This window comes from Gopherus flavomarginatus, chromosome 5, assembly GCF_025201925.1.
Source record: "Gopherus flavomarginatus isolate rGopFla2 chromosome 5, rGopFla2.mat.asm, whole genome shotgun sequence".
Taxonomy (NCBI): domain Eukaryota; kingdom Metazoa; phylum Chordata; order Testudines; family Testudinidae; genus Gopherus; species Gopherus flavomarginatus.
In genome coordinates this window covers 108,531,312-108,675,490 of record NC_066621.1, presented here as the reverse complement: position 1 = coordinate 108,675,490, position 144,179 = coordinate 108,531,312, and positions in this window count along the sequence as shown.

The following is a 144,179-nucleotide window of genomic DNA, read 5'->3' as shown; positions in this document are numbered from 1 at the left end:
TGGCGTCATCTGCAAATTTTATAATACTCTTCACTCCATTATCCAACTATTAATGAAAATATTGAATAGTACCACAGCTGGGATTCCCTCTGAGATCTTTTCCACTCACCTTATCCAGAACACCATGGCCAGTTCTGAAAGAACACTTTATCGAGTTTTTTTGGAAATCAGTTCAACTCTGGTGTCATCACTGAGGTTTCTTTATTGGCATACAATCAAACTACATTTGAGTTGATCAGCCTCAAGTCTAAAGGGTGGGTACAGGATATAAAATATATCCAACATACAAAATCATGAATCAGTTTATGGACACACTTACCTTTAGTACTATTGGTTAATACACCATATCACACACTTTATGATTGGTCTACTAGTTTTTGCAACCAACCCCTGTACATACGAAGTACTGTCCACAAACTGCAAAGTATGCTCATAAGCAAAGCAAAGCTGCAAGCTTACTATACATTACTCTTCTTACTTATTTACTTACTTACTTAGTAAGTATTTATCTACTAACTACATGTTATTTACAAGGCCTTTTGTGAGTTATGCTTTGTCCATTTTTAACTTCTGTTTCCTTACTTCTTGCATTATTCATGCAAGGCCTATATGCCCACACCTTTTTCTTCTTTTTTTTTTTTTCTTTTTAGTACAGCAGACTTTTCATCAAGACTTTTTTTTTTTTTCTCTTTTTGCCTCTTTTTTAAGACATTACCAGCAACACATTCCCAGGACTACAGTGGTGATTAATGAAAGATTCAGATGGATTTTTAGTGGAATCTTTTAAAAGCCAATTTATTTTACAAATATCTTTTACATTTTCTTTTTAAATAGGTGTTTTCTTAAGTTTCACAGTCCCTTGTTGTGCTGTAAACAGTTTATTATGACAGACCAAATAAATATTTTAAACTTGCTCTCCTTAGCCTTGTCAGCTGACCCTTTGAACCTTCTTCTTTCCTAAAATGGTTTTGCACTGCTGAAGTTTTCTCTATGTAAATTGCAAGTTACGAGCAGATAGCACATTTAAGTTACTCACATTTCTAAACGGCAATTTTATTTTTATATTTAAACTTTAAATAAGTTGTTCACAGGCCAAACCTCGTTTAGCCTGAGTTCTGATAATTGCTGTATTCTAGCAACAATTTGTTTTACTGCCATTTTCACCCCCCTATTTTCCTTCTGCATTCAGCTGTCTGTGAATTTAGTAAGTTGGTTGTTACGCTTACATGTTTCTTTTTCTGACTTTCTTTTTCAAATTAATAGGTGTTTCTCCCTTTTTTTGGTTATAATCTGTTGTTTGAGCTGATCAAGTGTCTTGCATTGCTCTTAGTTATTTTTCTACAGAAATGTATCCTGGTTACATCCTCCAAAATACATTCGGAAGCCGTCAAGCTATAATAGAAATCTCTATTTTCTTTTTGTAGTGATTTTGATTAAATCATCCAAAGTCCAATAATTCAAGTCAAATAGTCACACTGTGCATGCAGCATCATTTACAACTGATTATTTACAGACACGTCCAACGAGAAGGGCCCATTTCCTTCAGAATGTCTGCCTCACCTCAGTCCCTGGAAAAATCATGGAGCCAGTCCTCAAGGAATCAATTCTGATACACTTAGAGGAGAGAAAAGTGATCAGGAACAGTCAGCATGGGTTCACCAAGGGCAAGTCATGCCTGACTAACCTAATTGCCTTCTGTGATGAGACAACTGGCTCTGCGGATGAGGAGAAAGCAGTGGACATGTTATTCCTTGACTTTAGTAAAGGTTTTGATACAGTCTCCTACAGTATTCTTGCCAGCAAGTTAAAGAAGTACAGGCTGGATGAATGGACTATAAGGTGAATAGAAAGCTGGCTAGATCATCAGGCTCAATTGGTAGTGATCAATGGCTCTGTGTCTAGTTGGCAGCCGGTATCAAGAGGAGTTCCCCAAGGGTCGGCCCTGGGTCCTGTTTTGTTGAACATCTTCATTAATGATCTGGAAGATGGCGTGGACTGCATCCTGAACAAGTTTGCTGATGGCACTAAACTGGAGTGGTAGATATGCTGGAGGGTAGGGATAGGATACAGAGAGACCTAGGCAAATTGGAGGATTGGGCCAAAAGAAATCTGATGAGGTTCAACAAGGACAAGAGCAGAGTCCTGCACTTAGGAAGAAAGAATCTCATTCACTGCTACAGACTAGGGATTGAGTGGCTAGGCAGCAGTTCTGCAGAAAAGCACCTAGGCTTACAGTGGATGAGAAGCTGGATATGAGTCAAGAAGGCTAATGGCATTTTAGGCTGTATAAGTAGAGGCATTGCCAGTAGATTGAGGGACATGATCATTCCCCTCTATTCAGCATTGGTGAGGCCTCATCTGGAGTACTGCATCCAGTTTTGGGCTCCACATTACAAGAAGGATGTGGAAAAATTGGGAAGAGTCCAGCGGAAGGCAACAAAAATGATTGGGGGGCTGGAGCACATGACTTATGAGGAGAGGCTTAGGGAACTGGGATTATTTAGTCTGCAGAAGAGAAGAATGAGGGGGGATTTGATAGCTGCTTTCAACTACCTGAAAGAGGGTTCCAAAGAGGATGGATCTAGACTGTGGTAGCAGATGACAGAACTAAGGCCTGGTCCGCACTATGCTGTTAAACCAATTTTAACAGTGTTAAATCGATTTAACGCTGTACCCGTCCACACTACAATGCACTTTAAATCGATTTAAAGGGCTCTTAAAATCGATTTCTGTACTCCTCCCCAACGAGAGGAGTAACGCTAAAATTGATATTAACATATCGATTTAGGGTTAGTGTGGCCGCAAATCAAAGTTATTTGCTGGATAGTTATAGTGATAGCTACCCACAGTGCAACGCTCCGGAAATCGATGCTAGCCTTGGACCATGGACTCACACCGCCGAATTAATGTGCCTAGTGTGGACGCGTGCAATAAACTTTATAATATCTGTTTAATAAAACCGGTTTAAGTTAATTCGAAATTATCATGTAGTGTAGACGTACCCAAGGAGTAACGGTCTCAAGCTGCAGTGGGGGAGGTTTAGGTTGGATATTAGGAAAAACTTTTTCACTAGGAGGGTGGTGGAGCACTTTTTCACTAGGAGGGAATGGGTTATGTAGGGAGGTGGTGGGATCTCCTTCCTTAGAGGTTTTTAAGATCAGGCTTGATGAAGCCCTGGCTAGGATGATTTAGTTGGGGATTGGTCCTGCTTTGAGCAGGGGGTTGGACTAGATGACCTCCTGAGATCCCTTCCAACCCTGATATTCTATGATTCTATGATTCTAAAGGCTTTGGAGTAGGGGGTGGGAGGAAGCATGGTGGTGGTAGTTGTTACTACCTGTCCTCTCCTTTGCATCATTTGTTTGATTACTGAGGATTTGAGCAGGCATGACTTCACCAAGTTATACTGCCATAACTAGATTTTATTATCAAAGCATTATTTTTTTAAGCACTTCAACTTCCTCTTTAACATTTTATCACTTCCACTTCTCCCAGATCTATCCAGTCCCATCTGAGCTCTGTACTGTTAATTTGTGCAAAAGCGCCTTTTAATTGTACATACCTTTTTCTTAAATCACCCACTTCAGTTTTTCACTGTTTAATAAGACACTTCCCAAGACCTCTTTAGCTACTAAATTCTGGAACTGTAACTCTTCTATCTCATCTCCCAGAGTAACACATTTCTCAGCTGACTTTTTCCCAGCAACTGTAAGCTAACCTTCTATGATTTTGCACTTATTTCTTAATTTAGTACACTTTGCCTGCAAAGCTGTACTCACTAAATATAGTCCTTGAAGGACGGCTCTCTTTTATTTTGGATTTATGCAAATGAGTAATGTCGCAGCCCTAAGCCTATGCTCAAACATGGCGTCTGTATGGCCAATTGTTGGTCAAAAGGTCACATTGGTACTGTGTGCAACACCGTAGTGAGGTGTGCAACTTTATAGTGCCGTGTGCATTTTCCCGCTCTTTTTCCCTGGTCACCTAGGGGTCAGGCTAGTGTGGTGTGCAACGTTATAGTGCGGTGTGCATTTTCCCGCTCTTTTTGCCTGGTTACCTAGGGGTCAGGCTAGTGCCTTGTGCAAAAATACCAGTGTGTCATGTGCATAAGGGTAGTGTGCCGTGTGCAGAACCTGTTTACGTGGAGGGCTCCAGCTCGGAACCTGGAAGGCGAAGGAGCTAGGGACCAATCAGATGCCGACACGAGTAAGAGAGCTTTCGAATAAAATCATGTCTCACGCCAGGATCTGCAGGAGTATCCGCATGTTAGCTGGAAGGCCTGATCACCCTTTCAGCCAGAAGGGTCTCCTGTGTATCTTGCCGGCTCGTGTTGTGTCCCGCCAATTCGTCATGCCCTTAGTGTCTGTACTGCTGGTCAGCTGCACCTGGAGTGTGGTATTTGTATTCTTCTAATTTCTGTGAATATTCTGTTTGCTTAGCCTCTTCCTTTTTTCCTCCCTTATTTGGTACAGAACTGTATAAATTGTTGTTACTTGGTACCAAGTTATGTATGTAGTATATAAAAGTTAAATTGTTGTATTGATTGCTATTGTGGTTAATTGTTGTACTTTACAATATTTGGTTAATGTATATAGTTTACTCAGTTTGGTGTATCTGCTCTAATTTCTGATGAGCAGTTAATCACAGATCATTTGGTTTCCTGTTGTTGGTTGTAAATAGATTGTTTCAAGTTGTGTAAATATTCTCGTTCTAATAGTATTGTTAGTTGGTTAAAGCGCTCCTCCCCAGCCCAAGTTGCAACTTATCCCCCATCAATAAACTGCCATGTGGTTTTGAACTTTCAGTCTGTCATGTTTTGATTTTCCTCACTCGATCAAAAAACTTACTTGAACCTGTATTGGTCTCGGACAGGTAACAGACATTGCTTCCCCCTGACCTTTAAGGAATCGTTTCCATTTAGTTTGTTTCCTCCTTTACAGCTTTGATTTGCTCTTTATGCTTTTTGCATTCATCCCTCAAGGTGGCACATTTCATTTGTAACATGTTAGCCATCAGAAATAATCCTTGTGCAACCGCTGCCTTGATTTGGGCTTTCTTTGCTTTAGGATTAAAGAACCACCACCAGCAACAAAACCTAGATACTATATTTTCCATGACTGTCAATGGAGCCTATTTTTTTGAAAATTTCAGTGGCATTCATCTGACCATTTTGTGCTCTGCCAATAATTTATTTATTTATAGCATTCAGTGGACTTCTGCCATGCTCTGCCAATCATTTTCCCCCCATCTAATACCACTATTTGGAGTTCCTTTTTCACTTGGTCTTAGTCTTCCCGTAATTACTTCTCTGGGAAGTCCTTAGGGTCTACTCTTAAATTTAACCTACTTCTCCAGCATAGTACCAACTTCCTTATATTTAAACCTTTAAATCTGACCAATGCCATTTCTCTTACTGTTAGGTAGCGACCCTCATACACTAAGGGGTGTATTCTTAAACTACTCCAGATGAGCAGCTCGTGGCTTTCAGAACCTTGTCCAGTTCTGGGTGTACACTTTATTCAGTTCTCTGGAATCGAAGAAACCAGTTCAACTCCATACTTGTCACTGAGGTATCTTTACTGGCATACAATAAAACTACATTTGAATTGATCAGGCTTAAATGTAGGGGCTAGATACAAGATATACCACACATCCAATGTATATAGTCATGAATCAGTTTATATATACACTTACACTTAATACTATTGGTTAAAATATCATATCATGCACTTTATGATTTGTCTACTAATTTCTTACTATTTCTTTATCTACTAACTACATGTTATTTACAAGGCCTTTTGTGAGCTTAGGCTTTGTTCATTGTTAACCTCTGTTTCCTTATTTCTTCCTTCTTTTTTGCATTGTTCATGCAAGGCCTACACTGGACCCAGGACTCACCACGGCAAGACCCTACTAGATATTTCTTCCCTTTGGCAGAAAACTGTTGATAATGACTTTCTGAGTACAAGCTTTCAACCAGTTGTGCATGGACCTTATCCTAATTTCATCTCCATCACATTTCCCTAGTTTTCTTATGAGAATGTGATGTGGGATAACGCCAAAAGCCTTACTAAAAATCCAAATATATCACATCTACTGCTTCCCCCACCATTTACTAGGCCATTAACCCATCAAAGCAGGAAATCAGGAGCTTACAAATGCAGTGTTTAATAGTGTGTTACAGTAGCTTTCCAGGTATTGAAGTTAAGCTGATTGGTCTATAATTCCCTGAGCCCTCTTTGTTCCCCTTTTTAAAGATAGGCATTATGCTTGCCCTTTTCCACTCTTCTGGGACCTCCATCCTCCAGAAGTTCTCAAAAATAATTGCTAACAGTGCTGAGATTGATTCAGCTAGTTCCTTAAGTACCCTAGGATGAATTTCATAAGGACCTGCTGACCTGAATATATCTAACTTATCTAAATATTCTTTAACCAGTTATTTCCCTATTTTGGTTTCCATTCCTTCCCCCTTGCTGATAATTTTAATTATGTTGGAAATCTGGTCACCATTAACCTTTTTAGTGAAGAATGAAGCAAAGGAGCATTAAGCACCTCAGCTTTTTTGATGTCATCAGTTATTAGCTATCCTTCCCCGCTAAGTAGAGGATCTGCATTTTTTTTGGTCTTTCTCTTGATCCTAATATATTTATAGAACCTCTTGTGGCCTTTGATGTTCTTGCTAGTTGTAATTCCTTTTGTGCCTTAGCCTTTCTGGTTTTCTTCCTAAATGTTTGTGCTATTCTTTTGTACTCCTCCTTAGCAATTTGTCTCTGTTTCCACTTTTTGTAGGATTCCTTTTTGAGTTTCAGGTCATTAAAGGGGTCCCCCTGAAGCCATATTGTCCTCTTACTATCCTTCCTTTCTTTCCTTAACATCAGTATAGTTTGCGGTTGTACCTTTAATATTGTCTCCTTGAAAAACTGCTAACTCTCATGAAGTCCTTTTTCTCTTAGATTTTCTTCTTTAGGTAGGGACCTAACCTACCAGTTCTCTGAGATTTTTAAAGTCTGCTTTTTTGAAGTCCATTGTCCTTATTGTGCTGCTTTCACTCCTTCTGTTCCTTAGAATCATGAAATCTGTCATTTCATGATCACTTTCACCCAAATTGCCTTCCACCTTCAGATTCACATCCAATTCCTCTCTCTTGGTCAAAATGGCTGTCCCCCTGGTTATCTTTCTCCACTTTCTGGAACAAAGGTAGACTAGGGGAAAGTGAGCTATGTGGCATAAAGCTCTTAGAGCCCTCACCTGACACCTATTTAAAAAGAAACAGGTGATTACCCACTGGTTGAAAAAATAATGTCTCATAATTATCCTTGTCAAATAAATAGAATGTCCTGTTCCTAAAACCAAAGGTAATGTATTGTTACCGAGGGGGAAAAAAGTCCTTTAAAAATCTAAGGCTCTGCAGCTCAGATGACATAATGCTAAGTATCTGTAAAAAAAGGTCTGTATCTCTGAAGTAGCATACAAACCATGTGATTTGGTAGTTGCCATGGTAACTCTATATTCTTTATTGAACAGCAGAGTAAATAACTGTACACAAGACTTTAAATTTATTAGCTCACAGTTCATTGCTGCTTTGCTAACATAGTATCTTCTCTGAAATCTCTGTATTTTATTTAGAATATGGACATTTTTATAACTTGTTCCAAGCACTGTCCAGTTTTTTGGGATGTTCAGTACCGCCAGGGGTACTATGGTGAAAGAGACATTGGCATGTTCAAAAGAAAAAGCAGAAGGGCTAAGAAAATCCAGAAGTCTGTGACAGAATATACCTCTGTATTCATACTCAAGACTCATATTGTGTAAAATGTATGTAAAGGCAAAGGAGCACTGCTTCTGCAATAGCATGGTAGATAGGGGCTATATGTATAGTCATAGTATTGACTTACATCTCCTGTCTCTGTTACATAAGTAACGTGATTGAAATACCCACGTGGATTCATCATACAGAAATAATTATTTTGTGACCCAGGCATCAAGGATGAGCCCAATGATGATCTTTCTGGGGTATTTTTAAATAGAGCTGTGCAAATAACTTATTTTTTAGTTCAGTGGCTAAACTGAAAATTAAAAAAAACAAAACAAACTCCAAAACTGTTAGTTTAAAATTGACTTGATACAAAATGTTTCTGAACTTTTTGGCAAACGGAAAGAAAAAGAAAAAGAAAAAATCAGATCAAAGAAAACATTGTGTTTTTTTCATTTTTTTGTCTGTTGATGGGTTTGTCATAAACAGATAAGTAAGAGTTAATAGAACAGAAGTACTTCATATCTCTTTTGCCTGTAAAGGGTTAACAAAATCAGTGAGCCTGGCTGTCACCTGACCAGAGAACCAATCAGGGGACAGGATACTTTCAAATCTTGAGGGAGGGAAGTTTTTGTGTGTGCTGTTAGTGTTTGGTTGTTGTTCACTCTGGGGGCTCAGAGGGACCAGATTTGCAATCAGGTTTCTCTCCAATCTCTCTGATACAGTCTCCTATATGTCCAGAATAGTAAATACTAGGTGATAAGGCGAGTTAGGCTTATGTTTGTTTTCTTTATTTGCAAATGTGTATTTGGCTGGGAGGAGTTCAAATTTGTATTTTGCTGAAAGGATTTTGATTTGTACTTGTATACTTAGGCTGGGAGGGTATTCCCAGTGTCTATAGCTGAAAGACCCTGTAACATATTCCATCTTAAATTTACAAAGATAATTTTTACTGTTTTTTCTTTCTTTAATTAAAAGCTTTTCTTGTTTAAGAACCTGATTGTTTTTTTATTCTGGTGAGCCCCCAGGGGACTGGGTCTGGATCCACCAGGGAATTGGTGGGGAGAAAGGAGGGAAGGGGGAGAGAAAGGTTATTTTCTCTCTGTTTTAGGATTACTTTCTCTCTCAGGGAGAGTCTGGGAGGGGGAGAGAGAAGGAGGGGGGAAGGTGGATTTTCCTCTCTGTTTCAAGATTCAAGGAGTTTGAATCACAGTGATCTTCCAGGGTAACCCAGGGAGGGGAAGCCTGGGAGAGGCAATGGTAAATGAAAGTGTTTACTTTCCCTGTATTAAGATCCAGAGGGACTGGGTCTTGGGGGTCCCCGGGCAAGGTTTTGGGGGGACCAGAGTGTACCAGGCACTGGAATTCCTGGTTGGTGGCAGTGCTACAAGTACTAAGCTGGTAATTAAGCTTAGAGGAATTCATGCTGGTACCCCATCTTTTGGACGCTAAGGTTCAGAGTGGGGAATTATACCATGACAGGGTTTATAAACCTGTTTTTAACAAAATTCCAGCAAATTTTTAAACCATTTCAAATTGAGAGATTTTAAACCTTTCATTCAAAAAATGTTCTGATTTTTCAGATTCTGCCCCCGCTCATTGAAACAACTTGTCCTAAGTTTGCAAATTGATTTTGTCAACCTGAATCAGCATTTTTTGGCACAAAAAGGTCTTGCACAAAAAAATTTATTCAGCTTTATTTGTAAAGCACCCAGTCCCATGATACCTACATATTTTCAAGATAATTTGTGTTTGAATTTGGTGCTTGTGAAATATACTGCACTGTTGGAGACTGGTGTCCTATATTTATCCAGGGAATAGATAAAGTGGGGTAGTGTTGTTAGATGTTCGGCTGTATATGTGTGTTCTCTCTGTGTGGTGTCCCAGCTCTGCACAGACAGTTGGCACAGCAGACCTCGAGCGACCCATCCAATGACCACAAGACCTGTTAAAGTACGAAGGCACATAGCCAGGTTTATTGTCGATGAGGCACAGTAATAGCACCTGGCAGACCCTTCAAGGATACTAAGAGGTGTATGCCCATGACGATGGACACAGCTCAGTCCAAGACTTTCTATTGTCCCCTAGGCTGGCCAAAGACACTCCCTCTGAGACTCCATTTTATACATCAGTATAAACAAGTGACATATTCCCCCTCTGACATGATTAGTTGACACTCTCTGATGTAGCTGGTTTCCACCCATCACCTTATACATTTCTATTCATTACATTGTCATCCTGACCTTATCTTTAGGAGGAGTCAGTGTGTTCCTGTTATCTTTAGGGAACATTTTTGTACCATCCTTGATATTGGGATATTCTGGGACTACTCTTCTGGAATGTGTTTGCATTAGTACTCTGTGCCTAGTACTTCTTAGGAATATGTGTTTCTGCAATATCAGCCCTGTTCTTGCCAGATTCTGTGAACTTGCAAGCAGGTAGAGCCTGATGTTTGCTCACAGCCTGACATTTGCTAACTTTGCTTTATGTCAGCTTGCCCACTACTTTATCTCAGGCCTCAAACCAGGTCTCTGATACAAGGGGTTATATTTTAGAATCTCTTTCTACTATATTCCCCCACTTTTTGGCTTTTTATGGGAAGGATGTTTATTCATCATCTCGGAAAAGCCTAATGCATGGACTGAAGATGACTCAGCGAGCTAAATACTGTTATTTGGCCACCAGTAAACTTGGTCTGGTGCCTTTGTACTTTAGCTGATCTTGTGGTCATTGGGAGGTTCGCTCAAGGTCTGCTGTACTGTCTGTCTGTACAGAGCTGGGGTAGCACTCAGGGAGAACAAACACATGCAGCCAAACATCTAACCAAAAATCTAACTGATTCAGTTCAGTGGCAGTTTTTTTAAAAAAAAAATTGGTTTAGGTTAAATTTCAGATTGTTCAAAATTTTCAGTGAATCAAAAAAGTCCATTTTGGGTCTGTTCTAGAATGGGGATTTGAACATCTCAGCTGAGTGCCCTAGCCACTAGGCTAAAGGTTATGGATGACCAGAATGGAGGGAAGGGAGGTGTGGCAACACCACTAACTTTTCCTCCTCCTCCAGCCATTTTCTGAATAGCCATAGTTATTTGTGTTAAGTTCACAAATAATTTTGGGTCGACAGAAACTGCAATTTTTGTCAACTAAACTAGAATGAGCATTCCATATGAATGCCTCAAATAGATGTTTAAGTTGTAAGATTCTGTATGTCTATAGGAAACAACAATAAATGAATGTTAAAAATAAAAATAAGTCCACGGTTTCAGGCTCTTTATAAAGTGACTTGGGGCCTGAGCCAAAGACCACTGAACTCAATGGGATTCTTTTCATTGGCTTCAAAAAGCTTTGGATCAGGCCCATACCTCCCAAGGATGTGGATTTCAATGTCTGACATACAGTGAACAACAGTAAATATTTCAGATAGCCTGCTACCTCACTTACAGTCAACACCACAATAACAGAGTCTGTTATTAATTATATTTCCTTGTTAATTATTATTAATTATTATTAGTAGTAGTAATAGTAGTCACTCTCATTTCAGAGTCAGATCCACCCCAAGACCTGAAAAAAGGAATAATGTATCTTTTTATATTTTAAAAAAAGAACAGCCCATAATTTAAAAAAAATCTTTAACATTTATATGAATATAAAACAAACTGAAGGTTGATATAAGATGCCTCTTTCACTTAACTCCAAAATGACTTCATGTTAAAAAGAAAAAAACAGATTTTACCTAATTTTCTCTTATTAACTCTGTGTGTGTGTGTGTGTGTGTGTGTGTGTGTGTGTGTGTGTGTGTGTGTGTGTGTGTGTGTGTGTGTGTGTGTGTGTGTGTGTGTGTGTGTGTGTGTGTTTGTAAAGAAGGGAAACCAAAACAACCCAAAACTGAGTAATCTCAATATGTATCAATAACCTCAGCAATTGCATGATCTTATTACTTTAACTTTTCTTAACCACCCATCTTTTTAGTGACACTGTTCCTCATACAGCACCATCCCTCATACCTGGCAAAATATATAGACTGATCCCTTTGCTCCTTACTCATACAAAACTCCAATCGAGTTTTGCCTCTAACAGCAGTTCATAGATTATAAGCTCTTCAGGGGTAGGGAAACCACTTTATATCTGAAAAGTACCATGCGCATTTATAGTGCTATAAAAAATAATGAATAAAAGTAACTATGAAAAACTGTTGTGTTTCAGAGAATGTGCTGCAGAACTCATGACCTGATCCTAATAAATTATGAGCATCTGCAGACATCTGCTGAAAAAAATGGGAGTTGTATGTGCTCAGCACCTCTCAGGATTAGCGTAAGCACAGCTGTTTGATGTGGTGTGCTAGACTGTAATGGAAACTTTAATTCTGAATATTCCTGCCTTTCCTGGCCAGATTTGTTTTTAATTTATATATCTTTCTGGGAAATTGTTCCTTTGTTTTCAAAAAAAGACAGAATGAGAATCAACAAGTTGCATTTGTGCTCATTGATTTTGTCTTTTGAAGGTCCAACTGACCAAGCACTCAAAGTTTTGTTGAGATTGAGGCACCTTGAAATTTTGCCCCTGTGCAGACATATAAAATGTTATTTTAATGTAGATTTTTTTGGTTTAATTTTTTTACAGTGCATTTGGCTTGAAATATGCTAACAAAATTGGAAACAGCTGTGCAAGAACTACTTTCTCTTCCATTTATAGTGTTGTAGCCCAATATAAACTTCATCATTTTCGTATAAAGCAACTTCCCCCTCCCTCCATCCAGATGTTTATGGATTTCTCAAATAATCTTCAGTGAAATTGCCAAAACCAACAAAAAGTCTTAACATGTAAATTCAACATATTGTTTCATACTCATCACGGCCTTTTCTGCATCAACGCCAATCCTCATCAGATTTCAAATGTACTTCAGTTGACACAGCTACAGTAGAGGACTCTGAGTCATCATCTCATTGTGGGCTAGGTTCTTTTTTATTTTATTTTGTTTGTCTGATTCATGAACTGCTTTTTGAAATTCTAAAAATGGTTTATGAATTGCCTGGGAGATGGCAAAAAATAATAATGATCCAATTTACAGTACATTGAAGTGAACTGATTATCAGGTAACAAGATGATAATTTGAGTCCTTAATGGCAAACAGGGCTCTAGAGAGACAAGTTCTTTCTGCCCTCATGCTGGGTACATGTCATTATATTATAAAATAATCATTAAACACTCAGGCCCAGATCCAGCAAAGCACTTAAGCACTTGCTTAATTATAAGTTTGTATAAACTATAACTATAAAGTTAAACAATAAAGGAGTCAAAATGACTGTAACTTAAGTCTTATAGTTAAGCATGTACTTAAGTGCTTTGCTGGATCTGGGCATTACATACTATGGTGGATGACACTATACATAACCCTAAAATAGATTTTAGCAACAATTATTTGTATCTTATTGCTATTGTGATATTTTTCATTACCAAACTATCTGCAACATAGGCCTTTCCATATTGGAACAGCCATTGGTTCATATATTATCTCATCTTACTTCAGCTGAAGTCAATGGAAAGATTCCCAGTTACTTTAGTGGGAGTTCAAAAGGGCCATTACTTCAGCATATTGCCTCTGGAAGTAGCCTATGCTGAATGTTTCACAGAAAGTATACTCTACCTAGCCATTTATTGGAAATGGGAACTTTCTGTCTTCAACTGGTGATCAACTTATCCACTCACACTGATTTTCAGAAGGAACCAGGCACATAGATGTTCTTTGTGACCTTGAAAATCTCCCTTTATTTTTATATATTTATGTATTTAGATAGATAGATAGATAGTATAACAGGAAGGGCAGATGTTGTTCTTATTCTAGTATAATCATCTCACCTAGATATTTCCCTTAATCACACCATTTAGCAGTAAGTTCCAGGGGTTTTCTATATAAAGTTTTTCAAATGCGCAATTTTAAATGTGTAGTCTTCTTGGGTCATTAAGTATATCTGGTTCTTGTGAAGGAAGGTAAATAAGATCTCTGATTGACCTTTATAGTACTAATCAGACACTAGCTGGTTATAACATATTAGCCAGAGACTTTTTATCTTTTTTCTTACGTATTTCACAATACAGTTCAGTAAAAATGATTTGCTCATGTTTTAATGACCTCACTGGGAACTGAGTTTACTCAGAACAAGCCACATTTATCTAGAAATTAAGTTACTTTTATTTAGGTGCCTAAATACAAATTTAGATTACTTAAAATTAGGAACCAAGTTTGAGAATTTTGTCCTTGACTTTTAAATCTTTGAGAAATGAAGTGAGACAAAATTATTTGGAAATCAGCAAATTTGATCTTACTGTATGGCTTAATTGTAAACTGAGTTAGAGTTCCCATACTACTGCTAAATATTGAAACCATGGGACAAATCCTCAGCTGGTGTTAATTGACTTCTCTGGAGCTACAACTATTTACACCAGCTGAGGATTTGCCCTTACATGTAGGAGACTTATACGTGTTTTTAAATATGCCACAGGCAATAAGAAATTTAAAAAATGTTCCATCCAAGCTATACTTTATAAGGATAACTTTGTAAAACAGTGGAATCACTGTAAAACAGTACTGTTGTAAAAGAGGATTGGAAGTCTTCCATTGAATGATGCATTCAGAACACTGTTTCCTTCCAGAGTAATACAAATATTCTCTGTGATGTATTGTTCTCTCTTCAGTTCTGTTTAAATAATTTCTTTTCATGGCAACAAAATTAAGCACATTATTGCTCCAAAAGCTTTCAAAGTTGTAAATGAACACCTGACCTGATATATGATAGCTTTGTAAAATCATTTAATCAGTGCTTCATTTTATATTTTTATAACTAGGATGTGGAATGTAAAATCTCAGTTTCCTTAGTAATAAAAACAAGGACAAAATAGATAAACAATGAAATTGAGAAGCATGGAATGAAGTAGCACTACAATGAATTATTTTGAATAAGGCTGACATTATTTGAGAAAAGACAGAAGAAATATAGCACAGAGATAGAAGAACTTTATTGGTGGCAAAAGCATCTGTCTGCTTAACTTTATTTGCTTAACATATGGGTACTTAAATTCATAACTCTGCTAGACACTAAAAATCATGTTCTCAACAGATTCAATGTTTTTTATAGCTCATTACAACAATTTGTAACCTACTTATCCTCCTTTGTCCTATGAGTGCAGAAGTGTTAATTGTCCACTTCGTTTTAAGTGATTTCTTGCAACATATGTTAACTCCTTATACTTATTACCTTGTATTTAGCTGTGACACTCTTCTTACCTATTCCGGACCTGAAAAAGAGCTCTGCAAAATTAAAAGTTTTTGTTTCTTCTATCAGCAGAGGTTGGTCAAAGAAAATATATTACTTCACTTACCTTGTCTGTAACATTATTTAAACATTCCACTGTGTCTCTCTTAAGTTGTGAGTTAAATAAAAACTCAAAGACATTCATGTTTAAGGCAAAATAGTCTCAACTCTGTTTCTGTAAGGTGGCAGGTCTCGGTATATCTCACTCCTGCTGTCCTTTTCACCTGCTGAACTTTGGTTAAAGTCAATGAGATTTTGAGCGTGAAACAGAAATAAGATAAATAAATGGTCTGATCCTTCAAATACAGCATGCTCACTGAAGTCAATTGGAGTTCCAGGTATGCACACTTACTATTTTATTATTCCTTAGTATTAATATTACAGGAGCACCTGGAAGCACCAGTTTTGAACCAGGATCCTATTGTGCTATGCACTGTATAAATAGAACAACAAAAAGATGGACCCTACTCCAAAGAGCCTACAATTTACATGATCAAGCTTGCACCTAGTTTATAAGATCAAGTGCTTTTTCAGAGTGCCTGAGCAAGGATGCAAGGGTAAAGCCTTCCTGAGCCTTCTCCATTCTTTTGTGTGTCCACACAGAAATATATATAGCACGTTTCTGAAATATTATACATCATCATAAAGAAATAAAAGCCTGCTTAAAGCAGAGAAAGCATTTAACCAGTCAACTGGGATATTTTTTGCTGTATTGGTTAAACCTGGTCAACAAGACAAGGTTGATATCTTTCTCCCTTATATGTTTTGGTGATGGCATTCAGTTTTTAAGAGAAAAATACACGAGATGGATAGGATTCTGAAATCTTTACCCAGGGAAAACCTACATAAAGAAAACAACCTTTGAAGTGGTTTTTTGGTTGTTGTTGTTGTTGTTTTTTGGTTTGGTTTGGTTTGGGTTTTTTTGCCTGTATGAGAGTCCAAGATCAGCAAACAGTGGACCAGTCATGTCAACTTTTCTGATGTTATGGAACTGAGAAAAATCTTGGACCTTCGTATGATAACAATTTTTATATAGTCTTCAGTTGAATCTGACCTGAAAAAATATATATACTCAAGGCAAGAGCACCATCAGAGTAAAACTAAGAGAACACCACAAATCAGAATTGTTTGAAATAGTCTCAGTATTCAAGGTTTTTCTGTCTTTTATTTTTACAGACTTGAAAATGGACCCATTTTTGTGGAAAAATCTGCCAAGTTGCATGCATTTTCTGGCCAAAGGGACCATTTCCCAGGGGAAGTGGGTCAAGTTTAGCAAAAGATGGCATTTGTATCAAAAGCATGGGGGAAAATGGCACGTTATCATCTTTTTAATGAATTTCAGCAAAATGACAAAGTCCTACCTAAAATTAGGGAAAGTTTCGGGGACAAGAAATGAAACTGTTAAGGTAAGACATGATAAATCTTTATGCATTTAATTCTGCAGAACAAATTTGTGAATTTCACACATTTATTCTGTTAATATGTTATTCTACCAAAGTACAATCTTGCTTTTACAGCCCTTCATGATGCTCACAATCTGACAGTAAAAATGTACTTTACCATATACATTTTATACATAGGATAAGAGATGTTTGGGCTAATTTTTTACAAAATTGAAAGCTACATGCATATGAAGGTTAGTGGTAATTGGCCGTCTAACATAGTGAATACCAGTGAAAACAAGGCAGAATCAGAGTCTAAAATGCGGGGGGGCTAGTTAAAATTACTTGGACAAGTTAGATGTCTTCAAGTCACCAGGGCCCAATGAAATACATCCTAAACATACTCAAATTGCTAACTGAAGAGATATCTGAACTATTAATTATTATCTTCAAAAAATCATGAAAGACTGGAGAGATTCCAGAGAACTAGAAAGGGACAAATATAGTACCCATCTATAAAACAAGAAATAAGGACAACCTGGGGAATTATAGACAGTCAGCTTAACTTCAGTACCTGGAAAGATAATGAAGCAAATAATTAAGCAATCAATTTGCAAACACTTAGAATATAATAAGGCAATAAGTAACAGTCAGCATGGATTTGTCAAGAACAAATCATATCAAACCAACCTAATAGCTTTCTTTGACAGGATACAAGCCTTATGGATAGGGGGAAGTTGTAGATGTGGTATATCTTGACTTCAGTAAGGCTTTTTTGATACTTTTTCATATGATCTTCTCATAAACAAACTAGGGAAATACAACCTAGGTGAAGTTACTATAAGGTGGGTGCATAACTGGTTGGAAAACTGTTCCTAGAGACTCGTTATCAATGGTTCACAGTCAAGCTGGAAGGGCATATTGAGTGGGATCCCTTGGGGATAAGTTATCGGTCCGGTTCTGGTCAATATTTTTACCAGAATTTTTATTTAGAGAATACACTTATAAAGTTTGTGGATGATACCAAATTGGGAGAAATTGCAAGTTCTTTGGAGGATAGGATTAAAATTCAAAATCAGCTGGACAAACTGGAGAAATGGTCTGAAATAAATAGGATGAAATTCAATAAGGACAAATTCAAAGTACTCCACTTAGGAAGGAACAATCAGTTGCACAAACACAAAGTGGCCAGCGCCTAGGAAGAAGTTCTGCAGAAAGAGATCTGGTGGTCATAGCGGATCACAAGCTAAATATGAGTCAACAGTTGTAACATTGTTGCAAAAAAAGCAAACCATTCTGGGATGTATTATCAACAGTGTTGTAAGCAAGACACGAGATGTAATTCTTCCGTTTATCTCTGAGCTGATTAGACCTCAGTTGGAGTATTGTGTCCAGTTCTGGGCAACACATTTCAGGAAAGATGTGGAGAAATTGGAGAATATCTAGAAAAGAGCTACAAAAATGATTAAAGGTCTAGAAAACATGCCTTATGAGGGAAAATTGGGTTTGTTTAGTCTGGAGAAGAGAAGACTGAGAGGGGATGTGATAACAGTTTTCAAGTACATAAAAGATTGTTGCAAGGAAGAGGGAGAAAAAATGTTCTCCTTAACCTCTGAGGATAGGATAAGAAGCAATGGGCTTAAGTTGCAGCAAGGGTGGTTTAGGTTGGACATTAGGAAAAAATTCCTATCTCTCAGGGTTGTTAAGCACTAGAATGAATTACTTACAGAGACTGTGGAATCTCCGTCATTGGAGATTTTTAAGAACAGGATAGACAAATACTTTTCAGGGATAGTCTAGATCAGGAGTTGGCAACCTTTCATAAGTGGTGTGCCAAGTCTTCATTTATTCACTTTAATTTAAGGTTTCGCGTGCCAGTAATACATTTCAAGGTCTTTTAGAAGGTCTTTCTCTATAAGTCTATATATTATATAACTAAGCTACTGTTGTACGTAAAGTAAACAAGGTTTTCAACATGTTTAAGAAACTTCATTTAAAATTAAATTAAAATGCTGATTTTACGCCACCGGCCTACTCAGCCCGCTGCCGGCCTGGAGTTCCATTCACCTAGGCTGGCAGTGGGCTGAGCGGGGCCTGTGGCCTGGACCCCAGCGGGCAAGGGGCCGGAAGCCAGAACCCCAGACCAGCAGTGGGCTGAACAGCGCTGGGGGCTGGAACTCCAGACTGGCAGTGGGCTGAGTAGGGCCAGCAGCCGAGACCTCAGACCAGCAGAGGGCTGAGCAGCTAAGCCCACTGCCAGTCTGTTCCATCCGCTGGCTCCTGCCAGCCAGGGTCCCGGCTGCTGGCCCCACTCAGCCTGCTGCCAGCCTGGGGTCCCGGCCCTGCCCGCACAGAGCGGGTAGCTACCTTCTCCCTGGTTCTGGCCCATTCTCTTTCTCTCTCTCTGCACTGAACTGAGGGTGGGGTGCACTGAGCACAGGGCTAGGGGTGAATGAGCAGGCTGGGGGTTGGGGTGCAGGGTCTGGCCAGGAGCTAGAATGAGGGAGGGGGCTCAGGGTTGAGGCAGGAGGTTTGGGTGTGGAGTGCTTACCTGGGCAGCTCCCATTTGGTGTGAGGGGTGCAGGTGGGAATGTGTGTGGGGAGGGGTGCAGGATCTCCTGTTTGGTGCTCAGGGTGGATGGTGAGGATGTGGGGAATGCAAGAGTCAGGGCAGGAGGTGTGGGAGGTCTGGACATGTGTGGGGAGTACAGGAGTCAGAGTAGGGTGTGGAGGGGCTGCGTATGTGTGAGGGGTGCCAGAGTCAGGGCTGCGGTCATGGGGGGGTGCAGGGGGCTGGGGTGTGAGGGAGGGTTCAGGGGTCTGGGCAGAGGGCTTGGGGGTGGGGTGGGATTGGAGGGGGAGCCCTGAGCAGCTCATGGCAGGGGGCTGGAGGGATACGCCCTGATTCCACCCCCCTTCTCCAAGGCCCTGCTTTTGCCTCTTCTCCGCCTCCTTCCCGGCCTGAGCAGCGAGGGCGCTGGGGTTCCTCTTCCCTCCTCCCTCGCAAGGGCTATCGGCGTCAGGGCGGGAGAGGAGGCAGGGCACAATGCAGCAAGCTGGGGGAAGAGGTGGTGAAGGGGGAAGCTTGGCTACTGGCAGAGCCTGCCTTACAGCAGCAGCCAGCAGGACTAAGCTTGCTTCTGCCCCCTGCCCCCGCCAGAGAGAGCGATAGGCAGGGGGCGGAGAAGAGTGGCCTGGGCTGGGCAGAATTTTTAATGGCACGCTGCTGCCTGCCGGGGTCCAGCTCTCTGAGCAGGGCCCGGGGTGGCCACAGTGTGCCATTAACAATCAACTTGCATGCCATCTTTGGAACGCATGCCATAGGTTGCCTACTCCTGGTCTAGATAATACAGTACTTTTCCTAAATCTTTGGAATGCATGCCATAGGTTGCCTACTCCTGGTCTAGATAATACAGTACTTTTCCTAAGTGTTCAGGGACTGGACTAGATGACTTCTTGAGATCCCTTCCAGTCCTATGATTCTATGAAATGTATGTTTACATTCCATTCCCAATTATTTCAACTTCCCCCATCCCCAACTATTGTAGAAATGTAAGCTAACTGCCTTTGAAATGGAGCAATCTCCTTATTTTAACTGAAATAATGCACTATTTAACCTCTAAAGCAGCAGATCTCAAACTATGGAGTGGGCCTTCCAAGGGAGTCATGGGATGTGTAAAGGGAGGCCATGAGCTGTGTGATTTTTGTTTTGTTTTGTTTTGTTTAAGAGCTCTGGCTGTTAGCTCAGGGTAGCTGGGGCTAGTGCAGCAGGGCCATGCACACCTGGGAGGCAGAGATAAAGAAGACACCCACCCAGACTTAGGATCTCTTCCTCACCCTCAACCCCTCACCAGGAGGCAGCCTGGGCTCAGGATCTCCTCCACTCCCCCTATTCCTCATCTGGAGGTGTTGGGACTCCATCTGTTAGCCCTGGGATGTCAGCAGCAGTGCAGAAGTAAAGATGGCAATGAGGTGCTAAGTTTTCTGTGAAAAGTGATATTGATATTGCTTTTTACATTACCTCCCTTATTTCTGTGCTGCTGCTGGCATGGCTCTGCCTTCAGATCTGGGCACCCAGCCAGCAGCTGCTGCTCTCCACTCTTCCTTCAGAGCTGGGTGGCTGAATATGTACTTGAGTGGGTGTGGGATGTAACAACTACAGACACAAAGAAGGGGCGCCCAATCAAATAAGATTGAGAGCCACTGCTCTAAAGTTAAATGAAACTGATGAATCTCCTCATCGATTCTGTCTAATTTTACTACATCTATATCACGTCAGCCCTCACAAGCTAACCAGGGCTGTAGGTGGATAGTAGACAAACCTATACACTCGCCCTTGGGCACATCCATTGTTCTGCAATAAGTGGCAACAATGATTAAATAAAAACAATGACGAATTCTTGTGGCACCTTAGAGACTAACAAATTTATTTGGGCATAAGCTTTCTTGGGCTATAACTCACTTCATCAGATGCATGGAGTGAAAAATACAGTAGGCAGGTATAAATATACAGTAAATGAAAAGATGGGAGTTGCCTTACCAAATGTGTCAAGTATCAGAGGGGAAGCCGTGTTAGTCTGGATCTGTGAAAGCAGCAAAGAATCCTGTGGCACCTTATAGACTAACAGACGTTTTGGAGCATGAGCTTTCGTGGGTGAATACCCACTTCGTCAGATGCATGACCAAATGTGGGGGTCAATGTTAATGAGGCCAATTCACTCAGGGTGGATGTGGTCCCTTTCCCAACAATTGACAAGAAGGTGTGAGTATCAACAGAAGGAAAATTACTTTTTGTAGTGACCCAGCCACTCTCAGTCTTTATTCAGACCTAATTTGATGGTGTCAAGTTTGCAAATTAATTCCAGTTCTGCAGTTTCTCATTGAAATCTGGTTTTGAAGTTTTTTTGTTAAAGAATGGCCACTTTTAAGTCTGTTGAGTGTCCAGAGAGACTGAAGTGCTCTCCTACTGGTTTTTGAATGTTACAATTCTTGATGTTTGATTTGTGTCCATTTATTCTTTTGCATAGAGACTGCATGGTTTGGCCAATGTACATGGCAGAGGGGCATTGCTGGCAAATGATGGCATATATCACATTGGTCTATGTTCAGGTGAATAAGCCCCTGATGGTATGGCTGATGTGGTTAGGTTTTATGATGGTGTCCCTTGAATAGGTATGCGGAATAGTTAATACTCTTTTCTGTAAATTTGCACTGAATCAAAGCCACATTGTTCAGGTTGAAATAGAACTGTAATCCCTAATAGCAGGACCAAGTCTGAGTTCTGGTCTACACTACAGAATTATTTTAGTATAACTGTGTCGCTCAGGGGTGTGAAAAATGCATCTCCTTGAGCAACGTAGTTATACCAACCTAATCCCTAATGTAGACGGTGCTATGTCAAAGCTCTCCTGTCGGCATAGTAGCATCTTTACTGAATCACTACATTGTTTTAAGTGTAGACCTGCCCGTAGCATCTTCTCTGCTTGTATTTTAACCAGTTCCACTTACTGTAGCTTTCAATGAAGACCTTACCTATGTCAATGGGAGGGCTTCTCCCATCAACATAGTTCATCCACCTCCCTGAAAGGAAGTAGCTAGGTCGACGGGACAGTTCTCCCAACAACCTAGCTCTGTCGACAGCAGGGGTTAGGTTGATTTAATTGTGTCATTCAGGGGAGTGGATTTTTCACACCCCTGAGCAATGTAGTTATACTGACCTAATTTCCTAGTGTAGACTAGATCTGAGATTCAAGATTATTGGTGCAATTTGAATTTTTGACCTGTGAGTTGGATTTAAGTCTTTGTGACTGGTAGACCAAGAATACATTGGGACAATTATTGGAAGGGAAAGGCAATGCCTCCCTTTAAGAGAGTAAGGGTCTCGATTCACAAAAAAATTTAGAGGTCACTACTAAAAATTGCAGTGCAGATGTTTAGGCTCAGGTGGGGCCTGGACACAGATTCTGTGATGGGGGTTGGGTCTCAGAGGCCAGGGTCCAGCTCAATCCTCAATATCTACATTACAATTCTTAACCCTGTAGCCCAAATCCTGCAAGTCCAAGTCAGCTGACCTGGGCTCTGAGACTCAGTGCCACAGGTGTTTTACTGCAAAAATTTAGGCACTGAATGAGTTTGGGTGGCTACAGACTTTGCGGCAGCTCAGCCAGGGTTTTGTAAATACCAGTGGTGCCTGGTGTCAGGGTTTAGGTGCTTAAAGAAGCAGTTAGGTGCCTCAGTCCTTTTGTGAATCCAGCACAAGGGCTCTTAAAAATAATACTATCAGAGGGGTAGCCGTGTTAGTATGGATCTGTAAAAGCAGCAAAGAATCCTGTGGCACCTTATAGACTAACAGATGTATTGGAGGTGAATGAACCAGCAACCAGCAACCACACACCGCACCATAGCAACTGTAACTCAGGAACCAATCCATGCAACAAACCTCCATGCCAACTCTGCCCACATATCTACACCAGCAACACCATCACAGGACCTAACCAGATCAGCTACAACATCAGCGGTTCATTCACCTGCATGTCCATCAATGTAATATACACCATCATGTGCCAGCAATGCCCCTCTGCTATGTTCATTGGTCAAACTGGACAGTCCCTACGTAAAAGGATAAATAGACATAAATCAGATATTAGGAATGGCAATATACAAAAACCTGTAGGAGAATACTTTAATCTCCCTGGACACACAATAGCAGATTTTAAGGTAGCCATCCTGCAGCAAAAACACTTCAGGACCAGACTTCAAAGAGAAACTGCTGAGCTTCAGTTCATTTGCAAATTTGACCCCATCAGCTCAGGATTAAACAAAGACTGTGAATGGCTAGCCAACTACAAAAGCAGTTTCTCCTCCCTTGGTGTTCATACCTCAACGGCTAGAAGAGGGTCTCATCCTCCCTGATTGAACTAACCTCTTTATCTCTAGACTGATTCTGGCCTGCATATTTATACCTGCCTCTGGAAATTTCTATTACATGTGTCTGATGAAGTGGGTATTCACCCACGAAAGCTTATGCTTCAATACCTCTGTTAGCCTATAAGGTGCCACAGGACTCTTTGTTGCTTTTAAAAGAATAATAGTTATGCTCTTATTCAAGCAGCTATCCCTTGACAATTAAAATCTCACCTTTTTAGGGAAGATTATTGACAGGGTCTGGAAAGATAACTGTCACTACTGAAAGTCTTTATATGACAGTCAATGGGATTTTCACTCCTAAGTGCCTGAATCCTTTTTAAAATGAGATTTAGGCTCCTAAATCAGTTAGGTGTTGTGATGCTGTGTGATGCACCACCTAAATACCTTTACAAATCTGGTCCTTACCCCCTAAAAACTGCAATAGATGTAATTTTGCATGTGACAGGGAAACAATTCTTAATTGCTGCAGTGTCAGCAGGCACCACGAGCTTAGCTGTGAAGGAAACAGGTTAACACTTTCATCATTATCTTTAAGAAAGTATAGTATACACTTGGAGCCAGAACCAAGCATAAACATTGGATGATGGCTCAGTTAGGCTAATTTTAAACATCAGTACCTGTGATGTATATCCCAGCAACAATGGTAACACATGGGTGAGACAAAATGATTGTATATACTGAATTTCTAGATTTAAATCATGCTGGAGAGAATAAGGGTCTCAAATGTTGTTACACAAGTTAGCTGTGTATAGTAATTACTTATTGAGTCTTGACATTTCAAGACCTAATGGAAGCAAATGCCACAGCTATTATACAACAATAATCACATTTTACAAGTATATCTGGCTATGGTATATTGGAATTACAATGTAATTAGTTCATAATTTCAGTATACTCAGTGTCAATGCAACATAAAGTATACCCAGAAGTTCTTGAGTAACCTGATGAAAGTTTGTGACCTGCATTAAGTGCATCTTCTATGACACCCTGAAAGACTGAGATGCTCATTAAATGCAATTCACTCCACCCACATTATAGCAGCACCCTTGGAATTCAAGAAAAAGGTGTTAACAAGGATAATTAGAGTGGGCTTGATGTAGTTGGAAGCTAGTATAGTGTAGTAAGTAGCTTTGTACTAGAGCTAGTGGTAGAACAGACAGCCTTATAATCAAGCTGAGTGTACATCTGAAATTTTTAGAAGTGTGAAAACTGAAAGGGCATTTTTGCAATGGTATAAGTGACAAAATAGGCATCAGCAGAATTATATTACAATTAAACCATTTTCTTTTCCCTTATAGAGACACACAAAAATGCCCCAAAGGGCCAAACTTTTAAGAAGAAACCTTCTAAAAGGCAAAAGAGAGTAGAGTACTTTCAAGATGATTACTTTGGTAGATAACAGCAACCTTGTGATTGGGCTTCCACAGTGTCTTTTAAACTACTGAAAGTTAATGATCTCTGTATTCTGTATATAATGTTTAAAATGTTACACCAAATGAACAACATAAAGCCTTCCAGATATAAAGTATATATAGATAATTAATCACTTTACAAATGTGTAGACTTAAACAGCAATACACTTCACATTTATTTCTTGAAATGCAGATTATTAATCTAAGGTTTATTTTAAATTAGATTTAAAGTGGTTCTATTTTAAGGATTTGACATTAGCTTGGAAAGATTATGGATAATTACAATTTTATCCAATGTACAGATAATTTAATCTGAAGATGAAACATGAAAATAGGTATAAACCTGAAAAATTTCAGTTGAAATCTGAGGCCAGATTTGCAAAGGCTTATGCTCTCATGAGAATTGTTACTGAACATAATGATGGGCTAATCATCACTAGAGTGCAAGTTGGTTAGGGACGATTTGCATACTTGTTTTGTAAATGTTACATGACTGAAATTATTAATTAGCATCTAATTAATATTTGTATTGCTGGGAAAAGTATGCTTTAAAGCTTGGAATCAAGTAGGAAATATGGACTAGTTAATTATCCATCTGTAATCATTGCAATCCCTTTATGGTAAAATAGATTAATATAAGGGCTTATCATACACCCATAGGAGTGACTCCATAGTTAAAGCTGTAAGACAATTTCTATAATGAGCCTGATTTTGACAACACCTCTGATAATGCTCAGAATTAAACTCCTTGCTGCCTGATGTTTCTCATATGCACTCTCTAGCTAGATGACTTTATTTTTTAAATAATAGGTTAGAGGGACAAAATATTTCTGAGGCCTTGTCTACACACAGAATTTGCAGTGATTTAAGTTAAACTGGTGATAGGCTAGGTCTACGCTTAAAATGTTACAGTGGCACAGCTTCAGCACAGCAACTGTGCCACTGTAGCACTTCAGAGTAGACACTCACTAGAATGATGGGAAGGGTCCACTTCACCAAAAGGTGTTAGCTAGGTCAACTGAATAATTCTTCCATCAACCTACCATTGTCTACACCAGGAGTTAGATTGGTTTTAACTACATCTGGCGGGGGGTGGATTTTTCACACCCCAAGAGATGTAGGCCATGTGTATACTGCAGAATGACGTCGATTTAACTTACACCGACAATCATAAACCGCTGTAATTATATCACACAATGCTCTTTGTATCTGAGAAATGAGTCCACAGCTGGTGGTCTAGCATTGACAGAGGGGTCAGTGAACTGTGGGTTGCTATCCCCTCTGCAAATTGCCACCTTCTCTTTCTAGGAGTTCTGGGAATGGATTGCAGTGCATCCTAGGAATGACATCAGTTCCCCATGATGCAGTGTTTTCTGTCCCATAATTCCAAGGACTTGTGACTATGTTTCATGCCATTTTTCAACTGTCCCTGTAAACTTTCAGCCTGCCATCTCTGACTAAAAGCATGGAACCTGCACTGCTCACCAGTCGTGTGATGAGCGTCATGAACACAACGCAGCTGATCCTGCAGTATTGCATAAGCTGCAAATCACAACAGGAATCCGTGGTGCTTTCCCTGCTGTGTGCCATGGAAAGAAACAATTCCAGATTGATGTTGGTATTCACAGAGCAGCTGCACACGTTGGACCATCGCTATTGGGCTCAGAAAACAAGTGATAAGTGGTGGCATCAGATAGCAATGCAGGTATGTGATGACGAGTAGTGGCTGCAGAACTTTCGTATGTGCAAAGCCACCTTCCTGGAACTGTGTGCAGAGCTCGCCCGTGCCCTCCAGTGCAAGGACACCAAAATGAGAGCTGCTCTAACAGTGGAATAGCAAGTGCCAATCTCTGTGTGTAAGGTGGCAACTCTTGACAGCTACTGATCAGTCGCAAATCAGTTTGAAGTGGGGAAGTCCCCCATGGGGGTTGCAGTGATGCAAGTGTGCAGGGCCATTAACTGTGTCCTGCTGCAAAAGACTGTGACTCTGGGCAATGTACGGGAAATGGAGGATGACTTTGCAGCAATGGGATTCTCTAACTGTGGCGGGCCAGTAGTAACCATTTTGGCCCTAGACCACCTTGCAACAGAGTACATCAACAGAAAGGGCTACTTCTCCATGGCATTGCAGGCTCTGATGGATCATCAGGGTCATTTCACTGACATTAATGTGAGGTGGTCAGGGAAGGTGTATGCATCTTCAGGAATACTGGCCTCTATAGGAAGCTGCAAACAGGGACTTTTTTTCCAGACCAGAAGATTCCAGTAGGGGATGTGGAAATGCCCATAGTGATCCTGGGAAACCCAGCTTACCTTACTTCCATGGCTCATGAAGCCGTATACCAGAAAGCTTGACAGCAGCAAGGACCACTTCAACAACAGGCGCAACAGGTGCAGAATGACTATAGAATTTTTGTGTGGCAGGTTAAAGGGTCAATGGTGCTGCCTTTTTGACAGGTTAAAGCTCAGTGAGGAAAATATTCCCATGGTCATAGCAGCCTGTTGTGCTCTGCATAACATTTGTGAAGCCAAAGGGGAAGGGTTTCCCCTGGGGTGGAGTACTGAAGTGGATTATCTGATTTCAAGCAGCCAGAGCCAGGGCTATTAGAGAGTCTTAACAGTGTCTGTTCAAATCAGGGAGGCTTTGAAGCAGAATTTTGACAATGAGCCCCAGCAATGTGATTTTGATAAGGCATTCAGCCAGGCATTGTTTACTTGCCACCTTGAATACCCCCCAGTAATGATTCCTGCCTGAGGGTCAATTGTAGTCTTCAGTTGTGCCAATTGCCATTGTGTATGAATTTCTGCTGCAACCACCTTGTGTAAGTCACAGACGAAGAATCTTTGTAAGACTAAATTTTTATTAAACAGTAGTACAGTGATCAGCACTCTCTCAAGTGAGGATCTCACAGCTGTGTGTAAGTCCAGCTGTCGTTATGGAAAATGTCCCTATGAGTGGAGTGCAAGGGGTAATGTGACAGGCTGGGAAGTTGAGAGGAATGTGTGTGGGGAGTTTGGGGAGGGCAAGGAAGGCAGTTCTGTATTGGCTGCAGGGGTAGTCAAGCATGCATGTGTTCTGCCTGCAGCACAAGCAAGGACGTGAGCATCTCTGATTGGTCCTCCATGAGCTTTGTATCTGCTCCTGACCCTCTACTATACACTTATGACCCTATCTCCTCTTCTGGCTATCCATTTCTAGTTTTTCCTTTGTTGTCTTTGTCCACGCTCTGTGCTCGCTATCAGCCTGGTCTGACAATTGCAGCGCTTTGTGAAACGTGTGTGACGGGTTGGATCACAGAAACCCTCTTGGGAGCTGCCACCCAATGTGCCAAGACTACTTCTATCCTTGTTTTCCCTGCCAGCTCAGGACTCCAGCACCTGTCTTGCTGAGCCAGACACTCCCATCTGCTCCAACAAAGCCCCAGGGTCTGAATTACTTGCCTCAAAGCTGCAGGTTTACCTGAAAACAGCTCACAGAAGTATGCTTGTCTTTAGCACTCAGATGCCCAGCTCCCAATGGGGTCTAAGTCCAAATAAATCCGTTTTACTCTGCATAAAGCTTATGCAGGGTAAACTCATAAATTGTTCACCCTCTATAACACTGATAGAGAGATATGCACAGCTGTTTGCTCCTCCAGGTATTAATGCATACTCTGAGTTAATTAATAAGTAAAAAGTGATTTTATTAAATACAGAAAGTAGGATTCAAGTGGTTCCAAGTAGGAACAGACAGGACAAAGTAAGTTACCAAGCAAAATAAAATAAAATGCACAAATCTATGTCTAATCAAACTAAATACAGACAAGATCCTCACCAGTTCCAGAATGCTTCCTTTTACAGGCTAATCTCCTTTTAGTCTGGGTCCAGAAATCACTCACGCCCCCTGTAGTTACTGTCCTTTGTTCCAGTTTCCTTCAAGTATTCTGGGGGTAAGATGGGGGTTGGAGAGGCTCCTTCTTTAGCCAGCTGAAGACAAAATGGAGGGGTCTATCTTGGGTTTAAATAGACTTTCTCTTGTGGGTGGACACCCCCCTCCTCACTCCTATGCAAAGTCCAACTCTAAGATGGAGTTCTGGCGTCACCTGGGCAAGTCACATGTCCATGCATGACTCAGTCTTTACAGGCAGAAGCCATTGTCCGCGTGGTATCTTGTATGTCTCCAGGAAGACTTCTTATGTGGATTGGAGCATTCCAAGATGCATTGTTCCCCAAATGCTTCCTGATCGGGTACTTAACCTTGCAAATTCCTTCCTAAAGAAGCTGACCAAATGCCTTACAAAGCTTACCTAGAAATTAAGCAAGTATACATAACTTTGAACACATGAATGGTGCCTGCATGCAACTAGGATGCACATAACCAGTAGATCATAACCTTTACGTAGATATGTTACATGGCATATGTAGCAAAACCCTTTTCCAGTTATAGCATACATACATTTATAAGCACCCCCCCATAAAGCCTTATGGGGTACACTTAATGTGCTCCTTACTCCTCCTTGTTTGCCTCTTTATCTGATGGAGGCACTCTGCTGGTGTATAGGAGCTGGCCTTCAAGGACACCTCTACCGAAGCAAAAGAAACAATACACAGAGTCACCATTGTGTGTGCACTTACAGTTTTGAATCATAAAAGTTACATATGCCTTTTTCTCACTTTCCCTTGGCAAGCACACAGCACAGCCAGAGCACTGAACATGGTGAGTTTGGCCCCGGGGCAGAGGGGGTGCAAAATGGAACTATGGGTCTGGGTGATTTCAGAAGGGGAGCAGTAGAAGTGCCTAGGGACACTATTTTGAATACTGGCACTGTTTTCTACAGGAAGGGGTGATCGAAGCTGAAATCACACTACTGAGGGTAACTGAAGATGTGAGGATACATCTGCATGTGTGCAGCTTCAAACTGGATCTGTATGCTGGTTTGGGTCCTGTAGAATTAATTACCGATTGGTGTAGCAAAGTTTCCTACAGCAGGGGAAGAAACAAAGCAGCTCTGCCAAGGAACCTTCAGGAGAGGATTGCAGAGTCTCTGCAGGAAAGTTTCCTAGAGATCTCTATGGAGAATTCCTGGAAGATCTCAGTATGCATTAACAAACTTTTCCACAGGGCCCTCATTGTATAGCTGCACAGGGGAATGAGAAGCAGATGCAGTCACTACCTAATGTTGTTAAAATCAATCCCTTCTCCCACGTGCACCATATAACAAAATAAAGGACACCTCTACCTCAGGTAACCATGCAGTATCAAACCAAAATAAGCATGTCAGTACCCCAAAGTGGGTTGCAACCCCATTTTAATGGGGTCATCAGGGCTGGTGTTAGACTTGCTGGGGCCCAGAGCTAAAGCCGAAGCCTGAGGGCTTCAGCACTGGATGGCGGAGCTCAGGTTACAGGCCCTCTGCCTGATGCTGAAGCCTTTGAGCTTTGGCATTGCCGCCCCCCTGCCCTCCTTGGAGTGACAGGGCTTTGGTTTTGGCCCTATGCAGGGCACTGAGTCTTGGGCAGGCTCAGGCTTCAGTCTCCCATCCTGGGGTCATGTAGTAATTTTTGTTGTCAGGATGGAGTCACGGTGCAATGAAGTTTGAGAACCCAGAGCTATGCCAACCTAAACACTGGTGTAAACAGTACTAGGTCAATGGATGAATTCTTCTGTCAACCTAGCTACTGCCTTTCATAGAGTTGGATTAACTACGCCAACAGGAGAACCCCTCCCATCGCCGTAGTGAGTGTCTACACTGAAGCACTACTGAAACTTGGCTGCTGTGCTGCAGCAGTGTTGCTATAGTGTTTTCAGTGTAAACTACCCCAAGACAAACTATTGATGCTTCGTAGCTGCACTGATGAAGATGGCAGGAATTGTAAGTTATAGGATAAAAAGCTTTCGTTCAGGAGTTTTAGAAGCTTTGCAGATATATTTGATGGAGCTTGATGAACACTTAAAAAGTCAAATCACTGACAGGACTTGGAATCTCCACAGACATTCCAGGGGAGCTTGAAAATACCATAAATCAAATAGTTCCTGTTCAAAACATACCAATTTTTTTTCATCAAATAAATTCTTGGTTTTCAGGTTGTTCCTGTAAATCACATAATATATATATTTAAACCTCAACTTTAAGTTTCCCATCTATATGGATAAAGGATATTCAGCCAGCTCTGCAACAATATTTCTCCTTCCCTTAGGGTGACCAGAAGTCCCAATTTTATAGGGACAGTCCTGCTATTTTGGGCTTTTTCTTATATAGATGTCTATTGCCACCCCCTGTCCCAAGTTTTCGCCATTGTTATCTGGTCAACCTACCTTCCCTTGAACCCTGCAAGGACAGAGATCTGTACAAATGGTGTGACAGACAGTGGGTATACTGGGGAAGGAGTAGGTAAGCCAGAGTGACATATATAGACCCATGCCAGCCCTGTGGAGCTCAGAATGGGGAAAAAAAAGAGTACAGTTAGTGGTTTTATTATTTTTCTATTTCCCCCTCCCTCCTGCCTCCCTTGCACACTGGGGATGCCCCTTTAAGAGGAATCACCAGCATAGTTATAGCTAAGATGTTGTGATTGTTCAGCGCCAATAAAACCATGCTTTCAAGGCATGGGGCCAGATCTGCAGGGGAGGCACAGAACCTCTGCAAGGAAGGCCAAGGCTTGCTGCAGATCTCTGAGACTGACACATCCCAGCAGGTCCACAGGACATATGGGCAGGCCCTGGAACCAGTTGTGTGCATACCATGTCCCTCAGTTAGAATAATTGGGAAGAAATCTCCATACAGAGAATCTTGCACTAATTTCCACCACTTAGACTCCACCTGTGAGTTTCTTCCTGGGAGGGTGCAACTGGGCCCTATATTAATATTTACATAGCAAAATAAATGTGCACAGTACTTTACTACTAATGAAGCATTCTAAGTATAAAACAAATAACATGTCCCAAAGAGTAAATTCCAGGTTCAATGTAGCTGCATTCCTTCCTATATTATAACAGAATAGTTTATAGAATAAGTTTGGACTGACATGTGAAAACCATTATCAAACAAACATCAAGTCAATGATGAACAGAAGGACCTGAATGATGGTTTGGAACAGTATCTTATCTCCTTATCAGTATCTCATATTATCTCCTGGCTTAATACAAAGAAAATAAACAGAAATCTACAAGCTTTTTCAAAGATCAAATACATTTCAAGTAGTGACAGGGTTGCACTATATTACATATCAGGAAAGAGTTGTCACCTATTGAACCTGCCTTGTGTAATTCAATGCAAACACACACAGGCAGACTCTATTGTTACTTCTGTTTCAAGCAAGTCTATTCTTTCTTAACCCTAAGGCAGTTTTTTTTCATGTGAAATGTGACCTCATGGAGAAAACACTTTTTCCTTTCAATGTTTACAGTGTAAAGTAATTATAACACCTACCAAATCTCCTGTTATGAGTGTCTTAACAATTGGTCAGTTCCTTAGCTTTATCATGGAGATGATGTTTTGAAAGTATTGTGTTTGAAACCAAAACCCTGAATCCAAACACTCCATAAAGAAAAATTCTGATCCAAACGCCTGAAGACAAGCACATCTTTATTTAAAAGGTACCCTAGATTTTATGCAGATTTTGCTTAACTTTGTGTCTTCACAGTGCTAGTTACTGTAAAACATGAATAGCCTCCTTGTGACAAGAGAAAAGAAAATTATGTACAAAACTCACCCAAACTACATTGTCAATTTCCTAAACATGTTTTTAACCCAAATCCACAATACCAGAGAAGTTACTTGCAACATACACAGAATAAAAGCATTCTTAATTTTTAAAATGAAAATTTTTACGTAAACCATGTCACATTTATGACAAAACACAAACTACTGTGCTCATTTTGGTAGCTTACTACTTAATAAAGCATTTGAGTATCAATAAAAGGCTTATTAAATAGAAATTTGTAGCAAACCATATTAGACTCATAGACTCATAGGTCAGAAGGGACCAATATGATCATCTAGTCTGACCTCCTGCACAAGGCAGGCCACAGAACCCCACCCATCCAATTTTATAACAACCCTTAACCCAGGACTGAGTTATTGAACTCCTCAAAATTGGTTTGAAGACCTCAAGCTGCAGAGAATCCACCAGCAAGCGACCCGTGCCCCATGCTGCAGGGGAAGGCGAAAAACTTCCAGGGCCCCTGCCAATCGGCCCTGGAGGAAAATTCCTTCCCGACCCCAAATATGGCGATCAGCTAAACCCTGAGCATGTGGGCAAGACTCACCAGCCAGCACCCAAAAAGGAATTCTCTGCAGTAACTCAGTCCCCATCCCGTCCAACATCTCCCCGCAGACCACTGAGCAGACCTATCTGGTGGTAATCCAAGATCAATTGCCCAAATTAACGATCCTATCATAACATCCCCTCCATATACTTATCAAGCTTTGTCTTAAAGCCAGATTATTATTTTGTTATTCAAATATTTAAGAAACTTTATTATCCAAACAATGTAATACCTACTTAATTTATATGTTTGCCACTAAACCTCTGAAAATATTTTAATACATCAGCATGCTCTCATGTATAATTTGCAATCATAGATACAAGTGATTTTTTTTGCATTTGAAAAATGTTCATTTTGGTGATGAACCTTTTTTAAAAAAATGCATGAATCCTTCTCTGTCTTCGCCTGTCTTGTAAAGTTTTACCATATTATGTTTTGAGATATGTTGGTTAGTGCCTGGCCTGCCTTAGAAAAGCTAAGTGTGTACATGTAAGCACATTAACAGTTTAAGGCCCAGATGGTCTTGTAGCATCTACATTCCAAGGGGAAACACTGTGTGTCTCTTCTTGGACAAGGTGGTTCAGTTGCTTCCATACATTGTCTGGAGAGCCCTCCTTGGAGTTTGGACCAGGAGGAAGTGGTGGGTGGGGAGAGAGAGCAAGGTGCACTGTATGCATTATCCTACCCTGCAACCTTTTCCCAGGCTATAACAACTTTCCAGTGAGCCCTTCTGACTATGGAAAATCCCCTCTTCCAACCACAGATGGAAGAATCCTAACATTTGCTCTCTAACTTGTTGCAGAGACACATGGCGTTTTAGTAAATGGCTGTGGTTGCTACTGTGATCCACAGGGTCTACACCTAACTCCTCCTTCTGTGAGGGGTTGCAAACTCAGCCCACTTCAATGGACTGATCTGGGACAATCTGGTTACAAGGGGAAATCTTTAAAGCCTTAGTGCCCTCTAATGGGAGGGGGCAATCAGTCCCATAACAACAACAATAGTAATTCTGATTATCATCATTTATTTATTTATTATAAATATTTGCTGGGGGAGATTATTTATTTTACTGCTTTTGAACAATGAGTCACACAGATAACTACAGAAATACAGAAAAGGTACATTTTCCAAAATCCCTTCATAGGCCTGGTCTACATTACGCTTTTAAACCGATTTTAGCAGCTTTAAACCAATTTAACGCTGCACCCATCCACACAACGAGGCCCTTTATATTGATATAAAGGGCTCTTTAAACCGGTTTCCTCCCCGAGAGGAGTAGCGCTGAAATCAGTATTACCATATCGGATTAGGGTTAGTGTGGCCACAAATCGACAGTATTGGCCTCCGGGAGGTATCCTACAGTGCACCATTGTGACTGCTCTGGACAGCAATCCAAACTCGGATGCACTGGCCAGGTAAACAGGAAAAGCCCTGCAAACTTTTGAATTTCACTTCCTGTTTGCCCAGCATGGAGCTCTGATCAGCACAGGTGGTGATGCAGTCCCAAATCCAAAAAGAGCTCCAGCATGGGCCGTACGGGAGATACTGGATCTGATCGCTGTATGAGGAGACAAATCTGTTCTATCACAGCTCCATTACAGAAGACGAAATGAGAAATCATTTGAAAAAAATCTCCAGGCTATGATAGACAGATGCCACAGCACAGTGCTGTGTGACAAGCATAACGGAATGCCAAAAAATCAAATGGATGCTCATGGAGGGAGGTGGGAGGGGGTACTGAGGACTCCAGCTATCCCACAGTCCCTGCTGTCTCTGAAAAGCATTTGCATTCTTGGCTGAGCTCCCAATGCCTGTAGGGTCAAACACATTGTCCGGGGTGTTTCAGGGTATATGTCGTCAATTTAACCCCCCCCCCCACCCCTATGTAACCCTTCTGCCCCTCTAGTTGGCAGCAACAAGGGCTGGGTTCAGTATCCAGGGGTTCTGTTTCAGTAACACAATGCATAACCGGCTCGAGCCCCCACCCAGTGACCTGGGACACTCACATACCACACCCCCCTGGGCACCTCTAGGAGGCAATACTTCCCCTCTCGCAAGCACAGAGTCTGAGTGTAGCAAAATCTTTTTTAATAAAAGAAGGAATCAATGCGGCATCCCATTGGAGAAACACCACAAACAGGGTTATAACACAAACCATAAACAAAAACCCACCTCCAAGTACGTTTGGCACTGTCCTTTTTCCGCTTAGGGTTTTAAGTCCAATCACCCCAAAGTCCAACAACCCAAAAGTCTCTGGTCAATGCCACCCCAGAGTTCGAGAGTCTATCTGTAGAGGTCCCTCCCCCCAGCCTGGGTAGAAAGGGGCACCTTACGTGGTCCAGGGCCAACTGCCCTGCCTCTCCGTGGGTTCTGCTTCCGCCTTCTCCACGAACTGCTCCGCTTTACCAGCTGCTCCACTCTGCTCCTCCAGCCGTCCTCAGGAACTGCTCCGCTCCACCAGCTGCTCTGCTCCATGAGCTGCTCTGCAAAACTGCTCGGCTCCGCTCACTCTGTGGGCCGCTCCACCCGTCCCACAGATACTCCGCTCTGCCAGCCGCTCTGCTGCCACCAGCTGTCCCGTGATCCGCTCCAGCCGTCCCCGCAACTGCTCCACTCCGCCAGCTGCTCTGTTCCACAGCATATCTTCAGGCTCCCCCACTAGTTAGCACAGTACTCAGTGCTCTCAGCTCAGTCATTTCAGCTTTTTTTGTGATTTCAACTCTTAGTGATCTCAGCTCTTAGTGGGGGAGCCCCAGTGCTAGTGCACCATTAGCCCAAAGTGAGTTCAGCTCAGTCACCTGTATTTAGATTCTTGAGGGAATAAAAAAATCAACTCTGACATTCCACAGTGGAGAGAGGAGGGGGTGCAACTGATGCTTCTGGCTCCACAAGGAGACTGCACCACCAGGCACAGATACCTGTCCCCAGCCTCTCTACTTCACTGGGTTTTGGAACCCATGTCCCTTGTCTAGCAAGTACCACCCAACTGAGGGTGAGTCATTTGTCACCAAGCAGTCCCACCGCTCAGCAGTCTGGGATAGGGTAGGCGTGCCTATGCAAATACACTCTCTGAAATTCTTTCCACCAGATGTCAGGGTAGAGCTTATCCTGACTCTGCTTACACCTACATGAAAGAAAAGGGAAAAAAATCATTTCTTGACTTTTTTTATATGTCACCCTATGTTTACTGCATGCTGCTGGTAGATGCGGTGGGCTGCAGCAATGAATAGCAGCATCCTCTCCCTTCCCCTTCCCGGTGGCAGATGGTACAATATGACTGCTATCCATCAGCAGCCGCAGCCCGTGAGTGCTCCTGGCTGGCCTCAGGTGAGGTCAGCCAGGGGCGTTTGGGTAAAAATAGGAATGACTCCCGGTCATTCCCGGTAGATGGCACAGAATGGCTGGTAACCGTCCTCATCATAGCAACTGGGGGCTGCCCCCCTTTCATGTCTAAAGAAAAGATTCTGTACTTCCTGGACTATCATAGAAGCAGGATGCTGGGCTCCTCTCCCCCGCACCGTTTAATGTCCTGCCTGGACTATCATAGCAGCTGGAGGCTGCCTCCCCCTCATTTTATCTCACTAAAAAGTCAGTGTTTCTTATTCCTGCTTTCTTTATTACTTCATCACACAAATGGGGGACACTCCCACGGTAGCCCAGAAAGGTTGGGGGAGAAGGGAATCAATGGGTGGGGTTGTTGCAGGGCACCACCCATGAATGGCATGCAGCTCATCATTTCTGTAGGATCTGACACAGAGCGGCTGTGCTCTCTGGTTCTCTGATACACTGGTTCTCTAGTACATTTGCCCCATATTCTAGGCAGGACTGATTCTATTTTTAGATAAACCATAAAGGAGAGATTGAGTTGGGGAGTCATTCCCATTTTTGTCTTTGCGCCCCCGGCCGACCTCAGCTAAGACCAGCCAGGAGCACCCATGACAGCAGCGGACGGTACAGAATGACTGATAACCGTCATCTCATCGCCAGTTTACAATGGCACAGCAGATGGTACAGAACAACTGGTAACCATCTCTGCTACCTTGCAATGGGAAATGAATGCTGCTGTGTAGCACTGCAGTACCGCCTCTGTCAGCGGCATCTAGTACACATACAGTGACAGTGACAAAAGGCAAAATGGGCTGTCTGCCAGGGCAATCCAGGGAAAAAGGTCGCAAAATGATTGTCTGCCGTTGCTTTCATGGAGGAAGGAATGAGTGATGACATTTACCCAGAATCACCCGTGAAACTGTTTTTGCACCCTCATGCGTTGGGATCGCAACCCAGAATTCCAATGGGCGGGGGAGACTGCGGGAACTATGGGATAGCTACGGGATAGCTACTCACAGTGCAACGCTCCGGAAATCGATGTTAGCCTCTGTACATGGACGCAGACTGCTGAATTAATGTGCTTAGTGTGGCTGCGTGCACTCGACTTTATACAATCTGTTTTACAAAACCGGTTTATGTAAAATCGGAATAATCCCGTAGTGTAGACATACCCTTAAAGAAAGTCTTCCAGTCTTATTCAGACCAACTGTAACTCCAATGTTATGGTCTCTGGGGTGAGGACTGTGCCTTCCTTTGGGTTGGGAAAGCACCCTACTACATTTTGGGCACTGCCACAATCTGAATAATAAATAGAGACGAGAACCTATCCACCAATTTCTCGTGAAGAAGCTGAGAACTAAATATTATTTAAAGATACTGTTGATATTCTAGTTATGAGGCTATCACTAAAAATGGGCCTGAATAAACCTTGGTGAGTTCTGATCTGATGCCAAATATAATTCTTTAAGAATTTCCAGCTATCATTCTATTTTTAATTTGGCTCCACTTTACTTTCTAGGTCATACTGTTGTGATGATCTTGGCCAACACACTGGAGACTGAAACAGGCACTTCCAGAGCTAAAAGCATGAGCTACAAAGGAGGCTATGTTCTGTAACTGGGGGCTAGAACAATGCAGAACCTCTGCAGCTCTGCCTATAAGAGGGCCTGTAACACACATGCACTTACAGTGGAATATATTTATCAGACAAACAGCTTAAGGTGAAGTTCAATGCACTTTTTTCATATATATTATGATTGTTTTTATTCAAGGGTTCAGCTATTTGGATTAATGATATTTGAAAATACTCCAGCTAGTATCTTTATATAAATATCTTAGGTACTTAGATCTTAGACACTTACTAGTATCTTTATGTAAGTATCTTAGATACTTAAATATCTTAAATACTTACATACAAGTACTAGCTGGAGTATTTTCAAATATCATTAATCCAATAGCTGGAATGAAAACAGACTCATTGGGGCTCAATTAATGTATTGTTCTTCTTCGAGTGATTGCTCACATCCATTCCAGTTAGGTGTGCGCGCCGCGCGTGCACGTTCGTCAGAAACTTTTTACCCTAGCAACTCCAGTGGGCCGGCAGGTCGCCCCCTAGAGTGGCGCCGCCATGGCGCTCGATATATATCCCTGCCGGCCCACCCGCTCCTCAGTTCCTTCTTACCGCCGTGTCGGTCGCTGGAACTGTGGAGCGCGGCATAGCTGTCCTCCACGTCTCTAGCTCTCCTTGTTAACTACTGTTATTGTTACAGTTGTTAGTTAGATCATTAAGTGTAGTTAGTTAAGTAATTAGGTGTAAATAGCATTGTAGATAGTTGTTCGCCGGTCTGGGCTGTAGCCCTTCCCGGCACCCGGCACCGGGCTCATGCCTGGTTCGCCGGGCTTTAAGCAGTGTGCGGCCTGTAAGAAACCTATGCCTACCAGCGACCCCCACGACGCGTGTCTGAAGTGCCTGGGGGAATCGCACAGGTCGGACAAGTGCCGCATCTGCAAGGCTTTTAAGCCCAGGACAAAGAAGGAGAGAGACCAAAGACTCAGGACTCTCCTCATGGAGGCGGCACTTGACCCGGCAGCTTCACAGGCCGTGATCTCGGCGCCAGCACTGGATCGCACCGGCACCAGGAAGACTCCCCGGCACCGACCTTCCCCGGCACTGGGTGCAGAGGCGAGACCGTCAGCGTCTGCTACTCCAGCCAGGCAGACCCGATTGGGGCGCCCGGCATCGACATCAGCCGCGGCACCACCGGCACCGTCGACTCCGGGCCCGGTGGGTCCGTCGAGTCCGGTGCCGCCAAGCTCCCCCATAAGATCTGGGGTTGAGCTATTGGTCCCATCCACGCTGGAGACCTTCGCCTCGGCACGGGGCCTTATCGCCCTAACTGAGTCTACTCAGCTGCCGCCCCCGGTACCTCCGGTGCGGGTCGCATCTAGAGGCAAGCCCATGATGACGGCACCGTCTCGGGACTCGCGCTCGCGATCCAGGTCCCGACGCCACGGTCGCTCGAGATCCCGCCGCCACTCGCAGTCCCTGTAGCTCCCCTCGGCGGTACCGGTCGCACTCGCGGCACCGATCGACCTCCAGACGGTCGCGGTCTGACTCCAGCCATCGATACCGGCACCGTGACTCCAGGAGCCAGTCCCGCCGTCACTCGCCGCGCCGGTCGACCTCCCAGCACCGAGCTGGTGGCAGGTCCCGGTCCCGGTCGACCTCCCGGCACCGCGTCGGTGGCAGGTCCCGGTCCCGATCCCGGCACCGAAGCAGCGGCCAGTACCGTTCCAGATCCTGGCACCGAGACAGAACCCGGTCCCGATCCCGGCACCGCTATGACTCCCGGTACCGATCCCCGGCACCGAGAAGATCTTCAGTGCCGATCCGTGCAGACCCTTACCAGCCGGGGTCGGCCCCGCCATGGCCTTCTAGGCAGCCGTCTGTGTCTTCTCAAGCAGACAGCGTGTATGCGCTGGGCACCGACAGGCAGGCGGCATTGTTTCAAGACCCTCCGCAACAGGACCAAGGTCCGCAGCAGTGGGGGTTTTGGACCCCCTGGGCATACCATCAAGCCCAGGGCCCCCAACAGCTTCCTGCTAGGCCTGCAACGACAGAGCACAGGGTGCCGGAGGCTTCGTTGTCTCGCCCCCCTCCCTCCCCGGATGGAGAGGAAGGATCCAAGCAGCAAGACCCTGCTCTTGCTCCTGAGACAGAGGCGAGGGCTGAGGGAGACCCCCCACTGGACACTTTCTTGCCGGGGGTCTCCTCATCCTCCTCCCCTGATGAAGCGGTGGCTGGCACCTCCTCCAGTAGCCCTCCTCCCCTGGATCTCAGGGCGCACCAAGACCTCCTTAGGCGAGTAGCTCAGAATCTGAGCCTGCAAGCCGAGGAGGTCTCTGAGATCGAGGACCCTATCGTCACCATCCTCTCGTCTGATGCTCCCACCAGGGTTGCCCTACCCTTCATTAGGACGATCCAGGCCAACGCCAATACAATCTGGCAATCACCGGCCTCCATCCCCCCTACGGCGAGGGGCGTCGAGAGGAAGTACATGGCCCCCTCCAAGGGCTATGAGTACCTCCACGTCCACCTGACACCGTGTTCCCTGGTGGTGCAGTCGGTGAACGAGAGGGAGCGTCATGGGCAGGAAGCTCCAGCCCCCAAATCCAAGGAGGCCAGACGTATGGACCTCCTTGGCCGCAAGGTCTACTCAGCTGGGGCCCTTCAGCTCAGGGTTTCAAACCAACAAGCTCTGCTCAGCAGATACGCTTTTAACTCATGGGTGGCAGCGGACAAATTCAAAGAGTTGCTGCCACAGGAGGCCCGCCAAGAATTTGCAGCCATTCTGGACGAGGGCAAGAAGGTTGCACTAACCTCGTTGCAAGCTTCTTTGGACGCTGCAGACTCGGCTGCCCGCACCCTCGCCTCGGGGGTAACGATGCGCCGTATCTCCTGGCTTCAGGTCTCTGGCCTTCCACCGGAGCTCCAATATACCATCCAGGACCTCCCGTTCGAAGGCCAGGGCCTGTTTTCAGAAAAGACAGACCCCAGACTTAAGAGTCTCAAAGACAATCGGGTCATTATGCGCTCCCTCGGGATGCACACGCCGGGAACGCAGCGCAGACCCTTCCGGCCACAGCAGCAACAGCAGCGCAGGCCATACCCCCAGTTCCGTCAACGGCAGGACCTCAATAGGCGCCGTGGCAGGACTGGAAGGCGTAGGCATTCGGGGAACCAGGGGGGGCAGAATCAAAGCTCCTCTAAGCCCTCGCCCGGACCCAAGCCTTCGTTTTGAAGGTGCGCCCGAGGGCGCAGTAACAGTTTCCCCCACGGATCCTTCCCCCCCGTTTTCCAACCGCCTTTCGTTTTTCCTCCCGGCATGGACCCAAATAACATCGGACCGCTGGGTCTTGCGCACGGTGCAGACGGGATACCGCCTGCAGTTTATATCGTTTCCTCCTTCCCGCCCCCCTTCCTCGTCCCTCTTCAGGGACCCCTCTCACGAGCAATTCCTTCGACAGGAGGTACAGACGCTCCTCAACAAAGGAGCTATAGAGGCGGTTCTGGAAAACGAGAAAGGCAAGGGGTTTTATTCCCGCTACTTTCTGATCCCCAAGGCCAAGGGAGGCCTCAGGCCTATCCTCGACCTGCGAGAGCTCAACAAATACCTAGTGAAGTTGAAGTTCCGCATGGTATCCCTGGGGACCATTATCCCATCCCTGGATCTGGGAGACTGGTACTCCGCCCTCGACATGCAGGACGCTTATTTTCACATCGCCATTTGGCCGCACCACAGACGTTTCCTTCGATTAATGGTGGGCCGCCTTCACTATCAATTTGCAGTCCTCCCATTTGGCCTTTCTACGGCCCCGAGGGTATTTACAAAATGCATGGCAGTCGTTGTGGCACATCTCCGGCGCAGTCGTATCCACGTGTTCCCTTACCTGGACGATTGGTTAATTCGGGGCACGTCGGAGCTACAGGTTTGCAGCCACGTCCGCAAGATCACCCGCCTGTTTGCTACCTTAGGCCTCATGATCAATATAGACAAGTCCACCCTGCTCCCCACGCAGAGGGTGGAGTTCATCGGGGCCGTCCTGGACTCCACCGTGGCCAGGGCTCTTCTGCCGTTACCGAGGTTCCAGGCATTGTCGGCGATCGTTCAGCGATTGCGGGCAGCCCCCTTGACCTCAATACGGACATGTCTAACCCTGTTGGGCCACATGGCAGCATGCACATTTGTGACCGGTTACGCTCGGCTCCGCATGAGGCCCCTCCAGTTGTGGCTCATCGCACATTACCGGCCGGCAAGGCAACCACTAGACATGCTGATCACAATCCCCCAGGGGGTGTTAGATTCTCTCAGCTGGTGGCTAGACCAGTCCGTAGTGTGTGCAGGGCTCCCTTTCCACCCACCTCAGCCTTCGGTGTCCCTAACAACGGATGCCTCAGATCTCGGCTGGGGGGCCCACCTGGGAATCCTGAGAACACAGGGCCTGTGGTCCCCGCAGGAGGTGAAGCTGCACATCAACATGCGGGAGTTGAGAGCGGTCCGCCTTGCTTGTCAAACGTTCTGTCACCAGCTTCGAGGTCGTTGTGTCGCGGTGTTTACCGACAACACGACGACCATGTACTATATCAACAAGCAGGGCGGCACCAGATCCTCTCCCCTATGTCACGAGGCAATGTGACTATGGGACTTTTGTGTAGCCCACTCCATTCACCTCACGGCTTCCTTCCTCCCCGGAGTACGGAACACCATGGCGGATCGCCTGAGCAGATCCTTCCTGTCACACGAGTGGTCCCTTCGCCCGGACGTCGCCCTCTCAATTTTCCAGAGGTGGGGTTATCCCCGTGTGGACCTCTTCGCGTCCGGGGGGAACAAGAAGTGCCAGGCGTTCTGCTCCTTTCAGGGCAGGGAGCCCGGGTCTATAGCGGATGCCTTCCTTATTCCGTGGACGACCCACTTGTACTACGCCTTTCCCCCGTTCCCACTGGTCCACAGGGTCCTTCTGAAGGTGCGCAGGGACAGGGCTCGCGTGATCATGGTAGCCCCGGCGTGGCCCAGGCAACACTGGTACCCCATGCTGCTGGACCTGGCCATAGCCGACCCAGTTCCCCTGCCCCTTCACTAGGACCTGATTACCCAGGAACACGAGACTCTCTGTCACCCGGACCTGCAGTCGCTGCACCTAGCGGCGTGGCTCCTGCGTGGCTGACCGGTTCTGAACTGCCCTGCTCCACCCCGGTACGGGAGGTACTTCTGGGCAGCAGGAAGCCTTCCACTAGAGCGACATACTCGGCCAAGTGGAAGCGTTTCTCCTGTTGGTGCGTGGAGAAAGGTCTCCGCCCTATGGAAGTTTCGGTGGCCAATATCTTAGACTATGTTTGGTCCCTCAAACAACAGGGCTTGGCGATATCGTCCTTGCGGGTCCACCTGGCAGCTATCTCCACCTTTCACCCGGGTGGGGATAGCCGCTCCGTTTTCTCCCACCCGACGGTGACTAGATTCCTGAAGGGGCTGGAACGTTTATACCCTAACGTCCGTCTCCCTGCTCCAACCTGGGATCTTAACCTGGTGTAATCTCGGCTCATGGGGCCCCCCTTTGAGCCGTTAGCTACTTGCTCCCTACTCTATCTCTCTTGGAAGACTGCTTTTCTAGTAGCTATCACCTCAGCTAGGCGGGTGTCAGAGCTCCGGGCTCTCGTGGTAGACCCCCCGTATACAGTCTTCCACAAAGATAAGGTGCAGCTGAGGCCACACCCTGCCTTTCTCCCCAAGGTGGTCTCGACCTTCCACATCAACCAAGAGATATTCCTCCTGGTTTTTTTCCCGAAACCTCACTCTTCAGGCAGGGAGCAACAGCTCCACTCACTTGACGTCCGTAGGGCTCTCGCGTTCTATGTGGAGAGGACCAAACCGTTCCGCAAATCCCCTCAACTTTTCATGGCAGTAGCGGACAGGAGCTTGAAGGGGCTTCCTATCTCCTCGCAGAGGTTATCCTCATGGGTAATGTCCTGTATCAGGACCTGCTATGAGCTGGCCCATGTTCCTACTGGCCGTGTGACTGCGCATTCTACCAGGGCGCAGGCGTCGTCGCTGGCTTTCCTCGCCAGTGTGCCCATCCAGGAAATCTGTCGGGCAGCAACCTGGTCATCGGTCCACACCTTCGCTTCCCACTACGCCCTGGTCCAGCAGTCAAGAGAGGATGCGGCCTTCGGATCTGCAGTGCTCCATGCCGCGACTTCTCACTCCGACCCCACCGCCTAGGTATGGCTTGGGATTCACCTAACTGGAATGGATGTGAGCAATCACTCGAAGAAGAAAAGACGGTTACTCACCTTTGTAACTGTTGTTCTTCGAGATGTGTTGCTCACATCCATTCCACACCCGCCCTCCTTCCCCACTGTCGGAGTAGCCGGCAAGAAGGAACTGAGGAGCGGGTGGGCCGGCAGGGGTATATATCGAGCGCCATGGCGGCACCACTCTAGGGGGCGACCTGCCGGCCCACTGGAGTTGCTAGGGTAAAAAGTTTCCTACGAACGTGCACGCGCGGCGCGCACACCTAACTGGAATGGATGTGAGCAACACATCTCGAAGAACAACAGTTACAAAGGTGAGTAACCGTCTTTTTCTTGTGCACAGAATAGATACACATATAACCCACTAATACAATCAAATAATAGTTAATTAGATTTTAACCTAAACACAAAGGTTATTAGCATATCTATCAATCAGAGCTGATATATAATTTATATAAGTAATAACAAACCCATTAACATAAAGTTAAATTAATCTGAGAGTTTGATTTCATAGAATACAGGATGTACTACTAGTTAAGATACCATATCCTTAAAATAGACAAAGTCATGCATTCAAACAAAATGCATTTTAATCCAGCCAAATGCAAGGTCATAGATCCAGGAACAAAGAATGCAGGCCATGTTTACAGAACAGAGTACTGTATCTTGGAAAGCACTGACTTTGAAAATGATTTAGAGCTCATAGTGGACAAACAACTGAACCTGAGCTCTCAGTGTGACCATAAAAAGAGGGGAGTAGAGAGGAGTAACAGGGGTGATTTTACCTCTGTATACAGCATGAGTGAGACCGAAGCTGAAAAACTGTCTCCTGTTTCAGTGACCGCATTTAAAAAGGATATTGAATAACTGGAGAGGCTGTGGAGGATCCACAAAAATAATTACAGGGCTAGAAAAAATGCCTTCCAGTGAGAGACTTACAGAACTCAATCTGTTTAGTTTATCAAAAAGAAGACTGAGAGGTGTATGACGTATAAGTACTTCCATGGAGAGATACTACCAAGTACTAAAGGACTGTTTAACTTAGAAGAGAAAGACATACCAAGAACCAATGGCTAGAAGTTAAAGCCAGATAAATTAAAGTGATAAACAAGGCACAAACTTTTAACAGTGATAGTGAATAACCACTGGGACATAAACACCAATGGAAGTAATGGATTCTCCATTTCTTGATGTCTTCAAATTAAGACTGGATGCCTTTCTGGAAGAGATGTTTGATTAATCACAATGTATTGGTCTGAATGCAGGACTAACTGGGGTGAAATTCTCTACACTGTGTTATACAGGAGGTCAGACTAGATGATCTAAGGCCCCTTCTGGCCTTAAAATCTACAAACCTAATCATGAGTAACGTCATGATTCAAGTCATTTTTAATATGAACTAAAAAATTACCCAAACTATATTTTACTCTATTTCATTGTTAAAAAGGTGAAATGTCATATAAGTCATAATATTGCTAAGTTGCTGGTGTATAACTGGAAAATCATTTAAATCAAAACAATAACTTCTGAACAAGATAGGATTGTAGTCAGCCGCTTTTAAATTGTCATTGTAATGGATGATATTATAGAATAGTCATGCACAAGTACTAGCTATATATTTGGGGGAAATCAACATTTTGACCTGGTAAATATGATTTTGAGCTCTGATTGCAATGTTGAGCTTTGATTGTGATTTGATCCCTTAGTGTGATCATTCTTCCAACACTTATTTTCATTTCAGTCCCATCAGACTTCAATAGTTTTCAATTTGATTATTGACAAGATTCAGATATTCCGCTTTAACTCAGGTTTCCATATTTATGATAAGAACCAAACTACATTTGGCCTATTACATTGACAAATATTCTTGTCACAATACCCAGGTAGCCCTTGATGTGGGGGGGCGGAGGTGGAATTATAGCTAGAGACTGTAACTACGTATCTTTGAAACCTGCACATATTTTAAGTTAGGCTGACCAGATAGCAAGTGTGAGAAATTGGGACGGGGGTGGGGGGTAATAGGAGCCTACATAAGAAAAAGCCCCAAGTATCAGGAATGTTCCCATAAAATTGGGACATCTGGTCACCCTATTTTAAGTGGATGGAGAGAAAGTAGCTTCCATGAGATACAGCTTGATCACTTGCATAGGTGGAGGACGCATTTGTGTGATGGTCCATTTTTTGCATGAGACTGGGTGTGCCAAGGATCAAATCATTCTTTTGTAGGATGATAGTTCTACCTGATGAGGACTTCTCAGAAGGAATAGGGTCCAGTGCACCTGGACAGTTTACCTGCTGCCCAATTGGGCTTAAGGGAAGACACCTGGGTCTTACAAAAGAAGGAGCCAACAGGGAGTGAGAAGGCTCCTTCAGGGCCTTGAGTCAGTAGGGGGAAGGCACCAGCAGGAAAGGCCTGTGGAGAAGGCCAAACTCCAGGCAAGAGTTGCCCACAGAGCAGAGAGACAGACCCTCGAGGTCTGGGATGAAATTGGGATGAAGACTTCATAAATTTGAGTTCTATTTTGAAAGACTTTGTGAAGGACTTAATAAACTGGAAACCAGAAGGAGAATGTTTTGAATAACTAGCTTGTGTGAACTTTGTAAGAGGCCTTGAGTGAACGGGAAACAGAGGCAGGCCTTAGTAGAGCCATACTTGACTAGCATGGGGTACTACAGAGCAGTCAGAACCTTTGACTAGGGCCTTAATTGATGTTTCCTCCTCTAGGATCAGTAGTAGCACCTTTGCGTAGATGGTTGGTCTTGTAGCAAGGTCTTGTGTGTTCAGGTGCCTCAGAGGGCTTGCAATAGCTAGCCAATGGTTCAGCAGGACTACCTGCCTGTAATTGTTCATGGTTTGTAAACCAAATTGCATACTTATTTTTCAAAAAACATATATGTCATTAGTAACCTGCCTTCAGCAAAACATAATGACTGGTTCTGCATCTATTAAAGTTTGAAGGATGATTAATAGACACATCCGCAAACAGGTTTGCTGTTCAAAATCTTCTTTGAAATGATACAAAAATGATTGTACTGAAACCTGAATTCATTACCTGTCACTGCTAGCAAGGCACATCCACACCTTTCCCCATCACCAAATTGCCATAATGCTATATTTATGCCATAAGTAATATAACACAGGAGAATACTTTAAAACATTTCTCTAATCTTAGAAATGGTTAGGGAACCCACTTTACAGTCTTCTGGGGAATTTGTCTTTACACCTGTAAAATTTCACACTTTACATCTCTTCTGAAGTCAGCCAAAATCTTCTAGTTTTTGTTTTATTTGTTGAAAGGATGCTGATGTTGGTTGTGGTTTGGCTGATTCATGAACAGAAATACTGCAAACCTTCCTCTTAAAAAAGGCCTTTCCTCCATAAGAATTACACTCACAACAGTGACACCCCTTTCTGCCCCCAAAACCCTACCAACCAAAAAACAAAAATGCTACCACAAGTAGAGATTTTTTTACCCCAAAAAGGGAGAAGTGTCAGAGATTCCAGAAGTCCACTAGGGACTTTATTGCTATCTAATTTACGAAGAAGTCACTCAAATCCTACAGTGATAGGGGCAGTATAAAAACCTATGATGGATTAGATATATAGCACAGTGTTCTTCAGAAATGTCTTTCTGCAACTGTAATAATATCCTCCATTTTTTAAGGAAGGTCTTCCTTGTCAAAACAAAAGAATGGAAATCATGGCTGTACAATACTCACATTAGAATACATGCTGCAGCTTGATAAAAGGCATTGTAAGGATATAAGCAACTGTATTGTACCAAGCCCTGGTTTTCATAACCTGCAAGGATCTGTGATTTGAGATCCTATGAAAGTCATGCCTGAGCATTTTGCTCATTATTTGTATATATGGAAAATGACAAACTTAACCTATGTGTTAGGAAACCTAAAAGTCAGTTGTATATGCAAAGCCCAGGAAAACATTGATAGTTATTTGCAGAGCAAGCCTAGGGATCTTACATAAGTAGTATGAAGAAATTGTGGAAGTAAGAAATGTTGGTTAGGTAAGATTCTGCCATCCTTTAAACAGAGTGTAAAAGGACATATTTTGTGACCTCATAAATGCAGACTTCCCAAAGGGGTATTCATTTCCAAAAAGGGTGTTTCCATATCCTATCATTGGGAAAATGAATTTATGGAGGCACCTATGTAAATGTAAGTTCATGCCAACCTAGAAGTGGAGTAAATATTGTATGAAATTTCATAGAACTTGTTAATGTAGACAATGGAGGCCTATCTAGCAACATGGCCCCAGCAGTCTGCCTCAAGTCGTCCTCTACATTTCATGGCATGGATGGTTGCCATTTATATAAGTTTATAGTAAACATCTATGATGCATGGATTGGTCTATTGCTTCAGTTCACCTCTTAGTTAAAAGTTACAGCTCAACCTCAGCTACTGTTATTCAAATTTGTAGAATTAAGCACTCAAAAGTCAGCAAATGCCAAGTAAAGATTGCTTGAGCAAACTTCACTTTGCTCTTTGTATGAATGCCTGCCTCATAATACATTAAATTACATAACCATATACCATTCACAGATAATACTATCATATTATTCTATACTCTTTGAGCATTATTATTTGTTTTTACTGTAACATGTAGGAGCTCTATATATACCAGGATCCCATTGCACAAACACAGAACAAAAAGTTAGTGTACCAGGCAAACAGGGAGCATGAATGTCATTTATATGAAGGGTTCGGAGTAAAGTAAACAGCATGAGTAGACTTTACTTCTATTACATAATGTAGATTAAATGTACAATGAAGAGTAATACTGAAAACTTACTGATATATAGACAACATAAGTTTGCAGTTAAGTTAGCTAACTGTCTCATCACTCAAACTGTATTTAAGGAATTACAGTATGTGCAGCTGATGGAAAATAAAATGATGAATCTTGGGGTAAAATATATATCTTAGAGAAAAGGAACGTTATATAAAAAGTTAAGTCAATAAAGTTATGCAGAAGCATCATCACAATGCAATTAGAGTAAATGGAAAAGAATGAATGAATATTACATGATATTTCACTTGTGATATGACTGTAGAAAAAAAGGGGGTGATGTATTTTTTTATTGAAAAAAATAGTATGCAACCATGTTAATAAAGACTACATTTATTATTTATTTTTATTATATTTTATTATATATTATTTTATTTATTATTAATAAATATCCACAGAGGGGCAGAAATAAAGTCCAACCTTAACTTTGGTATTTCCAAAATTGATTTTATTTTATTTAATGGAATTAACTCTTTATTCCAACAAACTGTCTTGGTAACTTCTTGAATATGCTATTTTAGGAAAATATTTCTGCTGAGTGCCTTATTCCCTATCACTGCATTCAGATCACTAAGCCTATATGCAACACTTCTAAAAATCAGTGTTTGTGGTAGATAAACAAATGAACAATATGCCGGATGAGAAGGGAAGAACAAAAGGCAAGTGAGATTTGAAGTGATTCATTCAATTAAAATAGGAAAAATAAAATCCAGAGTTATCTTTCAGAAATTAGGGAAGCTGCTTTGCTAGAGTTCTTATTATGTTCTGAATTCCCAGAGGTATCAGTTGTATGAAACAAAGTGACAGGTTGAGTTCTATCATTTGCATTTTTAAAAAAATTCTAATGCGCTAGAAAGAGCAGGGTTGTTATGGTAGTATTAGTGTTCCATAGCAGGAGTGGAACTGAGAACCACAGAGCCTGACACGTCACTTCCATTCTTTGTCTCACTCAACATTCAATTGCCCAAATTCTCCATTGTAAATTATATTAGATCCAGATAAGGGTTCAGGAACAAATGAATTCTTTTGCAGACATATATTTGTTAAAACAATGTTATAAAAATTCACTAACAGTTCCATTTTGGAGAAATAGGCAGTTGATAATCAACTGTGATATTGATTAGGAAAACTTTGTTTCATGAGAAAAGTGGGGATGTTTATAATTAGGCCACATATTCTCCCTCCTCTGTTTTTTGTCTACAACTGTGAACAATACCAATATAAGGGGGACAAAAAGCTCGGTGCAAATCATTGTAGGTCCAAAATTTTAAAACTTGCAAGATCTTAGCAGAAATGATCCTCTTTAACCCTTAAATAAATGTCTAGACTCCTTTTTGAATCTTTAAGATCTGGACTTTAATATACTCCTGTTTCATCAGAGGGCCTTTGTTGCTGTTTGAACAAATTGGGCTTCATTTTTACTCCCTTATCCTTGAAGGAGAAGAAGGGTTTTGTCTATTTGTTTTTTAAAGAGAAAACTTAGAGGAAAAGTCTCTTGTGTTTTTGTTTACACTCGTGTAAAGTAGAAGTAATTTTGCTGAACTCAGTGACGTTTCAGAAGTGTAAAATCTTTGCAAGTATATCAGGATGAAGCGGTTTGGTCTCTGGGGACAGTTTTAGAAGCAGCCAATTTGGAGGGAGCAGATATACATCAACCAGGTCCACAGTGAGCTAGGCCAGATAAACCCAGAAGAAAGCTAGACCACAAATAAAGGGAAATGGATGATTAGCCAGGTATGGGAGTAATTGAGAGATTGACTTGTAATATTTCAGAACCTTGAACAATGTCCATTTGAGACCACCTAATTTGACTAGCTGTGAGCTGTATGTCTTGTACTGGGAGTTCAAAAGGCCCAATTCCCCAGGACAAGCAATTAAGGTTACAATAAACTAAGGCGTGGCTGTACTTAAAATAGAGAGCATCCTCATGTGAATGTCTTACTAGGGTAGAAACAACGAGAAGTCCTTGTGGCACCTTAGAGACTAACACATTTATTTGGGCAGAAGTTTTTGTGGGCTAGAACCCACTTCCCACAAATGCTTATGCCCAAATTAATTCATTAGTCTCTAAGGTGCCACAAGGACTCCTTGTTGTTTTTGCTGATACAGACTAACACAGCTACCACTTTGAAACCTGTTACTAGGGTAGAGTAAATTCTGACTCTATGTAGAATCCAGCAGTCACACTGGAGCTGACGTGGAAATGAAAGCATTACAAAGCATAAGTTATCTTTTGCCTAATACAAAGCTTGAGAACACAGCCAGTCTCTCTCCCTGTTAAATGCTCTAATTGTTGTTTTCTTAATTTGTTGCTTAGCTTGTTTGTTTTTATAGATTCTGTTGTTGGGTATTTTATGTTGCATTTTGTGCCTATTGTAGTTCGGTTTCATTGCTCATTTTAATGTGAATGTGTTTATAAGAAATGATTTTGTACCATCCTAAGATATTTTCCCCAAACAACTTAGTCACAAATCCACACTGCCCACACTTCTGGGAGCCCAGCTCAGAAGTCAGCACCACCACCAGTAGCAGCACAGAAGGTAGAATGGCATGATATGATATTGCTACCCTTAGTTCTGTGCTGCTGCTTTCAGAGCTTGGTCCTTGGGCAGCAGTGCTAGATCTGAAGGCAGTTCAGAAGGCAGGGTAGCAATAACATGATCCCCCTACAATAACCTTGCAGCCCCCCTTCAACCTTTTTTTCGGTCAGGACCCCTAGTTTTAGAAATGCTGGTTTCCCCTGAAATCTGTATAGTATGGGGTAAAAGTACACACAAAACCCGATTTCATGATAGAGACCAGATTTCACAGCCTGTTATGTGTTTTTCACAGCTGTGAATTTGGTAGGGCCTTAATTATATCAAAGGGAATTGAACTGATAAAATCAATAAAATGTGTCTCCTAATACTGCAATTTATTCCATGCAGGTGAAAACTTGCACCTACGCAGAGTTCCACAGACTTCATTGCTTTGCAGGGTTGGGGGCTTTAGAATTTAGCCTGAATTTTACCTATAGCCCTCTTGATATCACCCAAGGCGACACCCGCAGAAAGAACAGTTGAGTGGGCTTCCATTAAGAGTGAAATCTACTTTTAGTATAAGTAGAAGTTAATAACTTTTCTTTTTTAAAGAGACAATACCCATAGTTGCTTCCTGATCTCAAGAAGTCTCAATAGACATGTTTGTAGAGAGGAAAGAACACTTTCCTACCATCTCTACTCCAAAAGTCCAGAAAGCTAAGTTACTCAATACTCAAGTTTCCTAAGTTTTCAAGAAAAGGTAAATTTTGTGTTTTCTGCCATTTTGGTCCCACAATATCTCCCACAACCTCAATGGCTTCATGAAATGCCACCTGCTATCCTGTGGAATCTAGAAACTATTTTGATCAAAAAAATCCTAACATAAATATTCATGCACAGATGGTAGCCAGAAATGAACAGTTCTCTCATTAGGGTTCAAGTACATGGGACTGAGGGAATCTTTTCATGAAAGACCCTGAACTGTTCTGTGAATCTCTGATTTTTAAAAAAAAGTTAATAGTTTTAAGAATTTAGTTCCATTTGGAGAATGTTTCAGAAAAAATATGCTACTTGAACAACTGTATTCCTTGTATCAGAGGGGTATCCATGTTAGTCTGGATCTGTAAAGGCAGCAAAGAATCCTGTGGCACTTGATAGACTAACAGACGTTTTGGAGCATGAGCTTTCGTGGGTGAATAACCACTTCATCAGATGCATGTCGTGGAAATTTTCAGGGGCTGGTATATATATGCAAGCAAGCTAGAGATAACGAGGTTAGTTCAATCAGGGAGGATGAGGCCCTGTTCTAGCAGTTGAGGTGTGAAAACCAAGGGAGGAGAAACTGGTTTTGTAGTTGGCAAGCCATTCACAGTCTTTGTTTAATCCTGAGCTGATGGTGTTAAATTTGCAGATGAACTGAAGCTCAGCAGTTCTCTTTAAAGTCTGATCCTGAAGTTTTTTTGCTGCAGGATGGACACCTTAAGGTCTGCTATAGTGTGGCCAGGGAGGCTGAAGTGCTCTCCTACAGGTTTTTGTATATTACCATTCCTAATATCTGATTTGTGTCCATTTATCCTTTTCTGTAGAAACTGTCCAGTTTCCACGAAATGCATTTGATGAAGTGGTTATTCACCCACGAAAGCTCATGCTCCAAAACGTCTGTTAGTCTATCAAGTGCCACAGGATTCTTAGCTATATTCCTTTTGTAAATTATTATCTGCAGGATGGCCTCTATAAAAGAAAAGGTCACATGTTAATGAGAGAAAAATCAGGGGTTATGTTATTCTTTCTTCCAGGTTCTCTAGAACTATTTAGCCAGAACCTTAGCTGGGGTAAAATGGTTCAGCTCCACACCAGCTGAGGATCTGGCCATTGTGTTTATTTCTTTTTTAAAATATCCCAAAAATATAGGGGCTGGCCATAAACTGATTCCCTCTGGGGAATCATATTTTAGGGTGAAAGAGTTTAATTTGGTCACCAAACTCATCCAAAGCTTTGCCTTACTGCTTACACTGGTTTTACCACCAGCTGTAGCTTGAGGATGCAAACACTTGTCTATTAGGAATTCAATAGAGATCACTAACTAATCTCATACAGGCCACTGCAGTGTCACTGGATGGTCATAAATGGTCTAAATTTGAACAGGCAGTCTCCAGGAGGAATACTGTATGCCAGATTCACTGCTGACATACTTGGGTGCAATACTATTAGAAACAATGGAACTGCATCCACTTATACCAGTGATAAATTTGGCCCAGGAACTCATAACCATTCTGCTTTGTGCATTTTCTTAAGTAATCTTGTTTGACAAGGCAAACCTCAGAATATTGATTCATTTAATAATTTTAGCACCAATATTTGCTATCCTTTTGGAAGCACTTGGGAGCGTTGCATGTACCTAATATACAGACACAACTGCTTACAGTATTTAATTCTGGTTCTGTACCGCTTTTGTGTTAATAAGTTTCCTACTGCAGCCGGTCTGTCTCTTCCCCATGTCTCTGACTCAGTATCTGGGAAAGAAGTGTCTGCTATCAATCAATGACGGAAAGTGCTGACTCTGATGGTGCTGACTCAGTGCCATGGAGTGCAGTCAGAGACTATTGGTAGCAGCCAAAGGAGGTTAAAAACTGTTGCTAATTTGTTAAAACTCTTCAGAAACAGGGAAACTAACAGGCAGGAGATGATTATGGAGGGAAAAGACAAAAGAAAGGAGAGGGGTAAGGTTCTGTTCAGCTTTTAAATGGTGTGGTACATATAATTTGAGTTTGAAACTATGAAATCTGGTGGAGAATAGTGAAAGGAATGAAGGAAGGCCAGCCACAAGCACTGAGTGGCTTAGTCCTTGGTGGCAATGACCCTGGAGGAAAGAGGAAAAGGACACATATTTATGATTGCTCTGGGTTTATAACATAAATATTATTCTCTAAACCAGGGGTTCTCAAACTGTGGTATGCATACCCAGACATCTCTGGGGGGTACACAGAAGAAATTGTGTACTGTGGATTTTATGCATGAATTGCTTTATTTATTGTATTTTCATAATAAATTACTCTGATGAAGCTTTAAAACTCTGTAGGAATTTGTTATATAAAATACAGTAATTAATTTACTTCAAGACATACCAGTAAGAACACATATACACCGAGACACTGACATACAGAGCGCTCGCCTCCAATCATCATGCAGCACGGGTTCAGCTGCCCAGCAACTGTCCAGTCTAACAGAGCTCACGACTTAGGGTTTTTTTCGGTTGTGTACATTGCACTATAACTATATCTGTATATAACAGTGAAATATGGAGAGATGGTTAAAAACAGATAGTGTTAAGAAGTATACACAAAGTATCAGTGATGAGAAAGGTAGGGGGATGCAGGTAACTGGTAGATCTGAAAGGGGGTAAGCAATAAGAAATGTTTAGGAACCTATGCTCTAAACTACATAAGAAATTCTTTTAATGACCCATAGTGAACTAGATGGAGACAGATCAGGAACATTATTACAGCAGCATATTAACTCTTATTAAACAAGAACTACAATTTTGCACAATATTAAATTAGTAAATGTGTGTCTATGTGAGTTTGCAACAAAAGCTCTCCCTGAAAAACAGTACCAATATTCCACTATGACTATGACGGTATGACTGCCATTTACCTTAAGGGTTCCCTTGTCCATTGCCTCTCTAAATATTTTACATATAAAATAGTTGCAGAGTATCATTTAAAATAAATATTTCTCTGGACACAGATAGTAACACATTTAAATTAGCTATAGCAATGTACATTCTCTGTCATGAAATTTCTGCATTGCCATTCTGAAAATCACATCTGATAATTGGCCTGCTGAGCAGGATGAAATCAATGTCTGTTCAATCTCCTTTTCAAGCTCATTAATTAGGTTTTAACTGTGTGGATACAAAATAAACAATACAAAATAATAATTGATGTTGTGGATAGTCTATCTGAATATTTATCTGAGAGTCTCAGATTTGATAATACCGTTTCCCTATTTTGAAATTCCTATCCTATCCAGTCTATCTTATAGATTCCAGCTTTGAAGCTCCATTTCTGAAATGTTTGCTTGTTAATAAAATCTAGGGCATTTCCCAGTCACAATAGACTTGGGCAAGCCCAAAGTTGTACTGATAGTGCCAAGCCAGAGTAACAATGTGAAAGAATATGATTTGATTTGCTATAAAGCCGATTGATTTCCTAATTATAGCTTGTACTGGAAACCAAATTCAAGATGCCATTTTGCAGTGCAGTCAAGGTTAATGAATATGCTTCTTTTGGCTAGCAAGAATACCACCATGGCAGATTAAAATTAGCTTCTTACAATCATGTGTTATTTACATTACACAGCAACGCACAGTTTCATACATATAAACTACCTATTTTGTGTTCTGTTCAGTTAAAGAAAATGAGCAATTGTACAATTGTAAAACACAATCATTTAGAGAATGGGGAGATGAGAGTTCTGTAATGACAATAGTCACTTTCCTTTGCCCCATTAGTGGGAGGATCTTTGGCCCATCGGCATCTCCCATTATAAGTGCTCTGAAACTAAGCTGTCAGCGGGTACACTGAGTCATTCTCTGGTTGTTAGTCAGACAGGGAGAATCCCACTCAGCACATTCACGAACCCCATTGGGACCATGCAGTTCTGTCTGGGCTCTGCACCATGGCCAAGATTTAGTCCCCTGTGAATTTCTACTCTCAACTAAGAGGTAGATCATTAACTTGAGAATTTGATATATGTTGTTGATTTATTAATTATGTCCCACGCACAAGTTGTCCCAGTGGTGTAACCAAGTTGGTCTATAAGACCACATTCTGTAATTTTGTCCATCTGGGAGCATATCTATTTCTTAAAATCTTGAAGAGAAAACTTCTTTCATGTGTGCATAAATGAATCCCTAGACCCACATCCTCTTCAATAACAGTTATCCTATTGATTCTTTAACTTGTCTGGAGTGAGGAACCATTGGCATAAGAATTTAGAATGGGTTTCTTTAATTCTTTAATTTCCATGGGTAAACAAGAACCATTGTAACAACAATCACTGCCTCATACAATCTATTTATGTGCCATTCTTTCCCATGTGGATATGATTTTGCATGTTTTATACAGAAGCCTCTTATTAAAGAATGATTAGAGATTTGAAGAATTATGTTCAGTTGTTTTTTTAACTTCTCAGAGGATGACTGATTCTCACAAATCACTAAGGGCCAAATTCTGATCTCATAATCTTGGATTCCCTCCGAGACCTCTTGTCAAACACTCTGTTTGACTCCAAATTTTGTCACTCACGTATCTTTATTTGACCCACAGCAAAGCTAAGCTGAGTTGAACAGATACAAATGCAGGGGATGGATGCAGGGAATATCAAAGATTCAAAGTTACACAGAAAACCTCTTCCTTTGTAGATTGCATTTACTACACATTGCATTATATGTTTTGGGATTAGCTTGATCACTTTGTAGGTATCAGTCCCTGTATAACTTGTTCTGACTATGCACGGCTTATTCTTTACTTCATCTTACATTCGAGGTTTATCTTGTCCATTATAAATGGTTCCCTGGGTGTTCCCCCTTATATTTGCTAGTACAGACATTTTGTTTCCAGCCTGCTGTTCCATTTATCTCTCTAATCTTGTCTCTCAAGAAATGAGGTCTCATCCATTTCCAGTTACTGATGTCAAGCCAGGCCTACATTCCACTGCCTTTGTTTTTCTTTTCTATGTTAACATTTATTTTATTTGTATCATATTTTTGTTTGTTTGTGCTTTTTAGAGTTTATTCCCTAGTAACACATTCCCAAGACCACCAATGGTGGTTATTCTGCTTTTGGGGCTCCCTCTTAAATCAGTGAAGGCCATGTGTGGGAATCAGAAAGAAATATTTGCACCCTTTATTCTCTTGCTGAGTGATTCCTACATTCTTGCCCCAGGGTCACAAAGGTTTGAAATAATTAACAAAATAATTTTTGTGACTTACAAACCAGATCCAGCCTTCAGGATAAAGATACAATACTATCACTTATTTCTCACCTAATTCATGACCACATAGTCTCAGTGCTGCACCATACAATCCAGCCTGAGGCTCTAAGGGGTACCTGAAATTGGCATCCCATAGTTATAAGTGTCCCCAGTTTTATAACCACAGGAGATAGAAGGAGAAGGGGAATTCAGAGTCACAGATAACACCAAAGTTATGTGCAGTAAGAGAGAAGACAAAGTTATGTTTGAGGCTGTTTATGCGGGGCAAAAGGACTTCCAGTATTGAAACAGTTCACTGAACAAAACTGAGATGAAGACACAGGTTTATGGTATTATATCAAATAAAGCATAAAAGATGGACAGACTTAGCGCACGTCATGATAGGAAGTCAGACGAAGTGAGAATCTCTCATCCCAGAACTACTTCTGACAGCTGAATTCCAACTTAAACTATTCTTTCATCATTAAAATGTCAGTCTGTTTTAAAAAAAAATTCTATGCCAGAAGCTCAGACCTCTGTGTAATAGTCCCAATATTATCATCAACAGCAGCTTTATTATAAATTTTCAAAAATAAAAGCAAACAAACATATATAAAAAAGAAACATATGCACCAGAACCTAGTAATTCACATTGACTGGAAGTCATATTGCAAATTACTGTATTTTGTGATTTAATGTAGCAAGTAAGTGAACAAACACAATTAAAACCAAAGAATAATGCATCAGAAAATGCACTTTACTCATTTGTTTGACAAGTATAATTTTGTTATGATAGTATTTCAAAGTATACTAATAAATGTTCTGTAGTGTATTTAGTAAAAGTAATGAAGTTTAAGTAATGTGAGACCTCACTATAGCTCTTTGCTATTGCACCTTCATTGGAGAAGTGGGGAGAGTTTTGTATGAAAATTATAGGGTTTGCATACTCGCAATGGGTGAATTACTAAGGGTCCATTGTAATTAAAAATATGAAACATTAAGGATGAAATTCCTCCCTTGGATGAGTGTGAATGGACTCCATTGCAGTCAATGGGACCATTCATTCACCTCCAAGAGCAGAATTTGTTTAATTAGGAATACTCTCCTTCTTCCAGGATAATGAATGAATGAATGAATGAAGAATGAGATGTCATTACATTTTCCTTACTTCCTACCCAAGAAAATCTCCTTTTAAACAAATACCAACACATCGCAACAGCCATGGTCTTCATTTAATCAAATAACAAATTACCAGACTTTGGCCAATCTTCTCACTGCAGCAGTCCAAAGAATCTTCTTTGTAGACCTAGCCAGAAAATTGTTTTCTGTTAGTTGGTTTTTTGTTGTTGTTTCTGTTTTGAGGGGGGAAGTAGGGAATCCCCTTTTGAAATTTTCTCATTTGGATATTCTGGTTTTCCCATGGGAAGTTTTGTAAATGTGTTAAAGTGTCTTCCTTCACCTGCCCCCACATTTACCCACAATTTGTTACTCTTTTCTAACAGGAAAAAAAATTGGGAAAAAATAAGAAATTTTTGGAAAGTGGGAACCCCGCTCCTAACATTTTTCACTTTTAAAAGTAACTTAAGAGTATTAAGTTTTTCTTTCTATCTGAAAGTAACACTTTCATTACTTTGTTACTGATTTCAGGTAGTAAATGTTGAAAAACACTCAGAAAGTGAAGGGGGAAATAACTTAATTTTAAAACAAGAAAAATAACATTTAAACCAATTTTAATTTTTCCCGTTGACTTTTTAAAATTGAAAATAAAATTTTTCCCTTGTTCAAAAATTAAATAATTTTGACAACACTGTATTTTTTTTATAAAAAAAAGAATTCTTCAGAGAAAATTTGACCAGCTCTACTTCTCTAATGTTACTGGCTGCAGTCTGAAGAACAGAACAGATTCTGATATCAGTTAGACCAGAATAAGTCTGGAAAACTTCATTCAAATAACTGAATTAGTACTGTTATAATACACAACATAGGCTGTCCAAATATCATTAGCTGCCTGATCGCTCATCGAATTTACCTAGCCAATGAAAGATTAAGGCAGGACTCTCAACAGGGTTACAAAAACATAAACCTTCATTTCCCAGCAACACAAAACAGCCCCAAAAGTGTTTACTTCCAATATGGTGACATGTTTTGGGGTTCAATCCAGACCAATGAAAGGTTGTGCCACCATCTGTCCAGTAATCCTGAATGCCTTAAATGTTCTGCTGCTCTGGCTCACAGCCCAGACACCAACAGCCAGCAGACAAGCATGTAGCTCTCTGTATGGTGCGAAGGTTGCAGATCTATCAAGATATCCAGATAGATTTATGTGTAGTGCTGGGGAGGAGTCAGTGTATATGTAGGTACCAGTGACATAGGGAAGGATGGGAGAGAGGTCCTGGAGGCCAAATTTAGGCTTCTAGGTAAGAGATGGAAGTCCAGAACCTCCATGGTAGCATTCTCTGAAATGCTTCCAGTTCTATGTGCAGGGCCAGTTAGTCAGGTAGAACTGCAGGGTCTCAATGCATGGAGGAGATGGTGCAGGGAGGAGGGATTTAGATTTATTAGAAACTGGGGAAACTTTTGGGAGAGAGGGAGCCTATACAGGAAGGATGGGTTCCACCTAACCAAAATGGAACCAGATTACTGGCACTTAAAATTAAAAAGGTCATAGAACAGTTTTTAAAGTAAGGGCTGGGGAAAAGCCAACAGGTGATGAGGAGCACATGATTCACACAGAGACATCCCTTAGGGGAGGATCTATTAATGGAGATTCTCTATGTCTTAATAAGGAGGAGAGGATGGAAGATGATAAAATACAGGTAGGCTGTGATGTGAAACAGTCAAATGAAAAAAAATCCTATTCAATTACATCATGTAATGGCAGTCAGCTAAAAAGTGACAAGTTTTTAAAATGCTTATATACAAATGCTAGAAAAAGATGGGTGAACTAGAGTTCCTCATATTAAATGAGGATATTGATATAATAGGCATCACAGAAACTTAGTGGAATGAGGATATTCAATGAGACACAGTTAGGGTGACAAGATAACAAGCGTGAAAAATCTGGACGGGTGGAGAGTAATAGGAGCCTATATAAGAAAAAACTACAAATATCGGGACTGTCCCTATAAAATCAGGACATCTGGTCACCCTAGACACAGTAATATCAGGATACAAAATATATCAGAAGAACAGAACAGGTCATGCTGGTGGGGGAGTGGCACTATATGTGAAAGAAAGCATAGAATCAAATGAAGTAAAAATCTTAAACGAACCAAACTGTACCATAGAATCTCTATGGATAGTAATTTCATGCTTTAATAATAATAATATAATAGCAGAGATATATTATTGACTACCTGACTAGAATGGTGATAGTGACTGTGAAATGCTCAGGAAGATTAGAGAGGCTATAAAAATAAAACACTTAATAATAATGAGGGATTTCAACTATCCCCATCTTGACTGGGTACATGTCACCTCAGGATGGGATACACAGATAAAGTTTCTTGTGATCTTAAATGACTGCTTCTTGGAGAAGGAGAGGAGAGGTTAATAAGACTGGGACTTTTCATCTTGGAAAAGAGACAACCAAGGGGGGATATAATAGAGGTACATAAAATCATGACTGGTGTGGAGAAAGTAAATAAGGAAATGTTGTTTACTCTTTCTCATAACACAAGAACTATGGGTCATCAAATTAAATTAATAGACAGCAGATTTAAAACAAAAAAAGGAAGTATTTTTTCACACAACGCACAGTCAACCTGTGGAACTCCTTGCCAGAGGATGTTGTGAAGGCCAAGACTATAACAGGGTTCAAAAAAGAATTAGATAAGTTCATGGAGGATAGGTCCATCAATGGCTACTAACCAGGATGGGCAGGGATGGCGTCTCTAGCCTCTGTTTGGCAGAAGCTAGGAATGGGTGGCAGGAGATGGATCACTTGATGATTACCTGTTCTGTTCATTTCTAATCATTCTTTGTCCAGCATGGCTGACCAGGCTCTCTGGCCAGGACCGAACTTATAGAGTTGGTTCCTTTGTCTGCTCAGTTGTAGGATAAAGATGGAGTCTCTTATTGTCCCTTATATTCCCCAAGGAATTGTCTGTCCTCCCGGGGATTCAGTTTCCTGTGTCTCTATGGGGTGGAGAAGCCATGTTAATTCTCTATCTCTTGAGTTCAGCCAGTTTAGTCTGATGGCTTCATTTACTGAAAAATATGTAAATTGAGGTAAACCCACATTCCTTTGTTTAAGACAAACCTGTTAATCACCTTTACCTAGATAAGCTGTCTGGCTTTAAACATGTTCTGGTAACTTCACACAGAAAGAATTCATAACTTTACATATAATGTTGTTACATATGTTTTACAATGATTTTATTGACCAATGTGCTCTTAGTTTTCAAATGATACTTCAGAAGGCATATTTTGTATAAACATCATGCAGTAACATGTAGGGTATGAATACAGAGGGGCGTGGAGTCACATATGGTCTCATGAAAAAGTAAGGACTAATGTGCATTAGTCTTTGGGAAAGGCTGTGAGAAACTGTGTTGGTATAAGTGGCCTCTAGCAGAAGAGCAAAAAAGCATTTGTCGCCAGATTTTTAACCCCTGATGTATTTACAATAAACCTACTTGACTAAGAACATGAATAATTAATTATCCTTAGTGAGCTGATAAACTGAAATCATCATCTTTGGCACCAAATATTCTTCAAATCTATATGACACTGCTGGATCCACTATTAGGTAGGATGATTTTTGGCTCAAACCCACATTTATCTGCAGTTAATGGTGAACTCGAACATCTTTGTAGTCTAGGTGCCAGTCTCAGATTCAGTTTTAGATGTCCAGAAATAGGTTTTGCCTTAATTCAGCAATCACTAAGATACTGCTGATTGGTATGAAACACAGCTGTAGAGAAGAGACCTTCCCTAGCTTGCAATTTGAGCTATCTTTGTCAAAGTGTGTAGCTGTTATCTTAAGCTTTGCTTTATACCACTTGAAGACTGTGGCCAGGAAAAAAAGCCTTCTAATTTTGATAATTTGTTCTGCTATATTTTATTTTAAATTACACTGATTGCTACCAGCTCTGCTAGCTTTCCTTCTGCTGGTATGTGCCCTCCTCAATGGGCAAAAATGCACTGGCTAGACTTCCTTCAAGGGACAAATTGTTGACCATCATACTTCTGCACTGAAGTCATTGATCCAGACACATAAGTGAATGAGGACAAACACAGGGTTGGATTTTAAGTGGCAGGCTTCAACTTTATTAAACTTGCCACATACTGTCACATAGCGGCCATTTTACATGGCTCCAATGTGAGTCTTGCAGGGCTCCTACTATATAACCGATCACGAGGTAGATTCTACTCAGCCTACCCCTAAGACTCAGTTGGCTCTTCTGAATTCTATCAAATCCCATTCCCCCGTGAAGGGGATAGTGGATAATAAGGGGGGGACCTCAGCCCACAAAGGCCACAAAGACTCCTCCTATCCTGTGAACACAAGGCCCATCAGCAAAATCCACATTATACTTCTCTACTGAAATCACTGTATTTTGTGCAGTAACTATAGTAAATAGATTTTGAAGTACTAGTGTTTACTACATGTACCCTAGAAAATCACTAATAATTGTTCTCATCTAAACTTCCACTGTGATTCACTAAAACCATGGGACTATCCAACTTCCAATAAAGTTAATGCAAAAGCTTCCTTTTGTCATCAGTGATATAAGATCAGTCTCTATGTCTGCAATCCTGACCCCACTGAAGCCAGTGGAACCTGGATTTGTCTTCAAGATGCTTTGACTCAGGGCTTCTTGTTCTGTCTTAGCCCAGTTTCAGTGTGTTGATCACTGGTCTTCCTCACTCCTGTCAAGACCATTGAGCTAGAAATGGAGTAAAGCTGGGGAGTGAAAGATTGTAATTGTATGTCATTTTGGTAACCAGGAAAGATGTACACCAGCTATATACCCTACCCAGAAAGGAAAAGTTTTTAATATATGTTTTGTCCGTAGGCCAGAAAAATCATAGGGAAAAAATGGATTATTAGGCTTAACTGGGAGGAATTTGAAAGCTTTTAGGGGACACTTCAATACACAGAACTAGTCAAATCAGAGAGGGTCAGGATGAAATAAATTAATAACACATGGCAGTTAGGACTGCATGTAGGAAGTATGGTCCAGACTTCCTGTGTGATCCTGGGCAAGTCACGTTAGCCAGGTCCACACTTAAAAGTTGGTTGACATAGCTACGGTGCTCAGAGGTATGAGTTTTACACCACTGAGCACCATAGCGATGCTGACCTCACCCCTGATGTACACAAGGACACCACCTCATCAAGACCACCACCTCACCTTACATGTGTATCTTCTCCAGGGTCCAGGCACTGAATTAATAGAGCCACGCCTGCGCGGCTCCACTAATTAGGTGAGTGGCCCTTCAGTCTCTCGTGTGCAGTCGCCCAGGCGTGCTTCTTAGAGGGAACTATCTGCGGACCACCTGAATGGAGCTTGTGCACAGACCACAGTTTGAGAACCTCTGGTCTAGATAATACTTAGTCCTGCCATGAGTGCAGAGGTCTGGACTAGATGACTTTTTGAGGTCCCTTCCAGTCCTATGATTCTATGATTTTTTTTAAAACAAAAAGTCCATTTCTCATAACAAAGAAGTTTTAAACAACAAAAAAACAGGATCAGCTCTAGTACTGTGTATAATGTTGGAATTTGTGTGAGTTTAAATCTTGTCCATGTGTTTCTTGTCTTAATTTCTTTCTGACAGTACAGTTAGCAGTCAAATGGAAGGGCTGAGGTAGAGGGGTATGGCCCCTAAACTAAGAAAACTTTAGGATCTGCTGGGAAATTTGATTCCATTCCTGAAGACCTCATGACTCCCAAGCTAAAGGCTTTCTTTTGTCCAATAGCAGTCTTTTTCACCAAGGAGTGATGCTGCCGTTGGTTCCACTTCACTATCCTATCATTTCAGGCTTAAACTTCTATAAGCTGTGGTGGGAGAGATCATATTGCAAAGAGAGCCATTAAATCCCATATTGATTTCTCCGGGGAAACATGTTGGCTGGCTAGGGAACCATGTCACATAGAGCTGCTGTTCTTCAGCTTCGCCTCTCCTCTCTCGCCCAACAAGACCACCCAAAATGCACAAGGTCCCAAACATGCAGAGTTCACACACAGGTATTTCTGCAGGCTGAACACAGCATATCTCATGTATGCCTGCCCTCCATGGGGGGGTGGGGAACATTTGCCCCTAAACATGAATCATTTTGCAAAATAAGGCATTTTATTCCACAAAATCCAGGTTGAATGACAATAAATAAATTTAGACAAGTATAGTCATCTGTGGAAAGGCACAATGTATTCCAGTTATTCCCATTCCTTTTGCAAACTGCTGTTGTCCTTTTAACATTTCAGAAGTGCTTACGCAAGAGGTGGCGGTGTATCATACAATGCTCCTTTAACTAATTCTCCAAAGAAAGAGAGAGACAACCAAATATACAATAAGTCATCAAGAGAAACTTCATTTTCAATTGTCTTATCAGCCATTTTAGCTGTTTAGACCAACAGTATGACGTTTCTATTCATTCAAAGTGCAGCCACGTTATCAAATCCAATTACTTTTCCAGCAGTGAAGAAAATATCCTTAAAGCTGAAATTTTCAGCAGCAGTAAATTTGACACCATTTTTATATAATCCACTGAAAGCTATACCAATCAGAGGCCACAGGGAGGCCATTTTGTTAATTTATGTTACCAACCACCTTCTCCCCACTCACAAAAAGGGGTGTGAAGAATCAGCTTGTAACAATGTTCTCACTTTTACCATCAGAATTTCAAAGATGTTGTTCCACTTAAATGCAACATAAACTGCATTTAAATCTCCACTGTCAAGCTTCTCATTTTCCTTTCCTAAGTTTAAATTGGAGAAGTGAGGCAAAAGAAAGAATACTTCAGCTCCAATGGCCCTCTGTAAGATAAAGCATTATTTTCATTTACAGAAACATAACACATACGTTGTAAAATTTATATTTCTATGTTACTAGGTAAATCTGTTCAGGCAGGAGAAATGCGTCTTTCTAAGTCTTAGCCAAGGGTTAAGAGGTATATGATGGTTGTATGATGAACAAATGATTTTTTTTTGTTTAAAACAAACTCAGTCTTAAAAGATTTTTTGAATTTCACATTGCAAAAATACTAAAATTGAAATTAAAAGTGATGCTGAGATGCCTTGCAAAACCTTGCATACAAAAATGTATAGTATCCTAATGAAACCCAATGGAGTGGAGAACAGTCTTTTACAGAATAGGCAGGATAGACATACAGCCTAAGTATGCACTGTCCAATCAATGGGAGTTTTTCCCCTGATTTCAATGAGCTTTGTGGTCTCTGGTGTTAGCCACGATTGGAGCTGTCATATAAATGCCCAAGGCTCAAATCCCAGATTAGCCCCCACTTAAATGATGGCTACCTTCTTGGACAATGTTAGGGATTGAAGAGGGGATCTCTAGAGCTAAACACATGAGTCTCTAGCCTGAGATAAAGATCCAAGCTCTGAAGCCAACTATATAACAAAACTACATTCTCTGCGGATCAGGCAAAGAGGGGAATACATACCATGTACTTACCAGTGGGTTACACAAGCACTGTGTAGTCTTTGAAGAAATGCTGATGTAGTTTTTTTCTGAGGAGCTGTTGCAAACATCTACAGAAATTGCTTTCCATCTCAATATCTTTAGTTAAGAGTCCATTCTTGATGTGGAGTGACTTCATGGGATACTAGTATTGACATTTTGGCTTAGATTCTTGGAAAAGGGCATTGGCTCTGCATTGTCTGACTTCCTCTGTTCAAGGACTGGTGTATATAGTGTAAAATAAACAAGTTGCACTAAAAATATACCCATACTGCACATCACCAATTTCTCTTTCAATGGGAAGCTGACCTGCAAGTCCCCAACATCTGTACCATTCACCATAAAAGGGGCAATATTTAGGGCCACTTTTCTTACGGTGAGTAGTCTCAGTGAAATGAATGTAGCTTTTTGTAGTGTAAGGTACGTATTCACTGTGTGGAAGGGCTGCAGAATTGAGCCCTTAATTCTTAATAAATTCTGATGAAATCACATCTTTTTACTCAAATCCAATAGCCAAAATATGAAAGCATTCTACTCTCTAGTAACTATGAGAACTGCAGAAACTTAGTTATATTTCTTTTAAAGTCTAAGGGATACAAATACCTATTAGTTCCCCCACACTACCCCTCCAGAAATGTAGTATTTTTTTCCCTGTGAAGCTGCTATGGCAACTGAGGAATGACTTATCACCAGCATGACATAACCTAATTTTTTTTAACATACACAAGATAAACAAGAAAATATTTTTCATGAGGCTCCTACCTTTAACATTTTCAAACTGGCTCACAGATTTTGCACAACAAATTTTGTGATTATTTTTAGTGTTTTATGTATATTTTATGCTATGTATGGAAGGAAAGGTCTTGCCAACATACTGAAATGTAGGTGTTAAAAAGCGTCATGCAGAGTTTTTGTAAAATGTGTTAGCAGCAATTTGCAGGTTTCTCAATATTTGATACAAACTGAATTACTGTATGTTAGATCAAAAGTATTCAGTGTACATGGGCAGAGACAGATAGATTATGCACGTAGTATGGCCTAGATTGTCCCTGAACTTTGTGCATTTAGGAGAAGGTCCTTTTTTTCTTGCATGCTCCAGACATGGCCAGTGGCAATCACATCACTCCATATCACTTTGCTCCAGGAGGCAGCAGTGAGGGAGTGAGATCAGGGCCGATTCTAAGGGCAAGTGAGAAGAGCTGTCACCTTGGGTCCCAACTTCCATAAGGCACCGAACTACTGTGCCACTTGGCTGATTTTTTTTCCCCCTCAGCTGCTTGGTGGCTGGGGCGGCAGCCAAAAACATTTTCTGCACTGCTGGCAAAACAGCTAGAGCCACTGGTGGGTGGGATCTTGACCCTACTGCTCTCAGTCCTGTCCTGCATAGTAGCCCAATATGTAATGTTGCAAAAGCCACTGCAGTAAAATTATACTGTATCAAGGTTGTGTGTGTGTGTGATAGTGGGGTTATTATTTTTTACTATTTGTATTACAGTAGTGCCTAGAGGCCCCTGTCCAGATAAGGGACCTATTTTCTAGGCTTCAGTCTAGGCTGGTTCCTGCAGTCATGATGACATCAGAATCTAGGTTTTCATTTAAAAAATAAATTGTTTCTGGCCTCATGATTGCGAAAAAAGCTTGAAAACATGACCAGAGAGTGTAATTAATGCAGTGATGCCTGCCTATATCTGCAGATCCCTGAAACAATAACTCTAAGACATGTGAACTGCCTCCTTTACCTTAATGTTCTGGGAGAATCAGAAGGAGGGGGCCATGCAATGCCACACAAGTAGAAGACTGCACCCACTCATTGAGACCTCTGTTTGGGTATCTCCGTTTGAGACAGAGAATAGTAGTTTGGGGAGGAGGAGGCCCAAGCATGTCCAAACAGAAATAATACTGTTTCTCTCTAATAGCAGACCACTCTTTGAAGTAATGGTAGCAAGTTCACACAGCAGGATTGGGACCACTGCATGGGGGTGTGGGGATGCCTCTGGCCATGATTGTGTTAATCTGACTCCAACTGTAACATGAATCAGTTCACTCTTTCCATGCCTGTTGTTGCTGCCGTGACTATTCAGAATGTTTGTTAATCTTTACATTGTACGAGGAATACAGCTCCCCACTCCCACTCTGAAAGGGTTTCTGTTAAAGCTGGTATAAATTATTGCCATTTTTTTTTTCTATTACAGTAGCACCTAGAGAATCCAAACATGACCAGAGCCTCATTGTGCTGGGCACTATACGTAAATACACCTACAAAGCAGTCACTGGCCCACAGAGTTTACAGCTATAGAGACATGACAGACTAAACCTACTTTCTCCATTTTAAAAGTTAGTGGGCCATACACAAGAACTGTGTTACAAAGACAGGAGGTGAACCCAGAAATCCTGGGAGCCATCCCAATGCCTTGGCTACAAGACCAATCTTCTTCTCATAAAGGTGCAGAAGAGATAATCAGACACCTCTGCTTTTTTGGGTAATACTGGGATGTCCTCTATATTGGAGGCACATCCTATCCTTGCAGAGCAAAGAATTAGATTTTAAATAATTTTAAATAATTTTTCCCTATCTCTGTCTACTGGGGTGCAGTCTAACTAAATTCTCAGATTTACTACACATAGGAGAATATATGGGGGGAAATCTTGCCGATTTTACTCAGGCAAATCTCTCACTGAACCAATCCATAAAGATTTCAGTTAGGGCCAAGTTCTGCTCTCAGTTAGTCCAACGTAAATCCAGAGTAACTCCATTTTAGTCAATGGGGTTATTCTGGACTCACAACCAGGGCAATAGTGAAGAAACTGACCCACATCCTTCAGAGTAACAAAGGATAGTCAATGTTTATTACATCTACAGGGTCACAAGCAGGTAATATTAACATACACAGAAGGATCAGGAATAAACAAAACAGAAGTGAGATTTGCACAATTCTGATCAATACTTTCACTAAACAGACTGATAAAAGAACACCAAGACACAAAGTTGTTAAAGTTGTCATACTTCGACTATAAGGACCTGATTCTGCACTCTGTTAGACCTCCATAATTTCATTGACTTCAGTGATACAGACTGGAGATATAGGCTCTAAAACTCAGCTGCAGAACAAAAACGTGCCCAATCTCTCCAAACATTTACTGATATCCGCAAAATAGGGGGAAAAGAATTCTGCTTTACTGCAGAGCAAGCCCTAGAGAAACAGATATGTCTGCACTGTTAATTAACACAACCAAATGAAAAGAAGTTTCCGAGTCATTGCTAATAATGAAACACCAGAAATTGCCTAATTACATGCTCAAGTGTGTATTTGTGCAGCACTATCTGGATGTTGGAAGACACCATAACCTTAATTCTGAAGAAGGCAAACGCTGCCCAAAATATTGAATGTTTCATAACAGTTAGTTATTAACAACGTGTTTAAAGATATTATGTGATTGAGCCTTTTAGTGTTGAAGCTGGCTTGGTGAATCAGGAGGTCATGCTCTTTGTAATCATTTGTATCAGCACAGAATGCCCTATTACTATTGTGCTGAGCAAGTGAGTATATATTATGAAAAACTTTAATCGCAAATGGTGTTTAATAATATTGATATAGACCAGTGGTTCTCAACTGGGAATCCATGAGCCCTTTCAGGGGGCCCGTGGAGGCCCGTGGCTGAAACCCGGTGCCCCAAGTCACAGTGCTGAAGCCAGGAGCAGTGCAGGGCTGAAGCCAGCCACCGTCCCATCCCAGCCAGGAGCAGCTTGAGGCTGAACCCCCCATGCCCCACAAGCTGGGAGCTGATGCCAGAACCCCCACAAACTCTGAAGCCAGAAGCAGTATGGGGCTGAACCTCCCTGCCCAAACCAGGAGCAGCTCCCAGCATGCCCTCCTGCCCCTGAAGCTGGGAGCTGCACTCGGAGCCCCACTCCACCCATACACAGCCTCTAGCTACCCTCTGCCTGCACCCTGAGCTACCACCCTGCCTGCACACGGCCTTTAACTACCCCCTCCCTGCACCCTGAGCTACTCCCCTTCACTTCACACAGCCCTTAGTTACCCCCTCCCTGCACCCTGAGCAGTTTTCAAACTTTTTGAACTGAGTCCTCCTTTTGAGTTATATTTTTTGGTTGTTTGGCCTCCTGTGTGATCAGAGGGTGGAGTTGGCACTCCATCCCTGGATCCTACTGTGCGGAGCTGGCTCAAGCCCCACCAGCTCTTCCCCCACCCCTCATAGATGTAAAACTATGCCTATGCCCAAGGGTCCCCCCAGACCTGGAGTCCCAAGTTGCCCCTTCCTACTCCCGCTGGGCCCTGGCATTTTTATAGCATGTTGAGGTAGGGCCTCAGCAAGAGAAAGGTTGAGAATCCCAGATATAGACAATTAAAGCACAAGCTTTTTCACTTTGGAAAAACCAATCTTTAGTTTGGAAAAATACAGAAATGATTTTGGTAGAGGCATCCCAGGTGGACATTTATTCACTCCACAAAATTACTGCAAAATTAAAAGTTGTCTATACTCAAGAAAGCCCCCAGGGCTAAATTAAGCAGGGAATGTTGCCAGACAGGACTGAAATGTATTGGCAGAGTTATGCAGAGAGGACTGGGTAGCATCTGCCTGGCATATCAACTTTACATTTTTGAATGGCAGAGTATAGTGTATCCCAACGCAATACATTGTACACTGTGTGTGTAGTGAGTGTATATGAAAGCATACCAAGACATTAGAAATTGTTTGGGATTTAGAAATTAAGAAAAGGATACTGAAGTTACTCCCTACATTTTAAAAAAATCTGGCATGCGCTCTTTAGTTTCTATCTGTTGCTTTCATGTCTATACAGTTATGCCTTGGAGTGAAAAAAAAAAAATCTTGTGTGGAACTGCCCCTTTCAAAAATCAGCATCTCTGACATGACAATACAAAACACGTTGACTGGAAATATGAATGTAAAATTTTAGTATGGCATGTTGGAAGTGAGATATTGAACTCTGCCATTCATGGGAATTGTACACCTTACTATCGACACAGCATTATCAATTTACCACATATGCAGGCTTATGTGAATGGAGAAGTGAAGACTTTATCCTTTATATTGGTTTATTTCAAACTTTCTGCAATTTAATTCTCTGTAATTTTGTCAGGAGAGAGCAAATACCTCAAAAATGAAAACCTTGGATTTCTATGCCAGACATGCTACATAATGCAATCTTTGCATTATACCACAAAGGTATAAAGATTACTTTTGATTTTCTTACAAATATATGCATCAGATGCCCATGACCCATACTTGAAAAATGGGGTGCCCATCAGGATGTGCAGCCAAAGAATGTAGAGCATGTACCATGAAATAAAATATCAAATCCTGGGGTTTCCTACTCACTTTGAACTCAGGCCTAGCTCTGGCAAGCACCAATTGAATTCAGTGAGAGTTTGTCAGAGTAAGGACTCAATAAAAACCAAGACGGGTCCTCAGGATTTGGCCCACAGTTAGCCATAAGCCATCGGGTACTTAAGGTGTTAACTTTCCCCACAAAAGAGTTTCACATAAGTATCCCAATAATACACAGATACAAAATATTAGGCTCTGATCTTAAGCAATACCCTGTTGCTATTCTGACTTGAGCAATAAAACAACACTCTACAGGCCCAGTCCTGGGCTACAGGCAAGCTCATCTCATGGGGAGGGACACAAAGGTATCCTTTGAACTCCCCTAAGAAGAGCTGGCCAAGCACTGGGCCAATCAGCAGTGTAAAATTACACCAGCCGCCAACAGCCCTAAAAGGCACACTCCCCCTACTATTGATTTCTGGGTTGCAAAGAGACCCTGGCCATGTCCCCTTCTCCAACAGCAAGCAGGAAGGATTATGTAGGAGCCGCTACAGCAATCCTACGCCATTCAAGGCTCCTTTTCTGCAGGAAAAGTAATCCAGTAGCTGGTTAAATTGACTTTATGGCCACTTTCTCTTGATGAGAGTAAAGTGTCTACAGTGCAGCTGGACAACAGGGACTAAGGCTTTATGACAAACACATAACAAATAATATAGATTATTTTTAACAGAAACTATTCCATAGCCTCACTTGGAGAGGTTGCATATTAACATATAAAATACAGAGAAGGTGTTGGTACAGTATAAAATTCAATATATAAAAGTAACTTTTGCTTTATTTAACCTTTAAATACCTGCATGTGTACTTTTAAAAATTTCTAAATGATGTCTGATGTTATATTGAATATCTTCTTTCAGAATAAATCCTGCCCCTCAAGGATATCTATCTCCAAAGTAGTTATCCTGTAATGTAGACTATAATAGCCCTTCTGTACTAAGAACAGAACTAGAAATAGATACTGTATGACTAAATGCTGATTGACAGTTCCATCACATGCTTGGTTCTTCTTTAGCTAAACTGCAATAAAAAGTTTCATATCCTACTGTTCAATAGATAATAAAATAGTGTAAACAGATGTAACCTCGTGGAAGAAAAATTTTCTCCTATGCTATAATGTTAACACACTGAACACTTGTTTTTCAGATATATGAACCAAAGATCACATTAGTAAGTGTCTATACAGAAGGAAGTTTTCCTTCTCAATTACCTTTAAAATGCTATTTCTAATAAAAAAAAATAGCATGGAAGACAGTTACTATGTAAATACTTTAAGGAAAATATTTTTTCATGGCATGCAGGAAACCAAAAAGAAAAAAAAAGTGAGAGAGAGAGAGAGAGAGAAAGAGAGAGAGAGAGATGCGGACACTGACTGATATGTCTGCCAGGTACATAGCCAAGACAGCTTAAAAGCCCTTATGAAATGAAACATGGCTTTTGAAACTGTCAGAGTTTGCCACCTTGATACATTATTGTACAAGTCTGACGAATTCCTTGACAGAAGAAGTTTTATAAGGAATAGCTGAGATACTAGAAAAAAGCAAAGGGCTTCACTCACAAAGTAATGGTTTATAATCACACATGATAAAGAAGTGAGCCATCTCAGTGACTGACAGAGACAATTAAGCACACAGTGTAGCCACCACAACAACCAGCATTCAGTCCAGCAAGAGACCGATCAATATTTTTGTCAGAAATAAGACCATTTATAAGTTGGTACCTTGATTCTCCCTTGAACCTGCCCCCATTTACTTCTATTGTGCCTCATCCTGTGATTTGCAAGAGTCATTGGCTCTTGTGTTGAAACCAAGGGGTAAGAGACTAGAGGGTAGTTTCTCCTCCATTTAGCAAGAACATATTATGCCAAGTAAGTATTAAAATGGCCTGATGTGCATGCACCAAAGGTAATAGGAATTAGTTTGCTATTACTATGCCATTCCTAGATAGAAAACTGACCTTCAGTATGGCATTTAAAGAGGTTTACATGAATTGTTATTAATTATATTTTGTTTGTTTAAGATAGCACCTATAATGATTAAGTACTTTCCAGACATCAAGAAGGTCCTTGCCTTGGAGAGTTTACTGACTAAGGACAAGTAGATGGAGGTTAGGGGAAACGGGACTTTTTATAGGCAGCACAGCAGAAACAGGTCTTTAAGAGACCTTTATGCATGGACAGGGTAGGGGCCTTGCAGATGAGCTTCAGGGAGGTTATATCATACATAGGGGGGAACACGGAAGAAGGCACACAAATGACCATGGGAGAAGACAACAAATCAGAGAATCATAGAAGATTAGGGTTGGAAGAGACCTCAGGAGGTCATCTAGTCTAACCCCCTGCTCAAAACAAATGGGCAGGTGAGTCACTGACAGAGCAGGGGAGAAGGAGAACAACATAAAGTTGAAAAGATAAGTAAGGAGGAACAGTTAAATATACTTTTGACGCTACATACACAAAGAACCCAATAAGGGTTTTGCTCATGAATATAAAGTAGTAGATACATCAACTTAACCTTCACTTTTGTGATAGTAGGTCTTTAGAAAAGCATATGGACTAGTGGGGAATAGGGTGACCAGCTGATTTTATAAGGACGGTCCAGATATTCAGATATATATGATATTTTTCTTATATAAGCACCTACTACCAATTCTTTACACTTGCTATCTGGTTACCATAGTGGGGAACAAAAACATTTTTAGCAAAAGTGTAAGTAAATTGTCAGCTAATTTAGAACTTTGTCTAGCCCTGATGTGGATGCACAAGGAGATCTTAATATACACTGTGAAAGGGAAGAGGCATAGTTGCATGTCTTCTTAACAGCACAGGAACAGCTCTATGCTAGTACTCCAAATGTGGTCAGAAATAGGTTGGACCTTTGTTCAGTACAGCTGGCCATGCACCGAGGGATGCATACACTGTACCTGTCTAAGGGGCTGTACAGTGAATGCCTTCCCTCTGTGCAATTAGGAGTTCCAGGAGACATTGGGACTCCCAATTCTTGCCCTAGGAAAATGGTACCAGTATGGGTCTGTGTGCTAATGGCACAACCCAGCCCTAGGTTGTAAATTGCAACTGGCTTTGTGTAATTTACTCTGCAGAGCCTTCTTTCCTCTGTATAGCAGACAGGAAGCTCATGGTGAACTCCTCTGGGCTCAACTTTCAAATTTCTGCTTCAATAAGATAAGACACACATTCAAAATAAGCCAACAAAAGGTATTTTACTTAAATAAAGACAAGACTTAAGAGTCCAATGTACATCAGGAGAAAGTGCCTTAATTCAGCCTTTATCTCGCCAGTCCAAAACCCCAGTTGTTTTGCTTTACTTCTGGATTCCTTTTAGGGAGAGTTGCTTAAAAATCACTGCTTATCTTAACCACTTAAAGGAACAATACCATCAAATGTAAAATTAATCACTGAAGAAAATTGTGTGAATTTGGGTCACTCTCCGAGATGAAAAGGGGCCCAAGGTCAATGAATGGGTAATAAGAAAGAAATTTTAAGTGGAAAAAAAAACCTGATGGAAAATAAAATCTAAGTAAGGACTGATATAAGGTCACTTTCAAAAGTGGGGCATGGCCCAGCTCTATTCACTCATGCCTCAGTCTGTCACTGATTGCATGCAAAGATCTACCAAAGTCTCCAAAGTTTAGTGCACAGATCTTCCAAAGGTTGGAACTTGCCCCCTCCCAACACCATTTAAAAATATCAGTAGTGATTCATGCCAAAAAAAATGGGTTTAGGTGTCTTCTCAAGCAGGCATGGAAGCAATTAATCTTAATAAACTGTTAACCTCTAATCCATGTCCTGTGGGAATTGCAGGAGAACAGTTGGTTTGCATTCTACAGAAATCCCATCATTTGGAAGTCAAAGATAGTCTCAGACAAAAAAACTAAGATCATGTAAACCATCCTCAGGCTTTGGGGAAGCTAAGCATTGGCGCTAAGATTTGTAGGACAGTCTTCTCCATAAGAAACAGAGGTCCAGTGAGATCCCAGCCTGTTCTTCACTGTTGGTACAAAGCAGCCAGCCACAGATCACCTGGTGAAGAGGGGATTATCTGGCAGTTTTATGTATAGCAGTTTTTATGCCACTCTTCTGCCCTGAGCCTGGTGTAGGGAGAGTGACTGCAGTGTTCCTTCACCATGGGAATCTCCAGTTGCAGTATTGTCCCCGTGAAGTTGTTACCCTGGAGGGTGTTGTGTCGGGCAGGTGGCTGGCTCAGGACTGGGACATCACAAAGTCATCCTCTTGAGTTGCACTGTGCACATGTTAGTCACTGTGGAGGATTTGGTCCACACTTGGCACTTCAAGGCATAGGAACACCCACGGAAAAAAATTAGTGAGTGTTTAGCAGCCACCAGCAGCCAGCGCCCCTCCTACCCCTCAGTGCCTCCCATCTGCCTGCAGTGCCACTGATCAACTTCTCCCTCTCCCTCCTAGCACCTCCTGCCCACTGTAATCAGTTGTTCTGTGGCATGCAGGAGGCTCTGGGGTGTGTGCAGAGGAGGGGGTGGAGGTGGAGCAGGGGTGGAGTGGGGACAGGAAGAGGCAAGACTCGGGAGAAGGGGTGGAGTGGGGGCGGGGCTGAGGTTGAGCATTCCCCAGGCCCGGAGGAAGCCAGCACATGTGCTTCAAGGGACCCCATACACTAAATTTTTAGTGAGCCCCAAATGTCACCTATCTTTGATTCATGTCTGTTTGCAATTTTTCATATTTGTTTAGTTTTCATAACCAGAGCCTTAATACACTGTATTAAAATAAAACAAAACCCCAAATCAAAGACAACAGCCCAACACTGATGATCAATCCTGCAATAACAAGTCAGTGTGAATACACAATGAGGGAAAAACAGTGCAGTAGGGAAACAGATTGCAGTGTCAAGTTTCCCAAGTGTTATTATAAATAACAGGAAATTAAAAAGTGCTCTTAAAATGTCTGAACATTATTTGGATCTCTTAATCCTTATTTTTCAAGTGGGAGACTGCCAACTGCATCAGTGCCTGCAGATGGAAGGGATGGCATATAGTGCCAGCTTCAGAGAAGTTGCTCTGACTACTCTCCAAAATAGATTGTGGAATAGGTTGTCTTCTGCCACTTCTTCAGAGCTGGACATCTAAGGGAGAATTCATCAGTTCATAGATTCCAAGGCCCAAAGGACCATCGTGATCATCTAATCTGACCTCTTGTATAACACAGGCCATATAGAGCATCCCCAAAATAAGTCCTAGAGCATACCATTTAGAAATACATTCAATCTTGATTTTAAATTTATCAGTGATGGAGAATCCTCCACAACCCTTGGTACATTGTTCCGGTAGTAAATTACTCTCACCACTAAAAATGTAGGCTTCCATTCCAGTTATCAGACATCAGAACTGGGCAGAGTATTCCAGCAGCGGTTATATCAGTGCCAAATACAGTGGTAAAATAACTTCTTTACTCCTATTTGAGACTTCCCTGTTTGTGCATCCAAGGGTCTTATTATTCCTTTTGGCCAGAATATTGCTTTGGGGGCTCATGCTCTGCTGATTATCCGCCAGCATCCCCAAATCTTTTTCAGAGTCTTTGCTTCCCAGGATAAATTCCTCCATCCTGTAAGTATGACCTGCATTCTTTGTTCTTAGATTGTACATTTACATTTAGCCATATTAAAATGAATATTGTTTCTTGTACCCATCTTACAGAGAGATCTGGATGGCTTGGTATCAGTGTCCTGTCACTCCCCCAATTTTATGTCATCTGCAAACTTTATCAGTGATGATATTATGTTTTCTTCCAGGGTCATTAAAAAAAAGTGTTTAAATAGATTGTGGTCAAGAATTGATCCCTCCAGGACCCCGTTAGGAACACATCCACTAAATGATGATTTCCCATTTACAATTACATTTTGAAACCCATCAGTTAGCCAGATCCGAATCCATTTAATATGTGCCATGTTAATTTTATATCATTCTAGGTTTTTTTAAAATCAAAATGTTATGTGGTACCAAGTCAAATGCCATACCAAGGGCTAAAGGTGCTACATCAACACTATACCTTTATCAACCAATTTGACATCTCATCAATAAAAGATATCAAATTAGTTTGACAGGATCTATTTTCCAGGAAGCCATATTGATTGGCATTAATTATATTACACTCCTTTAATTCTTTATGAATCAAGTCCCATGTCAGCCCCTCCATTATTGCACCTGGGATTATTGTCAGAATGACAGGGTTTTAGTTACCTTGGTCATCCTTTTTACACTTTTTAAATATTGGCACAACATTTGTTTTCTTCCAGTCTTCTGGAACTTCCCCACTGTTCCAAAATGTATTCAAAATCAACATTTAATGGTCTCTTAAAACTCTTGGACCTGCCCTTGGGTTCTATCTGGACCTGCTGATTTAAAAATACCTAACTTTAGAAGCTGTTGTTTAACACCCTCCCAAGAGACTATTGGACTGGAAAGAAAATCATCATAATACAAACACATCACCTTGCTTTTTCTCAAAAATAGAATGGATATTTATTGAACACGTTGCCTTTTCTGCATAATCACTGATACTACCACCATTTTCCTGTAGTACTAGATCAATACTATTGTTAGGATTCATTTTGTTCCTAGTATATCTAAAAAACCCCTTCTTATTATCCTTTTATCTGCTGGCCACAGAATATTTTCTTATGTCTCTTTGCTTCCCTTATCACTTTTCTATGATTCCTAGCTTCTGATGTACAGTCATTATTACCACTTCCCCTTTCTTCCATTTGTTTTATTGCTACCTTCACTTCCTCTCTAAACCAATGTTTTGTTTTGTTTTAACCAGCAAAACCTTCCACCTTTGGGGGAATTTAGTAAAGTATTCTTAAACAATTCACAATTATCATTCACATTTTTATGATTAAATTCTTCTTCCCCTCGATCTGGCTCACAATATTTTTCTGGAAGCAGATTCCAGAAACAACTGCAAAATAATTAAAGGGGACTCTTATTTTGTGGAAACTGGAAAAAACTCCCCTGTGGAAGGAAGTAACTGAATGAAAACCAGGGTCCCTGATTCTCAATTGTACAGTCAGGGCTAGCCTTAAGGGTGGTGATTGCTTAGGGCATCATAGTCAGCAGCGCGCTGTGGTCAAGAGACAAGGAGCAGGGTGGGTCTGGGGTGCTCTGGAAGGGAGCTTGGGACCAGGGTATGCACAGGAATTTAAATTTGATCCCTTTTGCAGGGGCACATTCTGTGCCTCCTCCACTCTGGAGGAACTTGCTCTTCCTTTCCTCTCCCCCACTCCGACTCTGTCCCCATCAGGAGATCACTCTTTCCCCTGCCCTGGGAGGAGCTCACTCTTCCCTGCCTCTGCAGCTCCAAGGCCAGAGAAATTCTGTGTCCCTGATAATTATTAGGGGGGTTGTGCCCCTGCTTTCCCCCCCTTCTGCACACCCTTTGCTTGGGGAAATGGAGGAGAGAGTGGGAGGCAGTGGAGCTTGGGATAATGCAGGGGATAGGTGAGGAGTCAGAAGGGGCCCAGGTATCAAAATACAAGTTCGCCCAGCGTGCCCTTTTCCCTAAGGCCAGCCCTGTTACAGTGCAAGAATTTACACCAGCGCAATGTGGCTGTGACATACTACCCAGCTAGGGAGTAAATACCTCATTCTCATTTCACTAAAGTCATTTCACACTGCTCTGATACCCACTTTAAGGTAGGGTTACCAGATAGCAACTATGAAAAATGGGACGTGGTGCAGAGTAATAGGCTCCTATATAAGAATAAGTCCCAAAAAATGGGACTGTCCCTTTAAAAATGGGACATCTGGTCACCCTACTTTAAGGCCTTTTTACCCCATCATAGCAGACTAAAGCAGACTTAGCCAAGTGAGTATCACTGTTTGACACCCACTTTGTACTGATGTAAATAACTGCATGAGGTGCAGGGCAATGGAGTATCAAGTCCAAGGACTTTTGTACAGCAGACGAGAAGAGAAAAACATTAACACAAATACTGAGGTTATGATTCTCATTCACACTAAGGACCCCTTCGTACCACTCTGACAATATAAAGGAGCCATAGTGTGAATAAGAATCAAGCCCTAAGAACTTTAAAATCTGGGGCTTGATGTCATTTGCACTACATCTGCTTTACATCACCATGGCGGCATAAGCGGACTGTTAAATGGATGTAGATTAAAGTTACACCCACTGTGGGGTCATTTACATAGCCAGAGTGGTATTAAGTGGCCTCCGTGTAAATGACTATCAGGCTCTCTCCTTCTTCTGAGGATGAAAAATATTTTGCCTTTCCTATCCTTTTTAATTGTGTGGAAAATAAACATTTGTCATGGTTTATTTTCTCTCTTCCTTAATATTAAAAAGGTAACTAATTCCAAAAGAGAATCATGTCATAAAGTTGTCCCCTTTAAAGCATCGCTTTCTGAAGCTTCCTTTCTCTCTCTCTCTCCACTCCACATTGGAAACTCTGCTTATGCCAGCATCTTGTTAAGCTGGCTGCCGAGTCTCTTCCTTTTGAATTTAGCACCACTGCAGCAGGTTGGTAACAGACACTGGCTGAAATATCTTGTATAAGGACAGATCTGGAAAATTATCTGCATTGGAACAACCCTGTGGAGTTAAGCTGTTGTTTTGCTGGCAGCGAGAGCAGCAGGATCAATATAAAGTATCTTCAAGAAAACTCCCTTACGCTATGTTAGCTTAAACACTCTGGCACCCATGAAGTCCATGGCCAAATTCACATTGGCTCTGACTCCAGTTCAGGATTTCACCCTAATTTTGAGTTCCACTGGTGCAATCCATAGAAGCAAAGCTTTATGCACGATGTAGAAGAGATTCTTGACTTTCTTTGGGGTTCTTTCTTCCATACCTTTGCTCAGCTCTTTTGATTTGCAGACTTCACACTTGTACCTGCGTAGAAATGGAAATACTGTGCTAAAGTTATCCTTGATGTAACTCCGTTGTGATCGAGACAGTGGCAGGATACCTCTGCACTGCAAAAAAACATCTGTGGCAGCAAGTCTCAGAGCCCAGGCCAGTTGACTCAGGCTTGCGCTACGGGGCTAAAAATAGCAGTGTAGACATTCAGGCTTGGGCTGCAGCCCAACCTCTGAGACCCACACTCTTCACTGGATTTCAGAGCTCAGGCTCCAGCTTGAGCCCCAATGTCTATACCATGTTTTTTTCCGGCCCTGAGCATGAGCTCTGCAAGCTCAAGTCAAGTGACCTGAGCTCTGAGACTCCCCTGCCCCATGTAGACATAGTCTCAGTCGCTTTCTGTAGATTTCCCTGGATGTGTCACTGCAGTATCATATTACACACTCTAAGGGACAGATTTTTAAAGGTAAAGGTATTTAGGTACCTAATTGCTATTGATTTCAGTAGGAATTAGGCATGTACATACCTGTAAAGATCTGGCCCCAAGGCTAACATCATTTATTATATATTTCATACTGCAGTGCCATCCTTGCTTACATCAATCTATACAAAACAAAAACTGGCAGACGTTCTCCTGATTTCTGCCAAATATAAAGGTTAAAATGTACATTGGCATAATGTGGGTGTGTAAATAAGGAATTTGTGTAGTCCCTTATTTAGTAATGTAAGAAAACATATTTCAGGTCGAAGATGAATAATTTTGCTTCCCTCCAGGTGTCTATTTTCTATTTTGGAAGTTGCAAGGACCGGATTAAACATGTACAAGCACTACTTAGCAACAAAACACTAGGGAGCCATACTGTGTGTACTATAACTTCATTTCATAAGACTATCATCACAAACTGCCAATATATCATCACTGCCAAGATGTCTTTCCTTAGAAACAGGGAAAGTCAAGGAAGTTGCCCTCAAGACACCCCCAATAAGCTCCCTGCCATCACCCTGGCCTCCCATATGGTGAATTGATCATCTCCAAGGATAACTGACAAACAAATGCAGTTCTAGATTAACCACCTCTTATAGGGAAGCAGATTCACCCAGTGAAGGGGCCCCAACTAAATATAATGTAGGTTTATTATCTATTTAAAGTCTGGTGTTATGGAGCTGGCAGCTTTAGAACATCACATACTGTTCAACAGGCAAAAGGCTAATTCAGAGTTTTTACAAGAAATAGTTTTCCTATAGAAAAATTGGTTGTTAAATAGTTTTATTAAATATTAACTAAATGTTCTTTGTCTCTCTTATTGAGAATCTGCAGAGTCTGTAAGCTCTCTTGGAGAGAGCCATCTCTCTTTTATATGTTCTTACAGTGCCCAGCACAACAGGGATCTGGCCTTTAGGGGCTACTGTACTCATGTGCTAACTACTTCTTATATTCTCCAGTGATTCACTGGATACATTGCAGGCCAAATACCTCTCAGACCAGAATAACTGACTTCAGTGGAGTTACTCTGGATTTTCCACTCTGGAATTCCAGAAGAATTTGGCCAAAGATTTTGGCTTGGATAAACAATTGAATGCCAGAGGTGCTAATAACTGATGAATTGCTATAGGACAGATCTTCCTTTGCAACTTAGTTTTTGAAAGGAATAATTTGAGGTAATGACAATTAAATACAAAGATTCATTTGAATTTGTAAGTCAATCTCAATTCAACCATATTTACCACTCTTCTGTGTGCACTTGCCATGGAGTCAACTTCATGTTGAAATACTCATAATAAGGGGATTCCACCATTAATAAAAGAGAGAAAAACTAAACAGTCAATTGAAATACAGAATAACTCAAAGATTTTTCTTCCAAAGTATTAATCCTATGAATCCCACAGAATATTAGCAAAAAGAATAAAAGTACTTGTGGCACCTTAGAGACTAACAAATTTATTTCAGCATGAGCTTTCGTGAGCTACAGCTCACTTCTTCAGATGCACAGAATGGAACACACAGACAGAAGATATTTATACAGACAGAGAACATGAAAAGATGGAAGTATGCATACCAACAGGAAGAGTCTAATCAATTGAGATGAGCTATCGTCAGCAGGAGAAAAAAAACTTTTGAAGTGATAATTAAGATGACCCAATGAGTCCGGGCTGGTTCTAGCCATTTCACTGCCCCAAGCAGGCGTGCTCCTCCGGAGCCTCCGCAGGGACGCCTGCGGGAGGTCCACCGGAGTCGCCTGCCACCCTCCCGGCAACTGAAACAGCACCCCCCGCTGCATTCCGCCCCAAGTACGCGCTTGGCGCGCTGGTGCCTGGAGCCGGCCCATTAAAGCTGGTCTGCTGGCTGGATCATTAGCTTCCCTATCCTGGGCCAGGCACTGATGGGGAATGTGACATGAACATGATGTTAGATGAATGTTAGGCAGATTTTAAATGGAAAACGATCAAACAATTTATGCATGTCACTGCTGCTGTTGGGCCCTCACTTCCTCCTTGACATAGCAGTTTTTTCTTTTTCGTTGCTTTTGAAAATGGTAGCATCACAATTCCATGAGGATACTAATAAAAGCAAAGACTCAGGTTCAGCAGAAGGAACTGTAAACAGGAAGAACAGATACTTGATATGATTCTTAGAAGAACAATTTATAGGATTAGAAGGCACGTAAAAGGTCCAAACCACATTAGTCAAGTATGTTGGTATTGGGTCGTAGTGAGAAATAGTCTAGATTGGTTGATCCGGTGATTAGAAAATATGAGAAAATGCCACTGTCTGATCAACACTTAATTACGTTTTGTAAATATGAAGCTATTTCAGTATGTCAAAATGAATATACTGTAATTATTTTTCTTCTTCAGAGGAACATTAATTTCTTGAGGAGGAGGAATTATGCTAATCCTTACATATGTTATTGCAAAATTAATAATTGAAAAGTATGGAAGAAAGTAAGCTGCTATGTATGAATCAGATCCTTAAAAGTATTTAAGAGTGATTGATTAAATTCACAATTATTAAAATATAATTGTGAATTTAATCAAAATAGGGCTGGCATTTATAATATAGGAAAGCCAATTAACTTATGGGATTTATAAAGATCAGCTCAGAAACTGCAAATACAGCAACTGTGAATTGCAGAATGGGGCTTATGAGAATGGGGCTCTGATCTCACATAGGGCGCTTAGAAATTACTCAAATATTACCTATTAGCACTAATAACATTGGTCTGACTGGATGTGGCAATTCCTGTGTTCCTAGTCTGATATTCATACTGAGGCTTAAAAAATTGTCCAAGCCACTTTGAGGTTGTTTTTTTTTTTTTTCTTTAAGATTTAAGAGAAAGTAACTCCCAAGTGTTTAACCATAATCACTACTGGGGAAAAAACACTAGTAACGTATACTTTAAAAACACTTATGAAAAGCTACACTCCTAATACGAGGTAAATAATATATGTTTTAGAAACATTTATGAATACCTATTCACTTATTACACTGGCATGGCCCCAGAGCAGTATTGAGTAAACAATAGTTCTTCGATCACAGTCTGGTATATGGTCAATCAAGTAAACAATACGCTTTTTTTTTTAAACAATGACTGAATGTGTACTTACACAGTATATCATTCAGACCCATTATGGACTTCCAAGTAAATAATAAATGTTCTAAAGTCCATAACTACATATTTAGGCAATATATAGCTCTATAGAATAAGTAAGCATTGTAATAATACCACAATCACTAAGGTTTACCCAATAATGTGGAACAGCCACAAAAGATTTTGCAAATTCTTATTCACTTGTTGCAGATTTTTCTCCATTTTTTTTGTTTTGTTTTTATAGAGAGATGTTAAATGGGGAAAAGTGTTACCTTTCCAAAAACAATTGCTTTCTAAGATTAGAGTACCCTTGCAAGAAGCAACCTGGCTGAAGACTTCTGATATGGTAAGCTCCAAAAAAACGCTCTATCTTAGCCCACTAATTTGACCCAATTACCCTGGTTACCAATAGAGCTGGGCATATTCTTCTACTTTGATGGTATTTGTGAATCTCAGTTATATTCTGGCAAATATTCATTCACTGAGGAGATTTTTTATTTTATCACAAAACTATTAATGGAAAGAAGTCTCATGACTAGACCTACATGTGTATTTATATGTAGTTTCTCACCCACAATGTTCACCCAACCATCCTGAAAAGCTCTTTAATTTTTCTTCATTGACAGGCATATCGGTAGTCCATTTAAGGAACAGGAAACCATGCAGATGACTAAGTATACACTACCTATAAGGAATGGCAAATAATCTAAATCTAGGGTCAGATCCTCACTCCTACTCTGGCCCCTTTATGCCAGATAAACAGGGCCAGAGTAGTGTAAAGGAGTCCCAACAATACTGATTTGGGTCAGGAGAGGATACCTCTAATACAGCAACTGTGGAGAACAGTTACAGTAGAGGGCATGCTGGAGGCAGGGCCCCAGCACTTAACTTCAAAAATCTGGGCCTATTTAGGCATTGCTGTGCTCAGCATTGCAACACCTAACTTTTTTAAGAGCCTAAATCTCATTTCCAAAAAAAAATTTAGGCACTTAAGAGCCTAAAAGTCACTTTCAAGACTCCAGTTAGGTGCACTCATCATCTAAATAGCTTTTAAAATCTGGACCATAGTGTTGGAGATATTCCAGGTAGTGCTGTGGCCCCCAGAGAAGTCCAGGGAACCTACCATTACTTAGACAGGGTCCCATCCTAAGGGACACCAGGTGCCTCAACAGGCTACAGCGCAGCCCCAGCTAGGGAGGACAAAAGGTGACCTAAAGATCCCAGAATCTCATCCCTAGAGTAGGAAGTAGCTTGTGAGCAGCACATAGTCTGAAATAAATTCACATAAAATCTTTGATGAACAATTTCAAGTGAAAGGGATATTATTAATTTTATTCCCAAAGATACCTACATTTCACAGAAATATGGCATCCTCTTACTTCTATACTTGATTAGCATTTGCACCATCATGGAAATGAAATTACAGGAATTTATTTACAAAAAAGGAAAGAACTTCACAGCATTTTAAATTTCCTGCAGGAATAATTGTTATGATTCGTTATTTGGTACCATCTCACATTTGTGCTTTGCCAGATTGAGAGGTTGGCAGAACATGTGAGAGTTGATCTATGGCCTACACCTGAGGGCAGATAGTTAACCATAGAAGTAGTAAACTGGAAGCATCGTTATTTATATTAAATGGTGTAAAGTTATGTATGAGGTGAAAGTTTAATCTTCTATGCAAGATGCAGTTTTAATTATATTCACTTTTTTCTAGTAAGTAGAGATTCTTCCATCAAAGGCATATGCTTGTTTGTTATTGTAGGAATTGTTGCACAATGAAACTCCTAATGAATATTATAGTTAATGGGAGCTTGTCCATTGACTGGAACAGCAGCAGGATCAAGCCCAATGAATGTACTGATTTTTTTTTTTGAATGCAGTAAATAAAAAAAGGAAACATTTGTTTTCATACAAACTAATAGAATGATAAACACATAGTGCCAAAATCATTCAGAGTTTATTCATGCAGAACTTCAATTGCAGCCAGTGGAAATTGTGCAAATAAAGAATAAAGACTACAGGATTTGGACCATAAGGAATTACATACACTTTATGAACAAACTTAATGTAGGTCAAAATTTGAGATGAACTCTAAGGTTCCTCTAAGCAATATCATCTGCTAAATATATAGTACACCAAATGTATATTGGAGTCAAACTACGCTGTGACGGCTCTAATAGCTAACAGTCACAAAGCCACAGCAGAACAAATGCTGAGACTTGAAAGTTCAAAGGATCAATAGATAAGTAGCATGTTATGTGATAGTTGAAATTAGATCCTCTGAGAAATAAATCTTACCCTGTAATAAAGAAAGTAACCTAATGTGTTTAGAGAACAGCTTAGTACAAGATTAGATCCCAAATATTCAACATGTATAATGCTGACAGTGAGCAAATCGAGTTCCATATGTTCATCTAGGAAAACCGTTTTTTTGTCTGTGGCCATTTTCAGGCACTTAGGTCATTTTTAGGCTTATGATTTTAGTGAAACTTTACAAACAAGGCCATTATTTGTAAGGTGACATGCTTTAATTGTGTTTCTGCACCTGTATCCTCTTCCAGGGAACTATTCCTGTATATTTTATTAGTTCTCCACACTTGCTGTTTCTTTCTTGCCTCTTCTGGTAGGAAGTACACAATAAAAATATTATATTTAAAAAGACAGAGGGGGCCTGATTTTGAAAAGTGTCTTCCATTTATATGTAGGTACCACTGCAAGTGCCTTTTACAAAACTCAAATAACTATCTGATTGCACCCACAAATCATCTAATTGCAGAATTAAATTCTATAAAATGAGTCTGAAGTTATCTGCATGCCAAACAGTGACCACAAATGACAATACATGTGGGCACAAAATTGTGGGTGCAAAAGCAGAGGCTAATTGAGATATATCTTAAGAGTCAATGCCTTCAATATATTGTGAGTAGCAAAATATTCATGATAAAAACATGCAAAATGATTCCAAATTGAAGGTTTTGCATGTTATTAATTTGAAAATGGGTCATGGTCATGGATTGCTCTGCTAAATCACAAAATATTTTTTGAGCCAACACAGACCCATATCCAAGTGAAAATGGGCCCATTTTTGAGCAAAGGTTAATTTTTCATTTTAAATAAACCAGTATACACTTGCATTTTCACATTAACTGCAAAAAATAGTAATTTTTGTTAGAACAGAGTATAGCAAAATCTGAAAGTCACAAAAATGGAAGATATTTTAATGTTCAGTTTCACAAAAAGAGGAAATGTGAATTTTGCACAGGTTTCCTCTTGATTTGCCCATTTACTCTATTTGTTTCTATGGGGAATGTGTCATGGTTTGAAAATATGCCTCTGTACAAATGTTTTCTTTTGCTCTAGTAACCGTATAGAGGCAAACACAGTTCTGTGTCCAAGAACCACTTGGCACAATGAAGTGAGGCTGCAGAAATTGAGGAGAGCTATCTCTGGGAGCCATAGAAGGGATTTCTGTGCTTTGCCCCAGCCATGCGCCTAAGATAGGTTAGCACAACATATGGGCTCAGCTGTCCATATTGCATTTGGACCAGACTCCTTATGTACCCCTCCCCACTCTGACAGCCCCTGTGTGCCAGGATTACTATGCTAGCTCTACATTCAGCCGAGACTTAATTGATAGTCTTGATCAGTGCCTTAGTGATGGGTCTTGAAGCATGAGCATTTATATCCCTTATAAATACTTTAGCCTACGTAATGCACCAGTGGGTGTCCTTGTTATACATTACTCTGTAGTGTCTCATTGCATAATGCAAAATTGTCTACATCTCAAACAATATTTGAAACAATTACATATGTTTTAAATCTCGGCAATTAAAAAATGATCAAAATTTTTGTTTTTCGATTAAATGGCAAATCTCTCTTCGGTGAAGCAGAAAAACTGTAAGTACAGCTGTAAAACAACGAGATACCCAGCATTCCGACTCCATTGTTGTACCATTCAGACTGGCTACATTTGGTCATACCTTACATACTTATGCCTCTTGCAGGTTTTTGTGTTCATATACAAAAATGCTTCTTGCTCTATATATTAGATTGGATTTTCCTCTACATCTAGTATTACAGAAAAGACATAGTGGTTCATATCATGTAGACCTGACTTCATCTGGCGAGACTCCATTCACAGGAATGTAGATGTTTTCTGTATTTTCCTTTTAAATGAAACTGTTCTTAAAAACTTTGGAAATAAAGATAGTCAGAACCACTGACAAACCCTTAGCATTCACTTTAACTCCACTGCCCTCCAAAAGTAGGGATCTTCTCAATGCCACAGTCTAGCCCTAAAACAACAGGTTTTTGTTTTTGATTGTTTGGATTATTTTTAAGGGGACAAGCAGTTCCAGAACTTTCAAGGCTAAACTGAAACCTTGCCTATCATTCCCACAAAGCTAAAGCGATTGTCCTCTTGTAGGAATTTCAGGTACTCAAAAGACAAAACAATTTCACTGGCTGACAGGGGCTATAGCGACGCTAAATACACTTATTGCTTAAAAACCCGTCATTTCTATTAATTTCAGTGTGTAACTATATATTAACCGAGAATCAGATTTCACATTTATAACTTGACAAATTAGTTTAATGCTGCTATAGAGAGAATGTAAACACAGCAGATTGATTCTATGTTGCCCCTTCAACTATAACTATATAAAACAGCATTTACTAAAAGGAAATGGAAATTCACTTTAGTCCTGAATGCTGTGCTCAAGTAAAAGTTCTGGAATTTAAGAAGCACTTAGTTGCTGCATTAGGCCATTTAGGATGTTTCATCTTCTCAATTGACTGTAATTCCAATCTGCTCAAGTGCCCTGTTAATGACCTTCCATCTCACAGCAAGCTCAGGAATTCACTGTTTATACTTTTTTTTTTACTATACCACAAACAGAAAGAAGGACAGATTCTTTTCATTACTGTGGCAGACGGGCGTAAAATGTTACCACTATTTCAAGCGAAAAGTGCTAAGCTTCATGCATCCTAATAAAAGCAATCACCGGGGAGAAAAAACCCAGAAAACCCAACAGATCCAAGTATAAGGGAATGACTTAAATGATCTACATTTCTTATTGTCAAACACCAAGTAATTATGTTTGTGCTATCTAAACAAGTGGTAATAGTTATCCACGCAAACTTTAGCATGGCAGCATGGAGAAATTTCTTAATTGTGTTATCCTCATAATAGAAGCCTTCTAAACAGGTGAGATATAAAAAATGGATCTAGAGTACAAAAGAATCTTTAGGACAGTCCTTCACCAGATTTCTAAACTAGTTCATATCACAATATATTCTGGTTAACAGGACTGATTCTCGGGAGGTGAAAATTGGCAGTCTCATTGAAATCAATGGTGCTGCACTGATTTACATCCGATGAATGTCCATCCCCAAATTTATAATTCACCAATAAACATGAAAATTTTATCTGATACTTTGTCGTTGTCTGACTAATGAAGCAATGACTAAGAAGGTAACAAAACTTATTCCAACTTTGTGTAAGTAATGTAAATAAGTAACCATATTTTATGTAAAAAGGCATTGTGTTTCTGCAGCAGGTTCAGTTACTGCATTATGTAAAGTTTAATGCCAAGCTCCATGCAGCTACTCTTTCTTCACAAGACTCAAAGAAAAGCACTTTTATTTTATACCATATTTACTCTGCATACCTTTTGTTTCCACCAAGCTACACTATGATCCCATGAGATTTCATGCCTATAATACACTCTACCGTTTCTTCTGAGAGAAGCTACATTTAAAAGGGGACAAAAGCTTTCATAATAGTCTAACAAAAATATTCTAAAAGCTGAACTCTGTATTCAGGGAAAGTAGCATAGGAGTTAGAAAGGTGTTTCCATAAGAAAAGCTAATTACAATTTTATTTTGCAGTAAGAAATTTTTTGCAACTTGCTTTTTGCCATTCTTGCTTACCCAAAAGTGCTATTGGTTAACCCTGTAAGTATTAGATTTCTTCAGGGTATAGCATTCCTTCATTGCATTGAATTTAATATGGTGTACCTGATCAGAGTCAATTAAATTTGTTATTATATTTGTTTGTGTTGTGGTAACTTGTAGGGGCCTAAATTGAGGAACTGGAGCCCCGTTGCATGTGTACAGCACAATAAGAAGAAATGCCCCGTGCCCAATCTAGATAAAACAGAAGTGTCCAACATAAATCACTATATTTCTTGGACTCAATTCTGCTTTCCCAGATAATATGTAAATGCAAACATATGGGAGCACTGTATAATGCTGCACAGAGATAGTCATTTGCAATGCACAGCCCCAAATTCTATTGATCCTACAAAGGCCAGGATAGGTATTCTTGAGCACCATTTGACACTTTATCCATTTACATATTTATAGATGGTTCATAGTTGTTACAGGAGTGCACTAAGCTGCTCCCAACTGTGAGGGAATGTCTACACTGGGAGATGGGGGTGGGGAAGAAAGAAACCAACTTGTGGCAGCAAGTCTCAGAGGCCAGATTTACCGACTTGGGTGCTTGTTGCTTGTGTGTTCTACTGTGGCATTGTAGAAATTCCCGCTTGGGCTCTGAGACCTGGCGTGGGCAAGGGGAGTCTCAGGCCTGGTCTACACTACGCTGTTAAACCGATTTTAACAGCTTTAAATCGATTTAACACTGCACCCATCCACACTACACTGCTCTTTATATTGATTTAAAGGGCTCTTTAAATCGATTTCTGTACTCCTACAAAACGATAGGAGTAACGCTAAAATTGATATTACTATATCGGATTAGGGTTAGTGTGGACGCAAATCGACGTTATTGGCCTCATTATTTTACAGTAGCTACCCACAGTGCACCGCTCCAGAAATCGACGCTAGCCTAGGACCATGGACACACACCTCCGAATTAATGTGCCTAGTGTGGACGCGCACAATCGACTTTATAATATCTGTTTTATAAAATCGGTTTAAGCTAATTCGAATTTATCCTATAGTGTAGATGTAGCCTCAGAGCCTGAGCTCCCACCAGAACAGAAATGTCTACGCTTCTGTTTTTAGTGCTGTAGCCTAAGCTCAAGAAGCCAGAGTCTGCAGACCTAGGCTCTGAGATCTGCTGCTGTTGGGAGGGTGGGGGTTATTTGTCTGTTTGGAGATGCAGACATACTCAGAGGGGCCCAGAAGGAGGCACCAGGCAGACCCTCAGAGATTATGCAGATTCATACTTGCTACTACTTTACCCTGGCAGAGATGTCCTGCACCTGTAGAATAGAATCAAATCCATTTAGTTTTTATTTAAAGGAAGGTTTACCTCTCTTTTCTATATCTGAGAGTAAAATTAGTTTGCAGTGTTCATCAGCAGAAATGCTAGTCTACTGTGGTGCACCATAAACACATTGCATTCATTTTAAATAATGATTGAGACCAGAGTTCTGATGCCACATTTATTTAAGGATCTAAGACAACAACAATGAAAAATACCAGTATTCTGTAATTTTAGTCAAAGTAGAAGTTCATAATTATATGTAGGCTTGGCAGAATTTTATATTTTTATATAGTGTCAGATATCAATGTTTATTTAACTATTTTTTATTTATTTAAATTTTCACAGTTGTAGATAATTATGGGGGAGGGGGTCAGACAATAATTACTTAATGACAGATGACGTTGAGATTCAAAAAGTTAAAGCTTTATAACTGTTAAACCACAAATTGTCAACATCACATGTCATAATATACTAAGGAAATATCTTTATATCAAACTCTAAAATTCTCAAAGCAGAATTCTTATTTAGTTATCTGTAAATTTATCTCATCAATGGAAATATTTTCTCAGTTTGTGTGTATACAGGAAAATTGACTTTTACTGATAAAAATCTAACCCTTCCAAGCCTAATCATATGAAAATAACTTCTTATATTTTGGTTATTTTATTCTATGATTTTAAAAAGCAACTCCAAATTCTTTAATATAATTTTAGATTTCAAGCTTCATGTTTAAAATACAACTGCTAACACAACTTACATAGATATTTTAGTAGAAAAATTACTGTTTAAGTGGGCAAAAATACAGTAAATGCAGCATGCATTATGGACAAATGATACGATTCAAATACACTCATGTTGCAGGACTTAATTAGTGCCCACATAAAAAGTATATACAACAACCTTAACTCTCCACCCATCATCCATCTAACAGAAATATATTCACATCATATTAACTACAATGGTGGTTCTCGAACTTTTTTTTTCCACCACAGACCACTTGAAAATTCCTGAGGGTCTTGGCGGAACACTTAATCTTTCCAAGTGTTGTTTGTACCCTTAGCTAGCTATCGTTAAGCGCTTTGGATAAAAGCACTATATCAAAATAAAAAATAACATTTTTTGGTTCTACAGATAAAAGCACAGAGCTCATATTTTAATATCAGTAGCCTTACCTTTCTAATGCGATGGATGTGCCCTCTCTCCACTGCCACGGCAGCCCCTGAGCTGAGGCTGGGAGGGAGCTGGGTAACTCCCCGGCAGCCACAGCCCTGGAGCTAGGTAAAGTCATCTCTTTCTCTGAAGCCGCAGCCCTGAACGTCCCAAATTACCCCCACCCCCCTCTTCTCACCCCATTGCTCCCTTCTTCTTCCCTCCTATTCCCCCTCCCCCCCAGGCCACCCCCTCACCTTACATGTGCATCTTCTCCAGGGTCCAGGCACCTAATCAGTGGAGCCACACCTTTGGGGATCTACTAATTAGGTGAGTGGCCCTTCATTCTCTTGTGAGCAGCCTCCCAGGTGCGCACCTTTGAGAGAACTATCTGCAGACCTCCTGAATGGAGCTCATGGACCACTAGTAGTCCACGGACCACAGTCTGAGAACCCCTGGCATTCTACACATCTATTGTATTCTCTCAACCTTTTTCTTCCTCCCATGGTAAGTAAATAAAAATAAATAGCCTGGTTTGATGAATAAGGTAATCAAAAATCTATGGCCTAACACATGATAGAGGTAATTGGATGAAGATGGGTTGTCTGTAAAAAGAACATGAGATCTGGAGTGTCAAGAGGGAAATCATATTATGCTTCCTGCTATGAGTAGGCATGGTGAATGGGATAGTTGAGTTTTCTTCCTAATTGTGACTTAATGGATATATTATTTCTGAACTATATACAGAGAAGATAAAGTATGTTTTGTTGTCTTGACCATAGTGGAAGAGGGGAGAGATAATTAAATCTGCTGTGTATATGGAGAATAAAATATATGATGTTTCTGACTAATACTGGGTATGTGAACTGCAAGAGTATCCATGGCCCATAGGTAGTGGGAAAGTTGTGTTTTCTCTTACTGGAGATGCTTATGGTGTGGTGGGCATGGGTGCAGGAGAGTTTCTGGTCCATAGGTTGAAGCAGAATTAGGGCATAGTTACAGATCTTTTTAGAATATTCATTGTGATGTTTTTCAAAAATGTAAATTAATGTGATTTAAAGACTATGAACTGTGAGTATAGTTGAGAAATATTGACTTAGATGTCCATTTTCATACTTTTAAATTATTCCATTTGTGTTCCTTTATTAACTTATGTAGTTGTAACATGAGCTTGAAGTTTGGAAATATTTTGCAAATTAATAGTGTACAGTAGAGTATATTATAATGTAAAGACACCCAGCCATGTACTTTCAGACTTTAACAAGTTTTTGACATCTTTCCTAGTGCAGGCCCCAATTCAGCAAAATGATGAGGTGCTCAAAATCCCATTGAAATCATCTCAATTTATTCCAGTTTTGCTGAATGAAGATGGGATTACAAACATGCTTAAAGTTAAGAATTTATTTAAGTGCTTGGCTGAACTGAGGTCCTAATGCTTAAATCAAAGATCATTTAACTTATGTAATTTCTTTCAACTGCTCAGACAGTCCTTAAGTGACCACTTCAGTGTCAAAACAATTTAATCACTGTCATTCAAAGTACCTAGGCTAGCACTTTTCACTATTTATTTTGCTATCTATATACAAAACATTTAAGATTACATACACAAGTAGATACTTGAGGTAAATTTGTTCAAGAGATAACAGGAATAAAAAGACCTCTCCCTCCTTCATTCTCTTTCCCCAAATAAGGGGAATTTATAAGATAAGTTATTAAAAACTGAGTGAAATAAATGTACAAGTAAACAAAACCTCAAAGAAATATTACAATTTGCATTTATGTTCATTAAAGAAGATTTGAATACAAGGCAAAGAAAAAGGACAAGAAAAATGTGTAAAGTGAGTGATATCATTTGTCTACGTTGGAGAGGGGAATTATAAATCCTGAGGCTCACCTTAGTCAGGAATTCCTATGGTGTTCGGATACATGCAAAGGTGTGTGCAACCACCAACATTTAATTCTTATGCACCCTGTGATGGTTTTATTATTTACCTGTACACTTATATGGCAGTCATCTTTTCTGCTTTCCTCTCCTTGACAGTCTTATTCATTTCCAAATTCCAGCATGTGAATTATTTGGTCTAAGCTTTCCCTGTTGAATCAGATAATATGCAAACACTTTGGTACTATGAAAATAGCAATGCAACTTTTTTTTTTTAAATCAATCAGCTTTATTATATGGTAAGATCTCATGGGAGCAGCATAAAAGGTAAGCTAGTGGGTCTGAAATAAATGTGAAAATATAATACCTACCTTAGCAATATGAAACATTTTAAGATTGCATGAGAGAAAAAATGTGTTTCTGCAGTGACAGTTATCGGATGCAAATGCTAGTTGCACACACTATGGTTCAGGATTAAGTTTTAATCAGTGTGACAGCTTTTGCTGAATTAGGAATATACAGGTTCATCACAACAGGACAGATTCTGCCTGGACATTATGGGTGCCCAATTAGAGGAGAACACAAGGGAATGATTGCAGTCCCAGTGTTCAGAAAAGCATAGAGACTGCTGCATCCCTACTTCCTTAGGCTCAAATGGCCCTACAGGGCTAGCTGGCTACTCAGGAGATAGCAATCTGCATCCCATAAGAAGGTGTAGTAGCAGGCACTCTGCTTCTGCTTATCTGACACTCCCTCTGGGACAGTGGAAAACATTTTCAAAAAAGCTTAAGTCACTTAGGAACATATGTTAAGTTGAAAGTCAGTGGGGCTTAGGAGCTTGTGCCTTCACACCTGTCCAGCAAAATGTACTAAATCGTTAACTGTATTTTGTTTTGGTAGAGTTAAAACAGCAATTTTTCTTTCTTGTGGGTTTATCTGTTTTGATAATCTGACCTTGCTACAGTACATAGATGAAGACTTTCAAGATGAATAGGTGACAAGGACCAACAACATATTATTTATTACAAATGTGTCCAAAAACAATTACAAATGTAAATATAAGTGTATATTCAGGAACTTTGTAAGTGTCTTAGTCATCATTTTATAAAGGCTTATCTTAGATTGATAGCTATTAGGGACACAGACTGATTTTTTTTATGCCTGTATGAAAGCCATATTCGCTTACAGTGTTATTTAATAAATATGAAATATACACACTATGCATTACTGTCTGTATTCTATCATGCAGCATTCCTTGCAAAGCACTTGTGTGATAGACCCACTGAGCTATGTCAACTTATACCAGGCTTCATCACGATAAAAAGTGAAGTGTATTTATATAAAATAGTGAAGTGCAATTATATTTCTTACATTCTATCAGTGCATTTGAGTTTTACCAACTGTGATAAAAGAAAAAATTGTCTTTCTGAAAGACTGATTAAAGAGAAGAAGAATGTTGTCTACATGAAACAGTCATATGCTACTGGTAATTACAGTGTGGAAGTAACTGTTGCTGACACAACTAATGCTATCAGAGAAGTACAATCTGTGAAGTGATTGATTGGTCCCTTTAAAGCAAAAGTCACATAGAAGAAAATGGGATTACAGACTTCTCTGCCGCAGTATAGCCTCTCTAAAAGATCCAGAATATGGCTGAGCCACAGCTCCACAATTCACTAGAAATACTTTATTAAAAGTAGTGCTGAAGATTTCACATATTGAACAAACAGTATCCTCATGTACCATTTTAGCTGCAATTCCTAGATTGCACACCTCAGAATATTTCCTATTCCATAATTTTCTTGTGCCTTTGGCACTCCAAAGATAACCACATGTTCTTAAAATTAGTGCAAGAAAAAATATGAATATGAATATATTTTTATACACACACAGCTCAGCAAAAACCTTCCACCCACTCAGCCCAAAATTCCTAGATGGGTGGCTTGTGATTTAGCCCATGTCCAGACTACCCGCCGTATCGGGGGGTTAAAATCGATTGCTCGGGGATCGATATATCGCGTCTAGACGCGATATATCGATCCCCGAGCGTGCTTATATCGATTCCGGAACTCCATCAACCGCAACGGAGTTCCGGAATTGACACGGAGAGCCGCGGACATTGATCCTGCGCCGTCTGGACGGGTGAGTAATTCGATCTTAGATATTTGACTTCAGCTACGTTATTCACGTAGCTGAAGTTGCGTATCTAAGATCGATTTTCCTCCCCTAGTCTGGACCAGCCCTAACTCATATGGACCTTTATGTTAATGGAAGGACGCATGATGTTTGTAATTCATGAAGTCACCAGCACCTCTCAGCATAATAATGGTGTTTAACTGCCTTGCCTTGAGGAATATGGTACTGCTGCTGTTAGATTCAGGAAACTGGAATAGATGGGCCAAAGTCTGATCCAGTACGGCAATTCCTATGTTCCTGTAAGCCTGCATGGTGGGTATCAAAGGCTGGGGGAGGCTGTGCCTCCCCAAACAGTCTGGCATAGCCCTGACCATGCTCTACTCCCTGCCCCCTCCTGCAGTTCCCTGCACTCTGCCCTAACTGGGCCTGACTGGCCTGCCGTGGGAACTCAGGCCAGTTGGCACTGGGACCGTGCCACCCTCCCGGTGCTTGGACTGTGCTGGCCAGTGCTCCTGGGCTGGGGGTGCTGTGGCACACTGGGACTGGGAGGCACAGCCACCCAATGCACCAGGACTCAGGGCACTGCTGCCACGCTGCTTAGCCCACCATGGCTGGAGGCATTGTGTCTATGCTGCGTGGTGCACCAGGGCTGGGGGTCCTCTGGGCTCCTGTGGGGCAGAAGGGAAAGGGGAGGATCAGGGCCTCAGGCACAAGTGGTGTGGATGGGGGCTAGCCTCCCCCAGTGGCTGGGTCACCAGCCACCCATGCCTGTAGGATTATTGAATTCTAGTAGTTGCTGTACAGGAGAAGAACCTTCAGTGAGACCCCAACCATACAGAAACCATAGGCATAGAACAAAATCCTGCTCTGGCTCAAAACCCAGGAATGGAGGCTGCATTCTTTATAAGAACACAGTGTTTGTGCACAGATACACAGCCCAAGAAACAGAGTTGGAAAGGGACCTCAAGAGGTCATATAGTCTGTCCCCCTGCACTGAGGCAGGATCAAATATACCTAGACCACTCTGACAGGTGTTTGTCTAAGCTGTTCTTAAAATCTTCCAATGATAGGGATTCTTAGGTAAGCTGTACCAGTACTTGTCTATCCTTATAGCTGAAAAGTTTTTCCTACTATCTAACCTAAAATTTCCTTTCTGCTGACTAAGCCAATTATTTTTAAAAAGACATTTGAGTTCACCAAGTTTCTGTACACAAATATATTTTCCTTTAAAATGTTTATGAATTGCTATTCTTAAAAAAAAGAAAAAATACCATCTCCACCTAGTTATTTGCAACATAATACCATCTCCATCGAACTAGTTATTTGCAACATAAATGCTAATCTGCCCAGGCACCTACTTGTGAGCACTAAACCTTTACATTATGGTTCAGAAAAAAAATAATAATAATGACCCCGCCCAGCCTCTCCCTCACTGTTTACAGAATGAAAGACAAGCTGCATACTAAATGCCTTTTTGAGGTTGCATCAACATTCTTCAAACAGCTGAAAATTCATATCACCATGAAAGGAACGTTAAATATAACAAAAAATGAACACTGTTGATAAGTAAATGCCAAAACATTGTGTTTTCTAGGTGTGTCAAATAAAACATGCCAAAAAAAATCAAAGAAAATTAATATTGTGAAAATCTTCTTTCAAAATGAAAATCTTTCAGTTCCACATGAACTGTAGTAATGTATTATGGAGTTAGGCAGCAATCATATACATAATTAAAGAAGTGATTATATGTATATTTATAACATTGATGTATAATCCTCAATTTGTTTAACATAAAACAGAACATCAAGGAAATGAGAATTTAAATTCCACTTGTTTAATATGGAGCATTAAGTACACAAAAAAATTCCTTCTAATTTAAAATCTCAAGCAAAGTTTCAGGATAGAAAATATTTGGGAAGAGGTAATGAGTAAAAAGAAGGGAAATACTGATAAGTTTTATAAATAAAAACTTTGTTTTAAAAATAAAGTGTAACTGCTCCCCAGTGCAGACACTCAAAAATAAAGTAATACCAAGTTATGGGACAGTTCTTAACCCTAGACCAGTGCCCAATAGCATGTTTCCACTTATAGGAACAATTTCCACATAGGAAGCAGGAGGAAGTTTTACAGATAAGGAAATACACAGCACATTCATCTCCCTCCAAGCATTGAAACCCTTATCAGCAACCTCTAATAGTAGCATATTTTCACTTGATCTGCGTGCATAGGCTAAGTGGGATGTGTGTTGTGTGTTTGGAGGAGATTGAAGAAGTATAAAATCACCAGGTAATTGTGTATATTTTTAGGGAGATAATATTCTAGGGAAGTATGGAAGGAGAGCAGAGCCCTACTTCCCAGCTTCCCTCCATAGTGGAGTGGGTATGTTTGAGACAGGGGGCATGGGAAACAGCAGGGTGCGTAGGAGGGCTAACTGCAGGAGAGGGTTCATGGTGGGTCCACCCCTATCCGTTGTAATGCCTGTGCAATGCTGCCTATATTCCTGGGAAGTGAGAAAGCCTTGTCTATTACAGCTCCTCAGTAAAGAAGCCTTTGTTAAACCACAGAGTTCAGAGACGCTCCCCTCCTCACTCAGCAATACATTTAATAGCACCCCAGGACTAGAACTCCAAATCACTACTCCCCACTGTCTGGGCCAAGGTTCATGATATAAACTATTTCTTCACAGTTTCCTAATCATTGAATAAAAGGGGTAACATCTTGTGGAGTTCCACAAGGATCACTTCTCTCTCTGGTCCTTTTCTATGTTTACATGCAACCATGAGGTGAACTGATCTGATTACATGGACTAAAGTTCCAGCAATATGAAGATGATGCACAACTCTACCTATCCTTCATCACATATGACCATACCACTACCACCAAGATTGCTTGGATGAAGAATAGCTGGCTGAAGATGAACCCAAGCAACACACAGGTTAAAAAAATATTCTGAAAAGTCTGCAGCTGTGAGATAATCTCTACTGGTTAAAGATATACATTCACAACTGGTCAATTCAGTCGTGGTCTAGGAATTGTCTTGAATTTCTTGAGGATGCTGATTTCACTGAAAAGTATCCATCTCTGTTTGGCTAGGAGACTCCATCCTACTCCTGATGGGCAGAGATCTGGCCTCAGTTATTCACGCCTTTATAAACCTCTCAGCTGGACTACAGCAATGCAATATATGTGGTCATGAATCCTTCAGCACTTAGGAAATTCCAGCTATTAACGAATGTTGTGGTGTGCTTCTTCATCAATGTAGACTACTGCACCCATATCAAACCTGTCCTCCCATCTCTATATTGGCTTCCCACAGAATTACAAATTAAGTTTGAGGTCTTTATCTTCAGAACGTGTCATGGCCATGGTCCAAGACATCTAAGTTTGTCTAAAGCTCAGAGATGAAGACCATGGTCTATAGCTATGTTCCTCTGGTACAATGGAACCCACCAGAAAAGAGTAAAGCTTGTTTGTTCAGGGTTGTCCAAAACCATGGAATAAACTCCAGCAAGAACTAAGGACCATCACAAAGTTCAACACTCTCCACTCCAAGTGTAAGACACATTTCTTTGACCTTGGGTTCTCTAGAATAAATCACATAGCAATATGTGTATTTTTATACCAATACCAGCCTCTACCAGAACAAGGTACTCCACAGCATGTCTTCCTTTAGGGAGAGGATGAGAGAACAAACATGTGACAGATGTTTAGTCATGTTGTTTAACAGACTACTGGAAGGAGATCAGATATCATGTGATGCAGGTGGTATAAGAACCTATATAGAATATAGTATTCCTTGAGGGCATCTTTCTTTAATTCCATTGGAAATCAAATTTTTATCAGGGCAGCCGCACCTCCATTTTGGCAAGCAGATCTGTCAAGGCCACATCAGGAGATGTTCTATAAATGATTTAGAAATTTATTTACAATAACATTTTTCTGGCTACGCTGAAAGTTCTAGGGGTTACTGGATACCAGCAGTAAATGTTAGCCCAGTGTATTCATTTCGTAGCAATAAAGGAACTAAAGATATTGTGCTAAAAGCATGAGCGTCATCAAATTCATTAAAGAAACTTTTAGAGCTGACCTCACCTTTGTTTCCTTAGGGATGCCAGCTTTCCATCACCCCTTTAAATCATTCTTTTGCACACAAGCCTTTACCAGACTACTTTCTCCCAACACAACCAACTACTATACTAATCAACCAATCTACTAGTGTTGGGGGATAATAATGGTAAAGAGGTGTGTCCAAAATAAGGGTGAAATGGGGGTAGAGTAAGTTGTGGTGAATAGTCCACTGCATACATTACACGTGGTAATGGCAATTTGTGTGTTTATGGGTGAAGCAGTAGAGAATATTAGGTGGCTTAACTTTTCATTTCCATGCTTTTGAGGGTCTGTGTTCAGTATGTTGTGTGTATCAACTCTACCTGTTTTGCAACAAAAACTTTTGGGAATTCATGTGTTTAAAGTTCAGTACATGATTAAACTGACCTTTTGAACAGTTATGTCATATTTGTTAATATTATACTTTATATGCATTACTACAATAGTAGTAAAAAGAACAGGAGTACTTGTGGCACCTTAGAGACTTACAAATTTATTTGAGCATAAGCTTTCGTGGTCTACATCCCACTTCTTCGGATGCTACAGTAGTAGTACTTATACTCATATCAGTCTAAAGTTTTTCAAAATATACAACTTTTAAAGTGCCTGACAGTTCATTAATGATGATTTCATACAAATCGTGTAACCCTCCTTTTGAAAGTCATACACAAATGACAGCAATGTTAAGTATCATGTATAAATTCTTTAATAATGGAAAATGATTAATATAATTTTTATGCAACTTACTCTCAGATGTGTTAACATTGAAGAAATATGTATGATTTTTAAGGTACCTACTGCATTTGAAAGCTCTTATAAGCCAGAGTACATAAATGCTATTTATAGATGTCACCAGGTTACAGCAAATTTTATAACAATTTATGATGAAAAAAGCTATTTCTATTAATTGCTTATTTGTGTTTCCTCAGTTTAAAAGTGTTACCCAAATTAGTCCCTCTGGTTATCATTAGATCTGTGAGAGCTTGAAAAAAACCCAAGCTGGTGTGCAAGCCAAACTCATTGACAGATGCAAAAATAATGTAAGTATTTTTGCAGAAATGAAACAATTGTTATGTAAACACCTAAGCAATTAAAGCAAATTGAATGAGCAGAATAAAAAGTAAAATGCTGTTTTCAATTAAATTTATCAAATCAAAGGGTCAAAACCCACATGAAGTTGGCCACTTATTTTATCAGACACTAATTACAGGAAAAGATGGAATAGAAGTGAAGAAGATGTAGACAAAAATATTCAGAATAATTAACAAATTTCAGGATCATCCTAAATTTTAAAAAATGTTAAAGAGGAATAAGAAGGACAGATGCTACAAGGATATTTGGGATAATGTCAAATACAAGGACAAACAGACACGAACTTAAAGGGTAGCTCTACTCTTAAAAGGAACTCTAAGAATGGAATTGTGATGTTCTCCCCTATTTGTTTCTCAATAATTGAATTGTATGAAGTGTACTTATTTTACAAGTGTTTTTTTTCCCCACGTGCAAACCTGGAATCTGAAGGTCAAGCTGTGTTCTGTTCTTCTGAAGTAATATCAGTCTATAGGTTCTTCAGAGCAAATCCTGCCATAATTACACCTATGAGCCATCGCCTTCTCTGAGTTTGGCACTGAAAGTGGGATTTGGTAAACAGTTCTACTGGGGGCAATGCTTAATTTGTAATGAAAGAGATGCTGGGGCTCAAGCAATTTTTTTACATTCATAGCTAATGCAGCAAGCCTAGAGGTACCAGTTCTGAGCCCTGGCACTAATTAAGCACTGGATGGGAGTATACAAGGAGGAAAAGAATCCAGCTCGCAGGGACTGGAATCTGGCCTTAAGTGGGACCAGTCCTTGATCTCATCTACACACTGAGATTAATGAAAGTTTGGTTTGTGAAAATGTGGCTTCGCTTAACAACAATGTAATAAGCCATCAGATGGCACCTAAGTGTGAGCAGCTGTGTCCTGGAAGATCAATGGCCTAGAGAGGCAAGAAGCCAGAGGATTCCAGAGCAACTAGGAGAAGCTGAAAGTTGGAAGGTGGGGTGCCACCTTTACAGGAGTGGGGAGGAGGGAGAAGGGGCACTCAGTGGAAAGAAGGACTGTGTTGCTCTGGGTGAGAGAGTGTCCATGAGCCTGGGGAACAGGACTGTGATGGACACAGATAGATCAGGACTAGGGTTGAACACTATGGACTCAGACTCATGTGTTTCTTGATGGCAGATGAAAGCTGAGTAGTTGGGCCAGAGGACCAGACAGAGCAGCCAATGAACAGTTACCTCACCAGGCTAGAACATCTGATTTATATGCACCACTTGTGGGGTTAGAGGCCTTGGATAGAGGTGAAGGTTTGGGGCACATCCGGAGGTGGGGGAAGGTTTGTCTTTTTTTTATTATTATTCATTAAAACACCACACAGTTTTGTTACTGTTGAGTCCCCTTCAATCCCCATCCCCTTTTGGCCTATACCTATTCCCTTGCCTAATATTCTTTTATATAAATTGTTTCAGAACACCTCTGTGTTCAGTTGGGATCAGTGTGTCAGGGCTAACAGATCCACATAAGCAAAGGGGGTTGGGCAGCTCTATGCCCACCCTGAAGATAAATAGGTACTGGCTTGCTACATTAGGACATCTACGAGCTCCTGTGTCTAGTGCAGAGAACGAGGGCTAGGGAGGTTGTTACAGCAGTATGATATAGGCTAACCTACCATGGGTAAAAATACAAGCAACCGGAAAACTCTATGTTTAATGAGGAAATAAACAGTGGGAGGGAAACAAATTGTGGGGAATAAAACCATAAATTAAAATGAGAATAACTCATTTTAGGAAGCTTCCCGGCCTTCCATCCAGCCTAGAATTTTTGCCAGACATCTCTTTTCACATGACATGCCTCCCTTGATGCCAGATTAAGGGCATTTTAGAGGGCCCTTAATTTGTCTTGTCACTCTCCTAATATGCAGTAGAAATCCCCTTGTGGCCAGCAGAGGTTGGAAGGACATGCTCAGGTTATACCCCCATACAATTGAAGAACATGCTGTTGAGAATTAATAAATTCAACTAGGACAGACTTACTTTTTGTGTGACAGTTGGTGAGAGCCCAAGATCATAAGATACCTGTAATTCCTGTGGGGATATGATGGTGTTTGAATCTTAACTGTGAATTTCCTGCATTTTAAGCATTTACTTTCTTTATTGAAGTATAATGTTGTATTAACAATATTTCAAAACACGCTATCTTCTCAAGCCCGAGTATCTTAACAAAAGTTCATGATGCAAGAATTCAGCTATAACATTCCCATTGATATAGCTATGAAAACTCATTTCAATACCAAAAAGGAATAGCCTAGAATAGTAAATCAATGTATGAGAAAATATTTTTAAAGTAGCATTTCTGTATCAATTAAATACTTCAAGGGGTTTCCATTAAATGCATGTTGAACAGTTTACTGGTGATTTATGTGAGTGCAATCTCACTGTAAGAAGCCTTTTAAAGACCATTATAGCTCTCTAAACTATATTCCTTCTACACAGAAATGCCGCTACAGTACCGGTCAAGCTGCAAAAGTATTGTGTTCATCTCAAAAAGCTAGTTAGCAATATTTTAGGGTATATAAGCACTCAAGAATATAAATAACTGCACAATAAAGACTGAAACAGATTATACACTTGAAATTAAATATTGCCTACAAAATGAACTAATGTAGAAACTTTAAGTGCCCTGCTATCAGTTTAAGTTGTATTAATATGATACAGATAATGAATTATTGCAGCATTCATTATTAATTGTGAATTACTTCTATACTATTATAATTTCTCATCAACAAACCTGGGATTGTCAAAGTGCATGCACAAGACCAAACGTAACCTCTGGCCATCCTCGTTTCTAATACAAAGGTATGGCCCATAGAAATGGTGAGTCTCAACATGCAAAGGCTACTTAGCTCAAGATGAGACAGAAGCCACTTGGATCATGAGATATCACATGTTAGGACCTGTAATTGCTACAGGCTGCACATCTGCAGATGGCTACAGATTGGCTTTTTTGTGCTTCCATAGAAGTCAGGGAATAAGCATAGCCTTTGGGTGCTGAGAATTTGTCTTTGTTGCCATAAATTGGGAATGTCTACTGTGACAATGTTCCTCCTCTGCCTTGGTGGGTCCTACACTTATTGGCGGATTTGCTCGCCCCACAGATTCACCCTGTGGGTCGGGAAACAGCCCAGAAACCTTCCTTTCTGGTAGAAGCCACAGTCCAGGTCAATTCCTCCTGTGTTTGATCAGGAGTTGGGAGGTTTGGGGGGAACTCAGGCCCTGCCTCTACTCCGGGTTCCAGCCCAGGGCCCTGGGGACTGCAGCTGTCTAGAGTGCCTCCTGGTACAGCTGCGCAACAGCTACAACTCCCTGGGCTACTTCCCCATGGCCTCCTCCCAGCACCTTCTTTATCCTCACCACTGGACCTTCCGCCTGATGTCTGATAATGCTTGTAGTCCTTAATCCTCCAGCAGTATGCCTACTCACTCTCAGCCCTCGTCCAGACTTACCCGCGGCATCGGCGGGTTAAAATCGATTGCTCGGGGATCGATATATCGCGTCTAGTCTGGACGCGGTGTATCGATCCCCGAGCGCGCTTACATCGATTCCGGAACTCCATCAATCCGAACGGAGTTCCGGAATCGACGCGGAGAGCCGTGGACATCGATGCCGCGCCGTCCAGACTGGTGAGTACCTCGATTTTAGAAATTCGACTTCAGCTACGTTATTCTCGTAGCTGAAGTTGCGTATCTAAAATCGATTTTAATTCCTAGTCTGGACGTGGCCTCAGCTTCTTGCACGCCTCTTGCTCCCAGTTTCTCTCATGCACTTCCTCTCCCCTGGCTCCCTGTGGCCTGACTGGAGTGATCCTTTTTATAGCATCAGAGGGACCTCGAATCAGGTGCTTAACAGCCTCACCTGACTCTTATCAGGTTAATTGGAGTCAGGTGTTCTCATTAGCCTGGAGCAGCCCCTGCTCTGGTCACTCAGGGAACAGAAAACTGCTTATCCAGTGGCCAGTATACCTCCCTTCTACTACTCTGCTGGTCCCAACTGGCCTGGGTCTATCACACTACGTAACCCTGATTTAACACTAAATACATTATAATGCCAATCCTCTTATGTAGCTCAGAGTGACTCCCAAGTTTCTCATCATTTAAGCCAAGTGGGTGGCTCCAACTTGCTCTTTTAAGTTAATTCCCAACAATTAGAGATTTGTAGGAACTGTACTTGCCTGTCAACATTTTGTAAAAATTTATTTTTACAAACAAGGAGAAAACAGTACAGTCTTAAAAGAAAACAATGTGATGGCAGGAAACAGAACTGGAGTAGAACATAACTAATTCACTAATGACTAGGGGTGAAATTTCCCCGTGTACAGAACAAGGACTTTGCACCACTTAATTTCTCTTTTGAGGCCTTAAGTGGAATTTAAATGACTGCATAGACCTTGTGCTGGCCCCTTGCTATAGGCTGAATTTCATGGTAGATATGTATCCATTAATTTGGCATATAAGGAAGTTTGCAAATAATTAGAGAATCAAGGATAACGTATTATGTTCATTCATTTTGGCAGTAGAGTTTGTGTTGTTTAATTATTATTCTTAGAATACTAATAAGTATTCTGCAGTATGACTTTAAGAGAGAGAAAAATGAGTAAGAGGGGATCTAACTGCAACACTCTATTAAAGCTTTGCTGAGATATATTATATTATGGAGTGTTTAGATTAGCAAAGCATGAACTGCAGTAAAAACCTCTGTGGTTGATGAATATCAGTTTGAAGTTCAAAAGAAAGTAATTTTAAAGGATTATATAAAATACTTTAAAAATCTAGTAAGAACAAGTAATTTTAAAGTGCAAGTATAGTCTTGTTTAAAATTAAAGATAAACCAAACTGTCCTTTCTATTTTACCTATTATAGAAATTCTATTTTGGAAAAGCTCAGAAGTGACACCTGTGTAAGTTATCTGTTGCTAAAAATGTAAAAAGACAATTGATACTTCTCAGATTCTTATTTCTTTTATATGACAGAATTCTCAAAATAAATTTGAAGGAACAGAATGTGTTCAAACCACTTTAAGGTAAAGAAGCAATATTAATTGACATATATTGCAACACTTGATGGAGTATAGTGTGAAGAGTTACACTAAGACTGTGTGAATTCATTCGTCAGTCCTGTCACTTCCGTTTTAAGACGTGTTATCTGCTATGATTTACAGGTACAAGAGACTAAAAAGGAAGGCATCACCATTTCACACCAAGAAATGTTCCAATTATACTCTGTTACCTGTATTAACAATTTCAGATATATGGGTTTGGGCCCAATGTTCATTGTTGTTACTTGACAGAGTTTAAATGTGCTAGTGCACTTTGCAATTTTTAGGATATTGGATGAGGGATGGGACTTCAATATTAACTGTGCATATCTTACAAGTGCTTTGAAATAAGCCAGAAAAACCTATATAGAGCACATATAGCTAATTTTATTTATAGGCCCTATATTGTAAACAATTGCTATCTGATAGTTATACATGTCAAATGGGAATATTCAAAATAAATGTTAAATTACAAAAAAGAAGTAAACGAGCATGAAGAACTCATTTAAAGCCATAATACATTTCAGCCTGAGGTATGTCATAATACATTGCTTTATAGTAGGTTTCATTCCAGATCCCCTCTAATAACTTAATAGAAAACCACATAATTTAAACTGTACGGTTAAAATGTGATCCACACATTTTAGCGGTCAGTTAGAAACGCATGAAATATGCTTTTGTACAAAATATCACCAATTCATCACCAAGATGAATCTGCTTTCTTATGCCAAGAAAGAAGGCAGTTCTATTGATCAATGCAGAGAAACTTGAAAATTGGACCTTATGAAATACTGCAAGTTCCTGCAGGGAATCATGAAAACTTATGTCGTTTTCTAGGCAGAAGAAACTTGTAGAACCTCACAGAAGACAAACTATCATCTATTGTTTGTTTATGATGCTACTCACAGTGTTCTAGGGAGTTTCCAGACCATCAAGAAGGGAAAGTCTCTGCTACAGGGAGCTCAGAGTCTTGAACTGTTCAGTCATCTTCCCTTTATATAATTAATTTAGAAATCTTATATGTACACACACTCCTATTGACTGAAGTAAAAGCATTTGGCCCCTTTCACGTCTGTGTTCCAAATTCGGATACTCGGTCCCCACTGAGTCCAGAGACAGATGCAGCTAAATTGTTAAAATGAAATCAGTTAAGTTATTGAAATAAATCTGAGATGGGAATCCACTGATTCAATCATTGATGGGTTAATAGTTTAGTGTTTTAAAGTATTTAAACGAGATAGATAATACCCAAACCCTTTGGTCCATTGTATTCAAGTAGGGGGTTTTTAGTGTTGGAGAGCAGGTGGACTAAGGGGGCAAACTAGATACCCAATGTGCAAAATCAAATGCCTTATCATAAGATGAGAACATTTTCTCTCAAATTTTCAGTGAAAGCTTGTAGGAGAGAAGATCTGTCAGTGAACTAGAGAAATAATGGTATTGTACCAGTTTCCTGAATTTGAACTGTTTCAGACAAAGCAGATATGCTCAACTGAACACAGTTTAAGTCCTTCTGGTACAGATGTTTCAGAAAGAGGTTTTGTAAATACATCACTATGGTTATTGGGTGCATGATAGCGAATGATGTGATATAAAGAAGTTAAGTTATATTTTCTGTTAATATTGGGAAGACTGGGATTTGCGACATTCCCTGAAAGTGAAAACGACTCAGGGCTTGATTCTTCACAGCCCTGTACCTTGTACAATGCCCTTTTTATTAAAAAGTTGATTTTTTGGTGCTCAGCCAAAAATCTTATTGCTGTAATTACAGCTGCTATTTCTACTTTGCTCTGAGTTGATATGGAAACATTCCCAGACAAGGTGGCAGTTTAGAGGCTTGAGTGACTGCAAACAAGTATTTCAGCACACTAAAGAGTATAGGAAGTTGTTAAATAGGCTCAGCAGCTGTTTTGAAGCTGGTGAAGAAGGCTCCATTAAGGGCAGAGATTCCTGCATGTACACACAGACCCACTTAGTTAGAAATTGGAAACTCCTGCTCAATCAGTAGTGCATTCTATCAAGAGTACAAAACTGTCAGCCATTTTCAACACCAGACAGATCCAGTCCATCTCTGCAAAGAGAAGATATAGCTGCCAGGGGTAACTCAGACTGAATCAGTGGTTTGGACCTCAATACAGTATCCAGTAATTTTCAAGAAATCAGTGGGATGGAGACTGGGAAAAAACACCATAAATTAGGAATCAGACTGGAGGCCAAGTGTCTTTATGAGGTGTATCACATCATTGTACTAAAGAAACTCTGAGCCCAAAAGCCACAGCAATTATTAGTTTTATTTTTTAATTTGAAATTTTGTATGTGCTCGATACCATGGATGCTGAAACATCTGGCTGTGTGGTAGAACTATGTTTTATCTAGTTGTCAATATATTACCCAGGGTGAGCCTATGTGAAAAGTAGGAGACCTCCCATTGTCAGAAGTCCCAATCCCTCTATTTTTTTTGTGAAATTTTATATATATATAAATTAGATATACAATTTACACACACACACAATTTGTAGGGCTTAAGCCTTGTGTTATGATTTACATTTTAAAGGAAATTAATAAATCTATTGGTAGAGATGTTAGTCTATCTATGGTGCCTGCCATATTGTTATGGTTTATATGTGGAGTGTCATTCAGTAAAAAGAAATTTGAAACTGCTAATCGTGTGTGTAACTGTCCTATAGTAAAGACTGGTACTGGATTCCTAAGAAAAAGAAAGTGAAACCTATTTAAGTTCCAGTGTTAGAATTGAGAGAGAGTTCCTATAGAAAATCCAGCTGTCTCTTGCAAGGATATGAATCCATGGTCTATGCAAATACAGAACTCCTCTATCTGACTTAAGGTATCAAAGTAAATCAACTTACCTCCCCTCTATGTAGGTTAGGCTTGTATAGTCTGTAACGCTGCTTGCAATGCCTCAAGAGCGTGAGTACCAGACTGTTAGGAACCAGGACAAAAACCCCAGATTCGTTGTGAATTCTATACTTAGATTTCACCAACCAATCATCATCAACTATTAACTCCTAAGACATTACAAAAGCCTTAACATGGAGTTATAGAGAATCCCTTTGGCTACTCCAATTTATCTTGCCACCCAGATGAGCATATCCTTGTGATAGCTGGCCCCTTATACCAAGAATCACAACAATACTCAGGTTATTCCCAGTCCCAAAGGATAATTTATCCCAGATCAATTGTGCCTTAGATCTCACATCAAGGACAACAATCCTATAATAAACTATATAAAAATGTATTAGATAGGAAAAGGAAACCAGAGAGTTATTTACAAGGTTCAAGCAGGTAAACAGATACTTTTGAAATTTAAGATTGTACCTATTTGTGTAATATGAATCCTGTAATTTTGAATCCTGTTATCTTCAACATTTTCTCTTTCAAAAACGTAACTATTACATAAAATTTATGAGTTCTAGCGGCTTCATTTTAGAGAATTATCTTCCTCCCTTGTACCTCCTCTTTTAATAGATTCATAGATTCTAAAACTGGAAGGAACTATTATGATCTTTTAAGTCTGACCTCTCATATAACACAGGCATAGAACTTCTACCAAATAATTCCTAGAGCATATCATTTAGAAAAAAAAATCAATCTTGATTTAAAAGTTGTTTGATGGAGAATCCATCATGATGCTTGGTAAATTGCTGGTTAATTACTCTCACCGTTAAAAATTTACATCTTATTTCCAGTCTGAATTTGTCTAGCTTCAACTTCCAGCCATTGGACTGTGTTATACCTTTCTCTGTTTGACTGAAGAGTCCATTATTAAATATTTGTTTCCCATGTAGGTACTTATAGACTGCAATCAGGTCACTCTTTAACCTTCTCTTTATCTTAAACAGATTAAGCTCTTTGAGTCTATCACAATAAGGCATGTTTTCTAATCCTTTAGTTATTCTAATGACTCATCTCTGAACCCTCTCCAATTTATCAGTATCCTTCTTGAATTGGTAGGCACCAGAACTGGACACAGTATTTCAGCAGTGATCATAGCAGTGCCAGACACGGAGGGAAAAACCTCTTTACTGCTACTTGAGATTCCTCTGTTTATGTATTCCTGGATCACATTAGCTCTTATGCTGAATATAGTTCTCAATGGCCAGCAAATAAAGTATGAGTCACCCCTGGTCTTTCTAGGCATCATATTGGATAGAACTCTCACATAGCATGACCATCTTCCAAAGACAGCAACTAAGATCAAAACATGCAACAACCTGTTTAGAAAACTGTCCAAAATGACATGGGTGCCACTGCCAACGCCGCCCAGGAGGGTGGGAGGTGCAAGTCGGGCAATTTGCCCCAGGCCCCGCAGGGGCCCACCACGAGAATATACTATTCTATAGTATTGCAACTTTTTTTATGGAAGGGGCCCCCAAAATTGCTTTGCCCTAGGCCCCCTGAATCCTCTGGACATCCTGGCCACTGCCCAAATATTACACACCTCAGTCTTGGCACTCTGTTATTCAGCAGCAGAGCACTGCGCTCCAGTATGGACTCACTCATCTCAAACAAGTCCCTGCCCCTGGATAGAGTCCCTCATCCTAAGAGTATGTCTTCACTACCAACATTAAAGCGCTACCGCTCTCTCAGCACTGTAAAAAAACCCACCCCCACGAGGGGAGTAGCTACTAGTGCTGAAACTAGCATTGCTCAGGGAGGGCGTTTTTTCACACCCCTGAGCAAGAAAGTTGAATCGCTGTAAAGTGGTAGTGTAGACAAGGCCTTTGTATGGAGAACATTATTGGTTCCTATATCCATTTAGCCATATTAAAAGAAACAAAACAAAAAACAAACATTGTTTGCTTGCATCCAGTTTACCAAGCAGTTCAGATTGCTCTGAATCAGTGACCTGCTGTTTTGGCTGTTTACCACTCCCCCAATTTTGGAGTTATCTACAAACTTTATCAGTGATGGTTTTATCAATGATCTGAACGAAAATATAAGTGTTAAATAGTGTAGAGCCAAGAACCAATTCTTGCAAGATCCCATAGGAAACAGACCTGGGCAATGACAACTTCCCATTTACTGTTACAATTTAAGACCTATAAACTAGCCAGTTTGTTATGCCTGTCATGTTAATTTGATATCTTTCTAGCTCTTTAAAGTATCAGGTGGTACCAAGTCAAATGCCTTATAAAAGTCTAACTATATTACATCAAACATATTATCCTTTTTGTTGAGATGACAAGTTAGTTTGACAGGATTTATTTTCCCTAAACCCATGTTGATTTGATTTAATTATATTACCCCTCTTTAGGTTATTAATTGAGTTTCATATCAGCCATTCTATTATCTTGCCCAGGATTGACGTCAGGCTGACAGGCCTATAATTACTTGGGTCATCCCATTTACCCTTTTTAAAAATTGGCACAACATTAGCATTCTTCCAGTCTTCTTGAATTTCCCCTGTGCTCCAACACTTACTGAAAAAAAAAATCAACATAACAGTTCAGTGAGCTTCTTAGCCAGCTCTTTTAAACCTCTTGAGTAGAAGTTATCTGGACATGATGATTTAAAGGAACCAGGAAGATGAGATATAACTAGCCTCTAAATGAGCAATGGATGGAGAATGCATTCTCCAATATCAATAGGAAAGGAAGAAATTTGTAACTTTTGTTTGGTTGTCACTCCACCTTGTTTTGTGGTCCTGTAAGATTTCACAAGCTTTGCAGTGCAATCTAAGTCAATATTAGTTGAGATAGTGGGGGAGATTCAGTAAGTGGAAGTCTTCTGAGACACTACTGAGTGATGCTCTAGCATGGAGCTAGAAGGCACTATGTTCTGGGTGAGATGGCAAACTGAAGTTTTCACTATTTCTAGTTTTTAAGCCCCGTTTTCTGCCTTTATTCCAATTCCATTAGTTACATTATTTTAACCAGAATGTCAGTTGCAGTTTCAATTAGACACAGTATTCATATTCAGCCCTATTATTATTACCTAATGTCCAAGAATATGCTGTGATAAGAGCATGGGACCCTTTAGGATAAAAAGATACTATAAATTATTGTTATTTATCCTTATTGTTGGGAATATCTTGGCTACTTTTAGTATTTTGCACTTTAATGGCTTTTTCCATGCATTGCTCAGCTAGATGTTAGCCTCCTGGTACTTTTAAGAATGTAATGGATAGCTATTTCTACACTGCACTTTTCTATAGTGAATTTAATAACCACTTTGATCAGCAAGCATCACATTATCCAGCTAGTAACTGTACCTCATATTATATTTGAATTAATGGAAATTAACCACTGGAACAACTTGCCGAGGGATACGGTAGATTCTCTGTCACTTAAAGTCTTTAAATCAAGACTGAATAGTTTTCTAAAAAGAGATGCTGTAGCTCAAACAGAAGTTATGGACTTAATACAGAAATTACTGGGCAAGATTCTCTGTACTTTGTAATGTAGGAGGTCAGAGCAGATCATCATAATTGTTTCTTCTGGCCTTAAAAATCTGTCACATTTTTAGCACTTCATTCTCCAGTATTTCATTTTGGATTCACTCTCATGAATCTGTACACATATTAATAGTCACTGTTAGTATTTAATACTTACAAGGCACTGCTCATTAAAGTTTTCCTGAGAGATTTGTGCTAATTTGGCCATACACAGATTTCAGCCTCTGACAATTAATAAACCTGACAAGTGTTAGTTGTTGAAATGAGAAAAATATTGACACAAATGTGTGACAGCTGTAACCTGGCCTGACTTTAACACAACTCTTTTTTAAAAAAAACATGATCTGCTGACATGAGTTGTATTGATTAACACAACTTCTCTTTAGACTTCATAAAGCTGTGCAAATGCCATCCTCAGATCCACAGGGCAAAGCCTAGATAATTTTAGGAATCTGGTGGCTGAAATTTGTAATTGAAAGTCCACCAGTTCCTGCAACACTAAGGTTCCATTTTATTCCAGAACTCCACATTTCCTGAATTGTTCTTTCCATTAGCTGCTTCCTATTGGATAATGGCTAAAATTAAGATTAGTTCAAATGAGGATGCCAGCCCCTTCAGACAGCCCTGCTAGGGAAGTAGCTGGATACACTATATGTATCTTTACAAACGTATTTGTTGCTATACCATTATATGGGTTTGGGTCATTTTCTATATAATTTTAATTTTATAAACATATTTGGCAGCTTGGGTTAGCTATTATGCACCTTGTCCACATTCATGCTGTTAAAGGGAAACTATGCATTTTTTCTCAGACCTATGGACTGTAACAACAAATAAGTAGCACTTCTGCAGTAATAAATTCAAAATTAAACAAGAAATTGGCATCAGCTTTTCAAATGTAATATCCTGTTAGCTCCTTTTAAAGGTATAACTCCTCCATTAGGTCTTATTGCTCTGCCTTTTTAAAGTTTAGATGGTTGTTCTACTGACCCACCCTGTAAGCAGGAGCTGGAAACCCTTCAGGGAGATTGACTCATTATCTCTTTACGGCCGGTATAACCACCCTAGATTTAATAAAGGGGAGATTTGCTCTTTGGGCATTAAAACAGGACTAATCTAACACCTAACCATCCATGGGCAGAGTCCAGGAACGGATCTGGTCCAAACGCAAAACCCAATATTTAACTCGTGGTGGCTGAAGATAGGGTTTTGCTGCTGTACTTAAATAAAAATTTCAGATCCATTTACTTTGACCAAATTTTTTATTTATTTTCTTTCAGGCAGTTCATGTTCTAGAACAGGGGTCGGCAACCTCTGGCACGCGGCTCGCCAGGGTAAGTATCCTGGTGGGCTGGGCCAGTTTGTTTACCTGCCACGTTGGCAGATTTGGTCGATTGCGCCGTCCCAGGCCAATGGGGACTGTGGGAAGCGGTGCAGGAGAGGCACGTGGTGGCTGTGGCTTCCCACCCCCATTGGCCTGGATCGGTGAACCGCTGCCAGTGGGAGCCACGATCGGCCGAAACTGCAGATGCGGCAGGTAAACAAACTGGTCTGCCCGGCCAGGGTGCTTACCCTGGCGAGCTGCGTGCCAGAGGTAGCCGACCCCTGTTCTAGAACATACAGTTTTGATGTGTGTACCTGCCTCTCTCATACACTTGGTATGGTTTTGTTAGAATTCATACTCAAAAGTGTTCACATCACCAGCTCTTACGCAATTTTTTATTTTTATGATATATTGCAATTAATGCTTATGTATGTAATTAGGACATCTATTTCACACAGAACTTTCAAGCTGAAACCTTAAAATGCCACCATTTGGGGAGATGTTTCCTGTCTTTCAAGGTAAATTCCATGGAAAAACACTAATTAAAAAAAGTAATACCAACACTTTTTAGTGGACAGGTGGAATGATGTAATTCAAGGCATGAAATCCTGGCCTCACTGAAGATGATGGGAGTTTTGTCATTGACTTTAAATGGAGCTCCATGTGATAGGGTGACCCCACCTAGGGCACCCACCCGCAGCAGGCTATGCCACAATATACATGTCTGCCTCAGTTTCCCCACCAAAAGAAATATTGTCTGTCTTAGTGGCAAATTCAAACCCTTTTATGAATACAAGTGTCACAATCGACAGATCCCTCATAGTAAAAATAATTCTTCTAAAATCCTGAGAGGAAAGCAGGATTATAACACAGCAGCTTTTCAATCCCTTTAAAAGGTCACTATTCCCAGGTGACTCTCCTAAGAGACATTAACTGCTTTGTCCCAGCTCCTGTGCCAAAGTGCCACATTCCAGGCTTCCAACCAGAGAGTTTCAAGACCTGCTTTTCTCTCACAAGTCAGGTCTCTCCAGCAAAAGAACTCCCCTTAGTGTTCCACTTAGCCAAGCTTTCTTGTCTGTGAGTCCAGCCCTGCCCAGGGAACATCCCTCCAAGGTCAGCTCCTTGCTCCAGATTCAGAGTCCCATAGCTCTCCACTAAGACCTGCTGCAAGGAGAATTCCCACAGTGTTCCACTCACTCATGGCTCCCTGCCTGTGACTCCTACCCCTGCTCTCGGGATCCACCCTCCAGCATCAACACTCATTTTGAGCTTACCTTCTCCTAAACTGGCTGGCTTTTCCCCTTCTCCCTAGGGCCACTGTACAAGCTCTCTCCTTTAATACAACAGGGGTTCCCCAGCCCTGGACAGTCCTCCACACCAACCTTTTGCTCTTCCTAATGGCTTTCTGTATCAGCTCAGCTCAGCTCAGCTCTCCTCTCCTCTCCTTCTGCTGCTTCGCCTCCCTGGGCAACCCCTTTCCTCTTCAGACAGTGCTTAGCTGCCCTTTTCTGTCTCTACCAATCTATGCTCCCAGGCAGCTCTGCTTCGTTACACTTGAAACTTCAAAGCGCTGCCACTGGAGCTGTGAGTGTGGTCTCAGCACTGCAGGTACTGCACCTTCTCATGGGGATTAGCTTACAGCGCTGGGAACCACGTTCCCAGCGCTGCGGCACTGTTTACATTGGCACTTTACAGTGCTGTATCTTGCAGCGCTCAGGGGGGTGTTTTTTTCACACCCATGAGCGAGAAAGTTGCAGCGCTATAAAGGGCCAGTGTAGCAACGGCCTCATCAAAACTCTGTTCCACCAGGCCCCAGGTGCTCTCTTTCAAGCTCAACTGCACTGGCCCCTTTCCTCTTAATGAGCCAGTTATCATCTTGTGACAGACCCCAGCACTGCAATACTCCTTGATGCTTGCACAAGATATCATGCAAATGGATAAGAAATAATAAACAAGAGACTAAAAACATATCTGCAACCCTTCAAAAAAGTTTGGTGAGATAGATTAATTTCCTCTGTGCAGAGTCGCATATTGGCAAGTAGTGTGGAGTTGCTCACATTTTTCAGGAGCTTGTGCTATGGCCTACTAGAAAAATCAGAAGTTCTTTTGGTTGGTAGAACTAGTGTGTAGGCTTTGTATATAAGAATGTTGGTTAGATTTAAAAGTAAACCTTTACAAATCAAACAAAAAAAAAAGTGATTCTTCCAGTCACCAACTCAGAGGGATCCAATTATAAAGTACCAGTAGTTTATTTTCCCAGTACTAAACTCAAAAATACGTATAACACTTCTAATATTAACAAAGTAAAAATGTTTTCCCCTTACATATGCAGGGAATCCGAAATATAAAATGTTAACAACAAAATTAGACAAGTGAATGTATTCAGGTGTGTACTGAGGTATTTCATATGCATCCATATGCCCCCAGCAGGGAGTGGAGAACTGGATCAGGTCATCAAGGACTAAGACATTCTCCGAGGTCCTGGTTGGGGCAGTAGGGGAGGAAGATGAACATTTGTCCCTCCTGTCACTAGTGTATACTCCCACCACCTCCTTCATCATTCTGAATCAGCATGTGTTGCAGGAAAGAATTGGGATACAGGTGGAGTGGGATGTTGGCATTCCTCCTCGAGTGCCTGGTAGGCCAGTTTGAGGGAGGTGACCAACCAATATCAGATCGCTGTCCCCACCATTCACACATAAGTTTTCAATGGACCCGAGAGTCATCCTGGCTAATGTTCAGGTAGCCACTCTTCTTGGAAGATACTGGTTATGAGTAGAGCTGGTCCAAAGCCAGAATTTCTGTTCTGTGGAAAAATTTGAAATAAAAAATAATCATTGTAAATGGAATGAAAAAGCCAACACTTTGCAATTTCCCATGGAACAAAAGTACTGAAAGCTTTCAGTTTTGATAGTGGTTTGTTATGTTTTAATAAAATACCAACATTTAATTTCAGTTAGGGTAACCAGATGTTCCAATTTTATAGGGACGGTCCCAATTTTTGGGTCTCTCTCTTATATAGGCTCCTCTTACCCCTACCCCTGTCCCAATTTTTCACAATTGCTGTCTGGTCACCCTCATTTCAGTACAGTAGAAATATTTTGTTTTGATTTGTATTGTATTACAAATATTTTATATAACATTAAACAGGTTTGAAATATTTTAAACTAAATATTTTGACCATATCAAAATGAGAGTAAAAACAATTCATTTAGGCTTTTTCCAGTCAAAAATTTCTTCAAAATGGACATAGTCCCAGAAAATGATTAGGTTTGGACAAAACTGATTTTTCTGATGAAAAACTGTTCTGTCTACATTTTTTGGCAATCCATAGTTATGAGGGATGGCAGAGCTAGGCCTTTTGGCATACCAAATCACCTTTCATGGTGGTTAGGAAGTAGAACTGGTCAGAAAAGGAGAGGCACATTTGTAAGTTTTTTTGCAAAAATAAATTCTTGTTCCACTGAAAATTCTTGTATTTAAAAAAAAATTAATTAGTTTTATCAGGAAAAAAAAATTTCTCTATCCAAAGTTGCTTAATGCGCTGAGGACTTTTTGATGTCCTTTTTGCACTTTGGAGGCTTGTCTTGTCATGTGGCATTAAAAGAGCTATGACTTTGAGGCCCATGTCCAGGGTAGGACATATGTCAGTGGGCCTAGTTCTAAGGTAAGCCTGAGCATGGGACTCAAGACACTTCTAGCCAGATTTGTTATAGAGGAATAAATAGTAAATATGGGAGGTTGATCACACTTTTCACCTCTCCCCTCATTCCTTCAACAGTGGGAGGAAGGGAGAGAGAAATTCCAGGAGCGGATGATGCAGTGAGATCAGAGGATGCCTGTTTCTATGTCATCCCATGCTGAATCTTTGTTTTTCAGGTAGACTTTGAGGTACTGTTCACGCCAGTGTCAATTCAGTGTAATAAAAGTTGCAGCCTGATGCCTAAACCCAACTTCTGTGTGCTGTGCATTCCCAAGTCAAAGGCTGAGATTCACAGATATGGTATTTCATAATCCATCTCAAGAGATTGCCAGTGACATTAAAATGAAACAATTTTAAACTGATAAAAGTAATTTTTAACACAAAAACATAATTAAACTGTGGAACTCATTGCCACAATATACTATAGAGGCAAATAACTTAGTAGGAGACAATACAGAGTAGACACTTATATAATTAAAAAAATCTGCACTTACATTAGGCATATGCAGACAAGAGGATGTTAGGAGCTATTAGTGGTTGAGATAACAGATGATAGTTCCCCACAGCATCAATAGAAGAAACAGACAATTACCAGGACTGTAGTACCTCAGAACCTCTAAAAGCCAACAGGTTCTATTTGTCTCCAAGGGAGGACCATCAGAACTTAATGGTTGGTCCATTATATAAAATGACAGACTGTATACACACATACATCCACAGTGTGTCAATCCCCTGATCTGTGGAGTGACTTTTGTGGAATCCAGGAGTAATGGGGATGGTATTCAGGGTCAGAGTCCCCTTGCTACCTGAGATGAAGTGGTCCATGTGCCCAGGGTCCTCCCCCTCAATACCTAAGGCCATTTCAAGTCCTTAGAAATTATTTGCTGTACAATTTCTTTTCCACCAGCAGCCTGGCTTCCTGGGGAGGAAGGGCAGAGTAGGGACAGCTAGTACAGCTGAGACAAAATGAAGTTTGACTTTTATGATCTAGAGATCACATATTCAGTAATCTCTTTTACTGAATCACTGTAATAATCATGATCCAAGTTCCAAGCAATATTCCAAATGGGAGACAACCAACTGCCTGATCCTGCAGACTCACTGAAGCCATTGACTCAACAGGAGTACTCCCGTAAGTAAGGATTAAACTCTTGAGTAAGAATTTACAGGATCAGGCCCCACATGTGTATATTTCCATTTAATAAGCAATTGCATTAGGTTGTTTTTGTGCCATTTTTCTGAGAGTATAAGGCCAGTGTAGGGCAAAAGCAGCTCTTGTTTGCTATTCCTGTGCTAGCTATTGGGCTTTTTCTGTCCTTGGCCTCTAGTGAGTATGCAATTTGGAGTTGGATAAAATATACTTTATGTCTCTGTTGTCATTTGTGTCAGCATGCTGTAATTTGGTAAAGCATGTGCTTGCTGATAAATCTCAGTGATTTCTCTCAAAATCCTAAACTTAAACGCCCCATTTATTTTCCTTTTCCATGACACCAGGAACCTATATTTGGTAGCTTAAACTTCGTTTTTGCGTACTCGATTATTTTCTCCAATGTCACTAGTAACAATCTAGACTACATTACTGTACTTGTAGTTATTGTTATAACATCTGTGTTAGCTTTCCTCGGGGATGTCTTTTTCCTATCAGTATGGGACCTTTATGCTCTTGTTCAGCTGATTTCATTATCAGGTTCATTGCAGCTGAAAACACAATAACCTACAATACACAACCTGTTGTAATGCCCTTTTCCATCCTTTGCCCTTTTTTTTTTAGTTTAGAGGCCTATAATAAATCTCATGAAAATTGCTTTATAATAGTCTTTCACCTGCTGCTGCACTATGTCTGGTACTTTGTACCTTGCTAGGATTTCCTACACCAACTTATGTGGCCTAGTCTGGCATGTATTATCCATCTTAAGCACTTTTTCAGCTCCCCTTTGCTTCCATGATGGATTAGAAAATAATACTTGTATGTTTCAAGGAAACACAGCAGCCTGAAATTAAAGCTTTATGAACTTATTCATGCAGTAAATATTTATTTTCCAGCACATACTTAAAATAGTTATCCCTCCGGCACTGATTGACAATAATATGTTTGTTTAAACAAACTGGGAGAGAAACAAATGAATGGCAAGGGAGCACAAGGGAAGTAAATAGAATTAGAGGGGAAATGACAAGAAGGAGGGGGAGAGAAAGAAATAGCTGAAAGAGGTTTGTGGAAAGAATAGATAAAGGGGAGCATCAGAGATACAAGAGAAAGCGGGGAGGCCGAGAATGAAGGCCAGAGAGGAAGGATGGTCTGGTGCCTAAAGCACAATACCAGGTATCAGGAGACCAGAGCATTGATTCTCTGCTCCACTGTGAGCCCTTTATACCAACAAAGCCACTCAGATGGCTAAGGAGCCTTTCCTGGATGGCCCAAATGCCAACCCCCCTGTGACACTGAGTCAGAAGGAATTAAGCAACTAACAGGCTAAATGACCCAAATTCAACCTTTAAAGACATATTAGAAAAGTATATAAATGGTAATTAGGGCCATTGCTTATAAACAGCTAGCAAAGCCATGTTAGATAGACTAGAGCTTTGAAAAGCAAACCAATATTGCTAGAGAATTAGAAGTAAATATTAAATGTATTTGTGTGTTTACCTATATCTTGTTAGATGTTAACCATGCAACCAGATTATCTTGCGGATGCTAATTCAATTTCATTTCTTAATTACTTTATATTTTGTTTGCCGATGGTTCATTTAACCTTAAGATCAAAAGTGTAAGATATTGCAGGAAGTAATATTACTTACATTGTTTTCAGTTTCAATTGTCTGTGCCAGAATGCAATGCCTTGATAGTTTGAATGGATAATTGCCTTATGTTAATTAATACTACTAGTTTACCTGTGTATACATAGGAAACAGGGACTTTTACTTCAAATCAGCGATGTGCATTACCTATTCTCCATTCAAGGAATGCCTGTTGTGTTATCATGCTGTCAAGAGGCTATAGTAACCTGCCAGAGATCCATAAATGAATTCTAGGACCTGATCCTGTCATCTCAGATCTGCTTAAGCTTGGCCAGGGGAAGCTTGAGTCACAAGACTGAGGTCTCCAGCTTCAATCTGGATTACCCTGATACTTCTCATGGAAGAATTTGAACAAACTCTATATATAGACTTCCTGTTTGAACTATAACCCGAAGAAGAACTGATTCTGGAAAGAACTTTTTGCAATTCAGCAGCTCACCATCTCTACTATGAAACTGACCTAAGAACTTTATTCCTATCTGTATGTATAATGATCTTTAATCTCAATACTCTCTTTCTTTTCTTTTTAATAAATCTTAGTTTAGTTAATAAGAATTGGCTGTAAACATGTATTTGGGTAAGATCTGAAATATTTATTGACCTGGTGGGTAATATGTCTGATCCCTTGCGGATGGTAGAACTTTACATATGATGAGCAAGATTTTCAGCAATTCTCATCATATTTGACTTGACTGTCTGGGTGGGAGCCCAAGGCTGGATTGCTTTAAGGGAGCTATATTTTTGGCTTCTGGGTAACGAGTAAGGTATTGTAGAAGCTGTTTTATTGCTGGCTTGGTGAATCTAATTATTAGAATAATAACCAGGTTTGGGAATTGTCTGCCCCATTGTTTGCAGTTTCCTCTGATTAAACAATCTCAGTGTGGCCCCTCCAGCAACCAACATCACACCTCCCCCTTTAATCTCCTGACACAGGAGTTTTCTCAGGGAGCATGGCTGTGGGAAAGAGAAGGTGTTGGAGGCATTCATCACTTAGCCATAACTTGTACAGAGGGATGGAATGCTGCCTGGCCACCTCCAGAATCCATTGAGTTACAAAGAGTAAAGCCTGGACCAGAACAGCTCAAAATCAAGGCCCTGTTTTTTATTCATGGTCCTGTCATAGATTTCCTGTGTGAGCTTGGAGAAATCACTGATGACCAGTCTCGTGAGAGGTTGGGTGTGCCCTGTGCTATGATCAGCACTTTCACTTCACTTCACCTTCATTAGTCAAAGGGAGCAAACGAGGCTAGCAAAAGGTACTCGAAGAATCAGGCCTTAGTCTCTCTGTCCCTCAGTTTTCCTCTCTGTAAAATGAGGATAACAGTACTTACTTCTTAGTATAGTTGTGAGGCTTCATTAATTAACATCTGCAAAGTCTTTTGAGACATTTGGATAAAAAGTGGCAGTATAGAAGTGCAAAGTATTAGTATCACACATAACTTTGAAGGGGAAGCAAATTAGGACCCCTGTCATTAGCATGCAGGTTTTAAAATTTATAAAAATAAATGATTTGCTGCCAGCTAGTCACTAGATCGGGGTAGGCAACCTATGGCACGGGTGCCGAAGGCAGCACATGAGCTGATTTTCAGTGGCACTCACACTACCTGGGTCCTGGCCACCAGTCCAGGGGGCTCTGCATTTTAATTTAATTTTAAATGAAGCTTCTTAAACGTTCTGAAACCTTATTTACTTTAAATACAACAATAGTTTAGTTATATATTATAGACTTATAGAAAGAGACCTTCTAAAAAGATTAAAATGTATTATCGGCACGCGAAACCATAAATTCGAGTGAATAAATGAAGACTAGGCACAGCACTTCTGAAAGGTTGCTGACCCCTGCACTAGATGCTCTTCATTCCCAGATCCTCTGTATCTTGAAAAGATACATTTTTGAGTCAAAGTCTTGCTGACACTCATGTTGCTGTCTGTCCTCGTTTTCAGAGGAACTGTTGAGGCATAGATTGAGAGCAAAAAATGGGGGATGATAGAATTGTGAGTGTGGCAAGCAAGGTTTGACTACAGAGTATAACCAAGCTTTTCTTTCACTTCAGCCCTTGTTGTTATGATTAAAGGTTACTGTGTCTTGATAGCTAGAGTACACAAAAACCTATTCAAATCACTACTGTAAATATACTTCTATATAACCTGCTCCCTCAAAATGCTTGACTCCCAATTATGTGCTAAAATAAGAATGAGATGGAATTACAGAAATTGTATTGAAGAAAATGATACCATCTACTTCACAATAGTTCTAACCAAAGAATTCAAAATGGTTTCTCAATCATGGTCAAATGCCTACTAAATATTTCCTTCATAAACAGTTTTCTAAGGAGAAGCAATTCTCTCATATTTGTACTGTTTCCTTTATGTCACCTTTTTTCTTCAAATTCTAAAAGGAAAAGACACTATAAAAGGGTTTTAATCAAAATCATGTGGCTGCTGTCTAAAACAATATTTAGAACCTGCAGCATACTGTGATTTAAGAGTTTCTCGGATGACTTACAAAGAATAAGTAAAAGAGTTTTTGATGGTTTCTGGTTGAGATTTGGAATGGAAGTGCTTATGTTTCTTGTCTGATATGTACTTCATTTTCTGCCTCTAGTTAATACTAATGATTAGTAAAATAGCTGTTTCATAGAACACTTTTAAATTTTAAATTATTTTAAAATTGAATACAGACAAAACATGTTGCATACAATACAAACCTGCACAAAATGCACACTTTGGGAAATAGTATATCCATGTTAGAAATTGTATGCAGACAGCTGTTCAAAAATCAAAGCAAATCTTGATTCAGCCTTATTCACAAACTTATATTAGCTCATATAGCCAAGAAAATTAAATATTTCTCATGCACTAAGCTCTCTATATTGTCCTGTAGCTTTAAAGTATAGCTGATCAAAATAGGTCTTTTTATTTTCACAAAAACATTTTTTTAAAAGGGAAGATTTTTTTGAAATATTTTGCAAAAAAAACCTGTTTTTATGAAAAAATTCTAATTTTTTTAAAATTTTCAGTTCATTTTGATGGAAGAATATCTCTCTCTGTCTCTCTCTCTCTTCTTTCTTATTTTCTGCAAAAAAAAATTCAACAAATAATGTAGATCAGTTCTAGTTTCAAGTGAACACTATGTCCAAGCTACTGGTAGTTTGATCTTGGTGAAAGCATCATAATCAATTTCTTTTCAGAAGCTGTGCATATCATCAGTAAAAAATACATTTCTGTCTCTCTGATTGAATCACTTTCTAGGTGCAGCTTCTGCATACAGGTTATACTTATGGAAGCTAACAAAAATATTACAGGGTGTTGAAATATGACAGTAATATTTGGTGACAAACATTCAGTGCTCAGGAATTTCTCCCTTGGGCATGTACTGTATAGATGAGCATTTCAGTCACCATTAAATCAATAGAATTTTTTGCTTACACATTAGGTCTTGCTTCTAAAAAACCAGCCACTATTCAAAAATGGTTGCAATCATCCAGCACATGGAAACCATCATGACTTCTTAATTTGGCAATTTTGGGGAAACGTAGTTGTGTATCATCAAACTGACCCCACTCTGTTGATTGTTTTCCAGCCTCTGATTACTTACTGTTCTTCTCAGACATCCCGTCTACAAACAGCCACCTTAAAATAAAGGCTAGTCCCAATGATATTAAAGATGCCATTGGAACTGCAGTCAGAAGGTCATTAGACAAATTTATTTTGTCCTGTCACTGACAGCCTCGATTAGCATATCAGCATATCTTTCCTCATTCCCTTTAAAACAGGACGGGATAGGCATTTGTTGCCAAGATCAGAATTCTTTATGATCTAACTGTATATTTAGATTTTAGACTTATTTTTCATAGCAACTGCACTGAAGCATTTTGTAAGCCATACCCTGGAAAGAGCAAGAGAAAGCTGGACATGCCATGAATCTGCAAAATTTTAACAACTATTTTTAGCAAGGGCTGTCCAAATACAGGGATTGGAAAGGGTGGGGGGAGTGTCTACGAATATTCATTTGCATTTTAAAATAAATTCACATTGACAATTTTTGGCGGGTTGCATATCTCTTTTATACTTGCTTCCTGTGAACATTTGTGCAATTGAGATTTACTTGCTTAATATTTTGTAGAAAGAGAACTTCAAACATGCACACATTAACACATATGAAAAGCTGGATTTTAAATGGTTTCTGAATACTTTCATGGAAGAAATCTGATAGAAAGTTATGTTCATTATAATGTCAAGGAACCGAAACTAAGACATGTGGCGAGTCATAAGCAATACCGCTCAAACACAAAGCTATGGAGGAAATGAAATTTGAAGGGGAAAAATAAGCACTAACCCAAAAGCACAACAAATTTGTTGCGTTTTGAAAAATGAATACATTTCAAAAAAATCATGATTCTATCTCAGACATTCTTTGAACAGCAAAACAATTCATAAGGGTCAAATCAACTATTTCTTATGAATTAATCACTTAGCTCTGTTTCCAACAAGTTCATAAAAATGAACACCTATTCTCAGGACAAAGCAGAATATTTGGTGCGCAATCTGTGCAGAAATTTGTAGGTTTAATGGTTCTTAATAGAAATGCAAATATATGTGTGTGTATATATATATATTTATAATTAAAATTTTAATTTCTCAACAACATACAACACTTCTTTACACACTCAGAGTTTAGCTCAAGACATTGTTTTACCAAAATCAAAACCATGCCAAAACCTCATGGGTCTATGTTCCTCTCAATTCCTGTGCATATCTTCCAATATGATTAATGGCTCTTTTGTATATGCATCTAAGGGGAATATGTATCTCACAAACAAAGCTAATACAGTAGCTGAAATTTCAATCGAAATGATGAACAATAGAGGTCATGATTGCAGTAATTGCTGAATATGAAATTGAAACAAGAGTCTGTGAAAGAAATGTCAACAGGTTCTCTCCTCTAAATACAAAAATGAAAAAGGGACAGATTCTGAATCACAGTAGTGTAGATCTATTGAAACTGAAGTTCCATTGATTTCAATGGCACCCCTTGCTGACTAAGGCCTTGTCCACCCACTGGAAATGCTACAGTGGTGCAGCTGCACTGCTGCAGCTACACTGCTGTAGCACATCAGTGTAGACACTACCTACACTGAGGAGTGGGGTTCTCCCATTGCAGTAGGTAATCCACCTCCCCAAGAGGAAGTAGGTGGGTTGATGGAAGAAATAGGTTGACAGAGGAGACCTAGAGTTCTCTACACTGGGGGATAGGTAGGCTTAACTATGCTGCTCAGGGGTGTGGATTTTTCACATTCCTGAGTGACATAGTTAAGCCAACTTAATTTTCTAGTGTAGACCAGGCCTAAGACCCTGATCCTGTAACCATTACAGACATGCTTAATTTTACTACCATGAGTCATCCCATTGAAATTGGGGCTACTCATGGTAGTAAAGTTAAGCATAGCATAAGTGTTTGTAGGAGCCCTAGAGAACCACTCAATATGAACAAGCATAGCAGAATCCAGCCCACAGTATTGATTTATAATGCAAACGCTGCATTGGATACTTCACAAAACAAAGCTAGCACAATTTTATTTTACATTAGACAATTTATAAGTTGCAGCTATAAAAATCAATTAGATCTACATCATTGTATTTTATCTACGTGTGCTAGATGAATAGTCACCATTTTGGATTCAGCAAGCAGCAAGCAGCACAAAACACAATCTTTGCATACTGCTACGTGCCCATGAGGCATATATTCAGTTTGCCTGCCTTCTGACTAAGGACCTGATCCAAAGCCCATTAAAGTGAACGGGAATCTTTCCACTGACTTCAGTAAGCATTGGATCAAGCCCTAAGTGGCTTAATTAAGTTTACATAGCACAACAACGAGAAGGCAAAAATATTCTAAATATTTTCATTTCATTAAGTTAGCAGAACTTTTCTTTTTTTCAGCTTCACTTTTTAATCCAGAAGGCATTACTTCAGTGTGTATACATTTATGCTAATCATATACTACAGCCATGGGTTCCTCTATCAATATGAAATGTTTTGTACTTGCTGTTTTTGTGCATCTTGTATTGTTATGTGCAATATACAAAATAATGTGTCTAACTATGCCATTTGTGCTTTTGAAAGAAAAAGCAAATTACTTACTGAGGAGAATGGCATTTGCATGCATGTGTGTCAGCTTTCAAGCCATTTCCTTCTACAAAATATTGCTTTCTACACTTAGAAAATGCATCCATCCATCAGTTACAAACCATTTCAAAGCACTTTATGAATCTACAGAGCAAAATGTACTTATCTTACATTGGCAGTGTCCCAGCTGTTACAAAATTGCTATTGTCCTAATACTTACAAGGCAATTTTAGCATCAGTTAATAATTTTACAGGATAGATAACTTCTAAAGCATTATAAAATGACAGACATTAAACAATAGCAACTTAGCATTTTTTGAAACAGTTCATGACAGCTTAAAAACTAAAGTGATTTTAATGTATAGTCTATGCAGTTTTAGTTTCGCACTGACAATTCCTTTAGAACATGAAAATGTGAAAATCCTTTTAAATAGTGGGTAAAAGAATAAAACAAATTTATCTTTAAAAGATATTCAGTAAAAATCTCAATTAGGAATAATGTCTCAAATCTTCCTGTACAGATAGTAGGTGACAAGAATTTGAATTTATTTAGGCAGAAAAAAATGATGGTATCATTTAATGGTAGGGTACCACAAAATAAAAAGGCATATCTATTCATTAAATCTATTACAAAAAGAAAAATAGAGTGAGCAGCATTTTATATAAATCAGTATGCATTATTTCTTCTCAAAAACTGTTTTCTATCAATCTTAGTTTAAAAGCTTCTGTTAGAGGCAAATTCTAGCTAAATTGTTACCTTTTAATCTTATTAAATAGCCAATATGGCCACCTGTTCAATTTTGGGGTAGACATTGATAATTTACCTAATGTTCAATACTGTCTGTGATAGCAAAAGATTTGATGATGTGTAAACTGTTCTAAACAAATCAAATTAATTGATATTTTAGGCTTTACTTTTGTAATAACTATAATGAACCTTTTCAGTGCAAATAATGTACATCACAGTGGCCTTTTTCATCAATCTACTTATTAAGTTAAACCAGTTGTACCACTTGCTGCCATATAGCACAGGTAATTGACCACCTCATCAAACTGCACCAGAAAGAGTCCCTCAGTGCCTAATTATTGCATTCTTCTGTACCGCTGAACACATTAACGTAATGTTAATGCATTGTGCTATATACATCATTACCTATGAGTATTAGAAGGTCCTTGTACTGTGGAAGAGTTCTGATTGCAGTGCAGCTATTTTCAAAATTCTGTCAATTTAACTTTCAAAACATGTAGAAACTGAGGAATAGTTTAAATATTTAGCCAATGAGAAAATATCAATTAATATTTCAATTCAGATATAAACTGCTAGTCTGACTAAAAGGGTGTCATCAGCACTCTGAGAAACCTGACGTGGTGGGGTGCAGAGCTGATCCAGCTCCCATTAAAGTTAATGGTGAGTGGGGACTGTCACTGGTTTCAGAGGAAGCAGGACTGGGCACTTCCTGACATGGGACTACTCATTTATCTATAGATGTTTCACTGTCTGTGGCTCTATCTAAAAGTCTCTGTGCAGGATTAGGTTTCAGACCCCAAATTTTTCTTACATGGAGAAAAGTCCACTTTGAAAAACGAACAGTTCAGTCCCATATAGATGTCCTGTAAAAATGCCCACATTAGAAATGGTTTCAGGGCCTCAGTATGTGAGTGATCTTAGTCCCATTTGCTTACTCTCATAGTGTCTGTAGGATAGACCTCTATGGGTCAAACTGAGATAGTTAGTCAAAGTTCAGAATAGGTCCTGCCCACTGGGGAGCTTTGAAAGAAGTTGTGTCTCTAAGAGGCAATGTCTTTCTCAGAGTAGTTTGATGGGAAAGGAGATTGCACAAACTGCACCATCCCTTAAGATGGTGTACCCTACCCTTCTGGTTTGGTTAAGCCATGTGGTGGGGCAGTGCAGAGGTGGGGTTGGAGTTCTGGTCCCCCTTCTTTCTTATCTCTCCATGCCGCCTGTGGCACCCCTAAGATTGCACTAAAGGAGCAAGCTTTGCACTCCCCCTGAGCACTGAAACTGCATTTGGGCAAAGCAAGGATCTGATTGGTTAGTGTCAATGAAGTTTCTCTTCCATTTCTAATGGAGGTGCCTGAGCCACTATGATTACTTTTTGCACCATACCAGATTCTTAGTAACTTTTCTGAATTTGGGCACCTTATACACATACAGACAACAGGACTTTCTGGAAAGTAAGGACACTGAAGCCAGGGCACAGCTACTTTTTGCCCCCTTGCACTCCAGATCCAGTCCAGCCCATCTGGTCTCTGTTTGCCAGAAACTGGAAATAAGCAACAGAGGATGGATCACTTGATGATACCCTGTTCTGTTCTTTCCCTCTGGGACACCTGGCACTGGCCACTGTCGAAAGACAGGATACTGGGCTAGATGGACATTTGGTCTGACCCAGTAGGACCATTCTTATGTTCTTATATTACAGTCAGGTCATCCAACCTGTAGCTCTTTAGGAGTTGGAAAGGTGACTCGTCAACTGGATGGCTGATGTGGAGTAAGTTCCACTCATCTGACTGTTTTAGAGTCAGAAGTAGGTGACAGTCTTAGGGGTGCTGCTGCCCTACTGGCTGTATAAACATACTGGACTGAACTCAAAGTTGGTTGCTTAGTTCATACCCAAGATTCACTGAGCATGTAACATTTCCTATAAATCACTTAGGGTTAGATTGTGCTTTCATCATGCTGCTCCTAGTAAGAGACATTGTGTAGTCACACTGCCCCCGTGGGAGACCCAAAAAGCATCGACCTTCAGTTTTCTGGTTGTGCTGGAGATGTGCAAGTGGAAGGAGGGGGGCGGAGGGAGGATTTGCTACATCCAGCTCTGCTGATTGGAATGTAGGAGATGAACTCATAGCTTTGACTGCTTCCCAGCACTGCTCACCTGCTCTCTTCTAAACTGCTCCAATAACCAGTGAACACTTTGGAGAAAGTGGGTATTTTTTTTTTAAAGATGCAACACCACTGCCCCTTCGATTAATATGTGAGAGCTCAGAAAATACATGCTCTGAGATGCTCAAGAAATCTTCCAGCAAAACAGAGAAGACCAGACTTGACATTCTCAATATTTCTCTGGTTAAGCGTAAACAGATTTTAAAAACAGAACTGCAGCCACAGCCATGAAGGGCTTTTTTTCTTTTTCCATTATAATTAAACAAAAAGGAAGTAACTGTTCCATTAATTGGAAACAGAAAAACTCTACTATGGTGGTTTTTCCTAAAAGCCACAAGTTATTCACAGTGATTTTTTAGGAAAAATCAGTTTAGTCAGGTGTGCTTTACCTGCGGTCATCCTCCAACCAGCAGCTACTCAAGTTCTTGTTCCTATAAGCTGGCAAGTACCAGGGGGACAGGCAATAGCACAATCATCAACACCTGCTCACTCCCTTCAACACCCTGCTTTTAGTTTCTGCAAGTCCTGCAGCAATGCCACCAGGAGCACCCACTAGTCCCTGAATTACTTTTCCCTCTCTTGTCCAGAGCAGTGGACTCTTTCCAACATCCATCCCTCATGTCTATGACAACAAGCCTCTGAGCTATTTCTTTTCCTCCCAATAGCAATGTTATCCGCACGGAGTCCTCTCAGTGGCAGTTTGGAATAAATGCTATTCCTCCAGACATCCTACCTAGTCTATAGAATGTGTTTCTAAAATGGTTTGGACAAGATTTTGGCCCCATCCATTCTGACCAGGCAAAGTATGAATAATAATTCTTCAGCTGAATCCATTTCTAAAACAGGCTCAGTTGAAATGCATTTTTCCCTAGTATGAAGAATGAGAGCATTTGAAATGAGAGCATTTAAAAACATTATTTCTAAGTCTTATTCCCCATTTTCTTGCTTTGTTTCTCTCCTCTCTCAGCTATATGGCAGATTCCACTTTAGTAACTGGCATCTGAGTCATGTTTTCAGTTACCATTAAAGATAGATTAGTCACCAGTAGCCAGGCAATTTCTATAATTCTATCATGGAATATTTAAGATGCCCCATATGTACACTATACTGCAACATTTAGTCTTGGCAGAAAGCATCAGCAGTTAATTGGACCACACTTAGTATCTTGCACAGAAACAGTGACATTTTGAAGAATGTAAATGGTAGGGAAAAGGTGTTAATAAAATATATTCTAGAAATAACAAATAAAACCATGTGTGCTATAGTCAACCACTTCAGGCTCCTGAAAAGTGACTGCAGTATAGAATCTGAAACTCTTCAGGTCTGTGTTTGAATAATCACTTATTATAAGGGGTATATTCTTCTCACAAAACTCACTGGATATTTTGCACTGCTGCTTATTTTTTTCTTCCCCTGCATTTCAAGTAAGAGGTGTGTTTACACTGCCTCTCTCTTATGTAAATTAATATTTGTCTGAATTCTGACATGAGAAATAGTTACTTTTGTAGGCATGAAGAGGGTCTAATGGTTTAAGAGGGCAAGCAGAAATCATTAAAAGATGGAGATCACAGGAGAAAAAAAGGAGCAACTTTCATAAAAGCACCATTTATTAGTCCAGAATTTCCAATGTATATATACATGCACACACAGAGACATATATATATATACACATATAAATACGTATACTCTCTCTCTTTTTTTCTCTCTCTCTTCAAGAATTGTTTTATAATCATGCAAACATCTGAAGACTCAGCTAACGGGACTAAAGTACAAGGAAGTAGTTTTAAATATGGCAAATGGAAAAGTTAAGGGCTTCACCAATTTTTTTTCCAAAAATAAGTTTGAAAATGAATAGCCTTTTCAATGCAGACTGTTTAATAACTGACTGTTCTCAGAATAAGAATCTGAGGGAAATATGCACTGCTGCTTGTTAGTGGACTATGCAAGAAGAAAAACAGATGTCTTCTTGGCAATCCTTGCTATTCTGATATACCATAACTGAAGTTATCAGCAGCCTCAGATGCTCATATCTGAGGACCTCTCTATGGCCCGGGCAGACCAGACAGTAATATAAAGTTAGAGTGAATGACTCCATCTCAACCAGTAATGCTTCCCTATTCCTGTACTGAAGACAGTTTGCTGGCCCTACAGCTGTATCCTGGGTACAAACAATGATGCTACTGATGCTCTGCCTCATCTCCAGGAGGACAAGTTTTAAATTGGAGAGCGTAAGTCTTACACTGCTCTAAATGTGTAAAAGGAAACTTAAAGAGGGTATAAACATAACTTACTTCCATTTTAAGTCTCCTCTACCCTGCCAGAATCTCACAGACCTTGGCAGACAGGCCAGTCCTTGCTTACAGACAACCCCCAAACCTGAAGCAAATACTCACCAGCAACCGCACACCACACACCAAAAACACTAACCCAGGAACTTATCCTTGCAACAAAGCCCATTGCCAACTCTGTCCACATATCTATTCAGGAGATACCATCATAGGACCTAATCACATCAGTGTCACTATCAGAGGCTCGTTCACCTGCACATCTACCAATGTGATATATGCCATCATGTGTCAGCACTGCCCCTCTGCCATGCACATTGGCCAAACCGGACAGTCTCTATGTAAAAGAATAAAAGGACACAAATCAGACGTCAAGAATTATAATGTTCAAAAACCAGTTGGAGAACACTTAAATCTCCCTGGCCACTCGATTAAAGACCTAAAAGTCTTAATATTACAATCAAAAAACTTCAGAAACAGACTCCAAGGAGAGACTGCTGAATTGGAATTAATTTGCAGATTGGACACCATCAAACTAGGCTTGAATAAAGACTGGGAGTTGATGGGCCATTACACAAAGTAAAACTATTTCCCCATGTTTATTCCCCCACACACACAGACACACACACAGACACACGCACAGTTCCTTACACCTCCTTGTCAATTGTTGGAAATGGGCCATTTTCATTACCACTACAAACAGTTCTTTTTCATTCCTGCTGATAATAGATCACCTTAACTGATCACTTTCCTTATAGTGTGTATGGTAACACCCATTGTTTCATGTTCTTTGTGCATCCCATGAAGTGGGTATTCAGCCACGAAAGCTCATGCTCCAAAATGTCTGTTAGTCTATAAGGTGCCACAGGACTCTTTGCTACTTTTATAGATTCAGGCTAACATGGCTACCCCTCTGATACTCTGTGTATATATATCTTCCTACTGTATTTTCCACTACATGCATCCGAAGAAGTGGGCTGTACCCCCTGAAAGCTTATGCTACAATAAATTTGTTAGTCTTTAAGGTGCCACAAGTACTCCTGTTCTTCTTGCGAATACAGACTAACATGGCTGCTACTCTGAAACCTGCCAGAATAGTTTAACATGGCCTCAGTGTAAATGAAAATTAGGCATTCAGACTCTAGAAGACAACTGGGATCCAACAATGTTGCTGCTATGATGATAGAAGCTTGATGTCCCTTTGGTCTTTGTCTTTGCTCATGGCATGCTGGTGTGTTTACTCCAATGGTCTAAACACTTGCTCTTGTGAGCAGCCTTTTCTTGAAGGCCTTCTCTGCACTAGTGAACTGGTCACTGGATCTTGGAACATTTCCACCCAGGCCATTCAGTCCATAAATTCATCATAGATTCTCACATAACATTTTATTAAAGCTAATCAGGTTGGCATTAGCAACGTAATGCAGGAGGGTGCTGAAGCATTAGTCTTCTATCAAGACCCTGAGGTAGTCTTACCTACTCAGCTGTGCCTGGCCTCTCTTTTCCTGCATGTGACTGGAAACACTGGCTTTCCAGTTTAATTCTGTCTTATCGGACTAAGTGCTGAAGAATCCAAGACACTCGTTTCCTGGTGACTCTTCCTGACTTGGGTATCAAAGACATAATGCCAGGGGGTGCTGGCAATCAAGAGTGTTTCAATTCACGTGAAACAGGGCTACTGGAGTATCAGCATAACCATAGTAAAGCTGGAGGTTTGGGGCAAGTTACAACTTTGGGTTCAAACTTGGAGAGTGTGACTAGAAGCGAGAGCAGTGATCTTAGGGAAATTGGACAGCCTCTTTCTCTTGATCAGGAGAAGCAGCTTGGCCATCAGGGAAAAGGGGAGTCGAGATCCACCAAACCCTGGTAGGCAGAAGAATTTGCAAGAGGGATAGTGACAGTATCACTATAGGCAATATCTACCACTAATGCCTCTGTTATTACAGAACAGAACTCTTGTTTTTCTCTCCACCACAGCTATTTAGTAATATATTGGAACATCTGAGCACACCTTTTTATCATGGTATTTTTCCACCTAGTCAAGAAAAGTTGCCTGTCTAAACAAATAATAATTTTAAAAGTTATAGTATGTCCTTAACTCATTTACACCAGAAGCATAAGAAAGCCATACTTGGTCAGACCAATGGTCCATCTACCCTAGCATCCTGTCTTCTGACAGTGGCCAATGCCAAGTGCTTCAGAGGGAATGAACAGAACCGGTATTCATCAAGTGATCCATCCCCTGTCGCCCACTCCCAGCTTTTAGCAAACAGAGGCCAGGGACACTTCAGAACATTTAGGTTTTGCATCCCTGCCCATTCTAGCGTGTAGTCATTGATGAACCTATCCTTCGTGAACTTATCCAGTTCTTTTTTGAACCCTGTTATAGTCTTGGCCTTCACAACATACTCTGGCAAAGAGTTCCACAGGCTGACTGTGCGTTGTATGAAGAAATACTTCCTTTTGTTTGTTTTAAACCTGCTGCCTGTTAATTTCACTTTGTGACTTCTAGTTCTTGAGTTATGAGAAGGAATAAATAACACCTCCTTATAAACTTTCTCCACACCAGTCATGATTTTATAGAACTCTATCATATTCTCCCCCCTTTAATCTTCTCTTTTCCAAGCTGAAAAGTCCCCATTTTATTAATCTTTCCTGATAAGGAAACTGTTCTATACCCCTAATCATTTTTGTTGCCCTTTTCTGAACCTTGTCCAATTCCAATATATCTTTTTTTGAGATAGGGGCAACCAGAACTACAGTATTCAAGGTGTGGGTGTATCATGGATGTGTACAGTGGCATTATCATATTGTCTGTCTTATTATCTATCCCTTTCCTAATGATTTCCAGCATTCTGTTAGCTTTTTTGACTGACGCTGTACATTGAGTGGATGCTTTCAGGGAACTATCCACATGACTCCAAGATCTCATTCATGAGTGGTAAGAGCTAATTTAGACCCATTATTTCATATGTATAGTTGGGATTATGTTTTCCAATGTGCATTACTTTGCATTTATCAGCATTGAATTTCATCTGCCATTTTATTGCCCAGTCACCCAGTTTTGAGAGATCCCTTTGTAACTCTTCACAGTCTGCTTTGGACTTAACTATCTTGAGTAGTTTTGTATCATCTACAAATATTGCCACCTCGCTGTTTATCCCTTTTTCCAGATCATTTATGAATATGCTGAACAGTATTGGTCCCAGTACAGACCCCTGGAGGACACCTTCCTTCTTACCCCATAACAGCTTACTGTGCTTGAAAGCCCATGGCGAGGGACCTTGTCAAAGGCTTTCTGAAAATCTAAGTAAATTATATTCCTTGTCCACATGCTTATCAGGAGTGGCTCCGGGCCCCAGCACCACCAAGCATGTGCTTGGGGTGGCATGCCACGGAGGGCGCTCTGCCGGCCGCCGGGAGGGTGGCAGGTGGCTCCTGTGGACCTCCTGCAGGCATGCCTGCGGAGGGTCCGCTAGTCCCACGGCTTCAGTGGAGCATCTGTAGGCATGCCTGTGGGAGGTCCACCGGAGCCGCGGGACCAGTGACCGGCAGAGTGCCCCCCGCGGCATGCCGCTGTGCTTGGGGCGGCGAAATGGCTAGAGCAACCCCTGGTGTTTATTGACCCCCTCAAAGAATTCTGGTCCTCCAGAAACCATGTTGACTCTTCCACAACAAATCATGTTCATCTATGTGTCTGATAATTCTATTCTTTACTATAGTTTCAACCAGTTTGCCCAGTATTGAAGTTAGACTTACTGGACTGTAATTGCCAGGATCTCATCTGGAGCCTTTTTTAAAAATTGGTGTCAGCTTAGCTATCCTCCAGACATCTGGTACAGAAGCTGATTTAAATGATAAGTTACATACCACAGTTAGTAGTTCTCCAATTTCACATATGAGTTCCTTCAGAACTCTTGGCTGAATACTATAGGCACTGACTCCATGGGTGCTTCGGGGCTGGAGCACCATGGAAAAAAATAGTGGGTACTCAGCACCCACCGATCAGCTGTTCAGCAGCCCCTGCCACTCAGCTGTGCAGCAGCCCCCACCACTCAGCTGTTTGGGAGGCGCTGGGGGGATGAGGTGGAGTGGGAGTGGGACGAGGAGCAGCGAGGGCAGGGCACTGGGGGACGGGCTGGAACGGGCAGGAAGAGGCAGAGCAAGGGTGGGGTCTTATGGGAAGGGGTGGAGTAGGGGTGGGAAGAGACGGAGCGAGGGTGGGGCCTTGGAGGAAAGGACAGAGTGGGAGTGGGGCCTTGTGGCGAAGTGTTTTGGTCCTCTTGCTACGTTTTTTAATTTGGGGTATACATTTAAGTTGAACCTCTATTGTGGTGTCTTTAAAAAGTTTCCATGCAGCTTGCAGGGATTTCACTTTTGGCACTGTACCTTTTAATTCCTGTTTAACTAACTTCCTCATTTTTGTGTAGTTCTTCATTCAGAAATTAAATGACACAGTGATAGCTAGTTAGATGTTCCACCCCACCCCCTCCCAGGATGTTAAATTTATTATGTTATGGTCACTATTACCAAGCAGTTCAGCAAGGTGAACAGGGATCAGAAGTAATGACCTTACTTCACACCAGATACATATTTTCTTAAACTAAATTATTTGAATTTCAAATAATCCTGATGAGGAAAGTGTCCATCTGACAGGAGAGGAAATGAAAGAGAATGCTATGGTTCTGTACCCCAAGAGGAGGAGATAGGTCTCAATTTCATCCCAATGCAGAACAAGAAATTTTTGAAATCTCAAAAATTTTCATGGGATGGGAAACCAGTTTCCCACTCAGCTCTAGTGAAGAGATCCTCATAGAAATTTCTTTCTCTGATTCCCCTCCCATTGGGCAATCTGGCCCTTTTTTGTGAGACCACTTTCTTTTACATTTTCAATAAAACTTACATGAAGCAATAACTGCAGGAACTGCTCAGCAACTTGCAGAGTACCATTCTACTATGTGCTGAGCATCTTCAAATCCCATTGGCTGCAACTTTCAGGAAGAGCTCAGAGTCTGGAAGGATTAGATCCATGTTTTCTGACAAACGTCCTTTTCATCTGGTAACAAATTAATAGCCAACAAGCAAACCTACAAAACAATTTTACCCTTAAAGACATAAAATTGTGTCTCATCAGAAAAATGGTAAGTCACCTATATGATATGATATGACTTTGGGAACCAATTTTTTTTTAATATGTCCTGAAAATGCAGTTTCTTCCTGATAGTAAATGTATTTCTGTATAGGAGAAGTACATTGATATATAATTGTACACCAGATGCAACACAGGGGAAAAGGAAACAAAACTACACTGATAGCATGTGTTATTTTCTCTGCCCATATGATCTTACCTGCCATGTTGCACCTACTCAGAATAACCAGAGCCTATTGTTTCCACAGGAAACAGACTGTGAGGAAATGCACTCGTGTTCTCGACAGTGTGAAAAATAGTGCTGGTCAATACTGCACTACACACAACAGACAATTATGATTCAAGTGTCCAAATTATAATCAGTTTGACAAACGTCCACAGGCGTCTTCATTCTATTTTATATTTTCACTAAGACAAGGCAATCATACAGCCAGACAATTCCATCAGGGAAGCTTGTTAGCTGCTTAGTCTGTTAAACCCCGGTTGCCATAGCATCTAGAGTTGAAAAAGCTGCAGATTGGCATGAAAAAGCATGTCGACAATTGCCCTGTCACAGCATGCAAGCCAGGTCTGCTCAAAGGCAGCACACTACAAGTTTTCTTTTCCCAGTTTGCACTACCCCATGCTGTTTAATAATATCCATTTACTGGTATTGGGATTGATCTAGTGCAGTGTAAAATCCGCATCTAGTGAGACTTTGCTTTTCACATGGTGTGAAATTCTTTAACAAATGAGCACATGAAAATTAATGAACATCATATTGTATATACCATAAGAAGCATATTTGATTTAACAGAAGAACAATCAAATATTTTACTAATCAGTATTTTGGCAAAATAATCTGTTTTACCAAGTAAAATATATAAATACATAATATCTTTCTCAATAGTCTTTCAGTGCAGTTTTAGCCTAGTTAGCCAGTGTTCACAATATCATAATACACTGCTTTGCATTCAGAATTTTGTCTTCTCTAAAAATATTTATTTGGGGCATATCATTTCTTCATTGTGTGCTTTCCAGAATTCATTAAGGGAGTACACTACTAATTAACAACAATTCAATTCAATATTAACACATATATACTGATAGAAATCAGTGTAAGAAATGGAAGGGATAGAAAAATAATTCAAAATAACTCCATCCCAAAATTTTCATATGCACAGATTAACATGCATTGTTAACAAAGAAGAATCCTCTCATTTAAAAATGACTAGCTTTGGGACAGCACTTTCATGTTTAATCTTAAACATAGATTTATACATGTTAATATTTATTATCTATCTTCAGCAACATGTTGAGGTTACAAAATAGAAAAAAAATGTCAAACTAGTGGAGTTTATAAAACTATTTCCTATCAAAAGTTTACACTTGGTTTATTCAGACTTTTCCTTATGTTATAATCTGTTCTGTCACTTCATTTTACTTTTCCTTCAGTGCCACAAATAAAGAAAATCTTGAAAACTACATAACCAGGAGCACAATTAAACTGGCAAACCCAAGAGGATTCTAGGCACAACCTTTTCAAATTGTAGTGTTTCACTTTTATTTTTTCAGTATCATGTAGACATGTTTTATGACACCACTCCGGATCAGTTGTTTTACCTTGTCCATTAAAGGCTTTGATACTTAATTAGATGCAATATAAGAGAGAAGAGGTAATACTAACTGAACAGCAAATTAGAAATCTAATGAACGCTGAAGAAGTGAATGTATTCAATGATAATTTTGTAATGCTTCTTTGTGGTTTCAGTGTACAGAAAAAACATTACTAAAACTTAAAAAAAAAAAAACTTTAATTGAGATTATTACTCGTTTCCCATGTGAAATACAAAAAGTTAATTCTTCCGTAGATTAATAGTACATATTAACAGTAAAAGGTTTTTTTGCTATATTGTGTATTTAATGCATCTATAATTAAAAGTCTGTTAACATTTCCTTTATAACTCCTTCACCTTTATTCTCCAGGGTGTCATAATTTACAACAGTGATAAATATAAACACAAAGTTGAAACCTGCCATATATAGTCTCAATCTGGAAAACACTATTTTTTCTTGAAGTCTGTATGTCTATTTTTGTTTATTTAGATATATAAAATGAACCTAACCAAGGATCTAACTGCAGATTGATTTCCACCTTTTAAAATACATCCATTTATTAAAGTTGGCCCAATATCAATATTTTTAGAGGCTCTAGGTAAAAACATAAAATGATGTTTACTACTTTGTCACTGATTTATAGTTAAACTTAACTAGCATATCCCCTTCCCCTATTTTTAAAGTATTTATTTAGGAAGTTTTAACAAGTTTACAAATCCTTTCCATGTAAATATGAGAAAGAAAACAATCATTACAACAGCTAGCTTTGATTTAAAGAGACATTTTGCTAAACTGTAGTCATCAGATCTTTCTATTTAACAGTGTTACTGTATTATTGAGTGAGCATCAGTATACCATCTATGTCATTTCTAGTGAAATCTCTATATACACACATTTAACAGAACAAATATGTCTATCAAATGTTAATATTAAACAAAATGGACAAGTGTGCTTCTGCTTTTTTTGTTCTTCAGGTGAAGGTACTTTGTCTGAGTACTGAATATAAGGTAACCAAGCATCTATCTGTCCTCTGTCTATTTCATTGGGTATGTGATTGGTGTGTTAATTTTTCCATAACCTCTCAAATTTTTTTGAACCTTTCCTTAATGGTTGCGCTATTTTTCTTTTGCCAGTCAGAAGCTACCAATAGCTAAGCAGCTACTAGCTGATGAGACACTACTTCTTCATTTCCTTTTGTGTGACCATGTCCACTAGGAAGCCCCAGGAGGATTAGCAAAACAGTATTTGGTAATAAATATTAAATAATTTGTGATATTTGGTTATAAATTGCATCCCAATATTCTCTAATGACTGGACATGTTCACCATATATGCATAAAATCTCCTCTTTCCCGATTCAGTCTTTCTCTATTTCTTAACCTGACAAGGCCCAAATATTCCCCTCTGCTACATGGTGAGGAAAGGAGTAAATGTGCACAAATTCCAGGTGTATGAGGCCAGCGAGTGGAAGAATACAACCCGTTGTAACGTAAGACTCCTCCCACAGATGTCCTTCTGTGTAAACTCCACATGAGTTTGAGAAGAGGGGATGAATGGCAAAGGGTGAGTAGAGTCAGAGAGAAATTATTCTGTCAAACATGTTCTCCACAAAACCCAGCAGATTTCCTGCCATGGAAATTAATGCTGCTTAAAGTGACATTAACTTCTACTTTGTTCATAGGGTTGCCCACTGGAGGGATCTTAAGAGCACTGGCACATCAGTGGGGAAAATGGCACCATGGCTCCTGTACTGGTTGTGCTGCCAGTAAAGAAAGAAGTTCTGTAGAGTAGAGTAGCTCAGTGATGCTTCTTCACCATATATGTACCCTGAGATCTACAGAATTGGGGACTGACATTCTGTGCAGGTACTTGGGCTTTGGGAGAATGAGACACAATTCCTGTTGCCCCATCAACTCTGGTCCTAAAACCTCCTTCCTAAGGAGGGAATGAGCCAAACTCTGTGGGCCAGATCCCCAGCTGGTGAAAACTGTCATAGCTCCACTGAAGTCAATGGATATGGAGCTAAGCTGATTTTCTCCAGTTTTTATTTGACTCTTCTCTGTTCATGCATGTTTACACAGGTGTTGATAACTTGGCCCTGAGATTGCAAGTCCACTTTTCCCTCATCCTGTTTTCCTGTGGTGGTTAGTTGTTATTGTCCAGTGTGGTAAACATATGGTACATAGGATCAAACAGTGCTTTGAGTCCACTGCAGGTGGTGGTATAAAGAAAACATTTCATGTCTAACTCTGAATTTCCTTGCTTGTCAGATCCCTGGCTGTACTCTGATAGTAGCCTTTGTCTATGATTTCAAAGACTATGTCTTCCTCTTTACAAATCTATTCCCTTAACATTTATTCAGTGATATTACATGCCCATAAAATCTAATTATGCATAAAAAGGCTTTTTTGACTGTTTTTATTTTAAATTTGCTCAGGTACTTAAAAATGAGTAGTGGCAGATTATCATCACTTGCTTAGAGAATGTACAATTTATCCTAAATATTTTCTTTCTTATGTTATGAATCAATGTCTGTTTAAAAACATAGGCCAAGATCTTTTTGTCTTCTAATTAATACAAGAGTGAAATTAATACAGCAAACTATCATGCACCCGAGGGAAAAAGTGTGTGTTAAAATATTGGTAAATACAAAGTACCTACAATATATGCTGAAATATATTGAAAGGTTCTCGTAAATCTCATGCTGCAAGTTTCACATAAAATACCAATTTTTCTAAACATAAAAAGCTTTCGACAGTGCATAGTGACCATGAGGCTGAATAGTAAAATGAAGATTGCATATTGTATGTGCAGAAAAACCATTGCTTTATAGTAGCTTGTATTTTTCTCTTACATTTTGCCTTATCCTGAAAATTTCTTCAACTGACTGAAAGCACATTAACTGCTAGATAGGCATCACACTGATGTCTCCATGCTGTAGCTTACAGCCGTGAATTTGCTACGATCTGTTTAATCATCAGTGTATTGATTTTCCTCAGCTTTCCTTCATTTTAGCCCCATAGCAGGCTTCTGTAATTTCCTTTGGACAAAGTGTAACCAAACTGTGCTAAGTGATGTTGATTTGCAGGCAAAAGTAAAGGGGTAAATATAAATTAACAAGCTATAAACATTTTACAAGTGGGGAGTCAATAAAAACAGTGTCTGCAGTTCTTTAAAAAAATGATTTGAAGCAGATTGTTAACAAAGGTGTCCAAAGAAACTGACATGAGTCTGAGAATAATTTTTGCACTTTGTGATTAAGAATTGATCAGTCTAAAAGCCTCTGATGCAACTGAATCACCCATAAGCTACTGGACTGAAAAGGCTCAGCAGGAGCTGGTATTTGTTTGTTAAACTCCCATGATTCCAAGTAGATAATTGGTCTGTGAAGTTCATGGCAGAATCTGAATTTGCTTTCTTGCTTCCCAGCTGGCTGAGCACTGGTTTATAGACTTCTGTGTACAAATTTAGCCAGCAGCAAACCTCACATCTTTAATGTAAAAGGTGTTTTGTTGTGTTTTTCAGGTGCTGAGTGGAAAGCCCACACTCCAGAAGCTCATTAAAAGGGCCAAGTTACAGTATAGGTTTATTTCTGTCACAGCGTTTCTGAAAACAGTGACAAGGATTAATATGTTTCTTTGGTACTGGAAAAAGCCTGATACAATCCCTTGTGAATTTGATCATCTGTTTCATTGCCTGTATAAGATTCAATCTCCTATTATATCCTGAAGTTACAGCTGTAAACCAATGCTGATAAGAATTGAGAAGCCACTGCAGGAGCCTTAGGCAAGCTAATTGTTTTATTAAACAGCATCTTGTTCATTTGCAATTTATTTCAGACATTACTCATCCAACCTTCTCTTCTTTAAAATTGCAAAGCGTATGACTCTGCTGTCTAGTATACATAGCATACACTGTACTGTACAAGTGTGTATGTAATGGAGTTTCTAGAGTCTTTCAAACTGTTCCTTTTACTCTGCTATTGCTTATGAATAGCTATTTTGGAACTTTTATGGAATACCTTCCAAGGCTTTTTATAATTCTGTCAATAAACTCATATCTACAGATTGCCTAAAAGGTCAGATTCATAGGAGCACAAAGACTGAAAAAGTGACCCAGATTCAGGAAAGCTTCCTTATTCAGGAAAGCACTTAAGCATGTGCTTGATTTTTAGCATTTTCCCCACTGATTTGAGCACATATTTAAAGAAAACATGTACATAAGTGACTTCCTGAATCAATGTGTAAAAGAACACGTATTGCTTACAATCAGTGATCTGAAAACTGTAAAATATGCTGTCAAATTCACAGAGGGAGAAACTCATCCTCATGGGGAAGCACGCAGATAGCCCTGTGTATAGAGGGTGGGCCTGGAGCAGTCTTGTAAGAGGACTTCCACGTACAACAGCGATGGATTCCCTGTTAAATTAGCTGACAGGAAAAGTACAAAAAAGACCATTGCCTCTGCATTAATAAAGACCCAGTCACCCAAAATCTTCAGAGAAGGTCTGATCCAAAGCCCACTGAAGATAATGAGAGTCTTTCCAACAACTTCACTGTGCTTTGGATCAAGCCCAGAGGGAATGTAAAGAGGTAGGGGCCACTGTTCTGGGACAATGGCCACAGAGGGTCTTCACTGCATCCTTGTGGCCTACCTATATGATGGCACTCGTTATAGATCCTCTCCCATTTCCTTGGGCTTTATTTGGGGAGAAGAGAATTTCACCTCTTAAAGGAAGTCTGCTTTCAATATTAGAGCCTAACTCAGGGCCGAGTTCTGCAATGCTTGTTATCACTGAGCAGGATTTATTCATAGAAGTAGTTCCCTGACTTCAGTGGTACTGCTTACATGAGCAGATTCTACTCACTGGGACTATGGGCTGAAGAACTAGGTCCTCAGTTAATGGTCTTTGTGCTATAATATATGATCACATGTGCAAAAATGTGCATGAGCATGCCTTAATTCAAAGCCAAAATCTTAACACAGACAAAGGTTTGGGGACCGAACACACCACAAAGAATGAGAGTCACAAAGATATACATTTTACAGCATGATATGTGAGAAGCCAGACAGTGAACCTCCTGTATTTCTAAAAGTAGCTTTTATGCTGAGTTTTTTAAGTGCCTCACAGGCATTTTGACCCATATCTGATTGTATATACAATACATAGCTAAACAGAATCTTGTTTGCAGCTGGCAATTTGTTGTCCTCTTACATTACAACAAAAAACCAAAATGGTAGCCAAAGAGAAAACTGCCAGTCAAAACACTCTTGCTCCCTTATTCACACTGTTGCTTTCT